Genomic DNA, 115925 nt, shown 5'->3' with positions numbered 1-115925 from the left:
GGGAAAAGATATAGTAAAAACATACTAACCAAAAGGAAGTTGTACAATTATATCACAATTAAACAAAGAAACAATGCTTCTAAATTGACTCATGAGTTTAAAAAGAAATTAGAGGGGCTCCTGAGTGGCTCAGTTGTTTAAGAATCCGACTTCAGCTCAGGTCATGATCTCATGGTCTGTGAGTTCGAGCCCCACATCGGGCTCTGTGCTGACAGCTCAGAGCCTGGAGCCTGCTTTGGATTCTGTGTCTCCCTCTCTCTCTACCCCTCCCCCACTTGCACTCTGTCTCTCTCTCTCAAAAAAATAAATATTAAAAAAATTTTTTCAAAAGAAATTATAATGGATACTAGAAAATAATCAGAACTGAAAGAAAATGAAAACACTGCATATCAAAGTTTATGGGCTGCAGCTAAAAACAATATTCACAGAGAAATTTATAACCTAAATACATACTTTAGAAACAAATACTATTAAAAAATACTCTAGTGATTAAATTCAAGAAGTTAGAGACAGTACAGAACAAACCAAAGAAAGGAGAAGGGGGAAAATATAAAGAAAATAGCAAGGTAATTAAATATGTAATGACCATACATTGGAGACTGTCAAAAAATCCAAAAGCTTCTTCCTTAACATAAACAAATCTCTGACAGGCTTATCCAGAAACAAAAACAAACAAGCAAAAAAGAAGTCACACACCAACAATTTTTAGGATTGTAACAGGAAAGACAGTTGCAAATATAGCAGATATTTAAAGAATGGTTGGCCAGAATTACTCTTAGCTGATAAATTTGAAAAAATTTATGCAGTAGCTAATTTCTAGGCTTGCCTACAATTGTCTTGACTTCCTGGTGGCCACAGCTTTGTGAAGTCCTCTCCCACATTGACTAGAGCTGACCTGTGTAACCAGTGGGATATCATGAAAATGATGGCATGTGACTTTCAAAACCGGGTCAAAAATGACTGTGGTTTCACTTTGCTCTCTCTTGGATCACTCACTCTGGGGAAGCCAGTCCCATACTGTGATGATACCCAAGCAACTCCGTGGAGAGCTCCACATGGTGAGGAACTGAGGCCTCCCCCTCTCAGCCATATGAGTGACCCAAATTAGAAGGGAATCTTCTAGACTCACTCAAAGGTTCAAAGGATGGCGACCCTGGCTGACATCTTGACTGCAACTTCATGGGAGACCTTGAACCCAAAGCACCCAGCTCGTCATTCCTGACTAGGAATCCAGGAATCTGACCACAGAAACTATGTGAGATAAATATTTCTTGTTATTGAAAGTGCTAAGTTTGGGGGTAATTTATTTTAGCTGAGTTATATGTATTTATTTTAAGTAGACTTTATTTTTTAGAGAAGTTTTAGGTTCACAGCAAAATGGAGAAGAGACTACAGAGAGTTCTTGTTTCCCCTCCTCCCACACCCACACAGCTTCCCTCACTGTCAACAACCTATCCCAGAATGGTACATTTATTATGATTGGTGAGCCCACATTGATGCTACATCACCCAAAGTCCACAGTCTACATTAGGCTTTACTCTTGGTGTTTTACCTTCTATGGGTTTTGACAGAGGTTCAATAACATGTATCCACCATCATAGTACCACACGAAATATCTTTACTGCCTAAAAAAAAAAAATCCTCTCTGCTCTGCAGATTCATCCCCTCTCCCTCTAACCCCTGGCAACCAGTGATCTTGGATTTGTCTTTAGTACTATCTCCATGGCTTTACCTGTTCCAGAATGTCATTGGGATCGTACAATGTATATAGCCTTGTCAGCTTGGCTTCTTTCACTTAGTAATGTACACTTTTTGTTAATGTTTACTTGTTTTTGAGAGACAGAGAGAGACAGAGCATGAACGGGGGAGGGGCAGAGGGAGAGGGAGACACAGAATCCAAAGCAGGCTCCAGGCTCCGAGCCACCAGCCCAGAGCCTGACGCGGGGCTCGAACTCACGGACCGCGAGATCGTGACCTGAGCTGAAGTCAGATGCTCAACCGACTGAGCCACCCAGGCGCCCCAGTAACATACACTTAAGTTTCCTCCATGTCTTTCTATGGCTTGATAGCTCCTTTCTTTTTAGTACTAAATAATGTTTCATTGGATACACCACAGTTAATTATCCATTGACTTACTGAGGGATCTCCTGGCTTCCAAGTTCTGGAACTATAAATAAAACCGCTATAAATATCTGTGTACAGGTGTTTGTACTGACATAGATTTTCAACTCCTTTGAGTAAATTCGAAGGAGCATGATTACTGCAGCATACGATAAGACTATATTTAGTTTTGTAAGAGACCACTCCACTGACTTCCAAAGTGGGTGTACCATTTGCATTGCCACCCGCAATGAGTGAGAGTTCCTGTTGCTCTACATCCTTACCAGCATTTGGTGACGCCGGGGTTCCGCATTTGGGTCATTCTAATCCGTGTGTAGTAGTATTTCATTGCTGTTTGAATTGCATTTACCTAATGACATACGATGTGGAGCATCTTTTCTCGTGCCCATTTACCATTTGTACATTTTCTTTGGTGAGGTGTCTGCTCTGGTCTTCTGCCTGTTTTTAATCAGATTGTTCATTTTCTTACGGTGAGTTTTGAGGATTCTTACTGTATTTTGGGTAATAGTCCTTTAGCAGATACACCTCTTGCAAATATTTGTCACGGTTTGTGGCTTGTCTTCTCATTCGCTTGACGGTGTCTTTTGCAGAGAAGAAGTGTTTAATTTTAATGAAATCCAGCTTATTGATTTCTCCTTTAATGGATTGTGCCTTTGGTGTTACAACTAAAAAGTCACTGCTGGGGGGCGGCTGGATAGCTCAGTTGGTTAAGTGTCAGACTCTTGATTTCGGCTCAGGTCATGATCTCGTGATTGTGAGGTGGAGCCCCACACGGAGCCCCACATAGAGACCCTGTGTTGGGCTCCATGTTGGCTCCATGTCCGGCTCCCCACTGGGCCACTGGGCATGGAGCCTGCTTGAGAGTCTCTCCCCCCCCCTCCCCCATCCCTCCCCTGTTCATGCTCTTTCTCTCTCTCTCAAAAGTAAATAAAAATTTAAAAACTTAAAAGTCACTGCCATACCCAAGATCTTGTAGATTTTCTCCTATGTTATCTTCTAGGAGTTCTATTGTTTTGCATTGTACATGTCAGTTTATGGTCATTACGTTGTGTGACAGCCTAGTGTCTAGATTTTTTTTTATCATATGGATGTCTAGTTGTTCCAGCACCATTTGTTGAAAAGACTTTTTCTTCACTGTATTGCCTTTGCTCCTTCGTCAAAGATCAGTTGACTATATTCATGTCGCTCTATTCTTGAGTACTCTATTCTGTCCCTTGATCTATCTGCCTGTTCTTTCACCAGTACTATGCTGTCCTGATTACTGTAGCTTTATAGTAAGTCCTGACATCAGGTAGCATCAGCCCTCCAATTTTGTACTTTTCTTTCAGTATTGTGTTGGCTATTCTGAGTCTTTTGCCTCTCCATATAAACCTTAGAGTTGGTTTATTGATATCCACAAAATAACTTGCTGGGATTTTGATTGGGATTGCATTGAAGTTTGGGGGTGATTTATTATTCAGCAAGAGACAACTAACCCACCAAGGGGAAAGAAGGAATTCTTAGGAAAAAAAATATATCTTACTAAAATTGATTTAAAAAGGAATAGAAAACTTGAGTAGTTCAATAAATTGAATCAGTTGCTAAAAATATACCTATAAAGGAAAACCAAACAAGATAAAACAAAATATGTGATCTATTTGATTTTACAGGTGAGTCTCACAAAACTCATAGAGCAGACAATCTGTATGTTATGCAAATTATTCCATTAAGCAGAAAAAAGGGAAACTTCCCATTCCAGTTTAGAAAGTCAATATGATAGATGTACCATAACAAACTAGACAGGAACAATAAGAAGAAAAATTAGAGGCCAAACATAGATATAAAAATCTTAAATAAATTGTTAGCAAACAGTTCAGAATTGTACATAAAAATTATGATTTATCAGTTTTAAGTAATGTTTGTCCACAAATGAACACTGGTTTAATAATAAAATCTGTAGAAATAATACTACATGCTAACAAATTCAGTAGAAACATCATACAACAGGGGTACCTGGGTGGCTCAGTCAGTTAAGTGTCCAACTCTTGATTTCGGCTCAGGTCATGATCGCACAGTTCGTGAGTTTGAGCCCCACAATGGGCTATGTGCTGACAGCGCAGAGCTTGCTTGGGACTCTCTCTCTCTGCATCTACCCTGTTTGCTCTCTCTCTCTCTCTCTCAAAATAAATAAACTTAAAAAAATATTTTAAATAAAAAGGAAACACATAACCATTTCAAATAGATGTATTTTGAAAAACATGATAAAAGTTGACACCCATTAATTAATTTTAAAAACTCTTAGCAAGGTAGAACTTTCTATTATGTCAAAGGATAGGTATCAAAAACCTACTAGAAATAGTATATTTTAAAATATTCACAGTATGATCTTGATCTTTTTGTACTTGAGGGCTGATTTGTGTCCCAGTATGTGGTCTATTCTGGAGAACATTCCATGTGCACTAGAGAAGAATGTATATTCCGCTGCTTTAGGATGAAATGTTCTGAATGTATCTATTATGTCCATCTAGTCCAGTGTGTCATTCAAAGCCATTGTTTCTTTGTTGATTTTTTTATTAGATGATCTATTGCTGTGAGTGGGGTGTTGAAGTCCCCTAGTATTATGGTATTACTATCAATGAGTTTCTTTATGTTTGTGATTAATTGATTTATATATTTGGGTGCTCTCACATTTGGTGCATAAACGTTTACAATTGTGAGGTCTTCTTGGTGGATAGACCCCTTGATTATGATATAATGCCCTTTTGCATCTCTTGATACAGTCTTTATTTTAAAGTCTAGAATGTCTAATATAAGTATGGCTACTCCGGCTTTCTTTTGTTGACCATTAGCATGATAGATGGTTCTCCATCCCCTTATTTTCAATCTGTGGGTGTCTTTAGGTCTAAAGTGGGTCTCTTGTAAACAGCATATAGATGGATCTTGTTTTATTATCCATTCTGTTAAACTATGTCTTTTGATTGGAGCATTGAGTCCATTGACGTTTAGAGTAAGTACTGAAAGATATGAATTTATTGCCATTTATGTTGCTTGTAGAGTTGGAGTTTCTGGTGGTGTTCTCTGGTCCTTTCTAGTCTTTGTTGTTTTTGGTATTTATTTATTTATTTATTTATTTTCATCTTTTCTCCCCTCAGAGAGTCCCCCTTAAAATTTCTTGCAGGGCTGGTTTAGTGGTCACAAACTCCTTTAATATCTGTTTGGGAAACTTTTTATCTCTCCTCCTATTTTGAATGATAGCCTTGCTGGATAAAGAATTCTTGGTTGCATATTTTTCTGATTCAGCACATTGAATATATCCTGTCACTCCTTTCTGGCCTGCCAAGTTTCTGTGGATAGGTCTGCTGCAAACCTGATCTGTCTTCCCTTGTAGGTTAAGGACTTTTTTTCCCTTGCTGCTTTCATGATTCTCTCCTGGCCTGAGTATTTTGTGAATTTGACTATGATATGCCTTGTTGATGGTCGGTTTTTGTTGACTCTAATGGGAGTCCTCCATGCTTCCTGGATTTTGATGTCTGTGTCTTTCCCCAGGTTAGGAAAGTTTTCTGCTATGATTTGCTCACATAACCCTTCTACCCCTATTCCTCTCTCTTCCTCTTCTGGGACCTCTATGATTCTGATGTTGTTCCTTTTTAATGAGTCACTGGTTTCTCTAATCCTTAAATCGTGCTCTTTTGCCTTAATCTCCCTTTTTTCTTCTGCTTCATTTTTCTCCATAAGTTTGTCCTCTATATCACTGATTCTCTGTTCTACCTCATCCATCCTTGCTGCTGTGGCATCCATTAGGGACTGCAGCTCAGGTATAGCATTTTTTTACTTCATCCTGACTAGCTTTTACTTCTTTTATCTCTGCAGAAAGGGATTCTAATCTAGTTTCGACTCCAGCTAGTATTCTTATTATCGTGATTCTAAATTCTGGTTCATACATCTTGCTTGTATCTGTATTGGTTAAGTCCCTAGCTGTTGTTTCTTCCTGCTCTTTCTTTTGGGGTGAATTCCTTCATTTCATCATTTTGAAGGGAGAAAAGGAATTAATGAAGTAAAAAAAATTAAAATTAAAACACACACACACTCGAATAAATGATGCTAGATGCTAGGTGTGTTTTGGTCTGGGTGTTGAAAGGGGCTTGATAGATTAGAGAAAAAAGGGAAATAAAAAAAAGTAAATCGTTTGAAAATTTGAAAATCAAATACCCTGAAGTAGACTAAAATGACATAATGGAAGTAAAATAAAGTTTGAAAAAATTTACACAAAAGTAAAAAATATAGTAGAAAAAAATTAAAGAAAAATATTTTTAATAAAAATTGAAAATAAAAATGAATTTTTTCTCTTTCTGTATTCAAGAAAAAGAAAAGGTACAAAAAAGAGAAAAAAGAAAAAAGGAAGAAAGAAATAAAATTGAATAGATGGACCAGTGAACAGACTGAAATACGTCTGAAATTACTTCGTTTCCCCAGAAGTCAAACTATGAAGCACTTTAGAGTCCATAAACTAAGCAGGCAGAGAGACGTGGTTCCTGAAGAGTGAGGTTGGCCCAGTTGGGCGGCACTTAGTGTAATGGCTCCTTTCTCCACTAGATGGCGCTGCTTAGCTTACTAGGGTGGATTGTTGTGGTGCTTGTAGGTGTGTAGGCACATGCGCGGGAGCGGTGAAAATGGCATCACCCAGCTACCCAGTCTCTAGTATCGAAACTCTGTTCTCCCGGATCAGCAATCACGCACCCGTCCTTTGTATTCGGCTTCCATCCACTCCCCGCTTTTACACAGACCGTGACCAAGCCCCAGGCAGCACCTCCTTCCTGAGTTTTGTCTCAGAGGCGGCTGTTTTTCCCGACCCCTTACTTCTGAGGGACTGCGGCTTTGACTGTTCTGCCCCTCTGTGGGAGGGTCTCACTGAGTAATGCCCAAATGCCAGCCGCACCCAGGAACGTTTGCATGTCCGTGCTGCTGCCGATGCCCAGAGATTGCGCCCAAGAAAAAGTTCGTGAGATAGTGTAGCTGCAGCATTTCAGGGATTATGGAAAATCTCAACACACATCTGGCACCAGGCCTCACCCTTAACGACCTTGTTCCAGCACCAGTGGATGTGATCGCTCTCCGGAGTCCACTGGGGCCTTGCCTTTGGGGGACCCACACAGCCTCTACCAGGTGTCCTCCCAGCAGGGAACTGCCTCTCCCTGTGTGGCCTGAAGAATCCCAGATTTCACTCTGCTCCTGGGGATTCGCCCTTCCCACCAGAACACCGCCAGGTATTGAGCTGTGGAGTTTCAGACTCTGCTCCCCCTGTGTATAGAGTCTTAATGGAATTTAAACCCTTTCCTCTCTCCCTTTTTAGTTCAGTCCCTGCAGCTGTTTCCACTTTTCCACTTTCTCTCCAGCTGCTTTTGGGGGGAGGTGCTTTTCCCATATTCTCCACCCCCCCCCCATCTCCTTCCTCTCTCTGCACACAAAAGCCGCTCCCTGCCCTCCACGGCTTCTCTCTCCCCCAGTTCACCTCTCCCCACCATGTACCTGCTGAATTCTGTGGTTCAAGTTGTGCATATTGTTAATTCTCAGATTCGTTTTCTAGGTGTGCAGGATGGTTTAGTGTTGATCTGGCTGTATTTCATGGATGCGAGACACACAAAAAGCTTCCATGCTGTTCCGCCATCTTGGGTCCTCCCCTAGAAATAGTATATTTTAAGGTGAAATGCTGGAAGCCTTCCCTATCTTCAGGAACACAACCAGAGGACAGTTGCTCCCAGTCATAAAGGATGGGTAGGAAGGTCCAATTCATTTGGATTTCCAGTTATGAAGCTAGGTGAGATTTAGAAACAAATACCTCAGTGTTTTTCCTATGACTGGTATGACCACAGAAACAGGAATTATACCAGAATCATGAAGTCTTTGAATCTTGGAATCAGAATAAAAGAATGAGAATCTTAGAATCGTAAACCATATATTTGAAATCCTAGAGTCTCAGAATAATTGAATGATACAGTCTTAGAATCCTAGAATAAATGAATGTTAAAATTTCTAGAGTCTGGGAATAATTGAATATGTTCTGAGTCTTTTTTTTTTTTAACTTATGTTTCAGGCTGAAAAATTCTTCCTTATATTGAGCCAAATTAGGAATTCTTGCAATTTCCATCTTGCCTTGAGACCACAGATGACAGCATTTTAAAGTCATATTTAAAAACCACCATTATATCCCCCGATCTTCTCTTCTCAGGATGAATATTCCCAATTTCTTCATTTAGTATAATACGTAAATATTGTAATAAAGCCAGATACTTTGAGACTCTGTAGATCTCCTGTGACTCATCAAATTTTCATCTACTAGTTTTAACAACTATTGATGGTTGTTCCCTGAGACAATTATTACTGTGATGTTTGCCAAATAGTGATTTTCTAACTCCATTATTCCTTCTTCTTTTATTAGTTGGCATCATTGTTCACACCAGGGTGGGTTCATGAATTCTTACTTTTTTTCAATGGTTTTCATCCATGACTATCACTTTTTATTTTGATGCTCAGATTGTTCCATTATTTTCTCCCCTTGGTGATGGCCCTGCAGCTCCCTTATTGTTTTTAAGTTTATTTATTTTAGAGAGAGAGAGGGAGAGAGAATCATAAGCAGGCCAGCGCAGAACCCAACATGGGGCTGAAGCCCACAAAACTGCAAGATCATGACCTGAGCTGAAACCAAGAGTTGGATGCTTAACTGACTGAGCCACCCAGGGGCCCCAACACAGGCACATCTTAAGTTCCATGGTGAACACACACGCTGCCTTCCTTCCTCCAATATTCCCACCATATGGAAGATGGTGTGGATGCATGTTTTTGTGCATTTATTAATACACATGTACCTATACTCAATGTGTATTTAACATTAAATAAATAAGTTAAATTCATGTGTATTAAACATTTATGTATCTGGCATTTTTTTTTTGAATGGTATCAAACTTGATGATACCCTTAAATGTGCCTTTTTCCCTGGCCAATTGGAATTCAAGATTCAGCCATGTTGATACATTTAGAGCTAGTTAGGCCATCTTAACTGCTCTCTAGTGGGCTGTTGTATGATAAACCATTTTTAAAAAATCTACTTTTCCACTGAGAAATAGTTACATTGTTTCCATTTTTTTGATCTAGTGCAAATAGTACAACATATTTTTCCTTATGTGTGTCTCCATAGCGCATGTGAGAGCATTTCTCTCTGGTTAATAATCCAGAAGTAAAATTTCTGGGCCATCCAATACATGCCTCTTCCAATATATGCAAAAACCACTTGCTCTCCAAAGTGATTATGCAAATTTTCACTCCCCCCTGTGATATGTGAGAGTTCCTGTTTCTCAACATCCTCACCAATATTTGGAATTACTAGACTTTTAAGCTTTTGCCAGCCTGGTAGGTAGAAATGTTAAATTATGAGTGCTTAAATTTGGATACTAGTGAGGTTAAGTATCTTTTCATGTGCTTATTGCCTATTGGGAGTTTTTGTGTATTGCCTGTTCATGTCCTTTGCCAATTTTCTGTTAGGTTGTTTAAAGAATTATTTTATATGAATTCTTTAAATATCCTGCATATTAATCACAATATTATATGTATGCAAATAATATTATGTGCTCGTATGTATGCTTATATGTATTGCAAATTTCTTCTCCCAGTGTGTGACTTAACTTTTAACCTCATTTATAGTGTATTTTGATATACATAGGTTTAAAGTTTTAAGGCAATCAGATGTGTTCATCAAATCAAAGTTTGTGCTTTTTGCATCTTTAAGGGGCACATGTACCCCAATATTTATAGCAGTACTATCACAATAGCCAAATTATGGGAACAGCCCTAATGTCCTTTGACTAACAAATGGATAAAGAAACTGTGGCACATATATATGGCATGGATTACACAATGGACTATTACTCGGCAATCAAAAAGAATGAAATCTTGCCATTTGTAACAAGGTGGATGGAACTAGAATGTATTATGCTAAGCAAAAGAAGTCAGTCAGAGAAAGATAGATAACCATATGATTTCACTCATATGTGGAATTTAAGAAACAAAACAGATGAACATCAGGGGAGGGAAGGACAAATAAGGTAAAAGCAGAGAGGGAGGCAAACTGTAAGAGACTCTTAAATACAGAGAACAAACTGAGAGGTGCTGGAGGGGTGTTGTGTGGGGGGATGGGAATGAAGGAGGGCACTTGTTGAGATGAGCACTTGGTGTTATATGTAAGTGATGAATCCCTGACTTCTACTCCTGAAACCATTATTACACTGTATGTTAACTGACTTGGATTTAAATAAAAAATGTTTTTAAAAGGATGAAAAAAAAAACCCTCTTCCCTACTCTGATGTCAGTTATAAGGATATTCTCCTATATCACCTTTGAAAAGTTTTTGTCTCTAGATTTTCAATCCACCTTTTGCGTATGATGCAAAGTTGTGTGGCACACTAGCCTTCTGCCCTACTCTGTGCTGACTGTTCAAGGCCCGGATCCTGCTTCAGATTTTCTCTCTCTCTCTCTCTCTCTCTCTGCCCCTCCTCTACTTGTGTTCTCTTTCTCTCTCTCTTTCTCTATCAAAGATAAATAAATAAACATTAAAAAAAATACTCCCAGGATATTTCAATTCAGGTCCACAGGATACTTACTCACCTTTCTGGACTCCCTTGTAGCCAGAAGAGGTCAGGTGACATGGCTCTGCCCAATGAGGTGTAAGCAGAAGAGCCTTGGCGATTTCTACGAAAACATTGACTTAAGGGTCTTTTCCCTTCTACCTCCTTTCTTTCCTTCTCCTACTTCTTTTCTGAAAAATAGAAAGGCTAGAGGTTAATCACCCTTATGCCACCATGAGGTGACAATCTTAAAGACAGAAGCTGCAAGCTAAAGATGGTGGAGGGACAGACAGAAAGAACTTAGACCATTAATGACGTTGTGGGGCTGCTGCGCCCGTCTGCCTCTGGACTTTGTTGTTGATTTTTAAGTTTTATAATTTTTTTCTTCTGTATCTATTTAGAATTCTTGTTGTGAAAGAAGACAAATCCATTTTTGGTTAGGCTGCTTTCATGTGACTTATAACGGAATGCAAATCTCAATACAGAAAAGGACCTAGTTTTGTTTTGTTTTGTTTTGTTTTGTTTTTCCATATAAACACCCGATCCTTTTTTTTTTTTTTGAATTTGCGTGAGTAAAGTTGACACACAATGTAACATTAGTTTTGTAGGTGCTCAACATTGAAGTTCAACATCTCTATATGCTATGCTGTGCTTACCACAAATGGAGTTATTTTTTTAAGCACATTTGAGGTTTATCTTTTCCTCACTGACTGATCCTGCTTCCTCTATATGACAAGTTTTCATAAGTATGTTCCTAAACGTTATATTCTATTTTGATTTATCTGTTTATTTACCCCTATGCCAATATTATAGTCTCAAATCATTGTAAGTCTTAATAGCTGGTAGGGTAAATCTTTCCTTCTCTTCCTCTTATTCCAGGATGTCATCTACTTGTTCGCAAAGAATTTTTTGAGCACCTACTAGGTGCCAGGCACCGCTCCAGGGTATGGAGTTGAACAAAATAGATAAACATCTCTATTGTCATGGAGCTTACATTCCGTTGGAACTTTTGCCCTTCATCCTTCTGTATTAATCTTTGAATCAGCTTGTCAAATTCTTTGAAAACTTTTCTGAAGCAAAAAAAGCCTTATGGAATGTTTTATGGAGTTGTATTGAATTTATTTAGTATTTAAGAAGAATTTCCATCTTGTGGATTTTGAGATTTACTGGCTCGTAAGATGGCAAAGCTCTCTGTTCTTGTATGTTCCTGGGTAATGGTTTTTGTTGTAACTGGAAATGGCACTTTCTTTTCCTTTTTATTTCTAAATAATTATAAACTTACAAGAAGTTGCAAAAGTACTGCCAGGAGGCCTCTGTGGCCATCACCTAGCTTCTTCCAGTGGCCACATCTCAAATAACTACAGTACATTATCAAAACAAGTGATTGTACTTTAATATCGTACAATTAACTAGACTGCAGACCTTACTTGGATTTCACCGGTGTTTGCACACACTCCTTTTTCACTATGCCTTCATGGATAGTCCTGTGACATTTTATCACATATTTAGATTTGTATAAACACCACTGCAATTAAGATATAGGACTGTACTGTCACCACAAAGGATCTCTCTCTCTCTCTTTTTTTGTTAAACGTTTGTTTATTTTTTGCGGGAGAGACAGAGTGCGAATGGGGGAGGGGCAGAAAGAGAGGGAGACACCGAATCTGAAAGAGGCTGTTGGCATAGAGCCCCACGTGGGGCTCCAACTCACGAACCACGAGATCATGACCTGAGCCGAAGTCAGATGCTTAACCAACTGAGTCGCCCAGGTGCCCCCAAGGATCTCTCTCTCTCTCTCTCGTTACCTCTTCATCATCACACCCTTGCCTGATTTCCCTGGTTTCCTTGGCAACCACTACTCTGGTCTCCATCTCTAAGCTTTTGATATTTCTGAAGGTCATACAGATGCAATCATAGAGTGTGGAACCTTTTCCTCTCAGCATAATTCCTTTAAGATGCACCCAAATTGTTACACACGTCAACAGTTTGTTCTTTCTTATTGCTGAGTATTATTCCATTGTATAGATAAGCGACATTTTGCTTAACTATTCACCCATGGAAGGACATCTGGGTTGTTTCCAATTTGGGGACTTTACAAATAAAGCTGGTATGAACATGCACGTACTAGTTCTGTGAACACATTTTCGCTTCTCAGGAGTCATTTACAGATTGTATGGTAAGTGTATATGTAACTTTTTAAGAAACTGCTCTCTATTTTCCAGAACAGCTCCACCATTTTGCTTTCCTACCAGCAGTGGATAAAAGACCCGGCTCCTTACTTCCTTGCCAGTATTTGGTATTATCATTTCTTTTTTATTTTAGCCATTCTAATATGCATGTAGTGATATCTCATCATGGTTTTAATTTAGCATTACCCTAATGTCTAGGGATGTTGAACATCTTTTCATGTACTTCTCTGAACTGACATATTTAAAAATTACATCTTTTATTATAATGATACACAACAGGATGGTCGAATTTTTGCATGTATCGATCTCTATTTATCAACCATACTAAACTTTCTAATTAGTTATAATAGTTTATAGATGATCTTGAATTTATTGGTCACAAAAATTACAATTTTTGTCTTTCTTTCTTATTTATATCTCTCATTTCTTCCTCTTATCCAATGGTTCCTAATGCATCTCTAGAATTATTGTTCCTGACTTTAATGGGAATGTTTCCAATATCTCACCATTAAGTATGATGTTGATTTTTGGCACAAAATATTTAGGAACTATCCATTTGCTCCAATTTTACTAAGAAATTTTTCAAACATCAAGAATATATGGTGAATTTGTCAAATATCTTTTCAGTCTCTTCAGAGATGATCATGTCTTTGCCACTTTGATCTTTCAACCTATGTAATTATAATATAGCTTTTTTTGAGAGAGAGAAAGAGAGGCACAGAGAAAGGGGGGGACAGAGGATCCAAAGGGGGTTCCATGCTGACAGCAGTGAGCCCGATATGGAGCTCGAACTCATGAACTGCAAGATCACCACCTGAGCCAAAGTCAGACGCTCAACGAACTGAGCCACCCAGGCGCCCCTATAATATAGCTCATTACTATTAAACCATTCTTGCCTTTTTGGTATAAGGTTAATTTGGTTGCAGTGTGTTGTTCTTTTAAAGTGCTTCATTATTCTGTTCACTAAAATTTTAAAGATTGTTTTGTATTAGTACTTACAAATAAGCTTGGTTTGTTTCCTTTTTGCTGTGCCTTTTGGTCAGGATGGCCACCGATGCTATGATGACTTTACAAAAAGCATTTGGATGTTTTCCCTTTCTGTGCAAGGTAACAGTTTAAATGGAATTGGAGTTAACCCTTTCCTAATGACTCGAGATAACACACCTGTGAATCACTTGCACCTGGGGTGGGGGAGCTCTTTGCCTGCATGCCGGGGGTGGGGGGGGGGGGTCATGTCATTCCCCTGCTTCAGATGTTTCAATGGCTTCCCATTGCTCTTGGATTAAAATCTGACTCCTTACTGGCCTTCAAGATCCTGCACGACCTGGTTCAGGTCTGTTAACACTTCATGTCATACAGTCTCCTGCTGTTCACTGCACTCCAGCCACATCTGGCCCCTTTCTGTTCCTGAAACACCCCAGGATTGTTCCAGCCCAGAAAGCTTTGCACTTGCTGATTCCTCTGCCTGGAATGCTCATTCAACTGTTATATTGAATGGCTTATTCTCATCCTTCAGGCCTTGCTTCGAACAAGCCCTCCCTCCCATCCTATTTAGAGTGAGGTCCCTTAGTTCCCTTTCATCATTCTATGTTTCCTTACTGTATCATTCATTATGCTCTGTAATTGTCCTGTTAACTTTTTTACTTGCCTATTGTCTGCTATGCTATCTTCCACCCCACTGTTGACTCTGAGCTCCTTTGAGTTCTCTCGGAACCTTGCCTGTCTTATTCATAGTGCATAGCAGACAGTCAAACACACACACACACATACACACACATGCACACACGTAAAAAATATTGTTGACTGAATGAATCGATCAGAGGACCAGTGATGGCAACCCTGGGAAGAATAGCAGTTCTATTGTCAGAAAATAAATAAGGAATCGGCTAGGGTGGAGATTAGGTTTGTACACGTTTCATTTTAGATGATAACAAAGGAGCCAAGTGGAAAGTTTCGATAGGCATCTGGAGATATAAGAATGGAGTGAACTGGAAAGGGTTATAAGCGTAGATTTGAGTTTTCCTTAACCATCTGTTAATGTACTCAATCACTCATCCACTAATGTACATGTCTCTTCATCCACCCATCTATGAATCCATTTATTCATTCATGGATTTAGATCACAGACTTTTGAGTAAACCATGAGCCAAACCCTGGGTTCCAGGGATACGTGACCAATGGACAGTGTCTGTCCTCAAAGAGTGTAAGTCTGGAGGGAATTGGGAGAGTAGTGGACATAAAGTAATAACAGTCTGTAGTAAGCACTGCTATGAGGTAGCCACAAGTGTACCTTGTGAGTGAAAGTGAACAATTTAATCTTGAGGGCATGCCAAAAATTAGGAACGATTGGAGAGGAGGAGGTGACAAGAGCTGACAAGCAAAGGAAGAGGTGTGTCAGGGTGGTAAAGGGAGAAAGAGGAGATAAATTATATCATAGTAGAAGAAACTTAGGCTTTAGAGTCCGAGTGACCACACTTTGAATCCCAGCCCTACTTCTTACCAAGTGGGTAATTTTGGAGAAATGATTTATCCTCTCTGGGCCTCAATTTTCTCCCTGGAAAATAGATGCCAACCCCAAAGCCACACAGAGTAGATCCTGCCAGATACATAGTAGGCACTCATGGATAATGGCTGAATGGTGGTGATGGGGGTGGGGGTGGGGGTGGTGGTAACTGGAAGACAATTTAGAAAACTTACTTCTTGTTTGTTGAGCAGTATCTGGCTTAGATTTCTTGAGACCTTGCCCCTGGAATTGAAGAAGCCACATGAAGTTTCGGCGGAGGGTGGAAGTGGGCCAAGTTTGTGCTGCCATCTTTTGCAGGCTGACTGCCATTTGGATGGAGGCTGGATACCAGCCATCTGCTTTCTGTAAGGAAAATGCATTAGCCACAATCCATTTGCGGGATTTGCTGACTCAAAATCTTTCACGATGACCGCTGAAATTAAGTACCTACCTTTCTTTTTTTCTATTTTAAAAGACATGCCTTCCTGCTGCGCTTAAATAGCAGGGTCAAGTGCAATGGTTAGGGGAAGTAGTGTTTAGTTAGAATCAATATTCTCTTGGTGAATATGGGGGACTGTGGCTTGGAACTTGGTGGAGAGGATTCACATTCTGCCTTCTACCCCTCTGGAGTGGCGGAGCACTCCAGGTGGGTAAGGGAAAACAGAACCTGGCAGGAAAATATAAATATTTCTGTCAAGCAGGCCTTCAAGGGTGATAGTGGCACCTGCTTAAAGTCCCCAGAACTGTGCCCAATATCTATCAGCTATGTGGTAAATAGACCTCCCATCCCCTTTCTCCTATAGGATTGGCATCCTGATGCCCTCGTGTCAAGGTCCTAAAGAGGGAAGGAAGCCAGGACATGGGTGGCCAAACTCCATGACTGGTGAGATTGTGGGTTCAGAAATGGCTGGAGAGAAGGCAACTCCTCTCTATCAAGTGCCTACAGACTGCCAAGCATTATGCTAGTGGCTTCATGTTTGATCCTCATGATAGCCCATGAGTTAGTACTATTCAACTCATTTTGCAGATGAGGAAACGAGTGACTTGCCCCCAATCATGGAACTAATTCAAGATGGAGCCAACATATGAACCCACGCCTTTCTGAACCCAAAGCCTCCACTCCTCATGATACAGCCCTATGAGGTTGGAACGCTGGGGAAATGAAAAGGGGACTGAGCTGTGGGAGAACCAACAGCTCTGATCTCTTGCCACTTAGTCAGCTCAGGGCTTTAAGTCCTTCAAGGAGCCAAACTTCAAGAGAGCTAGGTCTGAGCCAGAACTTACAGAGTGAGGGCAAGGTGGGCAGGAGGGTGCAACGTGGAGGTGGCCATGGGGGCAGGGGGATTGCTCAGAATTTCCTGACCTCCTCCTCCCTCAGAGTCTCTTCTTGTTGTCACTCTTTGGCACAATAGGGGTGGCCTTGATGCCCGTGTATGTGAGCTGCTGGAAGCCCCCGGACCCCAGCCACCCAGCTCTGCTGTGAGCTCAGCCCTCTCTTTGCAGAGAGCCAAGGATATTTTAATGGTCTCATGGCTTCATGGCTTGGGGCCCATGAGCTTTTTAAGAGCTTACACAAATATAGAATAGTTAAGCCCTGGGAAGAAAACTACCCTGGCTCCAAAACGTGAGCAGAAAAACAGCAACATCAGAATGAACAAATGTTTCATTAAAATGTCTGCAAGTGCAGTATTAATGCCAACTAGTCATGGGCGACCCAAACCAATTCTTGTTTCGTTATAATAAGTATAGTTAAGTTCAAGTTACAAAACAAAAGGAGTGGCTTACTCTTCACCAAACTCGAAATTACAAAAATCCTTTTCAAAACATTTATGGCAGTAAATGGTATTTGATGCAAGAGAAGTTTACTATGCTTGTCGTGATGAGAATGGGTCTCTAGTCGCTGAATGCCTTAGAAGGACTCTGCCGGCCCTACAGTGCAGGGTCTCTTTGGGTCACAGGGTTGGCCACAGAGGAGGGAAGCTGCAGCTGGTCTCTTGGCGGAACTGGGGATCACGATCCAGTAGGCAGGGACGTAGATGGGGGCGGGGGGGGCGGCATCTGCCATCAGCAGCTGTGGTCTTTTAGGTAATACTGGAGAAGGACAGCTGATGGGCAGCACATAGCGGCCCCAAACACCCGTCTGTATCTGCTCTTCCGGAGCGGGTAAGCAAAGCGCTCAACATGGGTTCTAACAGCGCCCTCTGGTGGCGCGCGCGTGTGTGTGTGTGTGTGTGTGTGTGTGTGGAGAAGCGGCTGCCTGGGGCCCTCCTGGAGCCAGAGAGACCAGGGAGGAGGCCGCAGCTGGGTCCAGTGAAGAGGTGTTGGGAGTCTGGGCTGCACCGGGGGCAGTGGAGACAGAGGGAAGAAGATGGACTTGAGAGATGTGCCTAAGGTAGAAATGGCAAGACTTCCGGAATAACCGGATGCGGAAAGAAGGAGAAGGAAGAGTTCTGGTAACTCCAGAGTCCCGGAGGGGTTGGCGGTGGTGCCAGTGCTAGCCAGGAAATGCGGGAGGAGCAAGCGTTTGGTAGATGCTGATGGCAATTCACATCATGCAAACTTACTAGGCTTGAAGGGGCGTGTGGTATGTCCACAGGAAACCATCCAGGGTGCAAAGTGACACGCTGGCTTCACGAGGTGGGCCCCAAGTGAAGGCGCAGATGAGGGCACCCACCCAGACAGAGCATGTTTATTTCACCAGAGGACCTTTCACCTTGGGCTTTCTCCTAACACACCACCCATTCATTCCATGCACAAAGCCTCTGCTGATGTTCACGGTCTGGCAGAGAATGAGGCGTGAATGAAGGAAGCTGAGCTGTGTGGTGGCAGGGTCCCCATCGCTAGTGCTGTGGGTCTCTGCTTCAGCCTGATGGGTGTGGGAGGGGCCGTAGCAGGCCCCCTGGTGGAAGTGACGCCTGAACTGAGTCTGGAAGTCTGGGAGGGGGGTGCGTATGGAAGGCATTCTAGCAGAGAGAGGAGCAGGCTAGCTCATGGAGCCCACATTATTAGCTGAGGATTTTGTTGTGGCTGTTCAGGGGAGTAAGAGAAAAGAAAGGGTTCAGAACCAAGACTTACTGAACCCCGACAAGGGGCTGTGTTAGTTTTCTAACACTACTGGAGGAAATGACCACAAATTTGGTGGCTTAAAACGACACAAGTGTATTCTCTCACAGCTCTGGAGGTCAGAAGTCTGAAATTAGTCTCACTGGGCTAACAGCAGGGCATTGATCGACAAGATTCACTCCTTCTGAGGCCTGAGGGGGGATCTGCTATCTTGCTTTTTCAGCTCCTTGTGGCTGTCCGTGTCCTGGGGCTCGTGAACCTCCCTCCATGTTCCAGGTTCACTCTAGCCTGTGCCTCAATCATCACCTCTCCTCCTGTGACTCTCACCCCTGCGTCCCTCATATAAGGACCTCTGTGATCATGTCGGGCCCACTTACATAATACAGAACAATCCAGGATAATCACAAACTCTTCGATAATCACACCTGAATAGTCCTTTTTGCCATGTTCACAGTTTCTGGTGCTGACAATGTGGTCATCTTTGGGGGCCATCTTTGGGGGCAGCCTGTAGGTGCCCAAAACATATGTCATCACCAGGGCACAGAGAGCCACACTTAGACCCTGGGAGCCTGTTTGATCCAAGACCCAGGCTTTTAGTTCCTACCCCTGGCTGACTCCACTGCAAGTCCCGTGTGGAATCTAGCCACTGCCCCTGAGCTCAGAGATTACTTACTTTCTAATTAAATTGTATTCCCACAATTAGGCAAACAGGAGTGGGGACTGTAGGGTTGAACACAGCTAAATGGGCTCTTCTCAGAGCAAAACTCACAGCAGGACTTCTCAGAGCCTTTATCATGTTGTGTACTCTGACTCTCCAAATTCAACTCATCACAAAGCTTTTCTGAGAGAGCAACATTATCTCAGAACACAGTTTGGGCAGTGCTGCATAGACCAGGCTACTTCCTGCGGTGTCAAAGAAGGTGTTATTTAAACCAAGAGGAGACAACAATACAAAGGCTGGGGAGTGAACATTCCAGGCAGAAGGGACAGTGTGAATAGAGGCCCCCAGGTGGGAGGGGATGGCATATTTAAGGAAGTGAAAGAACGAAAGGAGAGTAATATGGCTAAATCACAGGCACACGGATGGAGAAGAGGAGAAGTTTGGCAGGGGAAGCTACCAGAAAGACCAGATCACACAGGTACTTGTGAGTCATGGTGAAGAGTTTCGAAGGTATCAGATAGGTGTTATGCATGGAATTTGCATAATAAACATAATAACAACACTGTTTGAAGATTTGACTACAAGAGGCCAGAGGGTAAGTCTTGCTCCCAGTGAGCAGAGCAGTGGCTGATAAACAGAACAGGAGTACCTGCCAACCATTTGCTGAGTGAAGAAAACAGTAAGAGGAGGAGGAACATCAGTACAGAGCCTACCGTAGTAGTGCCTGTGGATGATGGTCTGGGAGACGGAGAATGGACGTGGGACAGGTAAGGGAGATGGGTTTTGGAACTAGATGCGACAGGAGTTGCTGATGGGTTGAAGGGAGGGCATAGATAAGGGAGGAATCTACAAGGTCTCCTGGGTTTCTGCCTCAAACAACTGGGCAGATGATGTGCCGTTTTCTGTGCAGAGGGAGACTGGCAGAGGCTAAGGGATATGGTATGGGGGGGGGGGGGAAGGCAAGAGACCCAGGAGTCCGCTCTTGAACGTGCCAGGTATGAGATGCCTTTGGGATACGTGGGCACGGACGTCAGGCTGACAGTCTGGAGCCCAGAAGAGAGGTACAGGTGGAAGTGGCAGCCATGTCATGAGCCAGGTCACCCAGGGAGAGTAGGAATGAAGGGAGAAGAGGGCCGGGACCCACGTGGGTCCATAACGGTCTTAAAGCTAACAAAAACCAACCCAGCCGAACAAGGTCATGTTAGTGTGGTGAGCTGGAGAAGTCTGTTTCCGCTCCCTGGGTTTGCTTCTTCCTCTGTAAAATAAGATGATAATTCTTCCTCATAGGACCATACCCCAAAGCCCCGGACACACAAGGAGGGGCTCAACAGATGACAAAGCCCCAGGGTGGCCCCGATTTCTCCATTCTGACAAGACCGGAAAAGAGACAGACTTAGCTCTTCTCCAGCCGAAGCCAGCAGAAATAGGTCCCTTAGCCATCTCGATGAGTTAGTCCCCCTCAGAGCTTTGCCGATTCTCCAGGCTTCTCCAGAGCACTGGCCAGCAGGGCCCTGCCCTAGAAGGGAAGTCCATCCTGCATGCAGCTCCTCAGAATGACCACCGGAGGGAGTGCCTCCTCAAGGCTGGTGGTTGCTGACTCTCTCTTCCTCTCCCCCCGCCCCCCCCCCCGCAACTCCCTCTCCTCCTCTCCCTCCCTTTCCCTCTTCTGTATCTTTCATCAAAATTTCCCTCTCATCTTCTCTGTGCCAGACTCTGTCTTCCATGCTGAGGACACAGAATTCCTGAGCCTGAGAATTTCATGAACTGTTCAAGAAAGGAAACCAATTATAATCATGGAATGGAGAGTGTGATGTAGGGGCTCTGGAGTAAGAAAGGCCCAAATGGAACCTTCATGCTGCTTCCTGAGGGCTCTGAGATCTCAGGCAGGTCCCTGCACCGCTCAGAGCTGTGATGACACCCGCAACTGCGTTGGAGGGTTGTGAGGTTTATGTAAAATGTCAGTTTTCGTATGTGTGAATTAGCAATACCAAATAGCACCTACCTTGTAGTGCTGTCTTGAGAATTCAACGAAACAATACATATAGATCTCTTACTTCACAGTTGGCACTCAAAAATGCTAGCTCTTTAGTAAGTATTAATATTAGGACAACTCAGAGTAGGCCCTTAGTGTCAATTCTTTCTCTTATACGTCTAGCCCCAGCTCTACTTTACATATGTAGAAAGTGAGGCCCACGGAGGGTCTGTGCTTCCTCAAAGTCACCTAGGCAATGAGGCACAAGGCGGGGACCACTCCACGTCTTTCTTCTGGGCCAAGCATAAAGCCAGCAGCAAGAGGCCACCAGGATGGCAGAGCAGACAGGGCCTTGTCCACCCAGGTGGGAACTCAGCACCTAGCAGCTGATGGAGTCCTCTGCACAGCACCCACTTGTAGCAATTAAGCTCTGGTCTCAGGTCCATTTGGTTATTTCTAGTTAGACAATTCAGCCTGCTGGCTGAGAGCTCTGAGGCATTTAAGGCCTTTTACCAAGTGGCCCTAATTTAACTTCTAATTCCATGCTTGTCACCCTCCCTTCCCTCAACACTTGATGTTTCAGATACTTTCATTCATTCATTGATTCTATAAATATATGAGTGTCTACCATATGCCAAACCAAGGAGGGCTTGCTACTCACAGGCTTGAAAGAGCAAGGGGAGGGAGCTACCATTGGAGCCTGGGGGAGTGGTTATAAGGAGTGGGCCACCTGTCTGGAGCTAAGACCTTTAGTGGAGGGATGCAGCCAACCCATGGAGACCCAGAGGGAGGGAATGGAAGGAAGCCCCTTTGTTGATGATGAACATAGGGGACCAAGGGAGTGTGTGTCTCAAAGATAGGCAGGTTGCCGTACTGAGAGCCTAGTGTGAAAATTTACAGACAGGTGGAAACAATAAGAAAGAGTGAAGTGGAAATACTAGAATGAAAAAAAACATACATGAAGTGCTTTTCTGAGTGCATCAGAAGACTCCATACATCGAAAGAAAGGATCAATGAACTTGAAGATAGGTCAATAGGAAATTACCCAAACTGAAACACAAAGAAATAAAGGATTAAAAACAAATGAACAAACAAACAGAAGAGAGCCTTCAAGAGCTGTACAATATCAGTCCAACATCCATGTAATTGAAATCCCAGGAGAAGAAATAACAGACCAGAACAACTATGTGAACAGATAGGCTGACCATTTTCTAAAGACAATGAAAGATATGAAATCATAAATCCAAGAACATAGAGAATCTCAACAGAATAATTTTTTAAAAATCTAGACACCTTATATTAAAACGGCTAAAAACCAAAGGTAAAGTGAAAATATTAAAGGCAGCCAGGGGAAAAGATACATTACATACAGAGGAACAAAGATAAGAATTACATCTTTAAAGAGCTAAGAAAGAAAAAAAAAATGTCAACCCAAAATTCTATAACCAGTGAAAACAGCCTTCAAAATTAAAAAACAAACAAACAGATTTTGTAGACAAACAAAAGCCAGGAAATTAATTCCCAGCGGACTTGTGCTATAAGAAACATTAAAGGAAGTTCTCCAGGCAAAAGGAATGTGATACTGACAAAAGCTTGGGTTCACACAAAGAAAGAACTCCAGAAATGGTAAAAATGAAGGCAAATAGAAAATACTTTCAGGGCTCTCTGGGTCCACAGTCCTATCATTTGCAAGGAAAAGACTTATCCCATTTCTCCCTAATTCTTGTGCCTCTTACTGTTTTCTCTTCTCTAACTGCTTTGTCTAGTGCCTCCAGTACAACATTGACAATGGGCCTCTTTGGTTTATTGCTGACCTTAGTGGAAATGTCTCTAGTATTTCTCCATTAAGTAAAATTCTAGCTTTAGGAGCAAAGTATATATTTTATGATACTAAAAAGACACTTACCAATTCATTCAATAGCGAGTTATATTAAGGGCTTTTTCAGCATCTATGGAGATAATCACATGATTTTCTTCTTAAATCTATTAATCTGTTATATTATATTAATGATTTCCCTAATCCCAACCTGTTCATGGTAATGTGATGGAATGTTTTCTAATATTTTCTAATATTTCTAATATTTTCTTTAAATACTTGGCATTAATATTCATAAGCAATTCAGTAAGTCTGTAGTTCCCTTTTTTGCATACTGCTTTCTTTAAAAAAATTTTTTTTAATGTTTATTTATTTTTGTTTTTTTTTTCAACGTTTTTTTTTTATTTATTTATTTTTTGGGACAGAGAGAGACAGAGCATGAACGGGGGAGGGGCAGAGAGAGAGGGAGACACAGAATCGGAAACAGGCTCCAGGCTCCGAGCCGTCAGCCCAGAGCCTGACGCGGGGCTCGAACTCACGGACCGCGAGATCGTGACCTGGCTGAAGTCGGACGCTTAACCAACTGCGCCACCCAGGCGCCCCAATGTTTATTTATTTTTGAAGGAAAGAGAAACAGAGTGTGAGCATGGGAGGGGCAGAGAGAGAGAGGGAGACACAGAATCCAAAACGGGCTCCAGGCTCTGAACTGTCAGCACAGATCCCAAAATGGGGCTTGAACTCACAAACCATGAGATCATGACCTGAGCTGAAGTCAGTGGCTTAACCAACTGAGCCACCCAGGCATCCCTGCATACTGCTTTCTAAAAAATTGCTTAAATATCCATGTTATACTTACTATATAAGAAAAAATTTGGAAGTTTTTTTTTTTTTTTAAAGGTTTGAAACAATCTATGGAGTATTGGGACTATCTGGTCCCTAAAGATTTGGCAAATTTCTCCTGTGAAACCATCAGAATGCGGAATGTTTCGTGAGGAAATTCCTTGATAATTTTCTGTTTCTTTTATGGAAATTAATCTATTTAATCGTTCTATCTTTATTTAGGTCAGTTTGGTAAATTACATTTCCCCAGGAAACTATCAATTTCATCCAAGAATGCAAATTTATTTGCAATGAAGTTTGCACCATAGTTTCCTTTGAATTTCAAAATTTATTCTGTTCAATTATCTCTCCACTGTCCTTTCTCATTTTGTGCTTGGGTGGCTTATCCCTTTTCCTCTTGATTACATCAACTGGTAGTTTATTTCATTGATTTCTTTAGAAAACAAAAATTTTAGGGGCGCCTGGGTGGCGCAGTCGGTTAAGCGTCCGACTCCAGCCAGGTCACGATCTCGCGGTCCGTGAGTTCGAGCCCCGCGTCAGGCTCTGGGCTGATGGCTCGGAGCCTGGAGCCTGTTTCCGATTCTGTGTCTCCCTCTCTCTCTGCCCCTCCCCCGTTCATGCTCTGTCTCTCTCTGTCCCAAAAATAAATAAAAAACGTTGAAAAAGAAAACAAAAATTTTAATTTATTAATCAGATCTATTCTTTCTCTAATCTCTATTTCATTAATTTCTGCTTTTACCTTTATTTTCTGCCGTGTGTTTTCTTTTGGGTGTCTCTATTGCTATTTTACTAGATATTATGGCCCGAAAACTTAATCCAGTTTTTCTTTCTTTCATTTTTATTCACATATGCGTTTGTTCAAAATGAACTGTGAGTTCAACATTTTATGAACTGCAACGTTTTACGAGAGATTGTTTGGAACTTGTTAAGATAATTTGAAAATGTATATGGATGAGTGAAGGGGTAATCATAGCCTGGACAATTTTTTTTTAATGTTTATTTATTTATTAAAAAAATTTTTTTTTTCAACGTTTATTTATTTTTGGGACAGAGAGAGACAGAGCATGAACGGGGGAGGGACAGAGAGAGAGGGAGACACAGATTCGGAAACAGGCTCCAGGCTCCGAGCCATCAGCCCAGAGCCTGACGCGGGGCTTGAACTCACGGACCGCGAGATCGTGACCTGGCTGAAGTCGGACGCTTAACCGACTGCGCCACCCAGGCGCCCCTGTTTATTTATTTTTGAGAGAGAGCACAAGTGGGCCAGGGGCAGAGAGAGGGGGAGACAGAGGATCTGAAGCGGGCTCTGTGCTGACAGCAGAGAGCCCAATGTGGGGCTCGAACTCACAAACCCGAGATCATGTTCTGAGCCAAAATCAAGAGTCAGATGCTTAACTGACTGAGCCACCCAGGCACCCCTATCCTGGACACTTCTAAGATAGAAAAGCAAGAAGGAGACTCATGCTCCCAGAGATGAGAACTAACAGTTAACATGGTGTGGCACTGGCTGAGATGGATTCATTTATCGACGGGAGAGAACCAAAGCCCTGAGTCAGACCCGGAATGCTGTGGTACACACGACAGAGGTGATGCACTATACCATCGAGGAAAGGGGGGAGTGCTCAACAAATGGAACTGCAAAAGACGATCATCTATATGTTAAAAACCAAAAGTGGAACCTGACTCATACTGTGTAAGAATCCAGATGAATTAAGAACTTACACATGCAAAAGAAAACTTGAAATTCTTGGTAGGAGATACAGAGAGGAAGAGGTTTCCCAAATCACACCAAGCAATGTCTGTGGAATAAAAGACAGATAAGCACGGCTATTTTACAATTAAAAATGTTTGTTCATCAAATGACACTTTAAAAGACAAGCTAAATGTTGGGAGAAGAGATTCACGATATAGGCAACCAATAAAGGACTAGTAGCGTAAGTGCCTAATTTAAATTCAGACAAAACCCCCGAACAGTGCTGTAGAGAAATGGGCAAAAATTAAGAATGAGCTGTTTAAGGTGACTCGGTGGCTCATTCGGTGGGGCGACCAGCTCTTGATTTCAGTTCAGGTCACGATCTCACCAGTTGTGAGATGGAGCCTCACGTTGGGCTCTGTGCTGACAACACAGAGCCTGCTTGAGCTTCTCTCTCTCCCTCTCTCTCTCTGCCCCTCACCTGGTCACATGCATGCTCCCCCTTGCCCTCATTCTCTCTTCTCAAAAATAAATAAATAAACTTTAAAGAAAAAAGAGCTTTTCCCAGAAGAGGAAAAGCCTACGAATAAAGGCATGTTTACCATTAGTGATCAGGAAATGCAAATCAAGACCACAACAAGATATCGCTTCACAACCCTAGCAAAAAATAATAATAATAATAAGTCTATTCGTACAAGGCTCAGAGAGGGTCTGCATCTATGAGATCTCTCACATATTCCCAGACTGTAAACTGATGCAATATTTTGGAAAATGGTTTGGCTCTACTCCCAAGCTTGAGTGTTCACAGACTCTTTGGCCCAGCCGTCCCTCTGGCTGTGCTGAGACTGTGGGAGGGTCAACCTGCATAGAGACAGAGGGACCAATAAGAAAGCTGGCGTCAGGGAGCCTGGGTGTCTCAGCCGGGTAAGCATCTGCTCTTGATTTCAACTCAGGTCCTGATCTCATTGTTCCTGGGTTTGAGCCCTGTGTTGGGCTCTGTGCTGACAACATGGAGCCTGCTTGGGAATCTCTCTGTCTCTCTCTCTCAAATAAACTAAAAAAAAAAAGTCGGTGTCAGGTCGATCAAAGAGGCTGGCTGTGGGCGTGTAAAGCAGGTTTCTAATACAAGGCATACTGAAATCAACAAAAGACTACAACAAGAACTGCACAGAAAACAAAATCCGAATGGCCAATAAGCATATTACAATGTACTCAACCTTATTTGGCATTACAAAAATCCTATAACCTCTATGAAGTCCCTCCACGCACTCACTACAGTGGTTAAAAGGTCGAGGAGGATGTGAAGCAAGCAAGCATGTGGGGCTGTAGGAGAGGAGGTCTATACAACTGCCTTGGAAAACTAGTTGGCTTTATACCAGGAGACCCGGCATTCTATTCCCATGCACACATTCCACAGAAATATACACCAATGTGCACCAAAAGACAGGTACAGAAATACCCACACTACTGTACGAGATATAGAACAGTTGCTAAGAGAATAGATCCCAAGAGTCTTTATCACAAAGAAAAATTGTTTTCTTTCTATTGTGTCTGTATGAGGGGATGATTGATAATTAATCCTGTTGCGCTAATCATTTCACAATATATGTCAATCAAATCATCAGGCTGTGTACCTTAAACTTATACAATGATGCATGGCAGGTGTTTCTCAATAAAACTGGGTTGGAGGGGTGGAGACTGTCCAGAGCAGTACAACTCATCATATTCAGAAAACAGGTGACAACCTGAATGCCTCTCGGCAGGAAAACTGGATAAATTGTGGCATACACACCCAGTAAATCCTATATGGCCATGGGAACAAACATACTACAAATGCAATCTGGGGCCAAAGAAGGCAGTCCCCAAAGAGTATATCCTGTAAGATTCACTTTTCATGAAGTTCAAAATGAGATAAGGACCGTGGTGGCCTACAGGGAGGAGGAGAGTGGCTGGCCAGGGTGCTGATCGTGTTCCACTTTTTTGCTCAGAGTGGTAGTTCCGTAAGCGTGTTCACTTTGTGAAGGCATGTCACTCTGCCCAGGATCTGTGCATTTTACTGTACGTTTGATACACTTCAATTCAAAATGCAGGAGAGATTTAGGAGAATTGACCAATGGATGTGGATGGAGGGGGAGAGAACGAGTCTGGTGTGACTAAGGTTTTAGCATGAGGAGCCAAGTTCGTGGAGTTATCATTCACTGAGATGGCAAAGAGGAGAGGAGAGGTTGGCGGGGGCAGGTAAGGAGAATTCAAGTTCAGTTTTAGACGTTCTATGATGGAGGCGTCCAGCAGGCTCTCAAGTGAAGATGTCAAGTAGCCACCTAGATATTCAAGTCTGGAGCCCCAGGGGGAGAGCAGAGCTAGAGACGGAGATCTGAAAGCCTTCACTGTAAAGGTAGAATACAAGGCCACGAGGGCGGATGAGATCTCCAAGGGAGAGAGCGTAGAGAGGAGAGAGAAGGTCCAAGGACTGAGGGGGCAGGAAGGTGCTCAAACATGTCATCGGGTAAAGGATGAGAGCCACAAAGGAGACAAAGGAGCAGCCAGAGAGGCAGGAAGGAAACCAGGGGAGTGTGCCATCCACAGGCCAGGTGATTTCAAGGAGGAGGGAGTAATCAACCGTGTCTCAGTCTGCTGATGGGGTAAGAAGAGATCTGAGAATTGACCCTAGACTTAGCAACATGGAGGCCATTAGTGGACTTCTGTCGAGGACAGTTCCAGGGAACGGTGGCGTCTGAAGTATGGGGCGGACAGAGAGGGGGGCGAAGGTGTGGCCCGCAGACAGCTCTCCCAAGAGTTGTGCTGTGCAGGCAAGCTGAGAAATGAGGCAGAGGGGGAGGAGATGGTGGGGCCAAGGAATTTTTAGGTGAGCGCTATGACTGCACGTTTGTAGCGGGCGAGCCGTGGACATGACAGGAGAGAGAGGGGAGATAATTTCTGGAGCCAGCTCATCGAATACAGGAGGACAGGATTGCATTATTCTGTTTGGGGCAATCACCTTCCAAGTGAAGGGTAAGATTCGAACAAGCAGAGAGAAATCAGCAGCAGATAAGGCCCTGCCTGAGGAGGCAACTATCCTGGATAAGGCTGACACACTTCCTTTTTTTTTCCCCTCCCTTTAGCTAGACCCAGGGCAGGTGGATTCAAAGGTTTCTCCTCTGAAACAGGTCCTGGCCAGAGGCCTTGAGGCTGGGTGGGGCTGGGAAGGGCACACCCCTCCTCCCACCCCCCTACAAATGCTTACGCAACCTCCAGTGGCAACAAAAACCAGCGGTGTCTCAGATACGACAGCAGTGCTCAGAGAAGCCTCTGGAGCCAGCGGAGGAGCCAGCATGGTGGAGTTTGCACCCCTGTTCGTGCCATGGGAGCGCCGGCTGCAGACCTTCATGGTCGTGCAGTGGGTCTTCTCCTTCCTGGCCCTGGGTAAGGAGAGATGGGCTGGGGGCTGGGAGACCACGGGCATCTGCCGCTTCGGGCGCACACAGTGCATCGATGGTGAAAAGACATCCATTCGAAAGGGGGCTTTGCTGTGCTCAGAGCCCCTGCCCGAAAAGTCCCCCGCCTGGAGGCTTTGGAGGGCGTGGCAGGGTGTGGGGATAGGGTGGGGTAGAAGCCATCACCTGTGGCTTCCGGCAGGTTACCGAGCTTTCCTGGGGTGGGGGTTCCACCTACTTTAGTACCGGGACAGAGACCCTGCCTCAGGCGGCCTGGTGGTGTGGGGAAGGATCTAGGTGATTGTGGGAAATTTCCAGGCTCCTCAGAGGGAATGGGTTTCTTTCCTTCCTTTCAGAGAGGAGGACACTGAGACTGGCAGGTGGGGAAAGAGAAGGGAACAAGGAAAGGACCCAGGGGAGTGAGCGGGGTCCCAGACAAGCCTGGGTCAGACTCTGGCTGGGCAACCGAGCGTCCGCGTGACCTCACTGGACCCATGCCTGACCTCTGCGGGCCTCTGCTGCATCAGCTGTAGAATGGGAATACCAAAGCTGCCCTTGCCGGGCTGCTGTGGGGTGAAGTGAAGAACGTGCTTGCTCTGCCCAGCACACATCTGGTCCAACCCCTGGGCTGGGATCCCACAGGAAACATGCGTAGGTTCCCCTACCCACCCTACCCCCACGGTGAGCACGTTGATCGTGGCCAGGGAGACCACACTTGCCCCAACTCCCCTCTGCTGAAGAGGACATTTCTGAGGAAGGCCCAGGGCCGAGCATGGGAAGAGAGCGACTGGGGGCATGTGGGATTCTTCACCTCCTCTGCCAGCGCGAGACTGGGCTGGCACGGCTTCCCCAACGGCTGGTGTCCAGCCTGTGCATTGATGCAAGGTGTTACAATATGGGCATACTCTGTACAGGTTGGTCAACAACCCCCACACACCCCCAGCCCCCTCCACACACACCCCCACACCCCCACACATACCAGGTGCTCCTGCAGAACCCCCTCACGATTCTGCAGCTGAAGGAATCACCCCCAGAAAAGCATACCCTCCAGCACCCTACATCGCTTACAATTCATCTGTGTCTCCGTGCCAAGCGTAGTTAAACATGAAATATCCCTGGTTATCGCCGGTACACAGAGGAGCAGAGAAAGCGAGTACCCTAACTGCCCAAGGTTGTAGGGCCTGAGTCCCCGGCTCCTTCCAGGCCAAAGGAAGAAAGGGAAGGAGGAGCAGAGAGAGGGGAGAGGGCAGAGGGCGTGGGAGCAGGTGAGGCTAAGAGACTAAAGGGCAGATAGAGCCTGAGGAAGGAGGCCCAGCCCAGGGCATGCTACAGGTTTGCTGGCTCCTGGACAAAGGTCACCGGGGGCCCAGAGGTGGGCTGTGGCCTAGGGATCACACAGAATGAGGTTCATCATGCACATGTCTCGCGTGAGCTTTGTGAGCATGATTGGGTTTGTCCTTGCTGCTGCACCCACCTTGCCTCCGTCCCCCCGCCCTGCAGGCCTGGGGAGTAGGAGCCTGGGAATGTCAGGAGCAGCACAGAGAGGTCAAGTAGCCCTGGGCCTGGAGGACTAGAGGGAGGACAGCTGAGAAAGGGGATCTGGGCTCACTGGTGCTAGGACAAGAAGGTTTTACCGTATCCCTTTTCCTGGGGGCAAAGGGGAGCTTCAGAAGGGCTTTAGGTAGGGGAGTGACAAGGTCTAATCTGCATGCCAAAGGACCCTGTGGCTGCACGGTGGATGTATCTACAGTTTGGATTATGGGAGAATGGACTGATGGCTGGAGCAATCACTGCCTACATCAGGGGTCACCACATTATGGCCCATGGGCCAAATCCAGCCCACTGACTGTTTTTGTATTTGTAAAGTTTATGAGCTAAGAAGGATTTTTACATTTTTACACGGTTGCATTTTAAATGGTTAGATCCCTATGTGATAGCCTCCAAGTTGCCTCTTGAGTCTCAAAGTCTAAAATATTTGTAACCTGTCCCTTCAAAAAAAAGATTGCCTACCCTGGTCTAGGGAGGCTGGCAGTGGATGGAGAGAAATGGCCCCATTCAGAGCTACCTAGGAGATGGGTCCACAGGACAGGATTGAAAGGCTGGCCCGAGAGTAAAGGCTTCCGGTGGAGGAGTAAAGACTATGCACGTTTACTGAATACCAGGTAGATGTTGGTGTCAGAGGAGACATTCTGGGGAATGGCAGAAGCCAGAGAAGTGGCCGGAGAAGTCAACTAGGACTTGGCACTAAGGACTCAGGGCCAACAGCCGAATACCTCCCAAGTGGGTAACTTGCTTACTGTTCCCTTTCCTCTCCTCTATAACTCACCCAGGAAGGTAAGCGCCATTCAAACAGCTCGTCTGTGTCCTCAGCGGCAATTCCTGCTCCTACAAGAGTCAAGAGTCGGAGTCCGTGAATATTTGTTGAGTGAATAAATGGGAGCATGATGCTGCCAAAATGGTAGAGTTGAATCCTAGGTTCCATCCTCCCAGCTTGCTGTGTGACCTTAACCAATTGGCGTACCCTCTCTGGACCTTCGTAAAGTCAGGTTTAAAATGTTTCCTCTCAGAGTCGTGAGGATTAAGTGAAAGAAAGTGTCTCCCTTCCTAAGTGACCTGTAGCCTGGAGGTTTGTCTGCTGAGAGGAGTTGAAGGGTGAGCTGAGGGTGAGGGGGATGGTGGGTGTCGGGGAGATCTTTCTGGTCCATTGACAATGCCTTGTGTGTTTTATCTTAACGTCTTTTTCTGACCACAAAACTGATACGTGCTATTGTAAAACATTCAAACATAATAATGTGTGTCCTAAAAGCAATAGACTTCCTCAAATCCTACCCTCCAGATAGCCACTATTAGCCATTTGTTTTTATTCTCTCAAGCTGGTTTTTATTTTATTTATTTTTTTTAACATTTATTCACTTTTTGAGACACACACACACACACACACACAGAGACGCACGAGTGCAGGAGAGGGGCAGAGAGAGAGAGGGAGAGAGAGAATCCCAAGCAGGCTCCCTGTTGTCAGCACAGAGCCCCACGAGGGACTCAAACTCACCAACCATGAGATCATGACCTTAGCAGAAGCGGGCCACTTAACTGACAAAGCCACCCAGGAGCCCCTCTCAAGCTGGTTTTCTTAAAGTGGGAGACACCTATAGAGACTTCTGATTTTGCCCAAGGGGAGAGGGGCCTAGCTGGGGTTCTTAAACTTTTTTTCCCCATTAAAAACTTTTAGTGTGGAAAAGGAAATAAATAAAATTTAACTCAAGCCTCTTACCATCCTTGTCCTTCCTCCAGAGCTGTGGGCTCCTTTTCTCCTCTACGCGTGTGCAGCCATATATAAGTGCTAATGTTCTTTTTCATATAAACGGTGGCATTTTATTCCCACTCTGCTACAACTTTCTCTTTCAAAGTTGTTATTAAAAAATATTTAAGGGGCACTTGGGTGGCTCAGTCAGTTAAGCGTCCGACTCTTGATTTTGGCTCAGGTCATGATCTCTCATGGCTTGGTGAGTTAGAGCTCCATGTCGGGCTCTGTGCTGATGGCACAGAGCCTGCTTGGGATTCTCTCTCTCTCTCTCTCTCTCTCTCTCTCTCTCCCTCTCTCTCTCTCTCTGGCCCTCCCCAGCTCATGCTCTCTGTCTCTCTCAAAATACATAAGTAAACTTAAAACAAAAAATATTTAAGACAAACAGGTGACCAACCCACAAGCACTTAATGGTCCTTTCACACCCCCTCCAGGAACCGCAAGGCCTAGGTGAGGATAAAGCACTGTTGAGGCAGAAACTGGCCCGCAGGTCTGGGAATGTGGGGGACGTGGGAGGGAGGGGCTGACCATGACAGCAGGACTCAGGGCTACCGTTTCTTCTAGTTTTCTTTTCCTTTTTTCTAAACATTTGCTCTTTTCATCTTTTTTTTTTTTTTAACGTTTATTTATTTTGAGAGAGAGAGAGACAGAGCATGAACGGGGGAGGGGCAGAGAGAGAGGGAGACAGAACTGGAAGCAGGCTCCAGGCTCTGAGCCATCAGCCCAGAGCCCGACGCGGCTCGAACTCACGGACCGCGAGATCATGACCTGAGCGAAGTCGGACGCTTAACCGACTGAGCCACCCAGGCGCCCCTCATCTTTTTTTTTTTTTTTTTTAATGTTCATTTAATTGTGAGAGACAGAACATGACCAAGTGCATGTGGGGAAGGGGCAGAGGGATTGGGGGCACAAATCCGAAGCAGGCTCCAGGCTCTGAGCTGTCAGCACAGAGAGCCACGTGGGGCTCGAACTCAACAAACCGAGAGATCATGACCTGAGCCAAAGCCGGATGCTTAACCGACTGAGCCACCCAGGCGCCCCTCTTCTAGTTTTTCAAGACATAGCAGATGTCAGGTTTTGTACGTGAGGCCTCCCCATTTTTCATTATTAGTAACCAGTTGAATAATATTTTAGAGTAAAGGGAAAAGGTGGAAGGAACCCAAGTGTCCATTGGTCCACTGACAGATGAATGGGATAAACAAAATGTGATATATACATGCAACGGAATATTTTCCAGCCAAAAAAGGGAGGGCCATTCTGACACATGCTGCTACAACATGGATAACGCGAATGACCGTCAGGACGTTATGCTCAGTGAAATAAGCCAGTCGCAAAAAGACAAACACCTCATGATTCTTCTCATAGGAGGTTCCTAGAATAGTCCAATTTGTAGAGACCGAAAATCAAACGGCAGCTGGCAGGGAATGGGGGAGGGGCACGGGGAGTCAGTGTTGAACGGGTACAGCGGTTCAGTTTGGGAAGATGAAGAGGTCTGGAGCTGGGCAGTAGGGATGGCTGCTCAACGATGTGAACGAACTCATCACCACTGAACTGTGAGCTTAGACACGGTTAAGGCGACCAACTTTATGTTACGCATCTTTTAACCTCAATAACAATTTTTTTTGGCTTAACTTTATTTTTTATTGTTTAAAATTTACATCCTAATTAGTTAGTATATAGCGAAGCAATGATTTCGGTAGATTCCTTAGTGCCCCTGACCCATTTAGCCCATCCCCCCTCCCACAACCCCTCCAGCAACCCTCAGTTTGTTCTCCATATTTATGAGTCTCTTCTGTTCTGTCCCCCTCCCTGTTTTTATATTATTTTTTGTTTCCCTTCCCTTACGTTCATCTGTTTTGTCTCTTAAAGTCCTCATAGGAGTGAAGTCATATGATGTTTGTCTTTCTCTGACTAATTTCACTTAGCATAATACCTTCCAGTTCCACCCACGTAGTTGTAAACGGCAAGATTTCGTTCTTTTGGATTGCCGAGTAATACTCCATTGTATATATATATACACCACATCTTCTTTATCCATTCGTCCATCGATGGACAGTTGGGCTCTTTCCATACTTTGGCTATTGTCGATAGGGCTGCTATAAACATGGGGGTGCATGTGCCCCTTTGAAAGAGCACACCTGTATCCCTTGGATAAATGCCTAGTAGTGCAATTGCTGGGTTATAGGGTAGTTCTATTTTTAGTTTTTTGAGAAACCTCCATACTGTTTTCCAGAACGACTGCCCCAGTTTGCATTCCCCCCAGCAGTGCAAAAGGGTTCCTCTTTCTCTGCATCCTCGCCAACATCTGTTGTTGCCTGAGTTGTTAATGTTAGCCATTCTGACAGGTGTGAGGTGGTATCTCACTGTGGTTTTGATTTGTATTTCCCTGATGATGATGATGATGTTGAGCATTTTTTCACGTGTCGGTTGGCCATCTGGATGTCTTTGGAGAAGGGTCTATTCATGTCTTTTGCCCATTTCTTCACGGCATTCTTTGTTTTTTGGGTGTTGAGTTTGAGAAGTTCTTTGTAGATTCTGGATACTAACCCTTTATCGGATATGTCATTTGCAAATATCTTCTCCCATTCTGTCGGTTGCCTTTTAGTTTTGCTGATTGTTTCCTTCGCTGTGCAGAAGCTTTTTATTTTGATGAGGTCCCAGGAGTTCATTTTTGCTTTCGTTTCCCTTGCCTCTGGAGACCTGTTGAGTAAGAAATTGCTGCGGGCAAGATCAAAGAGGTTTTTGCCTGCTTTCTCCTCGAGCATTTTGATGGCTTCCTGTCAACCTCAATAACAATTTAAAAGATGAAGTGCCCGGGTGCAACGAGGGCAGGACTTTGTGTCTGTCGTTCACGGCTCTACCACCAGCACTGGCATGTCGGAGGTGCTCTGTGTAAAGTGAACATCTGTGAGCCCCAATTCTACGTCGTCTGGGCTTATGAATTTTACCACTGTTCGGACTGGGTCAAAAGTCCCCACCTCCAGGAAACCTGCCACGAGTGACAGGCCCCATCTGCCTTACTTTCAAGCAGAATATACAACAGGAAGCCGACCTTCTTTAAGAGGATAAGTGCACGGTGTTGAGTAGAGGAAATGGGAAGGGGAAGGAGCCATATTCCCTGGGAATATTCTTTCCATCAGCATCAGATGAGGGATGGCCCACAGACCAGCTGCCCCTGAGATGAAGCTGGGATTCTAGCCTATGGCAAGGGATTCGGAACTGTAGGTCAGAGGGGGAATTCCTCGCTGGGCCTGGTCCAGCCAGGGCTTGGCCTCTTTCTCCCTCCCTCCTTCACCAGGAAAGGCACTGCAAGCGGAGGAATCAGCACGAGCAAAAGCTAAGGGATTGAAAGAGCTGAGTGAGCTGTAGGAACACAGCAGGTCTTGTGGCCAGAGCGTTGGGGGTGCGTGTGGTTGAGGTGAGGCTGGAGCAGGAGGCAGGTAGGGCCAGCTCACACGGAGCTTGAATGCCAGGCTGAGCTGGCTGGGCAGTGCCTCTGGTTATGGGAAAGCCATGAAAGGGCTTCAATAAGAGAAGCATCTGGCCAGCTCTATCTGTGGGAAAATAGGGCAGAGGGCCAACAGAAAGAGGGCTGGGCAGAGAAAAAGTGTCTCCGTTTTCTCCAAGGTCCCAGGAGATGGAAACTAGAAAGAAATAACCCAATCAGTTGTCCAGCAAGCATTGAGCACCTGGTGAATGCAGACTATTTTACTGGGGAGAAGGAGGGAGGGAGAGAGGGAAGACCAGGGTCAGGGACCCAGTACAGTGGGAAAAGTGAGTTTTGAAGTTCAGCCTGGCTAGGGTTCAAATCTGTGCTCCCAGCGTGACATTGGCAGGTGCATTCCCTCCTTGAAGGAATGGGAAGCCGATCTCTTCCTCCCGGGGCCACGGGCTGGACAGGTTCGTGCTGCTAGTGCTGGGCATATGGGCGGGCTCAGCGTGGACAGCCTCACGTCCTTCCTCTCAGACCTCTGACCACTGATGGCCTGCTTCCCTCCCCAGCCCAGATCTGTGTTGTCATCTTCGTGGGCCTCCTGTTCACAAGATTCTGGTTGTTCAGTGTCCTGTATGCGACCTGGTGGTACCTGGACCGAGAAAAGCCACGGCAGGGGGGCAGGTCCTTCCAAGCAATAAGGCGCTGCTTCTTGTGGAAGTACATGAGGGACTATTTCCCTGTCTCGGTGAGTACTGGGACTGGATGGAGCATGGCCATGTCGGTGGCGGAAGCATGGTCCTGTGTGCAGGGAGTAGAATACTGGGCGGGGAGGTCGGGGCTTATTTGGTCATGCCACTGTGTGGCCTAGGGAAGAGTCCAGTGTCTCTCTGGCCATGGTTTCCCATCTGCGGGGATGTGGGGCCAATGTGAGGAATGATGAGTGTACAGGGTTGGAAGGCGCTCTGTAGGGCATATAGTGTGGCACACATACGTATCTTATAGGTGTAAACCCCGCGGCAGTCAAGTATGGGGGTGAATGTAATAAACTCAAGGTCCTAAGAGACCATCTAGCCCCACATCTCATCAGATGAGGAGGACAGTCTGAGAGAGACAAAGGTGTGACCAGTGCCACTCAACAAATTCTTGAGCAAGGTCTTGCCCTATTCGGAACCTCAGTTTCCCCAGGAAGCTTCCTCAGGAAGCAGACTGAGCCCTCCTACTCTGAGCACTTTTGAATCTCTCACTGTGACTCAGGGCATCTCATGCCATTGTGGGTACTCGATCCTGGACTCAAATGTCAGTCCTGAGTGAAACAGACCCTGGGATTTAACAGACCCCTTGGCTCCTTTTACCGAATCCCAGATAGACTAAACCCTCAGATATAAGCAGCTGGGCAGAGATGGCTTATTGGCCAGATGGGACAGGGTAGGAAGGCAGTGGGGGCACAGAGAGGTGCCAGGCAGGGTCAGCTGGCCGTTCCCTGGAAACAGAGGAGAAGAAAGGCACAGAGTGTGGCCTCTGGAGCTGGACAGACTAGGTCTTAATACCAGTCTGCCACAAACCAGCTGCGACCTTGGTGAGTTTCACAGCCTCTCTTAGCCTCAGTTTCGTCATATGTAAAGGGATAATGCCATACATCACTGAGTTGGATGGATTCACTGAGATGTCAGGAAAGCACCTTGTAGGTTCTCAGTAAACTAAGAGCTAGTGTTATTTTACTAAGTCAGTGGGGACTCTGGGGAAGCTTGCACGTGCTGTGGAGGACTCTGACAGCCCAGAGCTCTACTGTTCTGACCTTCACACCTGCCTGGCTTCTCCCACCCCATCCTGGAGCCCCGCCTCCTCCTGCCCCTGCTGGAATTAGGTCCCCAGCTTGTAAAGGGCGGGGAGGGGGAGGGGAGGGAAAACACAGGCTCACAGAGGTTAAACAACTCACTGACTCGTGGGCACTCAGCATGGGACTCAGGGCTGCTGCCTTGCTCCCTTCTGACAGTCCTGGGGCCCAGCAAGGACTAGCAAAAGCAGCGCAAAAGCTGGGATACAGAAGCCCCTAGCACCACAGTAAGCAGGGCCTCCTGGGCAAAGGGCAAGGGTGGGACAGGGCAGGGCAGGGCAAGACAGCAGGGCAGGAGCTGGGCAGAGGGCAGGAAGTTGAGTGGCAGGGATTTCTACCCTCATGAGGAGTGATAGCTGTTGAAGGGCAGAGTGAATGGGCAGTGCTGAGGCTAACCTGAGGGTCCAGATTGGGGGAGGTCTTCCCATATTTTCTTCCTCTGCACGGTGCCCTCCCAAGATCTTGTCAGTGTAGATAAGCAGGGTCTGTGCCTATCCCCTCCACTGCCCTTCCTGATCCTCCCCCAGCCAGGCAGCTCTCGAGGAGGGTCTCTCAACCTCGGCACTATTGACACTGGTGGGACACTGCCCTGATTTGCCACAGTTCGTTCCACTGTAGTGTTTCAGGATTGCTGCCCACGGGCCGGCCTGGTGCGTCACCCCTGCAGAGCGTGAGCAGTACCGCCAGGTGGCCAGCAGAGGGCGAGATGGCATGCGCTTTGACTTCGCCTGTCCTAGGCTGGGAGCCTGCAGGGGTGGGGCTGGGGCCTGCAGATTCGCTTCCCCACCTCCTCCCGAGAGACCTTCCCACTCTTCCACACACCTTTACAGCGCAGGCCCCGCGGAGATCTTGGGGTGGCCGGAGGGTAGGGAGCCTCAGCTCTGCCGCAGCTCTCCCGCATTCACAAGCCTCCGCGCTGCTCTGTCAAATGCGAGTGGGTTTCTGAGCTTCTGTCAGTTCTCCGTGTGATTTTATGGACTAGCGTCTAGTGATGGAATTTCGAGCAAGATTAGGAACGCTGTTTCTGGGCCTTGCAGCTTTCTACACTCGTGCTAGAGGCTTCCTAAAGAGCCAATGATGAAGAATCGGGCAATGTTTTGCAGAGGAGGCGCCGATCCCACCTCATGCCGAAAACCAGCCCCAAAGCTGGGTTTCCCCTGTGAAGATTTCATCACCCCAGAGCAAACACTGTCTGCACAGGCCCAGGCCTGAGGGGTGGAGTGCTGTGGCCGGGCGGTGACCTGGTGTCAGGAAATGCTGCAGGCTGGGGACAGTGCGGAACACCTCCTCACCCACACCTGGGACATCCCTCAGTTCCTCCACAGCCCTGCAGGCATCACTAGGGACTTCGTGCCCCACCTCCCAGCGCGGCCCCCTCCCAGCATACTGGGGTCTCTTAACCTGGTAGGTAGCCAGCCACCTGCCCAGGACAGATCTCCAGCTTACACTTGGACGGGGTGACACTTCCTCCTGCTGGTGGCTCCTTTCATCATGGGAGGGCTCTGCCTGTGAGAGGGTCTTCCTACACCAGAGACCTGCGCCGGTCCTCAGGACCCTCCCAGGAGTCTTACCTCTGCCTTGGGTACAGCTCTCCCCTCAGCCCTAGGGCTGCCCTACAGGGAAGGATGAGGGGTTCCCTTTCTGCTCACTTCCGGTCCTTGCTATCCCCTCCACCCACCCCTGCTCCCAGCCCGCAGCTCTCAGGAGGCTTTCTGCCCCTGGGCACGTGGACATTTGACACGGAATGATTGTTGTAGGTGTGTCCGTATTGGGGGGGAGGGGTCTGTCTTCATCCCTGGCCTCTCCCCACTGGATGGCAGTAGCACTCCCCTCTCCCCGTTGTGACAACCAAAAATGTCTGTAGACGTTACCACATGTCCCCTGGTGGGGTAGGGGAACTGGCCCCAGTTGAGAGCTGCTGCTCTGAAGCTTGGGGTCTGACTCCAAACTCCTCCGGGTCTCACCCTTCTCTCCTCCCCCACTCACTACCTAAATCCTAACCAATCATTTCTTTTATCTGGGCTTTGCTTCCGCCGACGCCCCCTACCGTCCATCCTGCACACAGCAGCCATGATACTCCCAAAACGTTAAAACACAGCGGGGACTCCCACGACGCCGAAAATCAAATCTAATTTTTGCCTGGCCTGCAAAAATTAGACTCTGGGTCCCTGGACTCTGGACCCATGCTCACGCCTCACCTGCCCCCTTTGCTGTCAGCTCTCCAGGCATGAGCTGTGTCACTTGGGCCGGTGCCGTCACCTGAAGTGCACCCCTTGACCCCGTTAACCCCCACCACCTTTCGCTTGGGGACTCCTACAAGGCGGCAGAGCCCACAGCTTACACACACAGAGCCAGGCTGCTTGTGTTAAGATCTTGCCTCTGCGACTTTACTAGCTATGTGACCTAGAACAAGTGGATTGACCTTGTGTCTCAGTTTGCTCGTCTGTAAAATGGAGCCATTGCCACCAGTACTTCCCTTGCAGAGTGAACAGGAGATGGAGAAAGCAGGTGTCCTGAGGTGCCTGACGCACAGTAGGTGCTGGGAATGCGCACCGCCTGGGGCACTCTTTCCAGCTCTCTGTGCTTGGTGCATCCTGCATATCCTTGATGGTAAAACATATGGGTATTTTATGTACCACTAAGAAAAACATTCTTCCAATTAAAATTGTCAAATCCATCTTGATAGCATAATGTTAAGATGTGAAAAAAAGGTGCTTCTCAGAACTGAGGGAATATAGCTGCAGATGTCAATGGGTGTCTGTTCTGTCTGCTCAGTGCTCAGTGAGGTCAGGGTGGAGAACTCACCAGCTAAGGGGGGGTGGTGGCTCAAAGCCTTTCTTTTCATCTGGCCATGATGGGAGGAGGCAGGCAAGGACCCAGTCTCCCCGCCCCCCCCATCCCCCATACACGCATGCGTGTGCACGGCCAATGGCCTAAAGCTGGAAGGGGATTCCTTTGGTTTAAAGCTGTGATTCTCAAACTCTGATATATGGCAGAATCCTCTGGGAAATCTGCCACAAATGAGATGCCCAAGGCCAGAGCCAGATTACTGAACCAAACCTTGCTTGCCCTGCATTTTTAAACTGCCAAGCAATCAAGGTACATAAATAGGTCATGAACAGGTTCTCCAGGGACTGGACCTGGTTGCCGATGGAGGAACCACCTTCTCCTGAAGCTAACCGCCTGGACATTCCAAGTTTGACTGAAAAGGAAAAGACCCCAGAGATAGTCCTGAGTCTCCAGGTAGCTCTCTGTGTCTGGAACAAAGACTTCCTAGCCTGGTGCTCTGGTGCTCTGTGCGGGAGACAGCAGAACTGAACTCAGGTCATCCGTGTGGCTTTGGGCAGGTCACTTACTAAGTCCCTCTGCATCTCAGTTTGCGCAACCATCAAATGGAGGCTCTCACACTGCAGCCGACCTCCCGAGGGCCACGGTCACACAGGCTAGTGGTGTGGGTGATCTGTGAACCGTAAAGGGGCCATCAGGACGGTGGGTTCTTGAGGCATTTGGGTCACCCCAAGAGTGTAAGAAGGCATGAGGGCATTTGTTGAGAGATGGGACTGGGCAGACAGGGCAGAGACACAGCCCTCGTGGTCCTCTTTCCCACCCACGGTCCAGATGCCCTCTCCTTGAGATGCCTCTCTCATCCCGCAGGGCTGTGGTCTTCTAGGCAAGGGTCTTGGGGTTCAAAGTAGTGACACCCCTGGGAGAATTGAAAACATGTTCACACAAAGACTAATGTGCAAGTGTTCGTGCCTACGTTATTTGTAATGGCCAAAAGATGGAAATCATTTCAATGTCTGTCGAGTGATCAATGAACAACAAATATGGTATATCCATGCAATGGAATAGTATTCAATCGTAAAAAGGAATGAAGTACTGATATATGCTTCAACATGGATGGACCTTGAAGACATTCTGCTAAAGTGAAAGAAGACAGACACAGAAAGCCATATTGTGTGGTTCCGTGTGCAGGAAGCGCCCAGAATAGGCAAATAGACACATAGACAGTAGGCAATAAGCACATAGACACAGAAAGCAGGTTCGTGGTTACCAGGGGCTACAGTATGGGGAGTGACTGCTAATGGGCACGGGGTTTCTCTTTGGGGTGTTGAAAATGCTCTGGAATTATATAGGGGTGATGGTTGTTCACTTCTGAAGGATACTAAAACCGCTGACTTGCACACTTCAAAAAAGGTGAATTTTATGGTAATTATATATATTTATATATATGTATATATTATATACATATATATACATATATTATATGTGTATATATATAATTTTATATATATAAATATATATATTTGCACACTTCAAAACTTGCACACTTCAAAAAAGGTGAATTTTATGGTAATTATATATATTTATATATATGTATATATTATATACATATATATATGTGTGTGTATATATATATATATATATATATATATATATATATAATTTTAACATGCCCCAGAGTCTAGCACCCTGGCCGTCCCATTCTCCAGCCACTGCCTGGTACGCAACCTGCCATGACACGCACCCGGAGAAGCCCTTCCCCAGACACCCATCTGTCTTTGCTTAGTCCCACTTCTTCCTTAAGAGAACTGAGGGAGCAAGGCAGAGAACGCAGCGCTTTATAAACCTTCCCCTCTCTGTTTACCTCACCCGAACCCAGTAGCAACGCTGCCAGGGAGGCATTATCACTGTCTTGGGGGATAGAGAGGAAACTGAGGCATGGGGAGTGCAGGGGCCTGGCGAAGGTCATGTGAGCTAGCAGCAGAACCGGGCCTTCCTTCTGAGGCTGCATCAGCCTCCTCTATTCATGTGTTCATTCTTCCTTCATTCCAGTCTTTCTGGAGCATCGCCTCTGTTCCAGACCCATACTTGGGTCAGGTGAGGCATCAGACAGGTGGTCTTAATCTCAAGACCCTCACAGACCCTGCGGCCCAGCAATTGCACTACTAGGCATTTATCCACGGGATACAGGTGCGCTGTTTTGAAGGGACACATGCACCCCCATGTTTATAGCAGCACTATCGACAATAGCCCAAGTATGGAAAGAGCCCAAATGTTCATCGATGGATGAATGGATAAAGAAGGTGTGGTATATATATATACAATGGAGTGTTACTCGACAATCAAAAAGAATGAAATCTTGCCATTTGCAACTATGTGGATGGAACTGGAGGGTATTATGCTAAGTGAAATTGGTCAGTCAGAGAAAGGCAAATATCATGTGACTTCATTCCTAGGAGGACTTTAAGAGACAAAACAGATGAACATAAGGGAAGGGAAGCAAAACAAATATAATGAACATAAGGGAAGGAAAGCAAAAATAATATAAAAACAGGGAGGGGGACAAAACATAAGAGACTCTTAAATATAGAGAACAAACTGAGGGTTACAGTAGGGTGTGTGGGGGAGAGATGGGCTAAATGGGGAAGGGGCACTAAGGAATCTACTCCCGAAATCACTGTTGCACCATATGCTAACTGACTTGGATGTAAATTAAAAAATAAATAAATTTTAAAAAATAAAAATAAATAGATCAAATAAAATAAAAATAATAAAAAGACCCTCACAGCGAGGGAGTGACACCACTTGGGCCCAGGGGACAGATAGAAGAGGTTAGTGCAGAAAAACAGCAGTAGAGACTATGTCTAGGGAGGTGCAGACCAGGCCTCGATGGACAGTGACAACCCATCAGTGCACAGCAACCCACCAGGTCACGCACACGTAACTGCACGTGCAAGTATTGGCACGCACGTCTAGACACAGGCGCTCACATTCACCAGGATGTGTCTGAACACACAAAGCCTTCTTTATCAAGGATGATCCTTCTTTCTTTCGTTGATTCATTTGTTTTGTTCATTCATACATTCATTGTTCATTTAAAATAAGTCATACGTTCGTGTTCAGAATTCCGAAGGGACAAAAGGGTGTATGGTAAAGGGTCCTCCCCCCCACCTCAATTCTCATTTCCTCCCTTCCCTCCCCAGAGGCAACTGCGTCGACCAGCTTTTGTCCACACGCAAGCAAGCGCATGCCCCCTCTGCCAGCCCGGTCAGCGGCGTTCTGCACGCACCGTCTTGCCCGTTGCTCTGTCCTGACGAGGGATTGTGGCACCTTCCCCTGCCAGGCCAGGGAGATCTTCGCCATACTTCCCTAGGGCTGCAGAGGGGCAAACGTTTCACAATTTGTCTGAACGGGCCCTGTCGGTGGACATTGGAGGGGATGCGGGGTTGATGACGGTACAAAAAAAAAGATGCCGTGGTTAATATCATTCTGCGCAAGCACAAGCAATTCCCCAGTGGTGGAGTTGCTAGGGTAAAAGGTCAGTTACACTTTGTGGTTGTGATAGCTATTGCCAAATCGCCTTCATGGAGGTTGTACAAAATTGCCTTCCCGCTGGCTGAGAAGGAATTCATGTGCTGGTGCTTCCGTGAGGGGAGCCAGGTATGTGTGTAGGGAAACACCACCGGATGGGTGCCTGTGCAAGCACCTTTCTCACTGAGAATAGCCAGAGATTTCTCTGTTCCATCTTTATTTTCATATCCAGCAAGTCTTCACTGCGTGAGTGGAAGGGGTTTGTCTTCGTACGGGAGGCAATGGTCTCCCCAGCTGTGGTCCCTGCAGCCTTTCTGCAAAGCGTCAGTGGGTAACTGGGGGCCATACTGGGCAGGAGGGTGGGTTACAGAAACCAAGTGCAGGAGAATCTGGGGCTGTTCAGCCTCGATGGGGCGGACAGGCTCAGATCCCCATTGCTGCCCATCACCCCCCCCCCCCCCGCCTCCCCACCCTGCACCAAGTCCCTCCAGGCTCCAAGAGAAGGTAGCCAGGCCTCCTGGACCACAAATGCAGCAACAAGAATCCTCAGGGAGTCACCTGCCGCAAGTTTTAGCTTGATGACAGGGTGAACTTTCACCCTGGCAAAGCTGACCCAGAGTGGAAAGGACTGCCCCGCGCCCAGGAGTGCAGATTGCAGGGACTGGCCAGTCCTATCAGAGACCCTCCTGCCAGGGGCTTGGGGCATGGGCCAGGGACCTCAAGAGCCTTCAAACTCTGATGCCTGTGGCTCCCAGGGTGCAGGACCGTGTAAAGGGTGGGCCTGCGGGTCCTGGCAGGGTGGGGAAGGGATTGCCCCCATCCACACACACACACACACACACACACACACAGTCACTGCCCACCACAGCAATCTTTGCAGACTGAGCCATGGAGCAGCCTGTCCAGTAATGGGCTGAGAGCAGCATTTGTTAGCTCACTTCCTGCCCTTCACCCTCACCCCACTTCATCCTGGAGGCGCTAAGGACAACAGTTCTCCTCTCCCAAGTCAATGTGCAATGACTCGTGGTCCCTGCTCCCTGCTCTATGCTGCCGGCCTGACCAGACTCTGGCAAGTTGCTGGCCAGCAGAGCCCAGGGCTGGGGAAAGAGCGTGATGAAGCGGCGATGGAGGTCTGGCGTCGGGGGAGCAGGGAGCCACAGGGAGACACTTGCTTTGTCCAGAAGGGTAAAGAGGACTAGGGCCAGCCTCCTGGACTGCATGCTCTTTCTTTTTTTTTTTTTTTTTTTAATTTTTTTTTTAACGTTTATTTATTTTTGAGACAGAGAGAGAGACAGAGCATGAATGGGGGAGGGTCAGAGAGAGGGAGACACAGAATCTGAAACAGGCTCCAGGCTCTGAGCTGTCAGCACAGAGCCCGACGCGGGGCTCGAACTCACAGACTGCGAGATCATGACCTGAGCCGAAGTCGGACGCTTAACCGACTGAGCCACCCAGGCGCCCCGGACTGCATGCTCTTTCAACCACTCCTGCTATACCTTGCGAATGCTCACTCCCAGGTCTTCAGTGCCAATTTTTCTTATGTTGAGATTTGTGGAAACGGGCCTTTTGCAGCAGGCTGGTGCCCCCGTGTGTCCCTCTGATGCCTTCGAATTATACCTGGTCCTGTAGTAATCTTGGTAATTCCAGGACACCAACAGACTCGAGCTTCTCAGCAGTCCTGGGAGGAAGGCAGGCTGGATGGAAGGAAGGCTAAATGTCCCCATTTTACAGATGAAGACCCCGAGAGGGAAGCAATTTGTCCGAAGCCAGCAGTGAATCTGAGACGGTATCATTGGGTGCCTTCACACATCATATCTCGATCTTCTTAAGAGCCTGAGGCTCAGAGAGGGGGAGCGACACTGATGAGTGGCACAGTCGGGGTCGGCACGCAGGTCCAGCTCTGGCTCACCAGGTTGCTGTCCTTGCAGCTGGTCAAGACCGCCGAGCTGGACCCCTCCCGGAACTACCTTGCCGGCTTCCACCCCCACGGGGTCCTGGCTGCTGGAGCCTTTGTCAACCTGTGCACCGAGAGCACAGGCTTCCCTTCGCTCTTCCCTGGCATCCGCCCCCATCTGATGATGCTGACCCTGTGGTTCCGGGTCCCCTTCTTCAGGGATTACATCATGTCGGGGGGTGAGTCTTTACACCCTGGGGTAGTCCAAGAGGATGAGGCTGGAGGCATGGGAAGAGGCATTGTGGCAAGGGTGCCAACCGTTCTGTGCTTTTTTTTTTGTAATGTTTATTTATTTTTGAGAGAGAGAGAGAGAGAAACAGGGACAGAGACAGAGCACGAGCAAGGATGGGCAGAGAGAGAGGGAGACACAGAATCCGAAGCAGGCTCCAGGCTCCGAGCTGTCAGCACAGAGTCTGACGCAGGGCTCAAACTCCCTAACGGTGAGATCATGACCTGAGCCGAAGTCCGATGCTAAACCGACTGAGCGCCCAGGCACCCCAACGGTTCTGTACTTCTTACAAGAACAGGTGCAATAGAAGAAGGTGGCTAGACCCAAGGAAGTACTTCCCACAGCACCATGTGGGGCCGTGAGCTTGGCGAGGGTGTCAGGAAAAGGGAGAGAACTCAGTTCCAGTCCTCAGGGAACTCCAAGCTGGAGTGGGTGGGGTGGGGACCCAGGCCTCTGTGGCCACTTTTGGTGATCCCTTTCTTGGTTCACATTCACTTAACAATCCCTGCCCCCTTTCCCCGTACCTGACCACCTTCTTCTCTTCCCAGGGCTGGTCACATCAGACAAGGAGAGCGCTGCTCACATTCTCAACAGGAAAGAAGGTGGCAATCTGCTGGCCATCATCATAGGGGGTGCCCAGGAGGCACTGAATGCCAGGCCCGGGGCCTACACGCTGTTGTTGAGGAACCGCAAGGGCTTCGTCAGACTCGCCCTGATGCATGGGTATCTGGGAAGAGGGTTCTCCATTCAGCTGGAGATGGGCAAGGATTAGATTTGGGCGGGAAGACAGCAGAGACTAATGCAGATTGTATTGGGACAGGGAGAGTCTTAGTCCCTTTACAATGAAGATTCTATCTTGGGGAGATCCGTACTATGTCGTGCCTAAATACCCAGAAAAGATTTCAGAAGACAAGTGTGGTGATCAGAGGGACTAGGTGGGAAGGGATATATTTGCCCGAAGCTGGCACGAGATCTGATATCTATGGGATCTGGGAAAATGGAGTTTGGGGCATATCACAGAGCTCTTCTACTTCGAAGCGTCTTTGACGAATACAAGTTAGCTGGAGCCGGACAGAGGTTTTCTACAAAGTCCACAGATGTTTTATATCTGGGAGGACTCTCTGAAGCATTCTGGTCTATCTGTCCTGTTACAACTGGGAGATTGTGGCCCTGAGAGGGCCCAGGACCTGCCCGAGTTCAGAAAGCAAAGCTACGGCAGGTCTGGTAGGCAACTCAGGCTTCCCACTCCTGGCCCAGGGCTCTGTCTTCTGCTCCAATTCCTGGTCACCGGGTCCGGGCAGGAAGCTAGCTGGGGTCTTCTTTAGGGCCTTCCACATGTAGTCTCTCTTGTCTCCCTCCAGGGCTGCTCTCGTGCCGATCTTCTCCTTTGGGGAGAATGAACTATTTGACCAGGTCGAGAATTCTCCCGGCTCCTGGTTGCGCTGCATCCAGGACCGGCTGCAGAAGATCATGGGTATCTCCCTCCCGCTCTTCCATGGCCGTGGCGTCTTCCAGTACAGCTTTGGTCTTATACCCTACCGCCAGCCCATCACCACCGTGGGTGAGCTGAGAGCCAGGCTGGTGGCGTGGGGGGGGGGGGGGGGGGGACAGGGGTCGGCTCCAGGGAAAGGGACCTGGTCTATGTGCTGCAAGGGGGACGTGGAGATGGCTCAGACACATCGTCGCCCTCATGGAGCTCACATTCTAGACTGGGAAACATACACGCAAGCAGACAACCCTAATACAGGGCACTTTGGGATGGGAACCGCAACAGAGGCACGAAGAACAGCAGTCACTACTGATTACAGGGTACCTGCTGCGTGCCAGGCACTGCACTGGCTTCCTGACCTGCAGCAGCTCAATTTAGCCTAAGAGCCTTCCAGGTAGGGACTATTATCCCTATTTCACTCGTGGCAAACTGAGGCTCAGAGAGGTTAAGTAACTTCCAAAAGATCACACTGCCTTTGAGTAACAAAATTGAGGACTGAATGGGGACCTATTTGACTCTTTATTACGCTAGAGAAGAAGAGTTTAATTCTGACCTAGAGGATCTAATAGGGCTCATTGGAGAAGGTGAATACTAGGAAAGAGCATTTCAAGTCTGTTAGAATTGTGTAGAGTAGCAATCAATAGGCTTGGGTTAGAGCCTGAGGGATTTTCCCGTAAATAATGGGCATGAGCCTTAATGCATGGACTCAGCCCTACTTTTTCAGCAATTTGGACTCCTCATTTGCTCTCTTCTTGGATCCCAACCAGATCCCTCTGAGAAAGCCTATCGAGAGAGGTCCATTCCTCTTTATCCATCCATTTATTTGTTAGTTGAGCACAGACTTGGTGAATCCCCTCCGCCATGACTTTTCCTGTTTTATTGTGGCAATATTTTCATGCGTGTTAATACCGCTGCTGCCTCTGGGGCACCTGAGTGCCTCAGTCAGTTAAGCGTCTGACTTCCGCTTAGGTAACGTTATCTTTTGTAGTTGGTAAGTTCGAGCCCTGCATCGGGCTCCGTGCTGACTTCTTCAGGCTCTGGAGCCTTCTTCAGATTCTGTGCCTCCCTGTCTCTCTGCCCCTCCCTTGTCCATACTCTCTCTCTCAAAAATAAATAAATATTAAAGAAAAATTTTTTAAAGGTTAAAAAAAATCCTGCTGCTGCCTCCAGAGCTATTCCCAAAAGGAAAAGTCAAGGGAGCTACCTTCCCAGCCAGGAAGAACCAGAGGAAGAGGTTAGTTAGGGCTTCTTGATTTCTCCCTAGAACAAAGGGGGCATTACAGGCCCGGGGGGGTGGGGGCGGTGGTAAGAATTGCTGTCTGGGCAGTTGGCCCACCTCACCCGAGAGCTACAGGCACCTCTTTTTCTCTTTTTAATGTTTATTTATATTTGAGAGAGAGAGAGAGAGAGAGCGAGCAGGGGAGGGACAGAGAGGTGGAGACAGAATCCAAGCAGGCTTTAGGCTCTGAGCTGTCAGCACTGAGCCCGATAAGGGGCTCGAACCCACAAGCCAGAAGATCATGATCTGAGCTGAAGTTGGACGCCCAACCGACTGAGCCACCCAGGCACCCCGAACTACAGGCGCTTCTAATCATGACATCTTGGGCTCCCCAAACAGTATAGCCTGAAAATTAAGAGCATATCCCTGGGATTTAAAAACTAGAACTGTTTCTTCCTGGCTGTGTGGCCTTGAACAAGTTACTTAACCTCTCGGAGCCTCGTTGCCTCCCCTGTCAACCGGGAATAGTAAGAGTTTCTATCCCCAGAGGGTTGTTATGAGGATTAGAGCTAATGCACGGAAAGTGCCTGGCACATTGCAGAGCACATTGCAATGCCAGTTGGTATGGTTACTGAGTCAGAATCTTGGAGTTGCTATAACATCTTAGAATCCATCACCCAAAACAGGGCTGAAAGGAATGGCAGTAAGAGCAGTTTCCTGCAGAGATGACCATGGGGGTGGGCACCTGCCCCAAGGTCCCCTGCAACCCCGTGGCTCCTGCTCTGGGCCAGCACCCACATTTGTGTCTTGCAGTGGGAAAGCCCATAGAGGTGCAGAAGACGCTACATCCCTCGCAGGAGGAGGTGGACAAGCTTCACCGGCGCTACATCAAGGAGCTGTGTGACCTCTTCGAAGCCCACAAGCTCAAGTACAACGTCCCCGTGGACCAGCACTTGGAGTTCTGCTGAGGGCCTCCCCAGAGGCCAGGGCTGGCGTTAGGGAGCCCAGCTGGAGGTGCTGCGATCTGAGAAGGCTTCCTGGAGGTGTCTGTTGAGCACACGGTCACAGCCTTCCCAAACTTCTGCAAATCCAACCATGCCAGGCCCTAAGTCCAGCTGCCAGTTTGGGCGTCGCTGGTTTGCACTCCCGCTGCCAAGCCACAGCGAGCCTCCCTCTCCTTGGCCTCCTCCTCTGTGAATGGGGGAGAGGGCTGGAAGAGAGTGATTTCTGAGGTCTCTATCCCCGGTTATAATGTCACTCGATAGGCAGAGAAAGAGAACGGCAACCAGGTTTTCCTTCCTCTACCTTGAGTAACAGCACAAAAGAAGCCCCAGGCTCCAGCCCCGTCTCCTACAGGGTCCCTCATCCTGCACCCTACATGTTCCCTCTCCTCCCTCCCTGAGCCAGAGAGGAGGAGGTGGCCTTGAGGCCTCCGCACTCATGCCAGGCCCCTGTGAGTTTCTGTGTCCTCTGCACTGTAGACTGGCAGCCACAGGGGCCTGAAAGGTGGATGAGGAGAGCCGTGCTCTGTCACTGGCTATATGACAGTGGGCAGACCTCTTCACCCTCCCTCTGAGCCTCCGTTTCCCTGACTGACTGAGATGAACCCTGAGTCTAAGCTCTGACATTACATAGGCAGAGAGCTCCATGAGGCACCTCTTACTCATTCACGGTCATTTCAGCCCCTGACCTTGACACAGAAAGGTGGGACGTCTCCATAAATGTCAGTTCAACAAATCCTGTTGCAGCCTTCTTCTGTTCCTCCCCATCCCCCAACAAAGAGGGCTGGTCAAAGCCTCTCTTCCCTGCCTGGCCCTGTGGCCCTATCTCATCTTCCCAGAAGGCGAATCAGATTGAGCCAGATAATGCCATGTTGACTCTTCCTTCCTGATCCGATGGCCCCAAGCTTACCACCCCTGGGCCTGTTCTGTTGGGCAAGAAGGTGAGAGGCTAGGTTAAGCCACAGGGCAGACCAACATGGAGAATAAAGACCAGACGCAAGGGGTGCTTGTCTGTGTGTGTCGGCCCAGTGGGTGACATGGGGACAGATGCGCTGATGGGAAGAATTCTGGATTCCCGGGTTTGGGACATACATCAGTAGTGAAGAACAGGATGCCCAGGGTGGGGACCCTACTTGTGACTGCCCCCTCCCCCTCCAGCAGGGAAGCAGGATCCTTTCCCTCCTGGAGCAACTCATTCCAGTAACTACAACATGGGGGACATCTGAGAGGTATAAATTTGGGTTTAAATCCTGGCCCATCCCTTCTTAGTGGCCCTGGGCAAGTCATGTCATTTCCAAACCTCAATTGTGCCATCTGAGAAATGAAGCTATAAGCATAGTAAGATCATATTTCGAGTCACATAAGCCACTCCACATCACGTCTGGAATGATGTAAGTTAGGACCCAGGTGATCAACGTACCCAGTGTCCCAGGAAGGTGCCTGTTATCCCATGAGACAGTATGCTAGAAGGGTCAGAAGGGAGGTGGGAACAAAGAGCAGTGGAGTTCAGAGGAGGGAGTGATGGTTTTCAGCCAGAAAGAGGTAGTGACAGGTGGGCAGGGCCACGAGGGAAGGGCAAGGTTTTGCAAAGGAGAGAAGTACTCACCCATTGTAGGTTCTCTATTGCTGTATGGTGGGCTATGCCCAAACTGAATGGCTGAAGAAGCGAGGAGTCATTATTTTCCACAATCCTGTGGGTTGGCCAGGCTCCATGCAGCTGCGTTCCGCAGGGGGCTGGGCCCACTGGGGGGCTGGCTGAGGTGGGCACGGGGCCCCTCCCCATACTGATGGGTCTTCAGCATTCAGTCGTGGCTGGGTTTTGGAAGAATGAGAGCAAGGCTGCAAAATCTCTTAAGTCCTGGGCTGAGCAACGTGCACAGTCGCTTCATCGTATTCTGTTGATCAACGCAATTCATGAGGTGTCCCCCCCCACTAGTTTCAGGGGTGAGGAATAGACTCTACCTCCGCCTGGGAGGAACATCAATGTCACAATACGAAAGGCTGGAGTTTGGAGAAGGGATTCTGTGGCCATCTTTGCGAACAATCTACCAAACAGTTGTAAATGAAAGCCTGCAGCAGAATTTCTGCCTTCCCCCACAAGTCTGAAGTTGGCTGTGTGCGGGTGACAAGAGCTGTAGTTCGTCCCCAGGGCCCCAGCTCAGCCTCTGCCTCTTGCCCCAATCTGTCCTCAGTTACTAGCCATGGAGAGCTGTCTAAAACACAAATCTGGCTGTGTCAACCCCTATTCAATTCCCTTCTGTGGCTCTCCATGTTCGTAGAGTTTGTATCAGCCTGGATCCCAACAGGGACCAGATGGCATGTTGAAGGCAGGATAATTTAAGGAGGGTTTGATGAGGGAACAATCTTCTGAGATGCATGGGAAACCACACAGGATGGGCAGTTACACGAACTGGTAGAGTGCAGTGTGTCACATACAGGGGCCATCTTTGGTCAGGGATCACGGGCCTGGCAGGTGACCCTGCAGGGCAGGAGCCAGGAGTGGGCATTCCCACCTTCCTCTCTCCCTCCCTCTTCTGCCAAGGTTCCTTATTGCCCAAACCCAACTGCAAGCTGGAGGGCACAATGGCCTGTGGTTATAGTCCACACCGGTAGGCCTCCGGGAAAAAGCTAGATGGCGACAGGTGGCAAGTGGATCTGGAGGGGTTGATGGAAGACAGATGTCCACCTTAAGGCTCAAGCTTCTTAGCCTGCCATTCGCCACTCTTCCACCATCTGGCCCAGTTTTCTCCATCCTCACGTCCCCTCCTCCCTTAGCCTTGGGCTCCCATCACACGGAACCATTTGCAGTTAATTGTACCAGATGTGATCTCTTTCCTATAGGCTCTGCCCATGCTGTTCCCTCTGCCTGGAATGCCATCTCCCTCACCCCTCCTCCCCCTTTTTCTGGGAAATTCCCAGTCCTCTTTCAATACCGGTTTCCTCTGTTCGAGGAAGTCTTCCCTAATGCCCCCGGTCGAGGTAGGGGTTCCACCGGGGGCCCCAGACTTCCCCCTTCCTCTGCCGCAGCACTCAGCACCCGGGTGGCTGCTGGGTGGTCACAGCCCTGTGCATGATACTCCTGCCTCCAGCGATCCCCCTCCAGTCTACCCACATATAGCACCTACCTCTGCTCTCTGAACAAAAACCCAGCTCCCTGAAAGGGTCTCCAATGTCTCACGCTAATGACTATACTCTTCCTCGGCCTCTGAGGGCTACACCACGCTGTGTGCTGTTACACAAGGTAGGGCTGCCTGCCTGGTCACAGAGAGGGTCCCCCAGATGCGTGGGGCACAGTTTGAGCAGAGATCAGAGGACAGAATGCTATCCATGACCTCCTGGCCTGGCCGGGATGGGGTAAGAGGTGACCAGGAGATTTGAGAAAGGGAGTGGTGAGAGACCTTGGGGGGGGGGGGGAGAGGGCAGAGAATTCTCCCCTTTTCACAATGACCTTGGGCGCCACATGTGGACGACGATAGCAGGACAAGAAAGGATAGAGCCTGATCTCGAGGGAAGGCTGCCCCAGACATCTGCCCAGACTTTGAGTAAAACATGGTCTTTTCCCATGTTCGTTATAGTGGTTGGCCTCCCCAGCTAATACCACGTGTCAAAGCTGCACCTATCAATGTACCTCCTAACTGACATCTCCTCGGGGCCCCTCAGAGCCTGCCTCAGGGGCCTCCACGTCGTGTGGGAAGACAGTGGCCCGACCCCAGCCCACACACAGATAGATTCAGACAGTCAGAGGATGACAGGATTTGGCAGGTGTAGTAGACAGGGTCAGAGGCCCTCAGGTATGGGGTGAGCTGGAGTCTCTTCTAGAAACCAGGCTGCCCTTTGGCCTGGGAAAAAGTTCTCAGATGCCATTACCCACAGAGAACAAAGCGCCCACAGGGCCCAGCCTGTCTGACACTGCTTTATGGTGACGGGTAGGACAGGGGTCAGCCAGCACAGCACCGCCAGCAGCCACGTGGCATGGGCCAAGTGCTGGCTTCACAAGGGGCCTGACCGGGCTTTGCAAGGGTTCAGGAGGAGGCTGAGGCGTGAAGGATGGAAGCTGCTGAGTGAGCAGAGGCAGGGAGGATGGGCGGTGCCAGGCACACGTGGGTGATGGTCACTGTTGTGGATCAGGCGGCAAGAGTGAGGCTTCCGGGACGGGAGGCTGGAGCTTTAGGCTTTTGTTCGGCAAACTTTGATTGAGGGAGTAGTGAACAAGGTGGCCAGGTCCCCTGACTTTGCCTTGCCCCCTCTGTGGGGGGACTCAAATGTCAAGTCAAGGAGTCAGGAATTTATCCTTGAGATAGGGAGGAGACCTGGAAGGTCCTGGAGCTGGAGTGGGTCGTGGGCAGGACCAGATGTCTTGGGCTGAACTGGGCATCTGTCTTAATGACCTCACCAAAGGGCAGTCAGCACGCTGAGCCACTTACTGAGAACCTAGTACATGCTGGGCTCCGGGGGGGATGCCTTACACGCATTATCTCAACGATATTGACAGTGACGCCCACTCTTATAATAAATGAGGATCGTGTGTCAGGGAGGTTAAAGGACTTTCTGGAATCCTGGTCTCAGTGTGAAGGCCGTCTGCCCAGACAGCTATTTCGTGCTGCTCCCACTCTGCCTAGTTCTTCTCAAACTGGGCAGGATGGCACAATGGAGGTGGCCGGGCCCGAGAAGAAGCAAGGTTCGCAGCACCCCTCCCACCGGCTTGGCTGCGCCCCACCCCTCCCTGAGGCGTGGTTTCATCAGCTGTAAACGCTTCACCATAAATGAGGATTCAATAAATGCTGGTTCTTCCTCACCCCTCCCCTTTGGAAATGCCAGGAAGTGGATTTCGAAAGACCCGGTAGAGCGTGTGGATCACAAATGAGGTTTGGGCTTTTCTTAGAGTCTAACTCTCTGCCGTCACTCCTTGCCAGAAAACGTGTAACCAGTTGAAGTGCTATGTTCACCCAGTTACATCTTCAGTGAGGGAATGAATGGAAATAGACGGGCCCAAGCTCACCGGGGGAGACTAATTACTGGTATCAGAAGATTGTTGTGAATTAAGGTCCACGAGACCGCTCGGTGGACTGCGAAGTGCTATATGAGGACTGGCGGGGGCTGAGGTCTTAGCCACTCATACACGGGTAAGCTGAGGGGGCTCTGGGAAGGGAAAGGCTGGCCTGACGGCACGTAGCTAGAAAGAGTTCAACAGGGGACTGGTCTCCGCTCTCATCCAGCGTTCTCTCCACTCTGCCTGGTGCAGGGGATACTGGAGTGCGCCACCCAGATGCACCTTCGAGAAAGGACACGCCGTGCCAGGTGCAGACAGCTGCCTCCACCAGGACACCGGTCCGATGACTGATCCGGAAGGGACATAAAGGCTGGACCACTTTAGCCCAGATCAGGACAGCTCTGATGGGCCATTTCTGTTCCACTTCTCCCTCTGCCCAATTCTGCTGCCTTCCCTCCTTTCTGTAGGTGTAGACCCCAAGGGCCGACATCCCAGAGGCTAAGCAACCTCTCAGAGTCCACTTCCTGGGGAACATAACCTGTGACATCATGCACATATAAAGAGTTACATCTCAGTGTGAGGCTCAGAGAGATTCACTAACTTGCCGCAGTATTTACATGGTTTTTAAGTAGTTGGAGTCAGGATTTAAATCTAGCTCTGATGGCAAAGCCAGTGCCCTTTGCCTTATGAGTGAGATCCCCTGACTACCAGGTTGGGAAACAAAGGAAAGGATCAGAAAAATTGGATTTAAGTTGGGAAATTTAAAGTAACTCTATTCAAAATGGCACACCATTTTGGAAGACATTTTGGTAATTTTTAAAAAGTGAAATATAGGCTTAGTATACAGGACAACAATCATGTTTCTAGGTATTTACCCAACTGAACTGAAAACAAGTCCTCACATGGGGCCCCTGGGTGGCTCAGTTGGTTAAGTGTCCAACCTTTGATTATGACTCAGGTCATGAGCCCAGGGTCATGGGATTGAGCCCCTTATTGGGCTCTTCATTGAGCATGGAGCCTGCTTAGGATTCTCTCTCTCCCTCTTCCTCTGCCCCTTCCCTGCTGGCACATGCTCCCTCCCTCTCTCTCTCAAAAAAAATTTTTAATTAAATTAAAGTATTAAAAAGAAAAAAACAAGTCCTCACAAAAACCTGTACATCAATATTTACATCAGCTTTATTCATAATCAGAAAAATTGGAAGCAACCAAAATATCCTTCAGAAAGTGAAGGGATAAATAAACTGGGACATCCAGTACAGTGGAATACTACTCTGAAGTAAAGAGGAATGAGCTGTTTATTAATTCATACACCAACATGGATGAATCTCAGATGCACTGCGGTAAGTGAAAGAAGCCAGAGTGAAAAGGCTATTTGATTCCATTCGTATGACATTCTGGAAGATGATAAAATACAGGAATGGAAAGCATATCAGCAGTTGCCAGGGATTTAGAAAGGGTGAGCTTTTGACTAAAAGAAGCACAGGGGAGGGGGCACCTGGGTGGCTCAGTTGGTTAAGCGTCTGACCTCAGCTCAGGTCATGATCTCACAATTCATGAGTTCGAGCCCCGTGTCGGGCTCTGTACTGACAGCTCAGAACCTGGAGGCTGTTTCAGATTCTGTGTCTCCCTCTTGCACTCTGCCCCTCTCCCACTCGTGCTCTGTGTTTCTCTCTCAAAAATAATAAAATAAACATTAAAAAAAAGAAGCATACGGGATTCTTTAGGGTGGTAAAATGGATCTGTATGGTATTGTACTGGTGTATAAGTGACACTATGTATTTCTCAACACCCACAAAGAGTAAGGATTAATGTATAGAAATTAAATTTTAGAAACCAACCAAGGAGTCTGGGAATTCCAAGATGGAATGTGGACTTGTGAGAAAAGAATCTTAAACCTGTATTATAAATGTATGAGAAAACCTCACTGAAGGGAGGGAGTGGGGGGGAAAGGATGGTCCTAGGCAATCTTGGAAAATAGTGTTTTGACTGGAAGCTGTAAGACTAATGTTAAAATAAGTTGTAAATAAATGCCGTGCTGTAGTTGAAGTTGGATTTCCCTTGGGGATATGGGTTAACAATTTGGAAATGGCTGTATGGTACACTGAGAGTACACAAATAGGTAAGTGGATGGTGGGAGTCAGTTTTCTCACCGTTGGAGAGGGAGGTTACAGATACGCAAAGAAGGAAGGCTAGAATGATCCATGTGTAAGACATTACAGTGGGAGACATCCATATGAGTTCGTGTTTAGTTTGATATAGATACAGATGTATAGATACAGAAATCTCTGTAAGTATGTATGTATGCATGGGTTAGCACACACACTTGTATTTCCCGGCTCTGTCTTCTGAAAATGCCTAGAAACAATGTCACCCCGGTAGCATTCTTGGGCAGGAAAATACAAGATGAGCCTGAAGCATCTTGTAGTGTCAGAACGTAAGGAAGTGCTCAAAAGATAAAATGATGGGAGCATCTCAAAGGAAAACAGGGACCAAACGGAAAAAGCTCCCGATGACCCTGGCTGGAACAATTCATGCAACAAGGCCAATATTTGGATTATGTAAACGAATGATTGAATAATAATAAATAGATGGGGGAGAAGAGCAAAATTTCTCCTACAGAAGAATCCCAAATACTGAATGTAGATCCTCAGCCCTCAGGGAGGTGGGACATAACCCTCCCCACTTGAAGTGGGGTATGCTTAGTGGCTTGTTTCCAAGAGTAGAGTATGGACATAGTTGGGGACAGGGGAGAGAAGGTGAGTAACTTTACCATGGAAAAACCTGGCAAACATCACATCAGCCTGGTGACCGAGGTCAACATCAGTTGGAAGTCACGTTGGCATTATGTGCCCTTGATACGATGTGATGAGAATGGCACCTCACTTCTGTGGTCCTCCCCCCGCACCCATAACCCCAACCTGACTAGGAGAACAACATCAGATAAATCCAAATTGAGTGACCTTCTTTCCGCAAGATACCTGGCCAGTACTCCTCAAAAGTGAAAGTCATCCAAAAACCAAAGACAATCAGAGACAGTTACAGACCAGCAGAAGCTAAGAACACATGACAGTTACCTGTACTGTGGTCTCTTGGATGGACAGATAAAGATCATTAGGAAAAGCTCGTGAAGTCCAAATAAAGTTGGGGATTGTAATAGTAATGTACCAGTCTTGGCTCTTTAGTTGTGACGAATGCACAATGTAACGTAAGATACTAACAATGAGGAAGCTTGGGGGAGTGGGGGTGGTATATAAGAACTCTCTAAGCTGTCTCTGCAACTATTCTGTCCATCTAAAACTGTTCCAAAATTCACAAGTTTATTTAAATTAAGAAAAATTGCCGTGGGATGTCTTAGCAGTTTTCTGAGGTTGCTGTAACAAATGACCGCACATTTGGTCACTTGAGAGCACAGAAATTTATTCTCTCACGGTTCTGGGGGCCAGACATCTGAACTTAGTTGCACGGGTGTCAGTTTTACAAAAAGTCCACGGGGCTGTGCTCCCTCTGGAGACTCTAGGGAAGAGTCTGTTTCCTTGCCTTTTCCAGCTTCTAGAACTGTATAAATTCCTTGGCTCATGGGCTCTTCCTCCGTCTCCAGAGCCAGAAGAGGGCACCTTCAAATCTTCCTCTCTTTCTATTGTCACATCACCTTCCGCTTTCTGTAGCTAGTAGAATCCCTCTGCCTCTCTCTTATAAGGATACATGTGATTGTATTCGGAGCCCATACAGATAACCTAGGATAATCTTCTCATGTCAGGACCCGTAATTTAATCACATCTGCAACTTCTTTTTTTTTCCCCATGTAAGGTAACATTCACAGGTTCTGGGGACTAGGACCTGGATATCTTCCATGGGGCTGTATTTTAGCCTATTAGAGATACCAAACAAGTTATGCATTCTCTCCAAAGCCTCGGGTTCCTCATTCAGAAGTGATGTATGCAAATATATGTAAACGAGGAGGCCCGATCTGCCGCTACTGCTACCTGTGGAAGGCAGGAGCCTGAAGAGCATCCTGTCCGGGGCAGAGGAGTCCTGATATTATTCCTTCCCCACGTGCTCCGCACCCCCCCTCCGCCCCCAAGTTAATGAGGTCCGTGGTGAGGACGTGGGAGGATCGGGAAAGGAAACTCAGCTGGGAATCCTAAGGCTTGGGTCCAAATCTCAACTGTCAGCAACTTGCACTGTGACCTCGAACAAGTCACTTTCCATATCTAGGACAGAGTTCGACTCCACGAAACACGTGGACGTTAGCCCTGCCCTGGGAGAGGGCTAGAGAGAGGCCTCAGGTTCCTCTTGCCCTGAGATGTTATGATTACAGATGTTCATGCTTCCTATTGGCCGCAGGATCTCCGGCCCCTCCTAGTAACCAGCGTACGTTTTAACCAGAGGCCCCTGGAAGCGGTGACCTCTCTCACGGGGGTGTGGCAGTAATGGTGGAGGTTCAGATCTGTGATGTGTTGGGGGGGGGGAGGAGGGGACAGAAGAGCCTCCTTTGTGTCTCACTTGCTTCCACCCATCAGCCTAGAGCAGGTGTCTGCAAACTACAGCCTGTGTTTGAATGACCCGGGAGCTAAGAGTGATTTTTACAGAGGACCATTTGCAGTCAGTCAGATGGTAGGACACACCAACTTTGAGCCCCCATGAAGTGAAACGTCATCCTCCAAAAAACCCCACTCTTCTTCTTACCCGACCCGTGTTACAAAAAAATGGTGCTCTATTATTTACTTTGAGGTTTGTCAGCTAACCTTTGGTGGAAATGTGTTTCCCCTCTTGTTTCTTCTCTTGGTTTCCTACATAATTTCTCTGATTTGCCTCTTGGCCTGCAAAGCTTCTGCCAGCCCCCACTCGATGAGCTGCCCTATGCTCCATCTCAAATCTATCTTAAGCCATCCCCAGATCCACCTTGCACTTTGGAGCCCCAAAGATCTTCCCGTGTAGGTCTGACACAATCATTTCCCTGGTTAAAATTTCCCAGTGATATCTCCATGCCCTCTGGATGCCTCCTTGGGCTGGCTCACAGCAGGAGTGCGGCTGCTGCCTTCCCTCTGAGCTACTCCTACCCTCCTCTGGACTTGCTGAACTTCTTCCAGTCCCCGAGGGCACTTCGCTTCTCCCAGTGCCAGCATTTTGCACAAGCTCTTCCCTCTGCCTAAAATGCCTTTTACCCTACTCCCTTCCACCCCAATCCAATTCCTCTTGGTTTTTTAAGAGTCGTTTTATTTACTTTTTTTCCCCATTTTTATTTTTGTCTTTTAAGAGTCATTTTAGACATCACCTCCTCCGAAAGCCTTCCCTGATCCCACCCCCTCCAGGCTTTTAGTGTCTCCACTGGGCTTCCTCAGTCTCCCGTTTCCTTAAAGCCCAGCACTGATCACACTTTTTAAATGCTTGTGACCTCCACTAGACTGGGAGCCCCCCAGAGCTGGGGTCAGTCTGATTCTGTGCTGATGGCCTTGGTTTTCAATGGCAATGATCCCACTGGTTCCTGTCACTCGGGGAGAAAGTGGGCTACATGTCAGGAGCCCCAGTTCATTTTCTTCCCTGGACCACAGATCACCACCCATGCAGCAGAGGCCCCCTGGCCCACTGATGGACAAAGGCTTGGGTCAAAAGTGGGAGTGGAACCTTAGGGGACAAGAAGGGGGCAAGGGAGGCAGCAGCTAAGCTTCTAGACACTTCTATCAGTGGTCTACAAGCAACCCAGCCTGACACGAGCCTGGGCTGTGGGACGGGTGTGATCCGGACTTGATAGCCAAAGGTCAGTCTTCAGTGGCCAGCTGCAGCTGGCCTGGCTTTGGATCCTGCCCATCCCCCTACTTTGCCCTCCCCTGAAAGTCAGGAATAGAAAGGACCTGGCCGGCCATGCTTTTGCGGCAAGCTCAGGAATGTGTGTGCGCAAGTGAGTATGAATGTCTACGGACGTGTTTCGGAATGTACGTGGGCGTGAATGTACGCACCTGTGCGTGAGTCTGTGTGTGCCTGTCTGTGTGCACTGGTGCGTTTGCTTCCATGCACACTCACACAAGTGTTTTCCTGTGCCCCATGTGTCTGAGTCTGCAGGACCGTGTGCGTGGTAAAGGCAGGAGTTGAGGCAGTAGAGGAGCGTCAAGCCCCCTTAAGCACCGCCCCCCCAGCCTGTGACATCTGGTTCTTTGAGGCTCCCCTGTATCCTCCATTCTCACGCCAAAGCTCTCACTCGAGCAACAGACTGCAGGCTCTCAGTCTATCAGCACCTTCACCCCTGTTCTCATCCATCTGGTACTATCGGGGAAGACCCTGAATCTGAAATGTTACAATGAATCCTGAGGGTGGTGTGGGGGACACTGTCAGCGCTCGACCAGAATCCCTTTGATCATTGCCGTGGGCCCCATTCCAAGTTTCTGTCAATTTCTCCTCCTAACCACCTGCCCTGCCTCGGGCTTGCCGGGGACTACTTTTCCCCACAAGCAGAGTATGCCAAACACTTGGGAGTTCACACCTCCCCCCCACCACCCCCCGACGCCGCCCTACCCCAACCCCGATGACCCTTAGCCAAGACCAACTGGCGAAAGAAAGCCCAGCTGCCTTGCTCTAAGCTGCAGCACACACGGGAGCATTTTTGCAGGATCCCGCCACGGCTGCTCCTGGTCTGGAATCACACCCTGCTTAGCTTCTTGTCCTACTGCCCCAGCTCCCTCTCCAGTTCCTCCAGTGGGCATTCCTTCAATAAACCAGTCTTACAGGGGCTCCTCCTCTCAGGCTCCGCGTCTACCCAACACAGGGAGATGGGCTCAGAAACCACTTGGTCCAACTATCTCCCCCACCCCACTGAACAAAGGGTGTTGAGGCCCAGAGAGGAGATGTGTGTCTCCAGACTTTTCCCCTCGGGCATGCTGTATTCCTGTCCTTCCTCTCTGCAGCCCCACCTAGCCACCACACTCCCCACCTTGCCTGCAGGTCCGAGGCCCTATGGGGACACTGCCAACTGCCTGGGGCTGGGAAGTTTTCTTTGGCCTGCTCGGGTCCCCCATTCCTGAGAGTGTCCCCTTAAACCATCATCTCTTCTTGGAAAATAAAGCACCCGGAGTCAGAAAGGAGGAAGAAAGAAATCTTCCAAGGTGGAAGCCGGCCAGGCAGAAATCGCTCTGCCAATACCCTTCACCACACTGCCTCCGAGAGTGCACAACTAGAAGGCAGATGGGGCTCCAGTGGACAAAATCTAGACCTTCTCTTTCTCAGGTGAGGCTTCATTTGGTAGAAAGGTACCATTCTCAGTATTGGAAGACCTGGATCCCAATGACGACTCTGCCAATGCCCGGCTGAGCAAATTTAAGGGAGTCAACTGACTTTAAGGGACTCAATTTCCCCATCTGTGGAAGGCTATTTATGGAGCACGGTGAATCACGGCATTCAGAGCACAAGATTCAAGCCCCAAACCCTCTTCTTAGGTGCACGGCACTCTGAATGAGCCAGCTCCTTAACCTGTCTGTGTCTCAGTTTCCTCATTTGTCACTGGAGATGATGGCAGGACTGGCCCCAAGGTTTGCCGTGAGGATTAAACGGGCTCACACACGGGGAGCGCTTGGCAGGTCCCTGGCACACAGAAAGCTTTGGGTAGCTGAGGGCTATTTGTGTTCAACCCCAGGGTTGCAGCACTAGCTGGGCCCTGTGGCCTCACTGACTTGACACAAATTCCTTTGTAAGAAGCCCGTGGACAAGGTCCAAAGGGAGCACCATCTGTTGAAAGGAGAGTTTAAAGGGAAAGGGCTTCCCTCCTGTCCCCACTGCACTGCCTCTAATGCCTCCCCTGGCTTCGGAAAGAAGACACAGTGTCCCTGGGAGCTCCAGGTCGGGGCTGGGTGCCTCGTGGGTCCTCACAACAGGTTGGCTAATCCAGGTAGGGATGGGTATGTGTCTGTGTGTCTGGCAGGGTCCACTGAAGGGCACAGCCAAACTGCATTTCCTTCCCATTTGGTGAAGTGGATGGAAATAATGCAGGCTTCATCTTGTTTTGTTTCTTCAGGGTAGAAAATGTATTCTTGTCAACTTTCTTTTCAAATTTTTAATTTTTAATTTTTGTTAATTTTTATTTTTTTTCCAAATTTTTAAATGATGGTAAAATATAATGCAACATTTACCATCTTAACCTTCCCCGCCCCCCTCCCCCCCCCCCCCCCCCCTTACTTAACACAACAGACATTTGTTCTCTCACAGCTCTGGAAGCCAGAGGTCCAAAGTCAAGTTGCCCACAATGTTGGTTCCTCCTAGAGGCTCCGAGGCAGCCATCTTAACCGTTTTAAAGTATACACAGTTGAGCGGCATTAAAAATGTTCACATCGTTGCAAAGATCACCAACCTCCATTCTCAGAACTCTTTCATCTTCTAAAACAGAAACTCTGTGTCCATTAAACAATAATTTCCCATTCTTCCCTCCCGCTTTGTCTTTGTTTGTTTGAACCCGGGCAAGACTTGGGTTTGGCGGTACGATCCATTTAACAAATATTACTGATGGTTTCCTGTGTGCCCGGCACTGTGCTGGGCCTGAAACATGGCAGGGACTCGGGGCTCATCATCGGCTTTGAAGGGTTAGGATTCAACAAGCCTGAACAAAAATGGAAGAGAAGTTTTTCACGTCTTCGTTCAAGAGGACTCTCCTGACCTTGTCAGGCCAGGAAGTGGCAAAGGAGGACACCCGCTCTGTCCTGGAGATGCTCGCGTCTGGCCCCAGGGGAAAGGAGCAGCTCCAACTACCGGCCCCCCAGACTCCCTGCTCCCTGCTTTGATGGATCCTACCTGCCCTCCCACGGAGGGAGGCACAACGTGCTGGAAAAATGCAGGGGAGCAGCACCTCACTACCTGGAGTTCATGGAAAAGCATCGGTTCAGGGAGTCTGGATCCTGGGTTCCCGCTCGGCTCTACCTTGACCTCACTGGGTGACCTTGGCTTAACCCCTCTTTGGCTCTCACTCTGCTATCAAACTGGAATCAACAATCCCGGACACACACACCCAAAGCAGCCCTCGTCGCAGCTATCTTCGATCCTGAATGCGAGTGAATTTCGAGGACGAAAGTGCTCTGTTGAACACGAGGGCTCTGATCACCCCTCTCCTGTGGTTTGTAATTCAGAGAAGTAGGCACCTCGATGTCTGTGGGCCGACGGCTCCAAAACTCTCTCTTGGCTCCCCCCTCTGCCCCCCTGCTCCCTGACACAGATTCAACCAGTCCCCGCCTGTCGGCTCAACCTGCGCTCCACAGAAGGATGCTCTGGTCCAGAGTTGGCCAGGGACTGAGCAAAGGACACACAGCAAGTGGAGGCCTGCTCACCCCTTCCCCAGGCCCAGGCTACCTGGCCTGCCTGGCAGATCCTCTTACCAAAATAAATGGATCGATACTTCATTTTACCCCGGATAGTGGATAGTAGAAGGAACCTTGGAGACCGTCAAGAGTCACAGCGACAGTGGTGTTACTTTTAGCATGGTGCTGCTACCACTACCACCACTGGCTAGTGTTGTGCGCCAGGCATCACAGAGACAGGTGGGTCTTATTATCATCCACGTTGGGCAGATGAGGTAACTGAGGCAGAGACAGGTGGAGTAACTTGCCTGGAGTCACTCTGTTGTACGGGCTGGGGCTGGGACTCAGCTGCAGGCAGTCTGATCTTCAGCCCCCACCCTTACCCCTCTTCCAAGGGGACTGCGTTGTACATGTGGGGAGACAGAGGGGACGTGTTCAAGGCCGCGCCGGAGGGACCCTCAGGCCCTGACAAACGGGCCCTGTAGACGGCAAGAGTGAGTCCTAATGAAGCGCTGTTCTGCTCCTGCTCAAGTTCATGCTTGGAGCTCTTCTGCTTGGAGTTCACACGACAGGCCCCCCCAAGACAGGCCGCGCGAATGCCGTCACTTTGGGCAGGACACGGAAGAAAGGTGGCTGCTATACAAGGAGGTAGGAAGAAATCAGGTAAACTCGTGATGTGTCTTAAAGGTCTAGTGAGGCCCCGGCATGTCGGCTGGAAATAACCGAGAGCCTCGGAGAGAAGGGGAGTTCAGACTGGTTGCAGCTCTTCTCCACAGGCCTCTGCCAAGCACTTGCAAGAAAGACTGGGTGAAGCACTAGAGAGGACTGCCCTCAGTGGCTTTGGGCAAGTCAAAAAACCCCGATCCCTTGTTCTGACCCCTTCCTGACACTTCAAAGGCCTAAGCCCCCAGGGAGGGGACAGAAACCATTTTGTTCCTGGTCTGGGCAAAAACACGTGGCCTCTGGGAGAAGAGCAGAAGCAGAATTCATCTGCTTCTTGGGGGAGGGGGAGGAAAAACCTTGCTGCCTCCAGGACACAGAGGCCAAGATCCATTGTTGTCATACAAAACCTGGAAAAAAACCTCTCCCCTGGGAGAGGACAGGAAATGTCTCTCGTCTAGGAATCCTGCAAAGATACCAAGCAGAGGTGGGCTACCACCGGGAGAGGGGCAGGAAACCCTTTCCTCTACAAGACCAACTGCAGATACAAGGCAACAGATAGTTGTCATGGGGAAGAGGCTCAGGAATGCTGAGATAACCCTTCCTCCAAGACCCAGGTATACAGGGCCTGCTCAAGACCCAGTTGAACCTGCACAATAGAGAACTCACTGAACCCGCCATGACCCTAGCACAGGGTAACAAGCCAACAGCAGTGTTCACTCAGGGGGGGTGAGAGCATGGAGACAGCTGCCCCCCATGGCACAGGACTACAGGGACTATAGGCAACTGAGAGACGGGTAAGAGCACTCAGAAAGCCTTTGTCCAAATTTTAAAATCTGTGCTTGAAAGGTCACTATAAAGAAACTGAATAGTTGGGGCACCTGGGTGGCTCAGTCGGTTGAGCATCCAACTCTTGGTTTTGGCTCAGCTCATAGTTTGTGAGTTTGAGCCCTGCAGTGGGCCCTGTACTGACACCATGGAACCTGCTTGGGATTCTCTCTCTCTCCCTCTCTCTATCTGCTCCTCCTCCACTCTCATGTGTGCCTGCTCTCTCTCTCTCTCTCTCTCTCTCTCTCTCAAAATAAATAAAACTTAAAAAAAAAGAAACTGAATAGTCAACCCACAGAATGGGAGAAAATATTTGCAAAGCATATATCTGATAAGGGACTGATATCTGTAATATATAATATTTATAAAGAACGCTTACTGGGGCGCCTGGGTGGCGCAGTCGGTTAAGCGTCCGACTTCAGCCAGGTCACGATCTCGCGGTCCGTGAGTTTGAGCCCCGCGTCAGGCTCTGGGCTGATGGCTCGGAGCCTGGAGCCTGTTTCCGATTCTGTGTCTCCCTCTCTCTGCACCTCCCCTGTTCATGCTCTGTCTCTCTCTGTCCCAAAAATAAAAAAAAAATTTAAAAAAAAAAAAAAAAAAAAAACGTTGAAAAAGAACGCTTACTACTCAACAATGAAGAGACAACCCAATGAAAGGACTAAGGACAAAGGATGTGAATAGATATTTCTCCAGAGAAGATGTAGGAGTGGCCAGTAAGCATGAGAAAAGGTGCTCAATATCCCTAGGCATCAGGAAAATGCAAATCAAAACCACAGTGTGGTACCACTTCACTCTCACTAGAATGGCTAGAATCAAACTGAAAATAACAAGTGTTGGGAGGAGGTAGAGAAATTGGATCTCTCAAATACTGCTGGTAGGAGTGTAAGATGGGGGAGGCACTCTGAGAAGCATCTAGTGGTTCTTCAAAAAGTTCAACACAGTTACCGTTTGACTCAGCAGTTCCACTCCTAGATATAGACCAAGAAAAAGGAAAGAATGTTTGTGCAAAAAATAAATTAAAAAAAATTTTTAAGGCTTATTTATTTTTGAGAGAGAGACAGAGACAGAGTGTAAGCAGGGGAGGGACAGAGAGAGACAGGGAGACACAGAATCCAAAGCAGGTTCCAGGCTCTGAGCTGTCAGCACAGAGCCTGACATGGGGCTCGAACTCACAAACTGCGAGATCGTGACCTGAGCTACAATCAGATGCTTAGCCGACTGACTGAGCCACCCAGGCACCCCTGTTTATGCAAAAATTTGTACATGAATGTTGATAGTGATAGAAACATTATTCATCAGAGCCAAAGGGTGGAAATAACCCATACACCTGTACCAACTAATAGATAAACAAAGTATAGTACTCATACAATGGAATGTTATTTGACCACAAAAAGACACAAAGACTGTCTTAATCCATTGAGGCTACTATAACAAAATACCACAGACTGGCTAACTTATAAACAACACAGTTCTTTTTCACAGTTCTGGAGACTAGAAGTCCAAGATGAGGGTGCCAATGTTGATTGGGTTCCGGTTGCAGACCAATGGCTTCTTGTTGTGTCCCCGCAGGGTAGAATGGACCAGGTAGTTCTCTGGTCTCTTACGAGGACATTAGTCCCAATGAGGAGGGCTCCCCCCTCATAAATGAACCACCTTCCCCAAAATCCACCTACTACCATCACCTTGGGAATTAGGTTTTCAACATTTGAATTTTGGAGGAACACTCACATTTAATCTTTAGCAAGGAAGAACCTTAAAAACATGCTAAGTGAATGAAAGAAGCCAAACACAAAGGATCACATATACATGGTTCTATTTATAGGAAATGTCCAGAAGAAGTAAATATAGAGAAATGGAAATAGAGGAGAGGTTGTTTAGGGTTGGGAGAGATGGGGGGAGTGGGAAGCGAGAGGTAAAGGGTATAGGATTTCTTTTTTAAAAAATTAATTGTGAGGCGCCTGGGTGGCTCAGTTGGTTAAGCGTCTGACTTCGGCTCAGGTCATGATTTCACGATACGTGAGTTTGAGCCCTCGTCGGGCACTGTGCTGACAGCTCAGAGCCTGGAGCCTGCTTTGGATTCTGTGTCTCTCTCGTGCTCTGCCCCTCCCCTGCTCATGCTCTGTCTCTGTCTCTCTCTCTCTCAAGAATAAATAAACATTAAAAAAATTTTTTTAAATTAATTGTGGTCAAATACACAGAACATGAAATTTACCGTTGTAACTTTAAAGTGTGCTATTCAGTGGTATTAAGTACATTCACAGTGTTGCATAACCAACACCACTACCCAGTTCCCAGAACTTATTCATCCCCCCAATGGAAACTATACCTATTCTCCCTTCCCTCCAGTTGCCCTGGCAACTGCATGGTGTTTGTTTATGTTTTTGTTTTTGAGGCAATAAAGATGTTTTGTAATTAACTGTGGTGATAGTTGTACAATTCTATGAATATACTAAAATCCACTGAAATGTACACTGTAAATGGTGAATTGTGTGGCATGTGAATTATATTTTACTAAAGCTGTTGAAAGAAAGAAAGAAAGAAAGAAAGAAAGAAAGAAAGAAAGAAAGAAAGGCTGAGAAGAGCCCTCTGACAGTCCTCTAAGCACAAGTTATAGGAGGCAATCACTGGAGACATTGGAAACCTAACATGTCTTAGGGGCACCTGGCTGGCTAAGTCAGTGGAACATGTAACTCTGGATCTCAAGGTTGTGAGTTTGAGCCCCATGTTGGGTGTAGAGATTACTCAAAAATAAAATCTTTTTAAAAAATTTTTTTAACATTATTTTATTTTTGAGAGACAGAGAGAGACAGAGCATGAGCGGGGACAGGCAGAGAGGGAGGGAGACACAGAATCCAAAGCAGGCTCCAGGCTCTGAGCTGTCAGCACAGAGCCCGACGCGGGGCTCAAACCCACAAACTGTGAGATCATGACCTGAGCTGAAGTTGGACGCTTAACCAACTGAGCCACCCAGGCACCCCAAAAATAAAATCTTTAAAACCCAGCCCAGCTCCTGACCAGACTGACTCCAATATCACATGAACTGTCTAAAAGAAAAAGAGGCATGCCCGCTTCCAGACATAAATTCTATTTGCCACAGTTTCTTCTCTTTTTTCTACACGACAGTTTGCATTCCATCAAAAAATAGGACATATTTATTTAAAAAATAAAAAGAAAGAAAAAATCCATTATCAAGAAATAAAACACAAAGCAGAACCAGACAGAAAGATGACAGGAACTAGATGTTGGAACTATAAGACAGAGACATTAAGTATAATTATTAAGTGAAGGATCGAGAGGAAACAATAGGCAGCCTGTAGAAACAGATGGGAGATTTTAGCACAGAGATGAACACTGTAAACTAGAAGAATCAAACGAAATGTTAGAAATAAAAAACATATATATCAGAGATGAAGAAATCCTTTGATGAACACCCAGCAAACTGGAAACAACCAGAAAAGAACCAGTGAATTTGAATCTAGGGCAGTGGAAATCATCCAAAATGAAACCTACAGAGAAAAAAGAGTGTGGGTGGGGAGAGAGAACACAGCATCCAAGAACTCTGGGATAATATCAGATGGTCAAAATATGCATGTAATTGGAGTCTCAGAAGGAAAAAGGAGAGGGAGGAAGGAAGAGAAAATATTCAAAGAGATAATGGCTGAAAATTTTGCAAATTTAATGAAAGATAACAAATCACAGAAGCAGGAATTCTAGAGAATATCAAGCAGGACAAATACAAAGCACTTACACACCAAGATGCACAGATCAACTTTCAAAAACCAAACATAGAAAGGAAATGTGAGAGGCAGCCAAAGAAAAAATGAAATATTATATTAAAAAGGACAAAAATAATTATCACCATGGATTCTTGTCAGAATCTGTGCAAGTCAGAAGACAATGGAGTGACATCTTTAAAGTGCTGAAGGGCAGAGCTGTCATCTCAGAATTCTATTCCAGTGAAAATACCTTTCAAAAGTGAAGGTAGCAATGCCCGGGTGGCTTAGTCAGTTAAGCATCCAACTCTTGATTTCAGCTCAGGTCATGATCTCATGGAGCCCAGCATGGAGCCCCGCATGGGGATCTGTGCTATCAGAGGATTGTTTGGGATTCTCTCTCCCTCTCTGTCTCTGCCCTTTCTCCTGCTTGTGCTCTCCCCCACTCCCCCTCAAAATAAATAAACTAATATTAAAAAGTGAACTATAATAAAGACTTTTTAAAAACAAACTGAGAGAATACATTGCCAGCAGACGTGCACAACAAGCAACATTAAAAGATGTTCTTTAGGTGGAATGCATATAATAGCAGATGGAAACCTGGATTTACACAAAGAAATGAAGACTGAAGGAAATTGTAGAACAATAACAAAAAAAGGTAAATATCAAAAAACTTTATTCTTATTCTTAGTCACTTTAAAAGATCAGTGATCGTCCAAAGCAAAAATAGTAACAACATACAGAGTTTATAGTATCTGTAGAAGTAAAATATATAAGAAAAATAGCCCACAGAATAGGAGTGAGGAAATGGAAATATACCATTGTAAGACTCGTTTGCCTGTACATGAAATGGCACACTATTATTCAAAGGTAGACTGCTTAAGTGCAAGATGTATATTGTGAACCCCAAATCAACCACTAAAAACTTTTTAAAGAGGTACAGTAGTAGAATTGAATGGAATTATAATAAAATGCTAAATTAATCCAAAATAAGGCATGAAAAGAGAAAAAAGGATATGGGATCAGATATCAAAAATAGAAAACCAGCAAGGGAGTGTGTTTAAATCCAGCCATGTCAATAGTTATATAAATGGTGAACGATCTTGTTAAATATCCAATTAAAAGGCAGAGATTGTCAAATAGGACTTTTTTTTTTTTCTTAGAGAGAGTGCTAACAGAAAACGTGCAGAGGAAGAGGGAGAAGATCTAGAGCAGGCTTCAAACTCAATTACAGAGGCCGTTGTAGGCTCCACCCCATGACCCTGGGATCATGGCCTGACCCAAAATCAAGAGTCAGAGATTCAACCAACTGAGCCACCCAGGCGCCCCTGGATTTTTTTTTAAAGACTCAATTATATGCTGTCTATAAGAACCTCACTTTTATGTATTACTTTAAGCACCTCATTTAATTTATTTGTTTTTGAGTGTAGTTGACACACAATGTTACATGAGTTGCAGGTGTACAACATAGTGATTGGACAAGTTCATACATTATGCTGTGCTCACAAGTGTAGCTACCAGCTCTCACCCTACAACACTATTATAGTATCACCGACTACATCCCTTATGCTGTGCCTCTTATTCCCTTGACTTATTTCCATAAGTCATTCCATAACTTACATTCCATAACTGTAAGCTTGTATCTCCCACTCTTCACCCATTTCGTCCATCCTCTGCTCCCCTCCCCTCTGGCTACCATGTTTGTTCTTTGAATTTATAGTTCTGATTCTGTTTTTTGTTTCTTCATTTGTTTTTTTAGATTCTACATATGAGTGAAACCATATGGTATTTGGCTCTCTCAGTCTGACTTATTTTACTTAGTATAATACCCTTAGTATGATACCCTCTAGGTATGATAGCAAGATCTCATCCTTTTTGATACCTGGGTAATAGTCCATTGTATACTTACACTACATCTTCCTTATCCATTTGTTTACCAATGGACAGTTAGGTTACTTCTATAACTTGGCTGTTGTTAATAATGCCACAATAAACCTAGGGATGCCTATATCTTTTCAAATTAGTGTTTTCATATTCTTTGGGTAAATACCCAGTAGTGCAATTACTGGATCATATAGTATTTCTATTTTTAATTTTTTGAAGAACCTCCATACTGTCTTCCACAGTGGCTATATCAATTTACATTTCTACCAACAGTATACAAGGGCTCCTTTTTCTCCACATCCTCACCAACACTTGTTATTTCTTGTCTTTTTTATTTTAGCCATTCTAACAGGTGTAAGGTAATATCTTATTGTGGTTTTGATTTGCATTTCCTTGATGATGAGTGATGTTGAGCATCTTTTCAAGTGTCTGTTGACCATCTGTATGTTAAGGACCTCACTTTAAATATAAAAACATACAAAAGGGTTGGAATAAGTCACACCATGCAAACACTAATCAAACACTAATCAAAAGAAAGTTGGTGGCTATATCAGGCAAAGTAGATTTCAGAGCAAGGAAGATTACCAGAAATAGAGAGGGATATTATACAATGATAAAGAGGCCAATTTGTCAAGAAGACATAATAATCCTAAACAAACAGAGCCTAATAACATATCTTCAGAATACATGAAGCAAAACCTGATAGAATTGAAAGAGAAAATAGATAAAACCACAGTTATACTTGGAGACTTCAAATTTCCTCTCTCCATTCAGTAATTGATAGAAAAATTAAACAGAAAATCATAAGGATATAGAAAACCCAAATAACAATATCAGACAACTTGACCTGACATTTATAGAACACTATATACAGCATCAGCAGAATAGACACTTGTTTCAAGCGTACATTAAAGATTTGGGGGAAAAAATAAAGAGATTTGCCTAGACAGACCGTATTACCATTTTCTGTCCATGAAACAAACCTCAAACAATTTAAAAGAATTGAAATCACATGAAGTACATTTTCTAATCAAAATGGAATCAAACTAGAAATCAATAACAAAAAGATATCTGAAAGATCCCCAAATATTTAGAAACAATACACTTCTAAATAAACAATGGGTCAAGAAGAAAGTACAAAGGAAATTTTAAACTATTTTGAACTGAATGGGGGCACCTGGGTGGTTCAGTCAGTTAAGCATCTGACTCTTGGTTTCGGCTCAGGCGTTATTTCACAGTTTGTGGGTTCAAGCCCCATGTCAGGCTCTCTGCTGGCAGTGTAGAGCCTGCTTGGGATTCTCTTTCTCTGCCCCTCCCCAACTTGCACTGTCTCTGTCACTCTCAAAATAAATAAATGAACTTTATATCTATATATAGATACAGATATAGATATAGATTAGATATATAGATATATCTGAATGAAAATGAAAACACAACCTATCAAAATTTATGGGATGCAGCTAGAGTAGTTTGTAGAAGGAAATTTGCAGCATTAAATGCTTATGTTAGAAAATAAGAGGGGCATCTGGGTGACTCAGTCGGTTAAACATCTGACTTTGGCTCAGGTCGTGATCTCACAGCTTGTGAGTTTGAGCCGCATTGGGCTCTGTGCTGACAGCTTGGAGCCTGGAGCCTGCTTCGGATTCTGTGTCTCCTTCTCCCTCTACCCACCCCCCCCCCCCACACTCTGTCTCTCTCTCTCAAAAATAAACAAACATTAAAAAATTTTAGAAAATAAGAAAGGCTTGGAATCAATAATCTAAACTAAAGAAAAAGAAGAAAAAATTATATCTGAAGCAAGCTGAAGGAAGGAAATAATAAAGATAAGAGTACAAATAAATGAAATTGAAATGAGAAAATCAGTGAAACTGAAGATTGTTATTGGAAAAATAAATAAGATTGAGAAAACACTAGTCGGATTGGCCAAGAGAAAAAGAAAAAGAAAAAATTGTCAATATTAGGAATGAAAAAGAGACATCACTACAGATCCTATAGATAGTAAAAGGACAATTATGAACAAGTGTGTGCCAATATATCAGATATCTTAGTTGAAATGTCCTAATGAAGAGGTCTCAGAGTGGTCAAGCCATTTCTTTCCCCCTCTGTGCCTGGCATAATACTGAAGTTTGTGCAGACAAGAAGGGAAATGCAGACCACAGAGTGTCCAAACTGCTGTAGAGAACAATCCTTTAGGCTCAAAGGGGATAGCTTGGCAAAGGCCACACCAAGCTAGCTGCCCCTGTTCAAATTCCCCTGAATTTATTTTCAAGCCTGAGCCTCTTTCTCAATACCAGGTACACAAGAAGGGAAAACCATGACTTAATTCTGGGGATTGCTCAATGGCAGTGTTGGAAAATCCCCAGATTTAAATGATCCTTCCTGCCCAAGCCACCTCCACAGCACCGTCTTAATATAGGACTGAGGGGTAGCTAAAAACCTGGGCTCAGCTTTTCTCATTCTCCCTCTCCTTTTCCTCCCTTTCTCCTGTCCATCCAGGCCCAGGTGAAATAGGACAAATGTGGGTTTGTCATCAGACCAACTACAATACCAGTCTCAGCCCTTTTCTCACTAAATATCACCTCCCTAAACTTCAGTTTCCTCATCTTTAAGATTGTTGTGAACTCCCATTTCCAGGGTTTTGAAGGTTGTAAAGGATGCATATACAGTGTTATGTACAAGGTCAGGGCTAAATTCATATCAATCTCTGGTCTCTTCCCTATAAGACCCCTTTTTGAAAATTCCAATGAGGACTGTACTCCTCTTCTTAATTTGACCTTGAACTTCAAAAGCTCTAGGAGGTTAAGGACATGGTCTGATATCTCCTCACCATTATATCTCCAGTATCTACACAGGCCTTGGCAAAGAGAATATATGAGATAAATGTACTGAATGAGTGAATAAATGAATGAATGAAACAGCAGTTATTTTGGGTGACATGAGATGTAATACAGAATCCTGCATTGTATTTTCCAAGTCCCAAGAATGCACAAGATTGCAGAAGCAGGGAGTGGACAATGAAATGAATAAGATTCAGTCCTTACCCTTGAGGAAGTCAATACATTTCTTTCTGATGTCTTCCCTATACCAGGTCTCATGTTAGGTGCTGGGATCTTTGAATCAGCTTTGTCTCTGTCTACAGTCAGATGGGAGAGGGAGGAACCCAGACAGATAAATTAATTTTTTTTATGTTTATTTATTTTAGAGAGAGAGACAGACAGAACATGAGCGGGGGAGGGGCAGAGAGAGAGGAAGACACAGAATCCGAAACAGGCTCCAGGCTCTGAGCTATCAGCACAGAGCCCGATGCGGGGCTTGAAACTCACAGACCTTGAGATCAGGACCTGAGCCGAAGTCAGATGCTCAACTGACAGAGCCACCCAGGCACCCCGACAGATAAATTATACAAATTGTTTCTCCAAAATGTGGGCTTCTCCAAACTATGTACTTGGCCAAGCTGTGAACTTCAGAAGGCAGAGACCCTGTCCTATATACCTCCAAATTCCCAGCCCAGGTCCCAGTGTTAAAGTGTAAGTGAAAATTAAACAAACAAACAAACAAACAAACAAAACCAAAAAGCGGATTTGATTGTAAAGAAGGCTTCTTGGAGGAAGAAATATAAAGATAGGAAGGATGGGCAGGATGTGGAAAAGGAGAGGCTTTTCAGTTGAAGAAGGGAGAAGAGCACTTCAGTTCAAGGGCACTTCAGTTCGAGAGCATAGTGTGAGCAAAGACCCAGGGGAAGAAAGTACATTCCAGGACATAGACAGTGACCTGATGTGACCAGAGAGCTGGATCCATATCAGATAGAGGGATGAAGGGAGACTGGAGAATGTAGCGGGGACAAGATCACATGAGGCCTTGAATGCCATGTTAGGGAGCTTGGGTCTCATCCTAAAGCTATGGGAGCCACACACAAGAATGGCTGGATTGCATGTTCCAAAGATCACTCTGGGGATCAGTGTGGAGCACAAGGATGGAGAGCAGGGACCAATGAAGAGGCCAGTATAGGTGTCTGCAAAGGAAGTCTGCAAAGGAAGGTGGCATGGCCCAGCAGAGAGAGAGAATTTGTCCTGCTTACTGAGGGTAGAGGTGTCTGTAAGTATGTTTCTAGATATGCATTCTTCCACAGAGGGTCAGCCTAATAAAATATTTCAACCCTACTCAGTTTCATGACCCATCATACCCAAAACCCGGGGCAGGCCCAGCATACTAAAGAAAGAGGCTGAAACACATCTAGCCAATGCCTGACTTTATATTTCTTAGAAAGAGGGATTCAACACTCTTCTGAAGGCTTTCAGGGTCATCTAATCTTGGTTAGCTCATCTAAAATATTTGTTTTCCTGTCCTTCTTTGTGTCTCTCGCATGCTTCGTGTCAAAATCCTTGTATAGGTTGCTGATTTAAAAATCCCCACAAGGCCGGGCTGGGAGTGGAGCCTACAGTCACCAGGAAGCCTCACTCTAGGATGAGCTTCTATGTGAGACAGCTATTTCTCCCTAGCAGGGCCCGTGCTTGCCTGCTCGCCACCCTACATACTCAACTATGCTGATTCCATGGGCCTGGGCCTAGGCCAGCTTGGAAATCTAGCAAGGCCATTGGAGAGGGAACTGGCACACTAATACCACTCTCTCTTGGTGACTCAACAACCTCTCCTTATAACCAATGTTTCCTTTTCTCAAGGGCCACCAAACAGCCTTTATTTTTTCTAATCTTTTTTTTAAAGTTTATTTATTTATTTTGGAGAGAGAGACAGAGAGAGAGTGAGTGAGAGCACAGGGTAGGAGCAGAGAGAGAGGGAGAGAATCCCAAGCAGGCTCCGTGCTGTCAGCACAGAGCCTGACATGGGGCTCGAACCCACGAACCACGAGATCACGACCTGAGCCAAAATCAAGAATCAGACACTTAACCGACTGAGCCACCCAGGCACCCCCCAAACAGCCCTTAAAATATGCAGTTTATTCTGTTGACCTGATAATTGGCCAGGAGTTTTCAGCTATTATAGAGCCTAGGCTCTGGAATCAGACTACCTGAGTTAAAATTTTTTTTTTTTAATGTTTATTTATTTCTGAGAGAGAGACAGACAGAGTATGAGCTGGGGAAGGGCAGATAGAGAGGGAAACACAGAGTCTGAAGCAGGTTCCAGGCTCTGAGCTGTCAGCACAGAGCCCAATGCAGGGCTCGAACCCACGAACTGCGAGATCATGACCTGAGCTAAAGTCGGACGTTTAACCGACTGAGCCACCCAGGCACCCCTAGACTACCTGAGTTTCAATCCTGGTTCTGCCACTCATTAGCTGTGTGACCCTGGACAAAAATTTTTTTAACGCCTTTGTGTCTAAATTTCTTCATCTGTAAAATGGGGCTAATTATAGTAGTATTTCCTCCATAGGGCTGTCATGAGTGTTAAACAAATCCACACAGGTAAAGTAGCTAGAATAGTAGCTGGCAGGTAGTAAATGCTCATTAAAGTTTAGCACCGGTTACTGCCTGTTATGGTTCATGACACCTGCTGTTTCTCCTTTTAGAAAAATCAAAACTGTTCGAGCTGCCCTCCAGTCTCCCAGTGCTTCTCCAGCTGAACACTATCGTCACACAATATTTCTGGTCTCCTTTGACTGGGCCTCTGCACCTTCCAGAATCCTTGCTCTCATTGTGGTTTTCCGTTGAGAGCTTTGGTTCATGCTGAGATGCTCGTCTTTTCTAGTGTCCTCTGGTCTCACTGGTTTCTCTGGGCATCTTACTCTCCCCTCCTCCATTATCTTTGTTCATACGTTCTAGGACAGTTGCCACACTTCCAGGTGAACCTGTCCTCCTGATTCTTATTGTTGATCATAATACTTCTATGGATAACAACATCTGTCAAATACTGCAAATCCTGTCAAATGCCAGGCCCTGTGCTGGGCACTTTCCATTCATTACTTTAGTCCTTGCAATCCTAGGAAGGAGGTACTTCTATTCCCATTTGGATGGAGCACAGGGAAACTGGGGTTCAAACCCCATGAGCAACATTAGCAGTCGGCAAGGTCAGGGCTTATTCAGGCTGGGGCTTGGGGCAGAGGCTAGGTGCATATGGATTAGGAGAAGTGACTTGTCCACAAATACTTATTATAATTATTATAAAAATGATCCATTAACAGATCTGTCCTGAGCCCCTGCTCGGTGAGATGGATGTGACCGGCTCTCTAGGGCCTGGCACTTTGCTTCTGGCGTGGGGAACATGGGCCTCACCATCCCTGGTCCCAGCACTCACTATGCCACACTGAGAGAGCTTCCAGCTGTGTCCCCAGAGCCCTGGAGACTGGGGTGCAGAGGCTGCCTGAGTAAGAGGCTGACCATGTGGAGTCCTGGGGCCACTCCTGCCAAACCAGAGTGGCCCCCGTCATCTGTGCCCGTACCTCACAGGCTTCTGAACAAGGCTGGATTTGAAGAAGGAGTGTTACTGCTAAAGAAAGCTGGGGAAACAGCTGCTGAATAGTAACGGTCTTTTTAAAAACATAATGGAGATATAACATTAGTTTCAGGTGTACAAGATGATTCAATAGATGTGTATATTGCACAATGATCACCACAGTAAGTCTAGTTAACATCCATCATCACACATGGTAATTGTTTTTATAACATGTCTGCTTCTTCAGTCAGAATGCAGTTTCCTGGAGATCAGGGGCTGCACCCCCAGCCCAGCACAGGGCTAGGAGGGTTTCAGGAAGGGGAGGCAGATGCAGGGGGCAGACAGAATGCATGAGGAGCTCTCTGGGCAACATGAGGTTTGCCCTCTTTCCCTGCAGGGGAACGGTCTTAGGAGAAATTGAGTAAGAAACTTGCAGACAGAATGATGCAAGGAGAACTTTCGGTACATATTGCAACAGAGTATTCTAAAATGGGGCCGGGGCTGTTCTGCTGGCCTGTTCCCAAGGGTCTCAGCCCTGCTTCTCTCCAGCTGGTCAGGCCTGTCACACAAGATAGGGCCAAAGGCTACTAACCAGTCCCTCACCATCCTCTGCCCGCCACCCCCCCTCCCTCCCCCCCCCCCCCCACGCCATGCCTGGTCTTAGAGCTGGGAGGGTTGAAACCTGAAGTCATCTTCAATCATCCCTTTGTGCCTTCTGCCCTATGTCCATGTCACCAAATCCTAGAGATTCTAAGGCAGCAGCATTTCACCAACTTTCCGTTCTTACCTTTGGCCCTGCTATCACTCTGGTGCAGGCTGTGTCATACTCATTGTCCCCCATCTTTCCTTTCCTTCTCTTCTTCCTTCCTTTCTTGCTATCTAGTATTACCCAAATCCCTTCTGTGGACCAGGCCCAGCGTTGGGCACTGGGTCACAGAGAGCCCTCTGATTCCACCTTTGCCCTCAAGTAGCCTCTCCTGCGCAAATCAGGTGTGTAAATATCAAGGGTACAGGTGCTCTGAAAGAGAGAAGCCAGGGGTCTGATGGGGACACAGAGCTGAGAAAGGGTCCTCTGAGGGCCATGTGTTACACACCTTCCATTTACCCTCCCAGACCCACTCTCTACCTTCATCCTGCACATTTCCTGAATTCTCTGTATGGACTGCATCATCGGGCTCCCTTACCCTCTGGCTAGTGGGAAGCCGGGCACAAGACTAGAGGGAGGGACAGAGGGTGACTCTGCCAGGTCACCAGGGTTTGTCTGTGCCCCTTCAATGAAGGCCGGGGCTTCTATCAGGTGGCCCTCTCTACCCAGCTCTCACTCTGCCTGGCTTCCTCTCTTTGGACCTTCAGGCCACATGTCCCTACTGTGTTACTAGCCTTGGGGTACTGTGTCAACCCTTGAGCTTAGCAGTACACCCTGCTGACATTGTTGCAAAGTTTCTGTATTAAAATTTCCTCAAGTTACCCAAGTACAGATAGGCTGTCTCCTGCAGGGACCCTGCTTAACACAGGCCATAGGTAAAAAGGAAGGATGCCACGGAGGTGACAGCTGAAAGTGTTCTTGTTTGGACAATTATCTTTCTAGAGCACAAAACTGACCATTTGTCACCCCTGCTAAAACCCTTTATGGCTCTGCATTGCTCTGAGGATAAAGTCCAGACTCCTGAGCCTGGCACCCAATACTGTATACCATCTGGCTCTGGATAACCAAGCAGCATGTGGTGAAGTCACTCAGAAGGACATTTGGGGGCTTGAAAGGGGAATGAAGCAGTCCCAGGAGGGCTGCAGCCCTGCCACAAAGCCGCCCTGCCAGGCAAATTCCTGGATGAGGAAGGAGGAGGTGGGTGAGTTTCTGGACCACAGGACCATGTCAGGCTCTCCTCGTCCACTCTCCAAGGGAGCTGAGCACTGGGAATGAGTTTGACCCGGACAAACCGTAGCCTCGGTCATGAGAACTGGTTCAAATCCCAGCCCCAACACTGACATCTGGCAAACTCTTCGATTCTCTGAGCTTCGGTTTTCCTGACTGTGCAAGGGGAAGAATCTCACAGGGCTGCGGGGGGGGGGGGGGGGGGGGCAGTGTAAAGAAGGTAATAAATGGGAATTTGCTTCTGTCAAGTAGTTCCAGTGTCTGGGCGGTCCCTCTTCCCAGTCTTCATGTGTTAGGGAAAGCACACGGGCTCTGAGGTTCAGGAAGGCTTGAATAGAAATCCCAGCTTAATACTACTTCCTCACTTTGTGATCCTGGACAAATCACTTTAACTCTCTGTACCTCATTTGCAAACGGGGGTGATAAGCACCCCTTGCAGGGCAGCTGTGAGGATTGGGTAAGTGCACACAGGCCATGCAGGGCCTGGCATGGAGCAGGTGCTTGGTAAATGTTTTTTTTTTGGTTGGGTTTTATTTGGCTTTTGCCTTTTGCCCTGTGCCTCCCTTAGGGGAAGTGTCCCCTGGGCCTTGCAGGCTGGCTGTGTGCAGTGGAAGGGTGAAGGTTGCTGTCACTGGAAGGAGTCTCTGACATGCAAGTGTCTAACCCCCCACAAGCTACAAAGCTGCACCCAGAATTCCCAATGGCAACACAACACTGGTGACTGAGCGGGGCGGGCTTGAATGTGCCACCTTTGGTGAAGCCCACCCTGGTCAAGTCCTGCTTGGCAGCTTGACTTGGCCTCTCTATCCCTGGTTTGGCCAAAGCACCCATGGGCTTGGATAGGGAGAAGATAAAGGAAAAGGGACTCAGGTCCCAGGGCCATCCTGCTCACATACCTGCAGGAGGAGCAAGGCAGACCATTCCAGACAGGAATGTAAGGATGTTGGGATGTGTGGGGATGGGGCCAGGAGAAGTCAGTGCCCGGTGTGGGTCCCCCATGCTCACCTCATGCAGGAGACAACGGTCCCAGGACAAAGAAAACTGCCAAGAAACTTCCTCCCTGGACTACTCCAATTCTGGGTCTGGTTTTCCATCCAAAACCAGTCTGGACGAAGCTGCTTAAGTAGCAGGGATGGGTGAGCAGCTGGGGCCAACAGGAGGGAGTCCTCACTCTGTGAGTTGGCTCAGAAGCAAAGAGGCTGCCCCTCTCAGCTGCTAGACTTGCCTCTGTATCCTCTGCTGGATGGCCCAGCAATTTGGATGGCCCAAATTGGAGACACGTTTTATTGCCCTATTCCCCAACCCCCATCTGCACACCACCAGCCCACCTCCAATCTAATCAAGGTGCCCTGCTCTTCACACCCCTCTTTGGTCCATGCCCCACAGGATGAAGTCCAAGTTTCTTGGCCGGATTACAAGGCCCTTCAGATCTGGCCCCTGTCTACCTCTCCAGCCTCATCTCCTACTCCTCCCCGACCTGCATCTCTCTTCCAGCCACACCAGGGCACTCAGGGTTCCCATCTCCAGGCCTTTCCCCGTGCTGTGGCCTCTGCCCAAATGCCCTTCTCCTTCCTCTCAGCCTGGCAGAAACGTGCTGATCATTTCCGGTCCAGAAGCCCAGGGGCAATGTTGTCTCCTCTCAACCTTCCTAGTTTAAGACATTCCCTCTGTCTCTCTTCCTTGCCCCGACAGACTCCATCTACAAAACTACTCATCGATGGGCAATGAAAATAATTTTGGAACATGTGTCTGGCACTATGCTAGGCTTTTTTTTTTTTTTTTTTTGTACCTTACCTCGTTTAGTTCTCAAAGCATTTCACAAAAATAATTATTGTTCTCACTTGACAGATACGGAAACTGAGGTCCACGGAGGGCAGGGCCAGAACCAGACTGAAACTGCAGTGCGCTCACCTCTCCGGGAAGTGCATCCAACCCCAGCCGAGGTGGGGGGTGGGGGGGTCCTCTCTCCTCGGGGTCCTGTGCCTGCAACTGCCGTCAGCACCTGTGAGTGGCTGTTTCAGGCGCCCCCGACCCCGACCCTTCACCAACGTGACATGCCACGGCCCCGGGCAGGGACCGGGCGGGCTGGGCTGGGTCCCCAGCACCCCGCAGTGTACAGACGCTCCGTGGTGTGTCTTGATAACCAGATGGAAAGATAGAGGCCGCTTGGGTGGCTTGGGAGCCCGGGCCTAACCTAACGAATCCCGGCACCAGCGACGCGAGGCGGGACCTTAGCATCTTAGCCAAGCGCAGGCCCGGCCTCGGGCAGGCACCACCCGCTAAGGCGCTCGGCGGGCTGCACGAGCTCGGCGTCCGGGCCCAGCAGCCGCGGGTGCCCGGGGGACGGCGGCGGAGGGAGCCGGGAGCGGCAGCACGGCGGGGGCGCGCGTCCCGCGAAAGCCCCGGAGCCCGCGCCCTCCCGCGCCCTCCCGCGCCGCCGCGCGCTCCCGCTCCCGGAGGACGAAGGGCGGGCCGGGAGGAACGGCAGGCCCCGCCCCAGCCCGCGTCGGGCCGCCCCCGTTGTGAGGTGATAAAGCGCCGCGCTCCGAGCGCCGAGCGCAGTGGCCGCCACCGACGGCCCGCTTTCGGCAGCTGCTCGGGCCGCGACGGGCGGTGCGCCCCCAGCTCCCCGCGTCGGCGCGGTCCCCCGGCCGGCCCCCCGAGCTCGGCGCGAAGCCCTGGCCCCGGAGGCCGGGGCATGGGCCAGGGGCGTAGGGCGAGCCGGCTTCCCGCGGGGCCGTGAGCTGCAGCGGCTTCAGCATGAAGACCCTCATAGCCGCCTACTCCGGGGTCCTGCGAGGTGAGCGGGGCCGCCGGTGGGACAGGGGTCTGGGAGACAAGCCGTCGCCGCCCCGGGGGTCTGCAGGGCCTCGGCGGCTTCCATCCCGGGCTGGGAAGCTGCACGCGGGTTTTCGGGAAAGGATGTGACGAGGGCTGGGAGGCAGGCAGGAGTGTGTTCTTATAACGAGGGCACCTTGCTGGAGGACTGGCCAGTGTGCGGGTTGAGGTCCCGACCCCTTTTCTCTTTTCTTTTCCAAAGCTTGCCCCTCCCAGCAGCGCACCTAGGTCGGGGAAGAAGGAAGGATCCCGGTGACCTAGTCAGATGCAGGCGGCATGGTAGTCTGAGTTCATTCTTCACTCTGGCACTTACCAAGTTTTGAAACCCCTGTTACATCACTTTCCACCCCCCACCCCCACCCTCAGCTTGTGTTCCCCATCTGTGAGATGAGGTTGATATTTAACAACTCCTCCCCAACCCCCAGCACTGTCGGTGGCCCCTGCGAGTTCCCTCCCCTCTCTCCTCACCGGGTGGAGCATGCTATGAGAGACTGGATGGGGCCGAGTGGCAAGGTTTTGCAATCTTCTGAAATAGCCACCAGACTGGGAACATGCCTGGCTGGGACAGGTGTGCCCACACTGTCCTCTGCCCTACTCCCATCCTCCAGCCAGTCTCAGGAGCCCACTCAGCAGCGACTGAGCCTGGCACCCTGAGAAGGTGGGGTGGGGGACCCTGGGTACCCTCCATGTGGCCCATGTTCCTGTTCCACCAGTGTGGAGCTGAGGCCCTTGGTGAATATGTATATTCACTTATAGCTGGAGAAATTGATGGGAAAAGATATACCTTCGGGAGGTTTCCTTAACAGATGCCTTGGCCAAGAGGGACTCTGGGAAGTGATCACTGCTGTCCTAGGTCTGTGTGTTTTGAAGTTTCCCTCCCTCCGCCTAAAGCTTTAATCTGTTTGCTGAACCTCTCCTACTTAGCGTTTTTTTTTCCCCTTCGGTAACTGACAATCACCTACCCTACCCACCTTCGTTACGAAAATAAAACTTACTAGTTATTGGGATTTTGAAAACTAGAGAAAAATGGGAACAAACTAACAATGGCTGGCCAATCAACTATCCAAAAATGGCTTCCTATTGCTCTTTGAGTATATTCCTTTATGATTTTATTTATACACATTATATAAAGTTGAGGGCATCCTGCAGATATAGTTCTAAATCCTATTTTCTCTGAGTAGTTCCTCTGTTCCTCAGAATCACTTATAATCTTCTAGTAGCTGCAAAGTAACCCACCCTGGCACTGCATCACGGTTTAACTATGTCCTGGGCATTGGCATTGCCCTTGGAAAGGTACTGAGCTGCTTGCTGTTTCCATTTTGGGGGCAAGCAGCCTGCTCCGTGCATCCGGCCCAATAGCCTATGACAGCCTCTTCTCTCACTTAAGAGTGCTTTTCTGGGGCACCTGGGTGGCTCAGTCGGTTAAGCGTCCGACTTCAACTCAGGTCACGATCTGATCTTGCGGTCTGTGAGTTCGAGCCCCGCGTCGGGCTCTGTGCTGACAGCTCAGAGCCTGGAGCCTGCTTCGGATTCTGTGTCTCCCTCTCTCTCTGACCCTCCCCCGTTCATGCTCTGTCTCTCTCTGTCTCAAAAATAAATAAACGTTTAAAAATGTTTTTTTTTTTTTTTAAAAAGAGTGCTTTTCTGTTCACTGTGCCCTTTGATGCCCATGTCAGGGGAAGGAAGGGACTTACCCATGTTCATGCTTTTAAAAACGCTTTTGTCTGCAGGGGATGGGATAAGGATGCTCTCTAGGGTAGTCCTTCCCAGAGATCCCCTTCCCTCGCTTCTGCTGTCCACTGGCTGTGAGCTGCATCCTTCTAGGAGTTGTTGACTCTCATGTTTTTGACCTAGCACCTGTACTTCAGGAGGACTTGTAGTCAATAAAAGTGACCAACTCATTTAATATCCCCATGTTGTTTTCAGATCTTTACAACTTGTTCCCCCCCCCCCACTCCCTTTTTTTTAACTGGCTGCAAGGAGAATTCCATCATGGGATGTAGCAAGGGCTGGTATGAAATGCAAACCAGTCACGTGGTAGCTCTCTGGACCTGCTTTGGTGAAAGGCTGGGTGGGGTAGGGGAGGGTGCTGAAGCAAATGCTATGTTATCTGGGCATCTTCATTAGATGGCTTTCTACATCCTTGGTCTTGGAAGACACTCCCCAGTTTGCCTCTCTGGATAAGTTGCCACCATTGTGAGGTGGCGAACACCTTGTCAGTGGTGATATTCAAGGAGAGACCATGGATTCTGTGAAAGGAAGTCCTGCCTTGGGTGAGAGATTGAAGTCGATACCTTGGTAACTAGTTTGTTGGCCAAAAGAGAAAGCCAGCTGTGGGAGCATGGGTAGGTGGGTGTCTGTTGGGGGAGGCGGGAGTCTGTGTTGGTGATTTCTAATCTCTGAAGGACTATCCTGTGCCTGGGGTGGAGGCTGAGTTAGTCACATGTGCATTCCTGCCTTTGCCCCTGGACCAGAGGCTCTTCGGGACAGAACCCGCGGGCACTGCCTATATCCTCAGGGTTTAGCACAGGACCCAGCACAAAATCGTGGCAACTCCAGTAAAATTCTGAGCTGATTTGTTTGTTCGATGTGCCTCCAAAAAGCAAGACCAGGAACAGGGGTAGGATTACAGGGGGCAGGTTCTGATGTGATGGAGGAATCCTTTCTAATAGCTGTTGAGGACTGTAAAAGACTTGGTGTGGGTAAGGATCGAACTCCCCATTACCGGGGGTATACAAGCAGGAGCTCGGTAGGGAGTGAAACTAGGAGGTTAGGTTGTTGGCTAATTCTGGAACTGAGGGTTGACAGTCCCCTAACCCAGTCCTGAATCATAGGAGAAGAACGGCACTCTCCTGTTCCCCTCTCCCCCGGTTCTTTGTAGATGTCTTTCTCCCCTGTACCACTTCCCTAACAGCACAGAGGCCACTTTGGGGGCCCTCTGTGCTGCCAAGGGCTCTTGTGTGCTGGGAAAGGAGGGCCAAGAGTGATATTTTCTTGGCAGGTTGAGTGACTCAGTAGCCAGTGTGGAAATCCTGCTCCACCTCCATCCTCCCACCTCAAATTCAGCAGCAAATACTTGAGTCATAAAATCAAAGCTATCTGTTCATGCTGGGTCTGGCCCAGCCTTCAAGTTACCTGTGGGATACTGAGGGCCCCAGAGAAAAGGGACTGGTTCAGAGTTTTTAAAGCGAGGCCTGGAATCTAGATGCATCTTCCAGTCTGTGATTTGCCTCCTTAACCAAGAGAGAGGTGGTGAGGGGCTGAGCACAGGGTTCTGGCTATTGAAGACCCTCAGCAGCTTCCTGAAGGAGTAAAAGTTGCTCCCAGTCTCCATGATGGGGTGGTAGATCCCCTCTTCCCAAGCTTTTGGAGGAAACACTCCCAGCTGCCCTGATGGATAGAGACATCACAGGCCCCCAGAGCTCTGATGATCTGCCAGTTGCCCCTCATCATACATCAAACCTTCAAAACTCTTCCATGAGGTCATGAAGCCCCCACCACCTTACAACATCATCTCCTGCCATGCTGTGCTCCAGAACTGCCAGTGGTCTTCCTGTTCCTCCAGCATTCCCACTAGTTCTGTCCTACCGCAGGCCCTTTGCACGTGCTGCCCTTCTGCTCAGATCTTTGCATGGCTGCTTCAGATCCTTTAGTCTCCTCTCAGAGACCTTTTCTGACCATGCCATGTGTAAAACTGCCCCCTAGTTCCCACAACTTGTTTTATTGTTTATAGCCCTTATCGTTACCTAAATTATCGTGTGTCCTTATCTGTTTAGGTAATTGTCTCCCCCATAAGGTTGTCAGCCCCTCCGGAACAGGGACCTTGTCTTTGTCAGTATTGTGTCCCTTGCATTTAGTACCGTGTATGTAGTAGGTGCTCAGTAAATATTTGTTCAATGAGTGAATCATTAATGGAACCTCCGCCCTCCTGAGAGCTGCCCTGTTCCTCTTGGGAGGAAGCCCTGCTTTTAACTTCAGTGTGATTCCTCAGTTCTTCTTCCAGCTGCTTCTGTGCCTGCTGGGTGCTGGGGCTGCAGCTGTTCCCTGCTGTGGAGATACCCTCAGTCTCATGAGGAGCTGGCTCCAGGGAGGAGTGCCAAGTGGGGGGACCTGGGCTCCTCATGGTCCCCCTTTTCATTTCCAGAGCCTTAGAAGCCAGAGGTCCAGGATGCCAGCCCTAGCTCCCCTCTGGAATATGGCTGGATGGCTCACTCACCCTCTGGGGATCTCACTACCCCTTACGGAAAATAGCATCAAAAATCTCAAGCACTCAAGAGTGTGAGGGTTTGAGTGAACATGAGCAGAAAGTCCTTTGCAAAGCAGCTCGTAACGAACTCCAGTTCATCCTTGTCATTCATCCTGTGTGACATACACAGCAGGCTCCCTCCACTGGAGAGTGGCACCTTCCCTGCTCTGATGCATCCAGGAGGGCTGTGCCATGGTGGGGACTTGGGGTGTGGACCTTTCGGTTTACTGATGGAATGCCTTCTGTGTGTCAGGCTCTGTACTACGCACGGGTCGGTCTGTCCTGGTCCCTGCCTTTGATGGGGATGTACACAAGATGACAGTGCACCGTGACGCACACAGTGATGGGGAAGGAGGCATGGGGAACTGTGGAGGCCTGATGGTGAGGGCGGGGCAGCTAAACCATCTTGGGTCAGCGAAGGCTTTCTAGAAGAGGTAACATTTAGTCTGGATATTGAAAGATGAAAAGGCATTAGCGAGGCAGGCCAGAGCATTCAGGTACAGGGAACAGCATAAACGGAAGCATGAGATATGGGTGGGATGGGCAGTTTGACTGCAGCGCCTCTGACTAGTGAACATGGGCTGAGGCCCTGGTGCACCGAGAGGCAGAGACAAGGGAGACAGAGGATGCTGTGTCCAGGCCCCGGGTGGCTCGTCTGTAACCACCCGGGGGGAAGATTTGAGAGCTCCTGGGAAAGGTGTGCTCAGAGCTTCTTGGCCTCTGGCACTTCTCGGGTCTCCTGGGTATGCAATGCTGCCGGCAGAGCTGAGGGCCTGGGGTCTGCCACTGAACTGCTCTGCAGCCTCAAGAAGCCACTGCCCCTTCCTGACTCTCAGTCTCCTCATCTATGAAATGGGCAGAAGCATAATAAGAGTAGCTACCCAGGTTGTGGTGTGCAGATCCAAGGAAGCCGAACCCACAAACCCTTTGGGCAAATCAACAGAAGGGGGAAACATGAATTCCTTTTATCATTAGAGCAGATTTAAGCATCCTGAGTACAGGGCCAGGAGCCTAACTCTGCATCCGCTTCCCACGTGACCTTGGCAAGACCCTGCCCTCTTGGGACGTCAGGCTCCTTATCTGTACAGTGAGGAAAGCTAGATGAGCCATTCTCCTTGGATTTATTCCAGCTCTGCTGCAAAAATATGGTTTCAATCCTGCCCCTGACTGCTGGGGGACCCTGGGGCTCAACCTCCTCCCCATTCCCATTCTCTATTTGTCTTTGTGAAAGTGGGCCCGTGTCTGCCCGGGGCCCAAGTGAGGCCCCAGAGGAGCCCGGCTCCCCATACTTGCTCATGGATTATGATAGGGGCCTATTTGGAGACTTCTGGGTGACATACCTAAAAGGCAGTGGTATTGCCATGGCAACCCCTCCCACCTCGGTAGCTATTTTTTTTTACTGTGCCAGAATGTGGGGGTGGGGAAAGTGGGCCATTGGGGTCCTCAACAATCACCTCCAGGGTTCCAGTATCTTGGGCCCATGACATCCCAAGAGCCCCACTTTCCTGACCTCACCTCCCAGGACCCTATCCTACTTCATGAAAACCAAATACTTGGAAGTCCAGGCCTCTAGAATAGCCCAAGGAGGGGCTTGTAGTCCCTTTAGGGGATCTTTTGTGGCTAAAAATTCATTAGCAGATTCTAGCAGAGCACAGAAGGCTCAACTTGTCAGGACCTCAGATTTTAGCTAATCCAACCCAAATCCCTAATTTAGGGCCAGGAGGAAAGAGGGAAAGAGGAGGCCCAGGAATCCAGCCCATCTGGATATGGAGGACGCCTCGTCCCCTGCCAAGATCCTACACAGGGGGTCCTGAAGACTGACAAGCAGGAATCCACTGAGCTCATGCAGACTCCTGAGGCCAAGCCAGGGGCTTCCCAGCCCACAAGCCCACCACAGCTGTATGTTGGCCTCCCCTTTGGGCCAATGGGCCCTGCTTTAAGGACACCTAACCCTTAAAGGGGACACTATTAGTCTTTCCAGGAAAGAACCTGGTGAATGGCCAGCTCGTGGCCAAGGGGCCCGGAGGCACCATCTGCAGTTAGCAAAGGGGATGGAAGGGGTGGACAGCAGTGTTCTTGGCCTTGGGGATGGAGCCCAGGACTCCTTGGCCTGGCATTACTGGTCCTTCACGGTTCCCTCTCTACTCTGTCAACTAGACTCATCCACTCACACAGTTGCTTTACTCTAGCCTGGCTGAGCTATTTGCAGTTAATTCCTCCAATTTGTGTTCTCTTCCTTCTAGGCCTTTGCAAATGCCATTTGTAGGACTCCAGCACCTGACGTCCTGACCCTGTACCTCCCTCCTGTCAGCCTGGCTAATGCTTACTCATTTACATGTCACCTGACCCATTACTTCTTCCAGGAAGGCATCTCTGAGAACATCCTCCAGCACAGGTTGCCCCCCCACCCCCAGATTCCCCAGCCCTGACTTACCGTCTGTGCCTGATTGTTCACAGACCTGTCTCCCCAGCCATAGCAGGGGTGTGCTGCCCAGGGGCAGAGCCCAGGCTCCAGCAGGTGCCCAAGAAGCAGAGGAGAAGCAGGGTCTGGCAGCTCCCATCCAGTGTAGTGCCTGGCCTGGTGTGTAAAGGGGGCTTAGAAAGCACCTATTGAATGAATGGTAGTGTTTGGGGGCTCCGTCCTCTCCTGCACTCTGGAACCTGCCACTGCCGCTCCTGCATTTAACTCCAGCCTGTCCAGCTGGAGGAGACCCGTCCCTCCGGATTGCCCAGGAAGCTCTGGTTGATTCTCTGCCATGGCCCAGGTCAGTCAGCTGTGGACAGGGCCTATCTCTGTGCTTGTCCAAGCCCTACTTATTCTTCTCCGTCCCCTCCAGTATCCAGTCATACAGTGAACACCTGGCTGAGCACCGGCTCTGGACCTGACCCCATCGTGGGCACAGGGACCCAGGTGAACAAGATGAGGTCCCTGCCGACAAATGCACACTCTTCCCGATAACAAGAAAGTCTAAGAGTAGTGGCACGGCAGGCTTCCCCAAGGAAGAGTCGGCCAGGAAGGTTGAGGGAAGTCTGAGGTGTCAGCGCTCAGTGCCTGGCAGGTGTCTACCAACACGAGCTGAACGTCTGACCAGACTGGACCCGAGGGTGATAGGACTCTAGCTGGGAGACTGCAGGCAGGGCCAAGGGTGTGGGGAGGCTTCCTGAAAGGAAGGAGTATCTGGCTGAGCACGTGGAGAGGTGTGTTGTGTGCAAGGCTTGCAGGAGCGCAGGCGTGGATGGGGACTCTCAAATCCCCTGGCACGTCCCCCTGGAGCCATGACTGGCCTTCCCATCACCACACTTGTGACTCCGGCCGAAAGGTGCTTGTGGGGGACCACGGAAGAGAACTTGCCTCTGGCCTTAAAGAAGTGGCATCTGTTAGGCACTTGGCCTGGCTTCCTGGACCTCCCTGGGACTAGAAGGGTCTGCCAGGGGTCAGTATGTCCATCTTTCTGCCTCTATGCATTCGCGTACCCAGCTCTTTGAAGTAGTTTGGGGCAACTTCCTCACTGGCCACTTGGCAGCTGATGTCTGAGGGCAGGGCTTAGGTCCAGGTGGGTCTGGCATCCTTGGGGTTGAGGACATGAGCAGGATGATATCCCCCCCATCAAGAGACCCCTAAAGCTGTTCACGTCTCTTGACCTTGCTGGCATCTTCCTAGTGTCCGTCAGAGTGCCAGACACTCTGTCCCTTTTTCGTAAGTTGTTTAGACTCCTCACAACAATCCTGTAGTAAGTAAGGATGACACTGAGTCTCAGACAGGGAAGTGCCTCTCAGGGTCTCAAAGCAGGCGAGAGTCAGAGCTGGGGTTTGAATCCCAAAGTGTGTGGATGCTAACACCTCTGCCTCTAGGCAGGGCAGGGCTTGTTATACCCATTAGACAGGAGAGGAAACTGAGGCTCACTTGATAATTACCTAGCGTTCACGCAGGTCTTTACTTTTTATGAAGCTCTTGCCTACACATTACCTCATTTAATCCTTACAAGAATTTGGCAGGGTGGGTATTAGCCCCACTGTACAGATGAGGAAACTGAGGTTTGCACAGGAAGTGACTCACCAAGGCCACACTTCCTGTAGGTTAGTGGCCACCTTCTCCCGACGCCCAGCCTCTCATCCTCTGCACCTTTTCCAGGCTGGCATGCCCCCTCCCCAAATGCCAGTGTGAAGGTGGCTGGAGGAAGTGGTGTGGGCCGTCCTGAGGCATGACCCACAGCTGTCCCTGTGTGCTCCTGCCTCGCGGAGGCCAGCCTTGCTCAGGGCCTCCTCTCCACAGGTCAGAGGATCCTCTTGTCCCCTCTCTAGCTCTCTAGTTATTTTTCTTCGTAGCTCTCATCCGCGCCTGGCATTACATCACACATTTACGTGTAGGTGTTTTATCTGTCCCTCAGCAGGATTCAAGCCCCTGAACAGGCACGACACTGTCTGCTGTGTTCACTGCTATTTTGCCAGTGCCAGGACAGTGCCTGGCACCTCATAAGTGCCCAGTGCCTCAGGCCTTATCTCAGTCCCCGCCCACCTTCTCCCAGGAGGCCGCTTTTGGCTACTCAAGCCCTTTCCGTCTTCCCTGTTTTCGGCTTCTGTTTTTGGTGCACGTGAACCCCGTTCCTGGGTGGTTAGCCTGCCCTTCATAATTACCTCTGAGCCTTTGGTCCCACAGTTGCCCCCAATCGCAGCACCCACTTTTCCTTCCTTTCACCTCCCAGATCTTGTCTTCAAAGCCCTGTGGAGGCCGTGCTGCCTCCTTGGAGCCTCCTCGGCCAGTACCTCCACTCCGCCCCTCTTCTCATAATACGCAACCTCAGGACCATGCACATCTAGGGAAATTTTGCGCTTGTTCCCACTCTGCTCGATGGTGAAAGCAGTGACAGTAGCTTCCGACAGATCATCCGACAAATGCCAAATGTACCATACGTGCATTTTTCCCCCATTTACTCTTCCCAGCAATCCTGTAAGGTGGGGATCATTCTCCTCATTTTATAGGTGAGAACACTGAAGCTGAGGGAGGCTAGGTGACTTGCCTGAGGTCACAGAGCCATGTGGTATAGAGCTGGCCAAGGGTCCTTTCTCAGATTAAGGGGATTAGAGCTCAGATCCTGCCCCTGCATGTACAAGGGAAGTCCGGGAAGGCCTGGTTTCATCAGCCCGGGCGTGGCCTCCCGGTCACTGTGCTATCAGATGTTGGGCAAGAAGGTGTTCGCACACCCGTTCCCACTGCCACCCCAGCCTGAGCTCTGGGATGGAGGGTGTCTGGCCCCACTGCTGTAGGCAGCTGTGGCTTAGCCCTGGCGGTGGCAGCGTGACCTGTGGGAGCATGTGGGGGTGGAGGTCACATCCCTTGTACAGCCAGCCCATGGGAGGATGTCCCCAGTAGACTCGGGGCCCGGTTTGGGGCCAAGCAGGTGGCCCTCCCTCGGGCAGGGGCGTGTTCCTAAAGTCTGGGTGTGCACTGGCTTGTGTCATGGGGACCAGCCCTCGTTGGCTTGGCCTCATAGGAATGATGAGGGACGCAGAGCCCCAATACCAGCCTCGAGTCCTAGCTCTCCTGTACCCTAACCTCAGGCGACGGGTTTAATGTCTTTTGGCTTTAAGTTGCCTCAGTTTCCGTCTCTGTGAAATGGGGCTTGCCATCCCTGCCTTGCCTGCCTTCCTGGGGAGTGCCGTGGGACACCGAAGCCCCATATAGCTGGGGTGGCTTCCTTGCTGGGTGTAAAAGAACTGCTCTGGGCTTCTCTGGCAGCTCCACTCCCTCTGCCCTCCCCTGATCTAGGAGCAAACGAGCTGTGTACAATAAATGGTGAGATGGATGGTGCCTGCCTTGGAGCAGCTGGTTGAATTAGCTATTGGGAACATTTCTTCACAGGACTCGCGAAGTTAGTCTGTGGCTCGGCTTGTCTCCTTCCATGAGAAAAAAAAAAAAAAGACATGTGGGTAGTGGGTTCTGTTTGCATCACAGGGGGGAACTCACGTTCAGGGAGGGAGAGGGAGGCCCCTGCCCCCTCCCCCCACCGACCTCCACCCTGGCCAAGGTCCTCCTTGAGGGCACTGGGGCCTTCCCGTCAAGCCACTTCCTGTCCACTAGCTCAGACATCCAGGCCTTCAACTGCATCTGCGGCTCGTGGTCTGTTCATTCATGTGTAAACCTCTGTGAGCACCGTCTCTCACCAGGCCCTGCGTAGGACACATGGACGAGTCAGGTGTGAGCCCGGCACCCAGCAGACACTGGCAGAGGAAGCTGGCCAGCAGGACTGGTGCTGAGAGGGCGGGGAGGATGCTTTGTGCTGGAGGAGGCCAGGAGAGGGCGGCGTGGGAGCAGAGTAGACTGAGCTAGATGCTGTCACTCCCTGCCGGCCCCACCCGGGGCTGGAGGACAGTCAGGTTAAGTGTGAAGGTGGCGGTGGTGGTGGCATCTGATTGCACACCAGCTTCCGCCACAGCCCGGCAGAGGAGCTGCTGGCAGCTGGGTGCTGACCCGAGGGTACCCAGCTGAGCTTCACTTCCCATCTGCTGGGCAACTGTACCAAGCCTCTAGGTGGTATCCCCAGGAGTTTGAGCAATTGCAGAGATCGCTCATTTTACAGATGGGGAAACCAACGCCCAGACAGGTAAAGTGACTTGGCCAAGGTAACACAGGAGTCGGTGGCAGAACTGGGACTGAAACCTGGAGGCCTGCTACCCCTTCACTCACTCCACAATATGCCTGCTCCTGGTCTTCCCCTGTGAAGGAAAACAGGTCATTCATTCTCCCCATCCCCCCCCCCCCGCAGCTTTCCCCCCACTTGGTTGTGGGGAGAAGAGAGAAAGAACTCGGGGGGACCTGCAGCATAGGGACAGAATCCAAGCCAAATCCAATTTGCCTGAATTGAGTCCTGCTGTGCCACCCTCTGGCTAAGTGACCTTGGCCCTGTCACTTTTTTATCACCTTCCAAGTGGGAGTGATGATGCCAAGCTCACAGGCCTGGTGAGGAATCCGAGCGCCAGTGGATAGTACTCTGTGGGTCACGTGGGCAGCATGCCTCTCACCCGGCCGTGAAGAGAGGCAGCTGGGGGGCCTGAGGAACAGCCAGATCAGAGACCTGCTCCTCCTCTCACTCAGCAAACCCGTCTCGGTGTTTGCTCTGGGCCAGGCACTGGCAGGTCACTGGGAACCCAGACATGGATCAGACCCAGGCCTGGCCGCATCATGGGAGAATAGATTTGTAATCTGCGGTTAGTACAAGGGGAGGGGCCATGGGACCCAGAGTGAGGACTCCTTTTCTGTCTCTTATTTCTCTGTTCCATGGGCCTCTCCTGACTTCATTCCAGACAGGCTTTCTCCACGGGCAGGGGACAGGTATGATGGCTTCTGACAGTTCCAGGCTTGCATGGGCTTCAGACTTCATAATCCCAGGGAAAGAATGATAACCTCTCTGCAAAGGCTTGGCCATTCTGGGTTTCAAAGGACGAGCTGCCTTATCTCATTGTCAGGGTCTCATCAGGTGGGCAATGCAAAGAGGGGCTTTCTGGGCAGAGGAACAATGGCTTGACGTCTCTTATGTTCATAGGAGGCTTCCACTGGGGCTGGGGTTGAGTGTCATGGGTAGGCCAGGAACAGGTCTGGGTTCTGTGGTCAGCCAGGCTGGGATGGTCTGGCCCAGAGGCAGCTGAGCGGGCCAGGCCTGAGGAAGGAAGGCAGCATCCCCCTGGCCTCCCACTCCGGGTAGCACCTCACTCTGACTTCCACAGAAACACCTGTCACTTCTCAGTGCACTTGGCATTTCCTACTTTGTTGCAGAATGGGCTGTGGGAGATAGTTGGGATAAGACAGGGTGAGAACAGGCTGGGCAGCGTGGAAAAAACTGGCTCTGGCCGCTTGCCTTGGGGCTGGTGTGAGACCCTCTGGTTCCTTCTTTCTGTCTGGTTATTAGGGTGAGGGTCACACACCTTCCAGCACTCTGGCCACATCTAATTGTGAGATGAGCTTAGCAGATGGATTTGGATTAGGCACGAGGAAGAACTTGTCTTTTCAGTTGTTTCAACGGGGGATATGTCACCAGTGGGGAATTACTGTGTGGCCTCTCCCCAAGCAGGACAGCTCCATATGATGAGTGGAACCAGTCGGCTGGCCCTCACCCAGAGCCCTTTCCTTTTTTTTTTTTTTCTTTCAAAGACTGTATTTTTAAGTAACCTCTATACCCAATGTGGGGCTCAAACCCACAACCCTGAGATCAAGAGTTGCATATTCCACCGACTGAGACAGCCAGGCGTCCCAGTGAGCCCTTTCCTTAAGCACTCCTCAAGCTGCTGACCTCAGGGTCCTGTTTGCAGTAGGCATTGGTCCCACGACCATTGCCTTTTATTCCCTGCCCAGCAGAAGGTGGAGGTCCCAGCTCTTTCCCCCACCTCCGCCCCTGCTCCAGACTACCCTACCTGAGACTTTGGACTGAGGATCTTGTTAAAATGCACACTTCGATTTGGCAGATGCAGGCTGGAGCCTAGATTATGCATTTCTAAACAGCACTCAGGCTGCACTTGGACGAGGAAGGTGCCAGAGTATATTCTGTCTTCTCTGCGGCCACAACACCAGGACCCAGACCTTAACTGCCACGGCTTTTGCTTCACTTCATCCAGCACAGCTCAGGAGGCAGAGCCAGCAGCAAAGCCATGACTTGGGAGGCCAGCCCTGGGATCAGGGGTTCAGGCCTGTGGTTGGGCCACACTTCTCTCCCCCATGTATTTACACAGGCCTTTCCCTACTTCTGGACAGGTTTGCCAGGCCCTGAGCATAACCTGTCTCAGATCTGCTGTGTCCCACGTACAAGTACAAGAGCTCTTTGTGCTTGGCACCTGCTGTAGGGGAAAGGGAGACACCATGAGCCAGGAGCAGGAATCCTGGGTTCCAGCCCTGGCTCCACCTCCTACTGCCTGGGTAACCCTGAGCAAGTCAGTGTTCCTCCTCAGTCACCTGAGCGTCCAATGGGGCCCTACTCGTTGACCCCAGGGGGGCCCTCAGGCTCTAGCATGGGTTTTGGGAAAGTGTGAAGGTAGAAAGGGCCCGTGGTGGTAGGGTTTTTATTTAGAGGGCCAAGGAGCATTATGCCAAAGCCTCTGGAATGCCTCTGTGGCCCAGCTTCATTTGCTTTTGTAAGTTCACATACGACCACCTCCATCCCAGTTATGCCGTGGAGTATACAGGGCTACTCAGCACCCATAGGTGCCATGCCCTGGGGATATGGCAAGGAGCCTTGGCGGTCTTGCCTGGGGTCACATAGTGAGTGGAACTGAGGTTTGAATTGGCGTCTGGGTCTTCTGCTGTTCCATGACCCCTTCCTCTGATCCATTAGACCAGGTACAGGAGACAGGACTGGTATGTCTGCCTTGAGGTCTGGTGTTATCTGTGTGTCTCCTAAAAGTCAAAGCAATTGTTAACTCTCAGCAGATGAGGGTTATGTCCCTTTCTAAATTCCGCTGTGACCTTGTTGCTGTCCAGATTTTGAAGAAATGCAAAGGCTTGAGTGTAAGCCCCTAAACCCTCTCCCAGCAGTAGGCCAGGATGAAAAGTCAAGAGACCCTCAAAGACAAGATTGTGACTCAGTGCTTGGGCCTTGCAGAGTGGCTGGTGTGAAGGAATGTTTGACCAGCGCACAGGAAGCACTCAGTGAAGACATATAGAGTGCAGGGTATGCAGTTGGGGCTCAGCAGATGTGGGGGTTTGAAGTGACCCACTTCCTTTGGCCCAGATGCTGAAAGAAGTAGGCTATGGGTGAGGAGCCTCACCCACGCTCTCCCCCAGTTCTGCCTTTCCTGCCATCACCAGGCTTTCTGGTCCTACTGCCTATTAGCCACTGGAGTCCAGGGCATCATCCTGGGGGCACAGCCAAAGAGCCAATTAAGTGGGCACATTTTGGCCTAACTTCTAGGCGTGGCACCTGCTTGGTAGCAAACATAATTACCACCCTCACTATCCCAGGCTTCCTGAAGCTCACTGGCCATGGGGTCCTTTAGGGAAGCAAAAGCTCCTGCTCCGTTCCTCTCTGGGCCCCAAGCTCTGGGCACTGAGATGAAGCCGAAAGTGTAAATCCCTCTGAAGGTGGTAATGGTAGTGGTGGTGTTGGGTGGGGACAAGAGGGCTGGGACTGCTGGAAAAGGGGTCGTGAGGATGAGAGGGGGCAGGGACTGGGGTACTCAAAGTACACTTGGAGAAAAAAAACATTGCAAGTTGGATATTGAACCTCTGTCCTTGGCCTCACAGGCACAGATAGTAAAGATTAAATGTTTGTACTAGGTCCAGATAAAGGATAAGGACAGGAGTTTGATTGGGGTGAAAGGGGGAGGGAAGAGAACTGGAAATTATGGAGAGCTTTCCCCCAGCCTCTTTGGATACTTCATTTGGTCTCCAGAATGACTCCACGAGGGGAACACCATTCCCAATTGGTATCTGTCAAAGCTGGGGCACAGGGAAGTATGCGAACAGCCCGGAATTACAAAGCCACTGGGTGGCAGGGCTAGGATTTGAACCCAGGGCTGTCTGATTTTGTGGCCCATGCTCCTCTCACATGTAGGAAAGTGTGTATGTGGGGGTGGGTTTTGTGTTGGGAACTCTGAGGCTGGAAGAAAGGGTGGCAACAGGCTGACCTGTCCCCTCTGCTACAGGCACTGGTTCCAGCATCCTCTCCGCCCTCCAGGACATCTTCTCCGTCACTTGGCTCAATAGGTCCAAGGTGGAAAAGCAGCTGCAGGTGATCTCGGTGCTACAATGGGTCCTGTCCTTCCTTGTGCTTGGTAAGCCAGGGCTTAGCGGGTGAGGGCAGGCAGGGGCCTCCCCAGCAAAGGTGAGAGCAGGAGCTCTGCTCTGCAGGGGTGAAGGGTAAGAGCATCTCTTGGGTGCCCGATCAAGTGCTCTACCCGTAGGCATGGGTGAGGACTCAGTGAGATGCAGTGGGAGGCGGTGGTACAGTTCCCATTTCCCAGATAGGAAACCCAACTCTCACGTAAGGTAAGTAACTTACCCCAAGTCACAAAAATTTGAATCCACCTCTGTAGGACCCCCAAAGCCTGTGTTTTTCCCACATGCCACACTGCCTACCCACATCCATTTTCCAGTAGGTGTGCAGCTTTGCTTTAGTGTGGTACGGTGCGGGTTTGAGTCGTGACTCTACCACAGGCAAGCTCTGGGACCCGGAGCTCTCTGAAAGTGTTTCCTCTTTGCAAATGTGACAGAAGTGCTGCTGACTCCATGCGTCCTTTGTGGGACTTGAAGACAAGGGATGAGAGCCTGCAGCACAGGGCCTGGTCACGGTGGGCCCCCGTTGTATGGGAGCTGCTGTTGGGATGTGCCCTCAGACCCCCTCCCAGCTGTCGGTACCCTCTGCCCGACACGGTCCCCAGCTACTCCCTCTGGCGCATTTAAAGCCTCTCTCTCTCTCTCTCAGCCCCTCCCCTGGCAGTGCTTTGGCTACTACAGGTCCAGCTTGGTCAAGCACTCGTTCTCTGGCCCTGGGCTGCCAGACCAGGGTCGGGCCGTGGGGGATTGTCTGGGAGGAGGAAAGGGCCCCTGTGCGGGCTAGCCCCTGCTCTCCCAGCAGCCTCGCTTCTTCCCCAGGCTCCTGTGTTCTCAGCATAGTGAGTGGCCTCCCAGCAAGTCAGGGCAGAGTATCACAGAGCACATTCCAGTGCCTGTGGAGAGCCCTTTCGGGCACACCACTCTTTAAGATTGTCCGGGCTGATGGGGTTTATCACGAGTTACGGGGTCAGTGCAAAGCGGCTGTCCTTCCAGGAGGCATGGGGGCCTCTGAGACCACATTTCCAGGGCAGTTCCGTGCTGCCCCTCCCTTCCTTTGGCGGGCAGAGGGATGGGACAGGGTGCTGTTTATCAAGCCCCCACAATGTACCAGGCACTTGATGCGCCTTTCCTTGACTTTCTACTTCACAGGTGAGGAAATGGAAGCTTAGAGGCTCGGTGACTCTCCGAGGCTGTGAAGCCCGTTAAGTGGCACAGTTGGGATCTGGGTAGAAGCCCAGTGCACCCTCCAGGGAGCCCACCTTCCCAGAGAGCTCAGAGTTAGTGGACCTGGTCTGAAATAGCCCCTTTTCACCTTTAGGCCCAAGAGTGGGCTTTAGGGAGAGGACCATGAACCCTCCAAATTAGGTGAAGAATTACATGTGAGAATATGTGTACCTTTTTCTGGGGTGAAGGGCAACTACGGTCCTCAGATTCTTACAGGGACTTTACGAGGTCAACACTGGTCTGGGGAACAGAGCCCATTAAACTGGCTCCCTTAGGGCTCAAACCGCCACCTTGGACTACATTTGGCCACTTATAAGGGTCCTAGAGTAGAGAGCCCAGAGGGGCAGAGCCTTACCCAGAATGAGGAGGAAGTAGTGGGACCAGGACAGGACCCCATGGGCTACAGCCTCCCAGACACCTGCACAGCCTGCTGTAGCAGGTCCCTCTGTCCCCACTCGTGTACCAAGAAGCCCCCACTATCCCCGGCTTAGTGGGTCAGAGCGTGGCTGACGGGGAGCAGAGTGGCAGGTAGAACCCCAGTCCATGCAGCGTGCAACAGGGACTGGCCTCAAGTTGAAGGTTAACAATTGATCAAGTCCAGCATAGCCCGCAAACCGGCCCGGCATCTTCCCAACGCCCTCGTGTAGGTGGGACCCAAGCCCAGTTGGATGGGTAGGTGTGCTGAGCTGCCGCTAATTATTGCCCTGGGCGGCCCGCCACTCCTTCCTGCTCCCACCCAAATCTGCTGGCAGAGGCTCATCCCGTGTTACAGAGGCTGCTCTGGCCCCATCGCCTACCTCTGAACAGAGTGACTCTTTACCATTTTCGTGCAGTGGACTCCTCTGGCCTTGTGGCAAAGGCTATACGACTTCCTCAGCGTGTTTAAATGTGTCATGCAAAGGATAGGGGATTTCAGAGAAAACCAGTGATACTGAAGTGTAAATATGTGTGCATTGAAGAAATCGAATTAGATGTACAGTGACACGTGTGCCTCTCTATTATTACGTTAAATAGAAAGGTCTAGCAGCAGGCTTAATGATTACTACAATTTTTTTTATCGTTATTATAATTCTTAAGTAGTGATGAGAATAAACCATTTTTTAAGATATCTGCCACTGCTGTAGATGGGATACGCAAGCACCTTTGTTCTCTATTGGTGTCACTGCTAATCCTACGGGGGTGTGTTACATGCGTAAATGAAGGAAATACGGACTTTCCCTAAGATATGGGTACAAATTAAAGGTGTTATTTTGTTCCCCATCCGAGGCTATGGATGTCCAGAGGGGACACTTAGCTGTGTATTAAGTGTCCCAGAGGGGACACTTAGCTTAGGTGTGTGTCCCCAGAGGGGACACTTAGCTTCCTTAAAAGCTCTTTTTCACATCGTCTCATGTAACCTTCCCAACACCCTGTGAGAACATTGAGGCTCAAGGAGGGGCCGCACCTGATGAGTGGCGGGGCTAAGGCTTCATGGAAGAGCACGTCCACACTCATCACGGGCCTGCTGCCTCCCTGCCACTGAGCAGTCACAGGCCACCCTGCTCACAGGCCTTGGTGACGAGAGTTTTGAATCACCAGCTTCACCCAGATGTGGGGAGGGGGCGATTGTGAAGGTGGCCGTGGGCCTTCCACGCATGGAGCCAGCAGGGTCTTTAAGTTTACACTTCATGGACCCTGTGATGGGGCTTCTGGCTGCAGCCCTGTAGCCCACGATGGTGAAGCAGGGAGCCTTTTGTTCAGAGGACTGGGGTCAGGCTCTGAGAAAGGAGGCCATTTGGTGGGTTCAGGTCATTTTTTGTTCAGGAAGCCTTTTCTGGGCTGATTGCTAGGGCTGGAGAGGTAAGCAGGGCACTGTTCCAGCTCCCAGGGAGCTCAGGCTGAAGGGCTGTGTGCAGGAAGTAGTCTGGCGCATGCTGTGGACATGTGGGGCTTAGGGAGAGTGGCCACCTGGGCTGAGAAAGTCCAGAACTAGCATACAGTCTCTAGATTCTCCATTGGTTCTCTCTCTCTCCATCCAGGCTGCCTTAGCACCAGAGTGAGGACAGTAGGTAGGGATTCTCACCCTCCCAGAGAGCCCAGACGTTGAGGCAGTGGGGCATCGGGGCCTGTGGCTCAGCATCCCCTGGTCATTCTTCCCCTTAGGAGAGTTGGGGGTTTGATGGCAGCTAGATTTCCGGGATGCTCAAACCCTAGCCTGAACCTCAGGGCCCTCCCTGCCCAGGCCCTCCCTGGAGAATCCGCCTGGCCTCTGAAACAGCTTGGGTGCCTGTTGGAGTCTAGAGGGCTAGAATGGCCCTTGTTCCAGGCTTAAGAAAGGGCACCAAAGGCAACTGCTCAACAGTGTGAGTGACTTTGTTAGTGACCTTAACTTAGGCATAGCCACTCACCAAGCTGCTTCAAATACTTCACAGTTTGCCTTTAACAAAGTTTTGTAGACTGCAAACGCTTCCCTAGAGACTCACCTTCCCCATCTGTGATGCCACGCTCCTAAGCTGGTCCTGAAAAGCTGGATGCCCGGTCACTCTATGTTCATTGCCCCTTCCAAGATAGTTGTGCTGTATTCAGCTACCTTGAGAGAGGTTAGCTCAGGAGTAGAACAGGACTGGATTGTGGATGACAAGGGCCCACCATTTTCCTGCTCTTAGGCTCATGGAGAGTCCGTCCAGACCTCCCCTGTCCCTCATTAAACCAGAGAAGGCTCAGCATAACGGGAAGAAGAGAGGGCATGGGTTGCAGAGCCGGGCAGCCCTGGAGCACCCATGACCAGCACAGGGCCCAGCAGAGTGGGCATACAACAAGGGTTGACTTCGCCCCCTGAGCAGTGGAGAGGGTGCTAGACGGAAGCCACGCTTCTGCAAGCATGAGTACCTGCTGCCCCCAGCCCTAGACTGAGTGCCAGGGAGCAAAGATGTGCCCCCCTTCCCTAGTGTGAAGAATTCAGAGGTGAGAGGTCCGTGTGGAAGGGTAGTGTGATACTGGAGAACAGATCTTGAAGAGATCTGGTCTGAGCTAGACCTTGATGGCTGGGTAGAAGTGGGAAGAAGAGAGGCCCCGAGGAAGCCGTCTAGGGGCCAGCCATGAGGTAAACCAGCTCTGGCACAGAGCTTGCTTCCTTTCTGTGCCACGTTATTCAATGTTAGGGCCAGGAGACCCAGAAAGGAGTGATTGCATGGAAGCTGGACCCAGACAGTCATCTGGGGGCCCTGTTGGGGTTTTGCAAGGGGGCCTATGGGCTCTGGGCTTTGGCCTGGGACTGCCTGCTGCTCCATTATGTTGGTAGAAGACGGCCCTCCTCCTGGGGCAGGAATCCATCTCTGTCAGGTCCCTCTGGTGGCAGTCTGGGGCTTCTGATTTGGGGTGAATTTCTTTCTTTCTTTTTTTTTTTTAATTTTTAATGTTTTTTATTTTTTGAGAGGGAGAGTAAGAAGGAAGGGGCAATGGGGCGCCTGGGTGGCTCAGTCGGTTGGGCGGCCAACTTCAGCTCAGGTCACGATCTCGCGGCCCGTGAGTTCGAGCCCCGCGTCGGGCTCTGTGCTGACGGCTCAGAGCCTGGAGCCTGTTTCGGGTTCTGTGTCTCCCTCTCTCTCTGCCCCTCCCCCGTTCATGCTCTGTCTCTCTCTGTCTCAAAAATAAATAAAAATTTAAAAAAAAAAAAAAAAAAAGGAAAATTTAAAAAAAAAAAAAAAAAAAAAGGAAGGGGCAGAGAAAAGGGGGGACAGAAGATCCAAAGCAGGCTCTATGCTGACAGGCTGACAGCGGGCTTCAAACTCATGATGGTGAAAACATTATCAGAGCTGAAGTCTGAAGCTCGACCCACTGAGTCACCCAGGCGCCCTGATTTTGGGTGAACTTCTAAAGCCTGGTGCAGATTATGGTTTTACTGGTCCAGCTTGAGTTTGAATCCTGGCTCTGCCACCGTCCTGCTGGGTGACCTTGGGCATGTTACCTCCTCCTCGAGCCCTAGTGTTCTCATTTCCAAAGTGGGATACAGCCCCCCCCGGCCTCACACCCGGGACAGTGGCTCCACCCGAGTCCTGAGATATAGAGGCACTTGGCAGGTCCCTCCCTGTGTCCACGGTAACGGTGGGGGGGGGGGGTGGGTACTGGGGTTGGGAGAATGTGCGAGGAGAGGCCAAGAAAGATCAGCTCCCAGGAGGGCTTCCCCAGCACTACTGCCCAGACCACACGGAGCCCATGAGCCCCTCGACACCAGGGACGCCCATCAGAATCCAGATGAGGCTCTTGTCCCCCGGGAGCCTGCTCCTCCCCAGGCTGTGGCTACAGGCCTTCTCTGCCCGCGGCCCCAGCCGTGCCTGGGCCCTGTCATCGGTGAGCCTTTGCCCAGGGGGAAACTGAGCCCCCCCCCCCCCCGCCGGGGACCACGGGGCCTGATCTGTGGCCATCTGCTCCCCCACCAGGAGTGGCCTGCAGCGCCATCCTCATGTACACATTCTGCACCGACTGTTGGCTCATCGCCGTGCTCTACTTCACCTGGCTGGCGTTTGACTGGAACACGCCCAAGAAAGGTGAGGGCACAGCCTCCCAGCCCCACCCCCTCGCCCTTGGGACGCTCCCTCCTGCCCACCGTGAACTTCCTGGGCGTGAGGGCCGCCCCTTTTTCCTTAGCACTTACTGAGGGGAAAGCCCGGAGCCAGCCCAGGGGGTGGTCCGGGGGGGGGGGGGTTAAAAGCCCCTCAGAGGGCACCACCCCGGTCCTCAGAGGAGCTCCCATTCAGTCAAGGGTTTGCATAACGTGAGGGAACAAAGGTGGCAAAGGGCCTGGCAGGAAGCGGGGAGGAGATGCTCCACGGGGTGGTAGGCCCCCACCTCAGGGTTTCACAGGGGCTCTGTCTTATCTGCCTTGCCCACGCGTCACCCGCCCCTACTCCCACTCCTTCTCAATGCTGGATTTTGTTTCCTGGAAGGTGGCAGGAGATCACAGTGGGTCCGGAACTGGGCTGTGTGGCGCTACTTTCGAGACTACTTTCCCATCCAGGTAAAGACTTGTGGGTGTTACCTTGGGTATCAGGATGGAAACGGTTGAGAAATCGGAACTTGAGCCTTAATTCATCCATCCACAGTTACCGAGCGTGCTCAGCTGAACCATGTGACCGCTTCCACCATGAACGTAGGTTCATATTCCACCCCAACTGATGCAGGATTTGAGGCACTTTGGGATACATACAGCGTGATACCGGGTAAAAGGAAAAGTCAAGACTTGAAGGAAAAAATACTAGCATTTCAGCCATACGAGTCCAACAAAGTTGCAGAGGTGGAGCTTCGTGGTCAACCCTGAGCTCCCTGGCAGCCGGGGCAAACGTGGAAACATGATAGTTGTTGGTTTTTATTTTGGGAAAGGAAGAAGCTGGCAAGTTTCTTGGGGAAACAAGACTTGTTCTAGCATTTGGGTAAAGGAGGTTTCGGACACTGAGATCCTTCGTGATGGAAGGAGCACATGCAATAGATATTATGGCCGTTGCTTGTCTGCCTTTGAGTCAATATTAAAGGCACAACTTAAAATGGCAGTGATTTATCAAGATCAACACTAAGGTAGTTTCAAGTCCCCCTGACCTGAACCACAGGCGCAACTTAAAGCAGTGAGTGTGGGGGGCTTTTTTTCCTTCTGAAGCTCTTGAAGAGTATCGCTTCTCTCAGCCAGTTGCAGGTAGGTCGCTGGGGCTCATGACCCTGGGAATTAGGGCCCAGGAAATGAGATGTGCAGTGAAAGAAGAGCGAGGCCCTGGTTGCTGAAGTGCTCAGGGGAGGCTTCTGGAGGACGTGCTCCTAGAACTCCATCTTAAAGAGGAGTAGCACCGAAGAGGCACGGAAACCAATGAGCACATAGGCACCCGAGTTTGAGAAGAAGTCTGGAGTGTGGGCGATCTTGAAGAGGTAGAGTGGAGAAGGAGGATCTCCATTTATTGGGAGCTTTCTAGAAACCAGCACCCTTCTTCAAGGAGTTCCCTTTAACCCCCACAGTGCCCTGTGAGCGGGTATTCATTTTATCCCCCTTTCACAGAAGAAAAGCCTGAAGGTCAGAGAGTAATAAAGCTGAATGAAGCTAGGAGCAATTTGAGCTGAAGTTCCAATTACTGTCTTGCCTCAAGTCTGGACTGTTCCCATCACAGCACACTGTCTCCCTATACGGCAGAGCTGTAGGAAATAAGCTCACGTAGGTACTCAGGCTCCCCTCAGGCTTGGAGGATGTAGGCTCGAAGAGCCCAGTGTGACCTTCAGTGAGGCACCGTCCCTACCAGCATGCAGAGTCTCCCCATAGTCTCCCCAACGTAGTCTAAACCTAAGTTGGTCTCTGAGTTTCCTTTCTTCTGTATCATTGGCTGCTCTGGTACACACTGGTCTTCTAAGCACCTGTCTTCTCTGGGGCCAACCTCAAGGTCCTGATGGTATAAATGGTGGCTTGGTCTGGACTTTTTCTCATCTTTTTCTGGCCGCCGGCCGATAGTTTACAAGCCAGGCTGGCAAGGCAGAGGCATGCGGGCCATGGTGCATGTGGGCAATGCTGGGGGGGTTGTAGCTAACTCTGGCAGAATCCTAAAGGTTTTTCCTGCAGGGGAAAGACCTGTCTGGCCAGCTCGCTGAGCATCCCAGCACTGGCACACCCTAGCTGCTTAGGGTAACCCAGCAGAAGGCAGTGGGGTTTGAAAAGCAGAAGCAGTGTGTGTGAGAGTGAATGTGTGCAGGGTGGTGTATGTTTGCTGTTGTGAGTCAGCGACTAGACATCCTGGCATGCTGCCCGGAGGAGGTGGCCAGGTAACCCTCCATTCCTCCACTGTACTCAGTATTGGGAGGGCGTGCCCTTTGCACACCCCAGTCTGAGCCAGTTTCCCCAGGATCCTGGGGGCCAGAGTTCCCACTCCTGCCTTTCCCTGACTCCATCTCTCTGGCTGCAGGGGGTTCAAGGCTGTTGTTGCTGGGACAATACTGTGTCATAAGACCCAACCCGCTCAGTCTGGAAGTGAGAAAACTGAGTCCCAAAGAGGGGCCGGGTCCAGTCCAGGTTGCCCGGGAAGTCTGTGCCAGCCTTAGTACCAGAATGCAAGCCCCAGGCTTTTCCCCACTAAATTCCCATTGCCTGTTTCTCTGGAAGAGCTGCAATGCCGGATTTCCCCATTGGATTGAGCCCCACTTCCTGGGTCTCCCTCTCTCTGCCTGCGGTTAGAGACCTGGGTCAGGTTCCTGCTCTGCCACTCTATTCATTGACCAATGGCTTTTGTTCCCTGTACAGCCCCGGGCTCTGTGCGAGGCATGGGGACACATAGGAGTCAGCCCTGGTCCCGTTTAGGTGGGCTCACGATCTGGCAGATTCTGCTAGACTGTCACTTTCTGCCCGTGGGACCACAAGACACACTTTCTCAAGCTCGCTGAGCCTCGTTAGCCTCACTTGCAAAATGGAGCTGTTATTATAATAAAAAGTAGTCAATTATGATTGGATGTGAGGGATTATGGCCTCTGTTCTCTCTGCTGGGACCCTTACCTCAGGGGCCAGGCCCCAGTGATTAGAGCAGCCTATCCCTCTGGAAACTTCCTCAAGGCCAGTAGCCTCCTCCACCCAGAACAGGATGACCCAGTGACCCTTGGTCAAAGCTGGGACAAACAGGTGCCCCTCCCGCTGATGTCCACATTTCCAAGAGAACCAAAACAAACCCTGTGTCCCTTTTCACACTTCCATTCCAAGAATTCACCTGGGAGTTGGAGCTGCAGGGCACATGTGAGCTGGCCCTGGGAGGGCCCCTAGGCACCAGGACCAAAGCCAGCCTGGGCATGAGGCAGGCCAGGGCATTGAGCCTCAGCCTGGGCTCTGCGCTTACCTATTGGTGATCTTGGCCCAGCCCCTGATCCTCAGGGCTTCAGGCTCCTCTTCTGTGCAGGGAGGGTTTGGCCTTGGTGTCTTCACGTCAGGGCTGACGCCCTGTGGTGTTCTGTGTGGCCCTTCTGGTCCTCCCCCTTCTCCTGGCCTCATATCAGTGGTTATGGAATGATCTCTAGCTGTACGCACCCACCCACACCTCCCCACTCCCTTCTTTGCTTGGCGCTTTGCCACTAGAGCAGCTCAGTGAGCCCTCAGAGCCTCCCTTCTCCCCGCGCAGGAGAGTTCATGTGTTAGCGGCAGCCACCAGGACCACCAGCTACCTGGAGGAGGAGAGGAAGTGCCTGGGTCACTAATCCCTGAGGAATAGGCAGGATCTTTGGAGAGGAGATTAGGAAAGACTCTCTGAGCTTAGAATTATCTATCTGTCCATCTGCTCATTTCCCAGACGGTCCTACTGAGGCCCAGGGAGGAGGGACTGTCCCGAGGTCCCAGAGCAAGGCAGGAGCAGGGCAGGTATAGGAACCAAAGCTGTTGGCTTCAGGGCCCATGTTCTCCCTCCTATGTTCCTCTGCCTTCGTGCAATGCTGTGTAAGCTTAGGCAAGTCTCTGCTCCTCTCTGGTTCTGAATTTCTTCCTCTGGTGCCAGGGTACGACAAGCCTATCTGCGCACCTTTCTTGCCCTAGGAGGCAGCGTGGGAGAAGCAACTTGCCAGGATGTGTTCCTCACTCATGTTAGCAAGCAGGCCTGGCCTGGGAAACTTCTGGGGCTGCGACTCTGCCGTGGGAAACAGGGGACACAGGAGCCAGCGTGTCAGTGCCTTCCTTCTCCCTCCAGAATGGATGCTCTGTCCAGCCTTGGGGGGCAGGGGAGTGTGGCATGAAGACAGATCATAGCCGACCAGATGCCTGTTCTTCCGGTGACTGCCCCGAGGGCCGTTAACCTGCAGTGTACCTCGGGGTAGCACACTTAACCGAGTGCCCCACCAGATAGACACATGGGGGGAGGTGATTTAAAGAGCCAGCTGGGCTTCCACCAGGTGGCGCACTTGATCCCAGTGGCTCAGAGAAAAGCCCACTGGGTGGCCTGGTCTAGAGGTGGGGTAGGATTCGCTGCAATCTCCTTTCTCTAGGCCTCAGTCTCTACCTTGTGATCAAAGAAACGGCCTAGGTCAAGGCTCCTCCAGCCCATTCTAGGTCTTGGACTCCCAGACCCAGCATTCAGTCTGGAGCAGATCACCAATGTGGTGCTGGCTGCTCAGTTCTTACCTTGACGCCATCCCATCGCCTAGAAGCCAGCCCCAGGGTCCACTTTACTGCGAGCTAGTGTGGTGGGCATACCTGCTCCTCAGGAGGCAAAATCTCGGAGCAGTTTCCTTGCAAGGCTCGTGTAAAGCCAGGCCCCCTTTACAACCCCTCGCTGCCCCCTACCCAATAGTCAGGACCTACACTGCTGCTGTTTCCCGTTTCCGTAGGGGGCAGCTTTGAGTTGGTTGAGTTCTTGAACAACTTGAATGCGCTTGCCAAAGGCAAAGAGGAAGAGGAAGAGTAAGGAAGGCCCAAGCAACAGCGGGTGAAACTCCTAGGGTGTTGCTCGCGCACATTCTGGCAGTTACCAAAACTGGGAATGGTGCCGGCCACCATCGACACCGTCCCTCTCAGGCCTCTGTCACCTGAAGATTCAGATGTCAGCTTCCCAGGGCCAGCCACCAGCACCCCCTCGCCCCAGATTGAGCACAAGATCCTTCCCTCAGATGGGGGTTCCCAAACCTGGAGTCGTGGTAAATCCGGGCTCCTGACATTCTGCCGTTGGCCCGTGCCTTGCCTCTCGCTGGCACCAGTGCAGGGACGTGGGTACTTTCAAACACAGCAAGTAGGAATGTTATCGGTGTCACCCCTCTAAAGGCAGGGCAGCCCACAAGACCAAAATGTTCAAACCCTTTGACCCAGGAATTGTATTTCTAGAAGTTTGTCAAACAATCAGATATGTGGACAAAAATAAGATACTTACGGAAGCATTCTTTCTGAAGGAAATTTTAGAAGGTTTTTAAAGATCCATCAATCGGAGTTTGATTATAATTCTATTTTGTACAGCATAGCTGTGTGACAGAATAATGCAGCCATGAGAGACATGTTAATGAGGGATCGTGGTAGGAAAAATAGTTACGATATGCTTGGTAGAAAAATGATATCAACCATGTGCCCTTAATTTTGTGGTTTTTAAAAAAGAGCATGTGTGGGGGCGCCTGGGTGGCGCAGTCGGTTAAGCGTCCGACTTCAGCCAGGTCACGATCTCGCGCTCCGTGAGTTCGAGCCCCGCGTCAGGCTCTGGGCTGATGGCTCGGAGCCTGGAGCCTGTTTCCGATTCTGTGTCTCCCTCTCTCTGACCCTCCCCCGTTCATGCTCTGTCTCTCTCTGTCCCAAAAAAAAAAAAAAAAAAAAAAAGCATGTGTGTATTTGAATGACAAAAGGATTCAACATATCAGAGTGGTTTACCAGGATTGGAGATAGGACAGGTACTTTGGATTTTCTTTTTACTTCCCTGTATTTAAACACAAATTTGTTAATGTTTATTTTTATTTTTGAGAGAGAGACAGAGCGTGAATGGGGGAAGGACAGAGAGAACACCAGGCTCCAAGCTGTCCGCACAGAGCTGACACGGGGCTTGAACCCACGAACCATGAGATCAGGACCTAAGTCAAAGTGGGGCGCTTAACCGACTGAGCCATCCAGGCGCCTCTCCCATATTTTTTAAAAAATGTTTATTTATTTTTGAAAGAGAGAGAAAGAGAGAGTGGGGGAGAGGCAGAGAGAGAGAGAGAAAGAGAGAGAGAGAGAGAGAGAGAGAGAGAATTCTAAGCAGGCTCTGCACTGTTAGCACAGAGCCCGATGTGGGGCTAAAACTCACAAACTGCGAGACCAAGAGTGGGATGCTTAACCAACTGAGCCACCCAGGTGCCCCTTTTCCTGTATTTTTTAAATGCTCTATGATTATTTATTACTTGTCTAATCAGAAAAGAAGTGATATTTTCTGAGCCAAATGCCCTTGCTTTCCATTCCTTTCAGTGCCTCTACCCCTACCAAGTTCCTTGCAATGCTGGATAGGTGCCTCAGGGTATAGGGAAACTATACCACCCACCCCACCCTCCAGGCCACCAGCCCCAGGGGAGGGGGTAGCCCTCATGGAAGCCAGTCCTTCTTCAGAGCATCCCAGCTTTGTTGATAGTACCACAGGTCAGCTGCCTGGCCGTACAGCTGATCCCCCACCCCCACTGCGGCCGGCACAGGGCTATTTCTTGCCTGACTCCCCAGCAACGCAGCTGAGCCTTGCTGCCTGGAAGGAAGTTTCCATTCAGGCCAGCTGCATTGTCCCTTTTCTGCCCTAACCGAAGGATGTGGACTTTACCCCAACGAAAACTGGACACCCCTCTTTATCTGAGAGCGGCAGGGGTTGGATGAGGAGAATGGGTCCAGGAGGAGAGCAGGGTACAGATAAGGGGACCTGTTGTGTCTGGCTGGAGAAGTAAGGGCATGAGAGAGAAAGTTTCCCCCTCCCTTCCTGGGGACTCACAGTCGAAATGCCAATTGCCAAGAGTCTGAGGTCAGGTGTGCAGAGACCCTCCGGTCCTTCAGGCCCAGAGTCTCATCGGGCATGACACACACAGTCCTTCCCCTGTCTCCTGGGCGTGCCCCGGTACCCTTCTCCTGGCAGTTTCCTCTGACCTGAGTTTTACCCTGCAGCTGGTGAAGACACACAACCTGTTGACCACCAGGAACTACATCTTTGGCTACCACCCCCATGGCATCATGGGCCTGGGTGCCTTCTGTAACTTCAGCACAGAGGCCACAGAAGTGAGCAAGAAGTTCCCCGGCATAAGGCCCTACCTGGCCACGCTGGCCGGCAACTTCCGGATGCCGGTGCTGAGGGAATACCTGATGTCTGGAGGTGAGAATCTGCCTGCCCCTGCTGTACTCTTGTCCAGGCCTGAGCCTTTCCACTGAGCAAGGTGATAGAGAGGTCAGGAAGCCCACATACCGTGCCCCAGCGGCTGGTCCTGTGCTCAGAGGTGCAGTCGGCCATAGGCATGGTGGGTCAGGGCCGAGCAGGGTCATTCATGCATCCTTCAGGATTCGGTTTCAATAACATCTTCCCTACGATGCTTACTCTGACTCCTTTTCTGGGCAACCCAGCCCCTGTGCTGCCCTTGGCACAACCTTCTGAAACTAATCACTTTCTGTGGATCTGTCCTTATCCACCGGCCTGCGACCCCTGCCACCCTGATTCGCAGGGATCCCCAGCACCTAGCAATAGCCTGGCAGTGTTAGGACCTCAGGGAATGTTTGCCAAATGAACAAGGTCCCTAAACAACCTTGTATCATTATCTCCATTTTACACATAAGTAAGCCAAGGCTCAGAAAAAGAAATAGCTTACGCAGGGCCATACAGCTTCTAGCGGCTGGGTTAGGTCTGGAGCCTAAGGCCAGGGCTCTTTCTGTTTATGTTTGGCTGTATGAAGGGGGTAGGGAGTGCATTTATGGGCAGCCCTGACTCTATGTCCTTCTCCCTGCCAGGCATTTGCCCTGTGAACAGGGACACCATAGACTACTTGCTTTCAAAGAATGGGAGTGGCAATGCCATCATCATCGTAGTGGGGGGTGCAGCCGAGTCCCTGAGCTCCATGCCTGGCAAGAACGCAGTCACTCTGCGCAATCGCAAGGGCTTTGTAAAACTGGCCCTACGCCACGGGTAAGTGCCTCCTGCACACACTTGCACACGCGTGCACACCAGCATGCACATGCATGCACAGCCCTCCAAAGCTTTGTTTGGCCCAAACAAAGCAACTCCTTGCTCCTAGAAGCAAGGCCCAAACCCCAGGAAGGCATAGATGGGAATTTGCTATCCTGTGGGAGAGGAGAGCTTGGATGCCAGAGCTTCAGACCAAGTTTGCCCAAGTGTAGCCTGAGTGTCTGAGTGGGGCAGAGATGCAGCCTGTGTTTCCTGGGCTCCTGCAGGTGGGCTACAGGCCAAGCTCATGTGCAAGACTGTGCCCTGGGGCCAAATAAGTCATGCTGCTGGGAGATCAGAGGCCAGCAGTTAGGGTGTGACTGACTCTGGCTTCTCCCTTCCAGAGCTGACCTGGTTCCCATCTACTCCTTCGGGGAGAATGAAGTATACAAGCAGGTGATCTTTGAAGAGGGCTCCTGGGGCCGATGGGTCCAGAAGAAGTTCCAGAAGTACATTGGCTTTGCCCCGTGCATCTTCCATGGCCGAGGCCTCTTCTCCTCTGACACCTGGGGGCTGGTGCCCTACTCCAAGCCCATCACTACCATTGGTGAGCTCCCCTGCCTGCAGCCCCTGAACTCGAGGTGCCCCACTGCTAGTTTGTGGTAGAGTTAAGATTCACACGCAGGCCCTCTGGCTCTGATGTCCATGCTCTAAACCACTGCAGCTGTGGACATGTCTGGGTGCTGATGGGAACGGCCAGTGGGGGTGGAGATAGTCCCATCACTGTGAGCCAAGCGGTGCCAGATGAGAAAACCAGACTTAACGGTCCGTGTTTGCAGGGCCCAGGAGTCTGTCAGGGAAGATCAGGAAGACCAGTCTGTCAAGCAAAGACCAGGAGGGGGTGTGAGGGGAATGTACAGGGTGCTCTGGGGGGTGGCAGTGGACCTCCGAGAAGCGGTGACTCTTCCACTTCTAACTGAATAGGAATTATCTAGCAAAAGACAGGAGGAAGAGAGGTTTTTTTTTTTTTTTTTTTGTCAGAAACATTAGCTTAAGTGAAGTTCCCGCAGCAAGATTGTATAGATTTTTGAGGAACAGTAAGAAAAACATCAACACGACTGGAGCATAGTCCTCTGAGAAGTATAGCAAAAACTGGCAGCACTTGTCCCTCAGCTGTGTTGTTCTGGGTGTGTGTGTGTGTGTGTGTGTGTCTCACAAGCCAGAGATCACACAAAAGTGTGTAGGCCACAAGCCATGGACTTTAGGGGCCAAAGCTCACGTAGATACTTTGAGTTATCAGGGTCAAGGTGTTTTGCTTTGTATTTGTACAAAGACTAACTGCCTGCATCTTAGGTGACAGGACCCAGACTCACTCTTGACTCTTGTCACGTGCAAATCCTATACCAGGTCTGACCGCTCTGAGGCAGCAGGGACATATCCGTGCACACGTGTGGCTGGAGAGGGACAGGCTCCTGTGGGCAGTGTGAACTAGTTTGCTCTTCACCTTAAGAATGGAAAGCTACTGGAGGGCTTTGGGGAGGAGAGGTTCAGAGTTGCATTTTAAAGTGATTCTTGGGCTGCTGGATAGAAAATGGGTTAGAAGGGTCAAAAATGGAAGCCACAGGACCAATGCGGGATGCCCCTGTGGTAGCCACTAGGGACGAAGGGAACGGCAGTGGTGATGAGAGAAGGGCATGCACTTGGGAGAAATTTCTGAAATGTCTTTGCCAGGACTTTGGGATGAGTTGAATATGGAGATGCAGAAAATAAAGCAATGAATGGATGTATGAATGTTGGGCTCCTCCTCCCTCGGCACACTTTTCAAAGCATGTCATGTGATTTCAAAATCCTAATCAAAGTCCTATGAGGAAGCAGCCCCATGTGACAGGTGAGGGAACTGAGGCTCAGAGAGGCAAAGTGACTTGCCTGGAGCAGACCAAGAGCAAAGCCATTACTCGGTCCCCTAACTCTTACGTGGGACCTTCCAACTGAGTGCCTTCGGAGCAGCCAGTGTTGATCCCACCTGCTGCTTAGTGACTGTGTGGCCTGAGGCAGGTCCCTTCCCGTGCCCTGGAGCCTCCCATCTTCTCCCCTGTAACAGAGACAACCTGAGGTGGAGCACGTTTGGCACAGTTCCTGGCACATGGTTGGCACGTAGTGCAGGGTCACTGCTATCAACATCATGGTAGACTGTCAGGGGGGCCCGAGTGGATTGACTAACCAGAGGCCTCTGCCCCATCCCTGCAGTGGGTGAGCCCATCACCATCCCCAAGCTGGAGCACCCAACCCAGCAGGACATAGACCTGTACCACAGCATGTACATGGAGGCCCTGGTGAAGCTCTTCGACAAGCACAAGACCAAGTTCGGCCTCCCGGAGACTGAGGTTCTGGAGGTGAACTGAGCCCGCCCTCAGGGGCCAGCTTCTAGGAGGAACCAGCTACAAATCGTGTTCTACCAAGTTCTCGAATGCTTTTTTGTTCTGTAAATTTGGAAGCGTCATGGGTGTCTGTGGGTTATTTAAAAGAAATTATAATAATTTTGTTAAACCATTACAAATGTTAGGTCTTTTTTAATAAGGAAAAAGTGAATATTTCCAACTCTTTTAGTTCCAATTTGTCCTGTTCTAGGTGGTGGCTGACGCATTTGGGCCTTTATGGTTTCTCAAGCAATCCTTCTTCTTCCTTCCCCAAAATTACAGACAAAACTCAGTCCTGGTTAACTGGGAAAGAAGGACAGCCATTGGTGACTCAGACCGGGGTTAGGTTATCTTCTTTTTACTTGCAGGATGAGGGCCAGGAGCCACTTCTAATACAAACACATCTATTCTAAAATGCCTACCCCACACTTAACTGCAGGCCTGGCCCCTCATACCAAGGGGAAGACCTGCAGGGCACACTTGTCCCCAACTTGAAGAGTGCAGTAATGAGCATCTGGAATGCTCCAGCTCCAGTCCAGTTAGTCTTTTAAATCTGAGGCCTCCAGGGTAAGAACCAGGGTGGCAATCAGCCTGTGCTAGGGACAGTGCTGTCCCAGATGCACCGCCTCCAGGATTAGTCAGCCACCACGTTGTAGTTGGAGTGACTAGTCTTCCACAGGGTGCTGACAACATGTGCCCAGGACAGACCTGGACTTGGCCTGATTCACATGTTTCCCAGTGGCCTCGGTTTGTTTAGCCCATAACCCAAGTATGAGTGTGAGGAAAGGGTCCCTCTTCCTGTTCACAGAGGGGCCTGGCCTTCTGAGCAGCACATTGGTCTTAAGACAGGAGGCCCCCGAACCCAAGCCTCACATATTTGTGCCTTTCTGAGAGGGGAGGAACCAGGGAAGAAACCCAGCCCCTCTGTGTGTTCTGTTTTCTCTTGATGAGATGATTGTCCCGTGTCACACTTTTGTAAATTCCAAAACGAATAAACGAAAACGAGAGTTCTCTGTGAGTTATTGCTGGGACTTCACCTGCATCTTGCCCCTGACGCTTGGGGAGGCTATGGTCCCATCTGGGCTCCCTGCCAAGCCTTCCCCCTTGCTCCTTTGGTCTACGTGGTCTACACGCCGTACGGTAGTATCGGTTATCTTTTCCTGCGCAACAAATGACTCCACAACACAGTGGCTTCACACAACACTGTGTCCACCACACAATCTGAAAGTCAGTAGCCGAGGTATAGCTTAGCAGAACCCTCTCCCTCAGGGCCTCTCGCAAGGCTACAGTCAAGATAATCAGACAGGCGGCGGTCGTCCTCATGCTTGACCAGGGGAGGACCCACCTCCAAGGTCATTCACGCGGCTGTTGGCAGCGTTCACTTCCTCACTGGCTATTGCCCAGAGGCCACTCTTGCTTGCTTGCCACACGGGCCTTTCCATGGAGTAGTTCATGGAATACAACATGGCAGCTGGCTTCATCAGAGAGAGTAAGCAGAAAGAGCCAGAGAGAGAGTGTGCAAGGTGGAAGTCACGTTCTCTTATAACTTCATCTCAGATGTGATACCCTGTCACTTTTGCCATATTCTCCCCATTAGATCCAACTCACACTCAAGAGGATGATATACTGAATGAATGCCTAGAGGCAAGGGTTCTTGGAGCCCCCTCACAGCTGTCTACTGTGTGTGGCAGAGGGTTACTGTCCACTTTTAAGGTCCTGAGATGGCAGAACTACAAGTGTCCTCCATGGATCACGCAAGCCATGTTCCTTGCCTCTGGCCTCAGTTATACCACAAAGAGGGAGAGCTAGCCTGCTGTTGCTTTAGTGATTTCATGCCACACCCGGGTCCCCCAAGATGCCACCTCTCTCTGTTCCAATTCCATTTGATTCAATGAGTACTACGCAGCTGGGAACCCCTCTTAGCTGAGACCAAATGACCTCATTCCAACTTTCCCACCGCCTAAGTTTCTTTGCCATTCATTCATCCACTCCAAGGACTGCTCCTCTGTGCATACAACATGGCGTGCCTGGTTGAACTGGGACCTCAATGTCAGCCTGGGATTTGAAGGGTGACTAGAAGTTGGCCAGGAAGGAAATGCAGGGAAGAGCAGCAAACAAAGACAGGGGAAACAGCACTGCTGAGTTGAAGGAGGATGTGGTGGTAGATGGGTCTGCAATGGGGCTTGGCTTGGAAAGGCAGGAGAGTTGATGTCTCCAGAGTGGGCGGGAGGCCAGGCGGCAACAGGAGATACCCTCAAGGAGCAACAGAGGCTGAATTCTGTAGCACTGGGCAGTCCTTAGGCCCACAGAGTTCAGGTCAGAGGATTTCCTTGAGGATGGAGGAAAGGCCTGCTTTCTGAGGACAGTTTCAGCCCCACCCCAGCCCCAGTCTGAGATTAGCCATGACCTTTGGCCTCTGGCCCCAGGCTAAGCCTGGCCCTAACCTAGGCCACCCCACAAAGATAGGCCATTACTCTCAGCAGTAATTTTTTGAAGATTCAACACCTATTGGGCATGAGAGAACTCCTTCATCTTTGCTTATGAACAGTGACCATAAGCAGGCCCCAAATACATCTAGCAGCAGCCTGTGCAGCAGCCTGTGCAGAGCAATGGGGC

General features: G+C 49.0%; 2 protein-coding genes and 1 long non-coding RNA gene across 6 annotated transcripts; 2 read left to right on the top strand and 1 right to left on the bottom strand.

Annotated features, from left to right (window-relative positions):
• Nucleotides 1-350: 350 nt before the first annotated feature.
• On the bottom strand, nucleotides 351-80536 carry LOC131488463 (uncharacterized). Of its 4 annotated transcripts, XR_009250222.1 has the most exons (10): nucleotides 80277-80536; nucleotides 51271-51476; nucleotides 43531-43657; nucleotides 40814-40917; nucleotides 38280-38373; nucleotides 31213-31271; nucleotides 15602-15770; nucleotides 10756-10906; nucleotides 7627-7778; nucleotides 351-895 (listed from the first exon to the last, which is right to left on the bottom strand). It is a non-coding gene; the product is annotated as an uncharacterized LOC131488463 (long non-coding RNA). The 4 variants fall into 4 exon arrangements; XR_009250223.1 differs by lacking the exon at nucleotides 7627-7778 and having other exon boundaries at nucleotides 352-895; nucleotides 43531-43616; XR_009250220.1 differs by lacking the exon at nucleotides 7627-7778 and having other exon boundaries at nucleotides 354-895.
• On the top strand, nucleotides 28770-50400 carry MOGAT2 (monoacylglycerol O-acyltransferase 2). The gene is made up of 6 exons (XM_058690361.1): nucleotides 28770-28875; nucleotides 36190-36368; nucleotides 45701-45905; nucleotides 46504-46678; nucleotides 47317-47516; nucleotides 49477-50400. The coding sequence occupies exons 1-6, from the start codon at nucleotides 28785-28787 to the stop codon at nucleotides 49629-49631; spliced, it is 1005 nt and encodes a 334-aa protein (XP_058546344.1). The 5' UTR covers nucleotides 28770-28784; the 3' UTR covers nucleotides 49632-50400.
• Nucleotides 80537-81819: 1283 nt separating the features above from the next.
• Nucleotides 81820-114327, top strand: DGAT2 (diacylglycerol O-acyltransferase 2). Its single transcript, XM_058690362.1, has 8 exons — nucleotides 81820-82071; nucleotides 96985-97113; nucleotides 102757-102864; nucleotides 103264-103334; nucleotides 109908-110112; nucleotides 110739-110913; nucleotides 111297-111499; nucleotides 113140-114327. The coding sequence occupies exons 1-8, from the start codon at nucleotides 82032-82034 to the stop codon at nucleotides 113292-113294; spliced, it is 1086 nt and encodes a 361-aa protein (XP_058546345.1). The 5' UTR covers nucleotides 81820-82031; the 3' UTR covers nucleotides 113295-114327.
• Nucleotides 114328-115925: the final 1598 nt, after the last annotated feature.

This window comes from Neofelis nebulosa, chromosome 10, assembly GCF_028018385.1.
Source record: "Neofelis nebulosa isolate mNeoNeb1 chromosome 10, mNeoNeb1.pri, whole genome shotgun sequence".
NCBI lineage: Eukaryota > Metazoa > Chordata > Mammalia > Carnivora > Felidae > Neofelis > Neofelis nebulosa.
This window is presented reverse-complemented; position numbering and strand designations above follow the sequence as displayed.

What these genes read in the sequence shown, in the direction of transcription:
- MOGAT2 (XM_058690361.1), top strand. Translation starts at nt 28,785, where the DNA reads ATGGTGGAGTTTGCACCCCTGTTCGTGCCATGGGAGCGCCGGCTGCAG. An exon ending in GGGACTATTTCCCTGTCTCG is followed by an intron (nt 36,369 to 45,700) that starts GTGAGTACTGGG and finishes CTGTCCTTGCAG; the next exon opens with CTGGTCAAGACCGCCGAGCT. An exon ending in GGATTACATCATGTCGGGGG is followed by an intron (nt 45,906 to 46,503) that starts GTGAGTCTTTAC and finishes TTCTCTTCCCAG; the next exon opens with GGCTGGTCACATCAGACAAG.
- DGAT2 (XM_058690362.1), top strand. Translation starts at nt 82,032, where the DNA reads ATGAAGACCCTCATAGCCGCCTACTCCGGGGTCCTGCGAG. An exon ending in CCTGTCCTTCCTTGTGCTTG is followed by an intron (nt 97,114 to 102,756) that starts GTAAGCCAGGGC and finishes CTCCCCCACCAG; the next exon opens with GAGTGGCCTGCAGCGCCATC. An exon ending in AAACTGGCCCTACGCCACGG is followed by an intron (nt 110,914 to 111,296) that starts GTAAGTGCCTCC and finishes TCTCCCTTCCAG; the next exon opens with AGCTGACCTGGTTCCCATCT.